Source organism: Mus musculus, chromosome 6 (genome assembly GCF_000001635.26).
Source record: "Mus musculus strain C57BL/6J chromosome 6, GRCm38.p6 C57BL/6J".
In the NCBI taxonomy this organism is placed as follows: Eukaryota; Metazoa; Chordata; class Mammalia; order Rodentia; family Muridae; genus Mus; species Mus musculus.
The window spans coordinates 7834689-7956584 of record NC_000072.6 but is presented as its reverse complement, the minus strand read 5'-3'; the positions used below and the strand labels follow the sequence as shown (position 1 = coordinate 7956584).

At 40.7% G+C, this 121896-nt stretch overlaps 1 protein-coding gene, 1 long non-coding RNA gene and 1 pseudogene across 4 annotated transcripts; 2 read left to right on the top strand and 1 right to left on the bottom strand.

The window, feature by feature from the left end:
- The first annotated feature begins 11238 nt into the window (after window positions 1-11238).
- Gm35246 lies at window positions 11239-55499 on the top strand. 3 transcript variants are annotated; one of them, XR_001785193.1, is made up of 6 exons: window positions 11239-11387; window positions 17298-17513; window positions 47675-47788; window positions 49525-49589; window positions 54284-54433; window positions 55460-55499. It is a non-coding gene; the product is annotated as a predicted gene, 35246 (long non-coding RNA). The 3 variants fall into 3 exon arrangements; XR_001785195.1 differs by lacking the exon at window positions 54284-54433 and having other exon boundaries at window positions 55460-55479; XR_001785194.1 differs by lacking the exons at window positions 11239-11387; window positions 17298-17513 and adding an exon at window positions 47419-47515.
- Window positions 55500-84542: 29043 nt separating this feature from the next.
- On the bottom strand, window positions 84543-111361 carry C1galt1 (core 1 synthase, glycoprotein-N-acetylgalactosamine 3-beta-galactosyltransferase, 1). Its single transcript, NM_052993.3, has 4 exons — window positions 111191-111361; window positions 92444-92680; window positions 89542-90209; window positions 84543-85531 (listed from the first exon to the last, which is right to left on the bottom strand). The coding sequence occupies exons 2-4, from the start codon at window positions 92661-92663 to the stop codon at window positions 85328-85330; spliced, it is 1092 nt and encodes a 363-aa protein (NP_443719.3). The 5' UTR covers window positions 92664-92680; window positions 111191-111361; the 3' UTR covers window positions 84543-85327.
- Gm8686 (predicted gene 8686) lies at window positions 120820-121486 on the top strand (annotated as a pseudogene).

Genomic DNA, 121896 nt, shown 5'->3' with positions numbered 1-121896 from the left:
TTTGCCTAAGAATTTCATAAATTCATTGTTTTAAATAGCTGAGTAGTACTCCATTATGTAAATGTACCACATTTTCTGTATCCATTCTTCTGTTGAGGGACATCTGAGTTCTCTCCAGCTTCTGGCTATTATAAATAAGGCTACTATGAACATAGTGGAGCATGTATCCTTATTACCTTATTACCATCTTCTGGGTATATGCCTAGGAGAGGTATTGGTGGATCCTCTGTTAATACTATGTCCAATTTTCTGAGGAACCACCAGACTAATTTCCAGAGTGGTTGTATGAAATCCTTCTTTGATCTTATTTGGCTGCTATAAAATAGGCTTTTTGAAAGTTGGCTAATGCCTTGTAAGATCACCACTGGCTTCTGTAACTATGTCTCTCTTCTTCACCCTGTTTGTACGTGTCTAGCCACACTGACTGTTTGCTGGCTTAAACACACTAAAAAAGTCTTCTCTCTTGGCCCTGGCTGTTCCCTATTTCAGGCCTCCACTGGATCTGTTCTCTGTTCTAATATTCTTTCCTTTGAAAGGTCTTCCCAACTAACGTTATCACACACTCTATTTTCTTCATACTCTCAGTCTGCATTATTTGATTTTCATAGTGATGACTATCTGACACCATAGCATACATTGATTAATATTTTTTCTCTCAGTCTTTCTCCATGAGCTTTTCTGCTCCATAAAAGCAAGAATTTAGACCCCCCCCCAATATTTTACCATTAGCACTCATGGTGGCTAATCTTCTTTACTAATTTGACAAGATTTAGAGTCGCCAAGGAAACAGAAATGTGATTGTGTTTATAAGGGTGTTTCTTGATAGGATTAGCTAAAGAGAAAGACTCCCCTCTTAATGTGGGTGGTACCATCCAATGGGGGCAGATCTGAAGATAGTCAAAGTGAGCAGGGCCCTAGCATTTATTTCCCTGACAAGCACTGTGGATACAATGTGACCAGCCACCACACACCCCTGCCATCGTGCCTTCCCCAGGATGTTAGACGATGTCCTCAAACTCAAAGCCAAAGAAAAAAATCTCTGCCATCCTTCATTCATCAGATCCTACTGCAAAAGTAGCTTGCCTGCCCCTTATAGTTGGCGGGACCTCCACATAGTTTCTGGGGACAGCACTGACCATGGACATCACATGGTCTCTGGCATCAGCATATGCCACGGGCCTCAGCATGGTCTCTGGCAGCAGTACAGAGCACTGATATCAACAAGGCCCTCTGATGCAGCATGGGCCAGGGATAACCTCATGGCCCTCAAGAGCAGCACAGACCATGAACATCAACATGGTATTGGGGGGTGGTGGTGGTGGTGGTTAATGAGTTATGGCCACCAACTTAGCTCACAGATATCAAAATGGCTTCAGACAGCAGCATAGACCACAAACATCTGCCTGGCTTTTGGTAGTACCATAAGCCACAGATATCAACACATTCCTCCTCAACTCCTGCCGCAGCAGGCCCACAAATCCCAACATGGCCTCATGTGGCAGCACAGGAGACTCACATCAGCAAGGACCCCAGAAGCTATATGGCCAATGAACATCACCATGGGTTTAAGAAGCAGCATAGACCATGGACATCCTCATGGAATTTGGTGGTATTACAGGCTTTTGAGGTTCTTAAAGGGGGTTTACCTCTAAGTGTTGTATTTTATGCCAGGAGATAGACAGATCAGGTTGGCAACACCCTTACTGAAATCCCCTGAGGAAACATACCATGTGCATATTTCTATGAGTAGTAATTCCTTCTACCTTGAGAGGCACTTTGTCTTCAAACTGAAAGTTGAAAAGATGATCCGTGTTTAAAGTGAAGAAATGTTAAGACTGCATCGTAGTGTTCTGAGGCTGCTGCTGAAGTTGAACATTAGAAACAGACTAGACCAGCAGCACCAGCCTGTCCCATGCAAAAGGGAGAAGCTTGGTGACATTCTGTGCAATCCACTGCTTGAGTATTTGAAAGAATGATAGAAAGATGGGTGCATCCAGAGATCAAGGATCAGGTCGTCAGTATGGCAAGGTGAGAAAGGAGCGCAAGTATCCAGGTGGCAATGGTCCACGAAAACCTCTGAAGGCCAGTGGCAGCCACAGGACAGGGTGTGCTTTTAAAGATGTCTTCAGATTTCTCAGATGCAAAAAGAACATATAGAAGGAATACTAGAACATATATTTTTATTATTACTTCATGATAAGAAAAGTTCTTAGCATGATTATAAACACCAGAGTCCACAAAGAAGAAAATAAGTTAATTCATATAAAATTACATGCTACAGTAAAAAAAAAAACATTAATGACTAATGAATGGCAAACAAATGACAAACTGAGATTATGTGTTCAACATATGCACTCTCAATTAACTGGCCGATATGGACAACAGGTTAACAGAAAATTGATCAAGAGCAAAAATTAAAAAAAAAAAAAAGAAGAAAAAGAAAAGGCAGAATTGCTCATAAATATAATCACTGCGAGGGAAATAAGCTCATTTCTTGGCACATGATTGAAACGTAAGTTCTGTGTCCTAAAAGTCGCATCTAACTGTGCGGTCTTAAGTAACAGCCCTCCCTCATTTTGGACCTAGCTTTCCAGGTTTTTAGTCATTAAAAACAATCTCCTTCCAGGTCCAGTACCCATATGACTTCAGTAGCATCTGCATCATCTCTGTCCACTGGTCTCGTTAGTACAAGCTGGAATGGCAGCAGGACTGCAGGCAGGGCATCTTCCCTCTGCCATACCATCCATCTGAGCTTCAGCACAGTGAAGACATCCCTTTCTCTCCTGGATTTCTTTCTTTTTCTCCCTCCCTCCCCTATCGCCCCCTCCTCCTTTCCTTCCCGCTTCCTCCCTTTCTCTCCTTCTCCTCTCTTTCCTCCCTCCTCCCCTCCCTCTCTGTTGGTCTCCTCTCACCTCCTCTCCTGCTTGCCCTTGGTTTCCTCAGATAGGTAAGGTGGCGAAGCCAACTCCTCAGTTTTTTCTCTGATGCTCCTGTCGGGGACTCCCCTCCAGAGATGCTGTTCTGGCTGAGGCCTGCCTTCTGCCCACACCTCAGGTCAGCCTGAGTGATAGCTGATGGGAGGTCACTCTTCTGTGCTCTTCCTAATGAGCTACCTGCCTCTGCATCCTCCTGCCTACATTTCAAGGGAACTGTTTTCAGGAAGCTTAAAAGTCCTATTTGCTTGGATTAAGACCTTGTTTGTGATTTCCATTTTGAAGCTTACTTCTCCTTAAAAGCAAGAATAAACACCGCAGCAGCTTGAGGGTTTAGGACAGAAAGTGATGGAGGTGGTGGAGGCGTGAAAGGGGAGACACCTCTCTCCCATGCATCCTTCTACACAGCAGCTGGACCATTACCTACTCTTGTTCTCTTAAGAGCTGTTCACTGCTTCTAACTTGGCTCCTTTCCTTGCCGTACACAGAGTCTTTTCAAGGATTGCCTCTGCATTGCTAGAGCCCCAGGCTTTCAGTGTGTGTTTAGGGACTCCTAATACAGACTTGAGCCTAAGTAACAGAGAGTTCGCATCCTTGTTTTCAGCATTAAGTGTATTAAGTGTATTCTGAGATCTCGTGGCGCTAACTGGGCAGCGAGTTCTGCCTCAGCTCAATTGAAGAACCACTGTGTCCCCTTGCCCAAATGACCTTACATTTCTAGTGCTGACTTAATAGTGAAGAGGACTGTTGACATCATCAGTTTTATGGTGTTTTGTTTTGTTTGAGGTTATATTTTCCTTGAGAACATGGTATCCAGGAAACTGGGTAAATCTTTCTGTCTTCACCTCTACATACAACTCAGGTTCTCATTTTTGCATGGCAAGCAACTTCACGGACTGAACCACTTGCCAAATCCTTATCAGTCTTTTTGGTGCAGTGGCTTTGGAATCCCAGGGGCTAGAATTTCTTTCATCTACACTTAGCTCTGAGCTGTATGTCCTGGGGCTTCATTACTTTCTTAGGCCTTTTCCATGAAGCAGAACCATTCTCTTGTTCCTCCAAAGCCATCTGTGACTCTCGCCCTCAAGCCATGGGGAGCCTCTCTTATCTCTGACCTTTCTCTGACTGTAATAATGACCCCACCACAGCTCCCATCCCACTCACATGCAATGGCCCTGCCCTTTTCCCTTCATCCCTAATCTTCCCAGTTGGTGTGCTCAGGAAAACAGATCCACAAAGGCTCTGTAGGTCCACACACCTCTGTCTTCCAACCTTCCACACCCCACAGTGAAGCACAGAGCATGTTATGGGTAGTATAGGGGAGTGGTGGGGGAGCTGGGACAGATGAAAAATCTGAAGCAAAGAAGAATTGCATAATTAACATACCAAACATTTCCAGCTATGGCTTGTTCTCGTGTCTGTTTTCTTAAGAATATCTGATGTGGAGGCTGCCTCAGAAGTCTGCTTTGCTAGTTTTATTCAGTTTCTTGTTATAGCTGTTTCAGTGTGAATGAGGCTCCATCTAGGATGGTGGACAATAAGAAATACCTATTTCAAATAATCTCTCCATTCTCTTTGAGTAGATACACAGGCATTTAATGGGGGAGTAATTGGACATGCATAGATTCCCTAAGCATACTGCTAATGAGGTTTAAATGCTCTTTCACAGACTCCTCTTGGCTTGCCTGACTGGCTATCTCTCTTGATTCAGAATGAAATTTATAGTGTGTATATTGGAGCAAGCATTTAATCCCAGCACTCAGGAGGCAGGGATGGGTGGATTTCTGGTTAGCCAGGGTTACATAAAAAAGGAGGGGAGGAGCCTTATATATGAAATTATTTATGATAAGCACATTGTAGTCTATTCTGTTTGCATGATCTAAATGCTCCAATTGTTTTGTACCAAATAACCCCTCAAATCTCTATTTCTGCTATTTTTCATTGAGATCAGGATCTCTATAGTTGACAGCTATTTTATATAGCAAGCAACATCTCTGGAATAGCAGAATCATCCACTTAACAAGCAAATATCATCCTCAAGAAGATATTTAATTTTTAATGGTGTGTGTGTTGTTTGTTTGATTGGTTGGATTTTTGTTGTTTTGTTTTGTGGTATGACTTTATCTGAATGATTTCTGTTAAGTTTCAAACCCAGGACAAAACAGCTGGAAGTGCCTGTTTAACATATTCAAGCCGACCTGGCCTCCAGGTTCTCCCAAGTCCCTCAGCCCTAACTGTTACAAGGTATGGGTGGTATACTCTACCCTCTGCCCTGAACTCTTCAGCTCAAGGGACTGGGCTGCCCTCCCTCTAGAGGCTCTCCCCTATATACTTCCAACATTTTGGTTACCAGCCTCATTTTGTACCTTTGCCCTCTTAGATGATGTATCTGGTTTCCCTCTGTCCCTGCTCCCTTCCTGTCTACCCTCTCCTCACATGGTTCAGAGTCATGACTCTCTAAGATGTCTCTGCCTCTGGCTGTGCTCTTCCTTTTTTCTATAATAAACTTCTCCCTCCACTGTACCTCGGAGCAGTCCTTTCCTTTCCTTTCCTTTCCTTTCCTTTCCTTTCCTTTCCTTTCCTTTCCTTTCCTTTCCTTTCCTTTCCTTTCCTTTCCTTTCCTTCCCTTCCCTTCCCTTCCCTTCCCTTCCCTTCCCTTCCCTTCCCTTCCCTTCCCTTCCCTTCCCTTTCCTTCCCTTCCCTTTCCTTTCCTTTCCTTTCCTTTCCTTTTCCGCCCCGCCTGCCCCGCCCCGCCCTTTCATTTCTTTCTGTTTTTAATGTTCAGTTTCATTTTGAAAGAAGCAGCTAGGACTCTGACACTACAACTTTCTTAAGAAATATGGACAGGGATTGCTAGAAGCACAGTGTATTTTGACTAGTGACACATAGTATGTCAGTGTGTCAAGGTGGCACGTGAGTGACACTGTCATTCCAATGGCTGTCAACCAAAAATACTTTTTATTTTTGTCCTGTTTCCTTCTTTAAATACTCCACAGTCTTTGTTCTTTAGATGAGAGTCAGTTTTTTCTCCCAGTTTTATGGCTCCCTCGAGAACTCTCTAAAATTATTGAGGAATATTTATGCTGCCAACAGTCTTCCCACAGCTGTCACCTCTGTCCTCTTCAGGAGTGAGAGTGTGCCACAGCCCAAAAGTCAATTCTAGAGAGATTGTAGTTGTTATCTCTAGGTTGTTGCCTTAACCAAGCAAATAATCAGACAATCCTGCTTTCTCCCATATACGGGCCCTTTACCAACTCTCTCATCCACAGGGAAGGCAGGCAGAGGGGTTGAAAAGGTTGACTGGAGACTTGAGAACAGTGGTAAAGAATCAAACAGAAACCTCAAGGCTAGACTTGCCTTCCTGGTGCTTCTACATGTAATACTACATATTCTTTTAGGAGGCCTGTTGCTAATGACTCTCTTCTCAGCCTTTCCCAGGTTAAAGTAGTAGCCTCTACCAGAAGGGCCATTCACTATTTTCTGTCTGTTGCCAAAACCATCAACACACAACCATCAACTCAGGCCTGCCATTTTCAAGACAGTCTCCCAAATTATCATACATAGCAGCTCAGCAGCTCATCTTTGAATCAAGAGGAAATAAGCTGGACTTGGTGGTATGCAACTGGGAGCTGAAGCAGGACGATTGTGAGTTTGCAGCCAATTCAGGCTACATGGAGAAACTGAGATACAAGGAAAAAAGACAGGAGTAGAAAGAGAAAAGTAAGAAAGAGAAGAGGAAGGAAAAGAGAAAGAGGAGGGGGATTCCTAAATCTATAACAAGAAAACAATTTAATTTGTAATTAAACCTAGAACTAGAAGCCTATATTTGTGAACTTTAAAGAAGAAGCAAGATCAACACTAAGCAAACTCTTTCAGAAAATTTCCCAATCCTTTCAAGGGGGCCGGCATCATGCCAGTCCCCTAATCAGATGGAGGCTTTGGGCGAATTATAAAACTAGGTTTATGAACATAGGTACAAAGATAATAACATAACATAAAAACAAATGGCAAAATATGGGAATTATAAACAAGCACAACATAATCAAAAATGTAATGTAGCTCATGCCAATTATCAGGAAACATTATAAAAACGGCATAAAGGAGATCTAAGATATCGTCATCATCCCAGTGGAAACAGGAAAAACACCTAGAAAATTCTAACAACCTTTACATCATGCTCCGAGTCTCTTCAGTTCTGGACTGTGACCTGGAGGTATAAGCAAAATAAACCCGTTCCTCCCAAGGTACATCTGGTCAAAGTGTTTCTGCACAGCAGCAGAACGAAACTGGAACTCTATTGATGAATTAACGTGAGCACACTGGGCACAGAAGGTGACTCCTTACTCTGAGAAGGAGTACTCACAGCCCAGTGGATGAAAGGCTGCATGAGTTTCCTGAAAGGGTGGGGCCAAGGCTGCAGCTGCTGGAGCTACCAGCTGGCACAAACACAAAGAGAACAGGAATGTGAAGATGGAGGTGGGGAGTGAAGTGGAAAGATAGTCATGATCTTTGGTATAGAAAAATCCTAAGGGATCTAAAAGTCTTTTACAATGAGGCTTAACAATATTATAGAACAGCTGATCAGGTTATAAAAAATCAGTTGCGTTTCTGTACACTAGGAGACAATAACGCTTCAAAGAGGAAGAAAAATACATTTTATCAAAGGAAGTATCTTCTTATGTAGTAAGTACATAAGAATATAGTTGATATCATCCGACAGAAGGTGCAATTCAGAAGCACAAGAAACCACTTCATATTCATGAGATGTGCTGCAGTGAAAATGACTTTCAATACCAGCTGTTGGTGAGGATGTGGGGAAACTTGATTGAATGCAACTGCATTGGGACAAATTTTTGAATTTAAAGGATTAAAGCCACTTTGGAAAAACATACTAATAATTTCTTTAAAGTGAAGTATAGACATTGCATAGGAATCTGCAAGTCATTTCTAGGTAACGAGCCATACAATATTAAAGCATGTTTTCACTAGACATGTACAGCAAAGTTCATGACATCATGGACAGTAGTCAGCCCTGAGAAGGACATAACTAAACAGCCCAGCCTTAGGCAAATGGAAGAACCAACTACAGTCTGCCCCTGTGGAGTACTGCTCTTCTATAATAAGGACAAAATACTAATACTTGCAATAATATGGATCAATCCCAAAACAGTATGCTAAGTGAAAGACGCTAGACTTGACGACTACATATTGTGAGTCGTCCTATTTGCCCAAACTTTCTAGGAAAGGCAAGATGATGGAGACAGAGAACAGATGGGAATGTGGCTGCAAATGAGCATGAAAGAACTCTCTAGAAAGTAGAAACATTCCAATACTCGGCTATAATGATAACACAAGTGAAAAAATGCTGTAACTGTTTGTGCTGTGTGTGCTGCTGGGACCTGCCTAGCAGCACTGAGTTCACTAGCTATGAAGGGAAGGCTCCACTCAGCTCATTTGCTACACACTAAAGATTCTGAGAAGTCACTCATTCACTGAACAAAGCCCATTAACTGATTACAACCCTTGTGGTTGTGGAGAGGTTGAAATTTTGCAGATGCAGAGCCACATAGCTCTGGCTATCTCAGCCCTTTAATGAGCCACTTGCTCCATACCTTTTTGTGAAACCTAACATCCTGTGATTATTTGGTAAGTCATTTTGGAAGCTTCTGTCAACAAGTTAAGAACATGGCCAAATAGCATTCCTACCTCCCTGTGTACACACCAATGTATTTGTAAAAGTGTTTTGATTTCTTGTTTTCTTTGTTCTAATACTCTATAAACTTTATGAAACTATTAGCATATTGGAATGTGGAGTTTGGGATAAGCTAAACCTGTGTTCCAGGCTACTGTCACATTTGAAATGATGTCATCACATTGATATATCTGAGTTACCCTCAACCAACAAGGTAACACCCACAGCCTCAAAGCGGCATCCATGGGCTCAGAATCCATTTCCAAATAAAGGTCTTGCAGAGGGTGCAGGAGTGAGCTCCCCCCAGATTCCAAAAGGTAACTGCAAACTGTGCTTGCTTTGACATATCTTTAAATTTGTCAAAATTAATCTGAATTTTGTCTTCATTTCAGATAGTAAGACTTCTAGATTAATAGTTATCTTAATGAGGCTAAATTGTGTGGTTAGGTCGGTTCACTTGGCATCTGCCATGTAGTTATTGGCTAGGTGTGATTCCCATGGAAAGTGTGTGAAGCCCAACTTCATTCTGGGCTTACTGCTAGCAATATTTCTACAGCCTGAGTCAGTATGACAGAACTCCTAGGAACTGCTGGCACCTCTTCATTTACATATTCCTTAAGAAAAAGAGAATATATGCTTCATTTTTTCCCCCAAAGGTAGATGAAGAGAGGATTATGTTTTTTCAAGGTATTCTCTATCTGAGCAATTTAAAGTATGTTGCCAAATTCATGGACCCATATGAAATGGGTATCTATCTGTCTGTCCAAGGAGATTTAGAATAAGAAAGATACGTTGTCATAATTGCTAATTGTCTAATCAAGTGAAAAAATGTGTATTGCTACCCTTTTGTTAAGGTCCAAAACCAGTCTCTTGAGCTTTTCACTGTCAACTGTTCCATTCTTGACTAGTTTCTTACAGTACTGTGGCTCCAAATTCAGACTGATTTGCTAAACTTAAAGATGTGGCAAAGCAAGTTTGCAGTTGTGAGTCTGTTGGAGTTAAAGCAGGCATAGGTTTATAGATAGTTTGTTGCTATCGTTTTCTGATACTACTGAGCTGAGGTTGTCACTCAGCATGGGGGATCATCCATCATCCTGCCTATACATATTGATCCCACAGATTCTCGTTGGTCTGCTTTCTCGGTAACAGGCATGTTTTCCCCAGGACATGCAGGAAGGTGTGACTAAGTCATCTTATGGCTATTTATACTAAGTTCATCATCTAACATTTTATAATTACCATGGTAGTGGAATGAAAATCTTTTTCACCATTGACTGCACCTTTTCTTTCTACATGCCACCACCAACAGGTAAGAGAGGAGAAGAATCTATTAGCCAAAGTACAATGGGAAGTTATATCCGTGTGAAGAATGCCCTTCAATTCATGTTATCAATCTAATTGGGGTGATATCATGAGACTATCTCAGACTTGCAAGCTTCCCAATATAGTGATACAGACACAATTATTATTTATTAAAGCTCAGGCCTTAACTTAGGATATTTCCCAATAGCTCAAATAATCTAATTACCCGTTTATTCTAATCTCAGTTCTGCCATGTGGTCCATTAGTTACCTCTCCTTCAGTCCCAGCACCAGTTTCTTCCTCCAGGTCTGGCTGGTGAATCTCTCACCTCTTACTCTTTCCCAGAGTTCCTAGCTCTACCCGGAAGTTCTCCCTATCCTCTCCTCCTTTGCTATAGGCTGTCCAGCTCTTATTAAAACAATCAGAAGGTGATGGAGAAGGTGTTTACAAAATACTGAGACAGACAATGCATCATAAAAATAACAATACCATAGTCCTGGCCTGTACTCAATCAGATGTCTGCCTGCATAGAAATCAGCATTTGAATAATACAAAACAACCTTTACATAATGCACAAGGGAGTATCCTCAGGGGGATAATGTTACTGCACCAATTGAAGACAAGAAAGGATATTGAACAAGAAATGGCCATTGGTAATTTGAGGCAATGGCCTCCAAAGCTTTGTCAAGTGATTATGAAAGCTATCCCTAGGGTACTGGTTATATGACTATGGATGCTATAGTGGGCATGAAATAGCTGCTTTGGGTGACAGTGTTAGAAAGCACATAGGACCAGTTTCTACCCTGACGATCTGGAGCCTACAGGCAGAATCTCAGAGCACTGCTGAGTGGGTGAGAGCCCAGCATAGGTCTTTTTTAAAAATGGCTTCTTGCTACTGGCTAAGCACTGAAAAGAGGAGGTTTCCAGGTAAAGCTGTGGTCGAAACTTTCTGTGCTCTTTGTCTCTGTCTCTCTCCCTTCCCCCAACCCCTGTGTGTGTGTGTGTGTGTGTGTGTGTGTGTGTGTGTGTGTGTGCGCGCGCGCGCGCGCGCGCTCCACTCTTGCTCTCTCAATCTCTCACCTCCTAAGTGTTACAGAAAGTACAGTGTAGATTTCCTGTGCCTCTTTTGCTTATGCCTCACCCTCTGCTTATGTCCTGCCTTTCACCAGGAGGATAGCACTCACCTCTCCCTGCTCCTCCAGTCAGGGCTAACCCTTTTGGAATGAATCTCACTTGTCTCCTCGTCTACTCTGCAAAGCTTACTTTCTGATTGAAACTAGTGTTTTTCTGTTCTCTCTCTTTTAGGGTGGCTGCACACCAACTATCCTTTTAGTGTTAGAGAATCTAGCAGTCTGTGCAAGGGCACCATCTGCCATTCTCCAAAAGACTAAGTAGAAGAATCAAGATAAGCAGCAGCCTTCTGCAAAGGTGGCCACAGTGGCTTAGAGCTGGGAGTGAAGGTAAGTAAAAGGTCCTGTATCTTTAAGAGAGATCTGGCTGAAGATCCAGTCGTCTGCCATTGTTGGCATAGACCCTAAAAGAACTTCAAAGATTCTTTGCTGCATTGTTACAGTGAGAGTGTATTATATCACATGAAGGGAAACAAGTGTTTTAAAATGAACAAGGGACATTACGTCCAGATAATTGGCAAGTTACACTCCAGTGAGTGTAACTATCATTAACTTACAGTGCCTGGTTCTGTTTCTATCTTAATAGTTCGGGTTTTGAATAAATATAGAATTCTAGCATGTCAAAAAATGGTTTCTTCACTAAGAAAGTTAATTTGGACTAGCAAAATGGCTCAGGAAGTTAGCACACCTGCCACCAAGTGGGACATTGTAACTTCAGTCCCCAAAACCCACAGTGTGGAAAGAAGTAAAGAATCACTTTTTCAAGTTGTCCTCTGAATTCCATGTGTGTATTGTTTGTGGCATTTGTGCGCCACATGTGTAGACACACATACACAAATACAAACATGATTGTATGGTTCCATGTTCAAAACAATCCCATCTAAGGGATAGAGTCACAAGCTATCTATCACATGTGAACAATCATATCAACCTCAAATCACAGGCCACTGGGACATGAGAGAGAGAGAGAGAGAGAGAGAGAGAGAGAGAGAGAGAGAGAGAGAGGCATGCACGGGGTGGGGGGGAGGGGAGGAAAGGGAGGAAGGGAGAGAGACTTGTATACATTCATCATTATGGTCTTGTTTTTCTTTTTTTTTTAATTAATTAATTAATTTTTTTACACTCCATATTTTATTCCCCCTACCCAATCCATCTTCTGACTGTTCTACACCCCATACCTCCTCCCCACTCCCTGTCTCCATGTGGATGTCCCCACCACCCCCCCCCTGCCCCACCTGACCTCTAAACTCCCTGGGGCCCCCAGTCTCTGAAAGAGTCAGATGCAGATATTTGCACCCAACCAATGGACAGAAGCAGCTGATCCCTATTGTTGAATTAAGTAAAGAATGAAAGAAGCTGAGGAGAAGGGAGACCCTGTAGGAGGACCAGCTGTCTCAATTAATCTGGACCCCTGAGATCTCTCAAACACTGGACCACCAAACAGGCAGCAAACACCAGCTGATATGAGGCCCAACACACATACAGTAGAGGACTTCCCGGTCTGTGTTCATTCAGAGATGACGCACCTAACCCTCATTGTTATGGTCTTGATTTACACGGCTTTCTTCCTTATTCTGTCACTTCTGTCTATACAGTCTACTGGGCCTCAGGCTATGTATCTTTCTTTCTTACCTCACTTGGCATGAATGTTAGCTCAGTTTAACTTTCTGCATGAGAATACTTGTTCTCTCTTTAAGGTCTTTTGCCTCCGGCTGTGTGAGGTGCTCACACAGCTTCAAGGTCAGTCCAGATGCTTCATCTGGTCGCTCAGCCTTGTGCACAAGGGTAGACCTGTGAAGTAACCAACATACCTTTTATTTAAAGGAACTGTCTCTGTTATACTGTGGATGAAAAAAAAATCACTCATAATTAAAACAGTACTCAGGCAAGCAAAACAACAACAAAAGTATAGCTTGGAGAGGAATACGGTCAGATTTGGCAGGCAATCCTAGCCCATGTTTACTCCCTTTGCAAAAGGAGTAAACTTAAAACCACTTCATTGGTGCTGAGGAGACCATAACAGCAGACACTAAGCAGGTCCCTGCTTAACGGTAAGGACATTGCTCACTGTCTAAGTGGCTGCAACCGGATCACGTTGGCCTGAATCTCCGGGCTGTGTCTGACTGCATAAAGGGTGAGGATAGAGCCTGAGCGGCCTACATTCCCAGATGGGCTGGCTTGGCACCACAACATGAGCTGCATAGATTAATTTTCTTGGGGCAGTTATAACAGAGTACCATAAACTGAGTGATTTAGAACAACCAGAATTGATTCTGATCAGGGTGCTGGCAGGGCCTGATACCTCCAAAGACACCAAGAATGATCCCTGTTTCTTTTAGCCCCTGGCAGTGCCCCCAGAATCCCTCATTCCCTTGAGCTTGCAGATGCTGTATTCCAGTCACTGTCTCTCATGCCGCGTAGCATTCCCTCATGTGTCTTTTTTCTGTGACAGAATATGTTCTCTTCTTGTGAGGACACGGGTCATATTAGATTTAGGGCCCCCGCTAATGTAGTATGACCTCATCTTAAAATGATTACATCTACAGAGATCCTATTTCCAGTATGTCTGGCTCATTATCCCCAGGGGTTCAAAATTGAATGTGTGTTCTTGAGGGACACAGTTCAACCTCCAACAATGTTTTTCCTCTGTGGAATTCAAGCAAGAAGCATATGCAGACTGCAATTGTCAGGAGGAATTCACTGAAGAGGGATGTGAGGCACAGAAAAGATGCAAGATCAAAGTCAAGGAGAGGAGAGGCCAGAGCAGCCAGGGAAGAAAATGAAACCCACAAGAAGGGAGGACGGTTCTGAAAATGGCCCTGCCATTTCTTGCCCCATCTTTCTGACTTAAACCTGCTCCTTTCTTAAGAGTAAGGGCTTTCAGCAAACACAGAAGTGGATGCTCACAGTCAGCTAATGGATGGATCATAGGGCTCCCAATGGAGGAGCTAGAGAAAGTAGCCAAGGAGCTAAAGGGATCTGCAACCCTATAGGTGGAACAACATTATGAGCTAACCAGTACCCCGGAGCTCTTGACTCTAGCTGCATATATATCAAAAGATGGCCTAGTCGGCCATCACTGGAAAGAGAGGCCCATTGGACTTGCAAACTTTATATGCCCCAGTACAGGGGAATACCAGGGCCAAAAAGGGGGAGTGGGTGGGCAGGGGAGTGGGGGTGGGTGGATATGGGGGACTTTTGGTATAGCATTGGAAATGTAAATGAGTTAAATACCTAATAAAAAATGGAAAAAAAAAAAAAAGAAACATAAAAAAAAAAAAAAAAAAAAAAAGAGTAAGGGCTTTAATAAGAGTCCAGGAAGAGGCTTGCTTTAAAGTTGATGAAATAGAGGCCCTGAGAGATGCAGTGGTTCTGGCCCAAGGCTCTGCCTCTTAGTTTGGCCCTTGTGTGTGTTATAATCTCTTAACTTCTGGAATCAGGAAGGGAGCCACTTGCAAGCAGCACCTCCCTGGAAGAGCTATTGTGACTCACAAGTCAGGAGCATGCTCAGGCCTGTCCAGGAGGTACAGAGGGTGAAAGAGCCGCTATGTTCGTTCTCCAATTTAGGGAATATGAGCCAAATCTTAGGTAGACATGCAAGGCACACTAGGCTGGCTGTCCTTTGTCCTGTCAGCTTTGCATCCCAGTGAAAGAGAAGCTGACAATGGGCCTGGAAAAGGCCAGAGTGACTTAGGCAAAAACTGCACTTGGCTCTTCTAACCTGCTCTCTTCCTGGCAGGGATAGAATAGACTATAATAGTTTCTAGCTACTAGCAGCAACCCAGTTATGCAGCTCCCAACAGAAGTGGGGTCTGGAGACTGAATGAGCACAGATATTCTTAAAGCTCTTCCTGCCTCACTCCCACCTGATCCTTGCTTTCTGTCTCTGAAGAGAAGCTTTGTGTAAACAGAAAACAATTTGCCATCCCAGGACCAACACAATAAGTGCTTATTTAAAGTGAAAGCTTGAATGATTAAAAAAAAAATCCATTTTGGCTTAAATGTAAATAGCAGGCTAGAGAAGAAATGCAACTTAAAAACCAGGGAAAGGGCCACTACCTCTGTTGCTTTGCAAAGCCAGGCAGCTGAGCATGCATTGATCCATGGATCTGATTCTCCGGGGTTGGCTGGGCAGTTGCTTGGCTGTATAGAAGTCCCAGTGAAGGGAAGGATGCTTACATCACTGGGGAGCTGACCGTTTGTGAGACTATGAAGGAATATGCTGCCAAGTGTCTTATTTAATACCAAGAACTCCATTGAGAAGTAGTTATAACAAATGAGGGATTGGAGAGTCCAAAAGACAGGGAGAATCTGTATGAAGAACCTGTGATGCTTGAGTTCTGGTTGAGCAGGAAATGATGGGAGACCACCACAGCCCTGCGGTTTTTATTTTCAGCCTTCTTTATGTGAGACCAGGAAGTTTAGAAAACAAACATAGGCGGTACAGCCTTCAAAAGCAAAAAGCCCAGTATCAGTTGCTAAAAGCTTACGACAATTTTATATCTGTGTAGGAGAACGCTTATGCTAAAATATTCTTCAAGAAAAGCCAGAGGCATAAATACAAATACATTATCAGCTCACTGTCTTTATGTTCCCTAAAACAACAAACATAAGCAAACAATAATTGATTTCCCAAATCTGGAGATATGTATGGCAAAATATCAAAAAGCTGATGTAGTTAAAAAGAGTAGTCATTCATATTTCTATGTTTTCTATACCAAACAATATCCCTATTGCAGAAAACAGAGCATTATAATCACTTTAAAGAAAGCAGTTGTCCCAGAATTTAGCCTTCAGTGGGGAGTGGCTTGTGCATTTATAGAAACTGTTAGACTTCTCTGTAGTTACAGCTTGCAAAGGTTCTTTTCTGAAGGTTCAATGAAGTAACTGGGGCGTTCAAAGTAAAATGACCTTGAGGTCACATCTTCACTGTAGTAAATCCACCGTGGACATTGTACAGAGTGAATTGGAATCTAAGAAACAGGAGAGAGCCCTGTGGCATGTATAATGGTATACAGGATGTAGACTTTATTTCACACCGGAAGTATGATTTGAATCTGAAGCATCTCTGATGGGCTCATGTTTTGAGCACTTGTTCTTCAGTGGGTAGTGCTGTTTGGGGAGTGTTGCTAGGGGGCCGATCTTTATACGTGAGGAGAACTTGGGGCCCCTTATAAGCAGTTTGAGAACCTGTATGTAGTAAAATTGCTTTTCTCCCCATGCAGACAGTAACTTCCTCTAAATGATGCACAGGTAGGTGTTCTCCACACCTGTATGTGTACAAAGTTGCTTTGACCTGGCATACTACCGTCTCTATATGGTGATACAACTAAAATCGATCTTCAAAAGTTCCATGAAAACTATAATGAGCTCATGTGGGCCCAGTGGAACATCTTAGCCACTCTGGCAACTGTGGAGGAAGGATTGAGTGTTCAAGACCTGCCTGCACTGAAGAGTGAATTCAAGGCTATTCTTTGTAACATACAAACTTGCCTTAAACAGTTCAAAAACCAAAGGCTGAGGGTTTACAGCTCAATAATGAACCTAGCACAGGGCTCTGGGGTCCATTCCAAGTACCAGAAAGAAAAGAGGTGGGGGGGAGAGGGAAGGAGAGGGGGTGGGAGTGGGAGAAGGGGAGGGAGAGGGTGAGGGGAAGAAAGGGAGGGAGAGGGGAAGGGGGAGAAGGGGAGGGAGAGGGAGAGAGGTTAATCCTATGCAAACAACATGAAACAGATCTTTGAACTGGTGACTTTTAGCATTGAATTTGCATCAGTCTGTTACAACTGACATTCACTTAGAGTGGGGAATTTTATTCTAACACTAATCATGATAACGGAAGTACTCTTAAACATATAAGACAACTTTAATAACATTCTTTAATTATAAACTTAACATACACCATGTTTGCCTGTTCCTTGCTTCTGTGGGTCTTTGACTGTCCTAAGGAATGGGGCTGGTTTGCTTGCTTCAGAGTCTTCTAAAGCCGGCACCAACTTGAGTTGTCAGGTTAGAGAAAACTGAAAACAAAAGAATGCCGTTTATTTTTCTCTCTTGTATATTTTTAGGAGCTAGGCTAAAATTATAAATTATTCAGGGTTCCTATTTGGCAGTACGTTTTTTTCTGTGCCCAGGAATAAACCCCAAACAAGGACCTGCTAAGTCTGCAAAGGGTTGACTTTTGATCTATAAGAAATCGCAGTGGTAGAAAGACGGTGACTTTTCCTGTGCTTCCTGTTACAGACCCAGACCTTGCCTTCCCTGAGACCTGAGCTCAACTGACTCCATGCTGGAAGTGCCGTTCCGGCTGTAAAACTCAGCACACAGACAACCCCACTGACAAAACTACAACAGAGGCCTAATCCAGCAAAGCCATGGTCTGGGAAAGTCTCTACATGCACTCACCTTGCTTTTTGCCTTCTGTAGTTCTGCTTCTGGTAACTGCTCTTGTTAATGGAGGTAGGTCAACCTAGGACATAATTTTTGCGCTTAAAATTCACCCCGAGAAAGGTTCAGCGCTCCGCTGGGATCCTGAACACCCAGTGTAGTCATCGGCTGATAGTGACGCCTTTCTGTGGGTTTAAACTCCTATCTGAGCAGTCCTCTCTAGTGAATCCCCCACAACTTCCTGTAAGGAGACACAGTCAGACTTAATCCCTAGTCACCCTACATCCCTTGCTTTGTATCAACAACATGGAAGATGTGATTTGTTTTCGTTTTTCTTGTGTGGCACAGGGGTTGTGATTTAAAAACCATTCTTTTTTTTTTTTAGTTTTAAAAATTATTTTATTTACATTCCAGCTGTTCCCCCCTCTCCTGGTCCCCTTCCCACAGTTCCTCATCCCATTCTTCCTCCCCATTGCCTCTGAGAGGGCGCTTCCGCCACCCCCAGGCCACTCCCCTCCTTGGGGCCTCAAGTCTTCTCTCACTAAGGCCAGCCCAAGCAGTCCTCTGCTGTATATGTGTCAGGGCCTCAGATCAGCCAGTGTATGCTCTGCTCCCTGGTTGGTGGTGCAGCATCCAAGAGATCTCAGGGGTTTGGGTTAGTTGAGACTGCTGGTCTTCCTATAGGGTTGCCCTCCTCCTCAATGTCTTCCAGCCCTTTCCTAATTCAACCATAGGGGTTCCCGACTTCAGTCCAATAGTTGGGTATAGGTGTCTGTGTCTATCTCAATCAGCTGCTTGTTGGGCTTCTCAGAGGGCAGTCATCTGTCTTGTCTGTAAGCACATCATAGCATCAGTAAGTGTGTCAGGCCTTGGTGCCCCCCTACCATTAGATGGATACCAATTTATGCCAGTCATTGGACCACCTTCCCTTCAGTCACTTCTCCTTTTTTTTGTTCCTGCAGTTCTTTTAGACAGGAATAATTCTGGGTCAGAAATTTAGACTATGAGTTGGTAACCCAGTCTCTCCACCTGGGGCCCTGACAATCTACTGGAGGTAGACTCTTCGATTTCCCTCTCCCCACTCTTGGGCATTTTGGCTAAGGACTCTTTGAGTCCTGAGAGTCTCTCACCTCCCAGGTCTCTGAGACTTTCTAGATTGTACCAGACAAGAAAATCTGCCTGTCACACAATAATCAAAACAAATCATTCTTAAAGATCCTCTGTAAGAGATTTCTCTAGTTGACTAAAAGCCATCAACAAAGTATTGGCAGGTTCTATGGGCCCAAAATAAAAGCATAATATCTCTCCAAATGACTAAGGTTCCTAGTTCATTGAAAATTCACATTTAGAAAACATTTTATTGGCAGCTTACGATGCATTTTTTTTCAGACTTCTAAGGCCCAATTAATATATCATTTTCGACCATTGACTGTGCTGACCTGATCTCTGTTTAAAAATGCAGTGAGCTCTAAGTGAAAACCTATACCTGGTATGCCAGTTGGTAATATCCTTTTTTTTCTCTCTCCCTTGGTAAACATTTAAAGAATATGGAACAAATGCCTCACACCAGCCTTCGTGTTTGCAAATGTCTTATGACACGTGCAAAAATCGAGCTTCATCCGTCTTGATTTTACACACCACAGAAACTGGTGTGGAAATGCTTGTTCTACTGAAAAGGTCTCATCTGGCACAGCTGAAAACTCCTTCTGATTGCTTTGATTAGTTCCTCAGATTGCCCTGGCCTGCACAGGGGCTTGACTTTATCCAGTACAGAACAGTGCTTCTTGTCTCAAATCCTGTTTCCACTGGGACTGTGTGTAGGGTATTGCTACTGTAGGGTAATGAGGTCATCTGTCTTTTCCTTGTCTGAAAATGTAGCTCTGCGTGTTGGTCTCTGTATGGCAAGACAGGCGGATGTATGGCTGTGTCTCTTTGTCTCCCTTGCTCCCGTAGCTTCAGCTAGACTAGACATTTTCTCATGTGACGATGATCTCAAAGGCTACAGACCTTGCCTTAGATGTCTTCCAGAGCTGGTCTGAGATGGATCTCTAGTGCAGGTGTGAGAAATCAGACAGGTCATACTGCTTTCCCATGAAGTCCATCCTTCAGTACCGAATGGTTACTGATGATGGTGGATTAGGAGATTGACATCTGTCATGCAAGCTGGGTGCCTTTAGGGGTACCAATTATTAGAGTCAGGGCAAATTTCTTAGCATTCTACAGTAGAGGTTAGAAAAGGTTTATTAGAGGAAAGGAAAAAAAATTATTGACTAGAGTCATCAAGGGAGAGGTATCAGGAGCATCACGGAGGGATAAAGGCAGGGTGCCCTGTTGGATGTGTAGAGTGGGTTTGTGTTCAGGTAGAGGAAACTGCACCCTTGGGACCCTTTCTTTTTGTGAGACAGAAGGGAGGAGGCAGCCTGTTGCAGGCAGAGACACGCAGGAAGGATATTTACAGAACTTGTCAAGGAGTGCCAGCAGGCAAGTAAACAGAACCCCTCCTCCCATGGGAAACTGAGCGAGCTAGGGCACAGGTAGGAGGAAGGGAGGTGGTCCCTTGTGCAGCTGGGGTGAATGTTGTGTAGCATCTCTTAGTTTGAGAAAGAGAGTCTGCTCTCACTATCCTGGCAACTGAGATGAGTATCTGAGACCACTTCTGGCTCTTCTGACCATTATCCACTATGCAGAAAGGGGAGGGGATCAGAGTGAATCCCATCCGTCATTCAAGACTGGATAACTACTTAGCTAACAACAAAAAGGAAGAAGTGGCTAGAAGGACCAGAGCGGATAGAACAAGTTTGAGGAAGAGTTTGTATATCAAAAAGAGGCTGTCACTTTTTTGATTTCACATATGGGAATTTGGTAAATACCAAAAGGAGTAAGTCTGCTAGCTACAAATCAGGTCATTGGCTATTTTATGGTAAAGTGGATTAGGATGAAAATCTACCTTTTTTTTTTTTTTTTTTTTTTTTTTTTGAGACAGAGTCTCTCTGTCAATCTGGGACAGTCCTGGTACTGTCTCTGTAGAATATGCTAGCCTTGAACTCAGAGACCTGCTTGCCTCTGCCTTCTGAGTGCTGGGATTACAAACATATCCCACCACCACCTGGCTAAAAATTCTCTTAATTTATTTAAGAAAATAATAATGGTTGTGCTCTTTTGCCCTCGCTCCACACCAGAATCATAAAAAGGAGGGCCAGTAGTTTCAATAGCAATGTGAGTTTGTCTGATATCCTTGCTGCCTTGGCATCCATTTGGGGATCTGACATCATTATTTGGAACCCAGGGTCTACAACTTCCCCTCTGTGTGGTTTACAATATACCTCATCTGTTAACTCATTTTGTAAACTCAAATCTAGTGCTTACCACAGCTTCCAGCCATGATAAAACCTAATGACCAGCCCCCCCCCCCCCGCCCCAAGCTGGAAGCTCCTCCTTTTCACAGGACTTTTTTTTTAAACAGGTTTTTTTTCTTTTTTTTTCTTATTTTCTTTATTTACACTCATCTGACTTTTAAAAACCAGCCCATGCACAAGCCCCTCCAGAGCCTGAGGGTAACTTGATGGATCTGGTAAAGGTTGCATCCAACAGCATGGTTCTCTCTTGTTCCCTTCTGCGTCCTGTTGAGCTCCGTGTTGCCTCCCAACTTCCCTCTGACCTCTTGTTAGCACTCGGAACCTCTCTGAATTATGTAAGTGGTATATTGGTTCTGTTTCATGCATTTTGTATTTTATTGTGTCCCCCTTGAACACACTGTGACCTCATGTCTCTCTAGTTGGGCCTGTTCTGGAGTGTAACTATCTTGGCTTATGTTTACACTCAACAGAAATCTCATGACCAAGTTAAAACAACAAGCAAAATCAATTAAAATCATAGCTGGGATCGGCTCCTAGATTCTCCCTTACAACACACTCTACTAAAAAGACCAATTATTAAAAATTCTTGAGGATGAGGTCATCATATTTCCAAATAAAAAAATGTCTTGAGAGTGTGGTACAAACACTGTGCAACAGATGTGGAGATAAGATTTTTCTTTTTTCTTTTTTCTTTTTCCTTTTTTCTTTTTTTCTTTTTTTCCATTTTTTATTAGGTATTTAACTCATTTACATTTCCAATGCTATACCAAAAGTCCCCCATACCCACCCACCCCCACTCCCCTGCCCATCCACTCCCCCTTTTTGGCCCTGGCGTTCCCCTGTACTGGGGCATACAAAGTTTACCTGTCCAATGGGCCTCTCTTTCAATAGATGGCCGATTAGGCCATCTTTTGTTACATATGCAGCTAGAGACAAGAGCTCCGGGGTACTGGTTAGTTCATAATGTTGTTCCACCTATAGGGTTGCAGATCCCTTTAGCTCCTTGGGTTCTTTCTCTAGCTCCTCCATTGGGAGCCCTGTGATCCATCCATTAGCTGACTGTGAGCATCCACTTCTGTGTTTGCTAGGCCCCGGCATAGTCTCACAAGAGATAGCTACATCTGGGTCCTTTCAATAAAATCTTGCTAGGGTATGCAATGGTGTCAGCGTTTGGATGCTGATTATGGGGTGGATCCCTGGATATGGCAGTCTCTACATGGTCCATCCTTTCATCTCAGCTCCAAACTTTGTCTCTGTAACTCCTTCCATGGGTGTTTTGTTCCCAATTCTAAGGAGGGGCATAGTGTCCACACTTCAGTCTTCATTCTTCTTGAGTTTCATGTGTTTAGCAAATTGTACCTTATATCTTGGGAATCCTAGGTTTGGGGCTAATATCCACTTATCAGTGAGTACATATTGTGTGAGTTCCTTTGTGAATGTGTTACCTCACTCAGGATGATGCCCTCCAGGTCCATTCATTTGCCTAGGAATTTCATAAATTCATTCTTTTTAATAGCTGAGTAGTACTCCATTGTGTAGATGTACCACATTTTCTGTATCCATTCCTCTGTTGAGGGGCATCTGGGTTCTTTCCAGCTTCTGGCTATTATAAATAAGGCTGCTATGAACATAGTGGAGCATGTGTCCTTCTTACCAGTTGGGGCATCTTCTGGATAAATGCCCAGGAGAGGTATTGCTGGATCCTCCGGTAGTACTATGTCCAATTTTCTGAGGAACCGCCATACTGATTTCCAGAGTGGTTGTACAAGCCTGCAATCCCACCAACAATGGAGGAGTGTTCCTCTTTCTCCACATCCACGCCAGCATCTGCTGTCACCTGAATTTTTGATCTTAGCCATTCTGACTGGTGTGAGGTGGAATCTCAGGGTTGTTTTGATTTGCATTTCCCTGATGATTAAGGATGTTGAACATTTTTTCAGGTGCTTCTCTGCCATTCGGTATTCCTCAGGTGAGAATTCTTTGTTCAGTTCTGAGCCCCATTTTTTAATGGGGTTGTTCGATTTTCTGAAGTCCACCTTCTTGAGTTCTTTATATATGTTGGATATTAGCCCCCTATCTGATTTAGGATAGGTAAAGATCCTTTCCCAATCTGTTGGTGGTCTTTTTGTCTTGTTGACGGTGTCTTTTGCCTTGCAGAAACTTTGGAGTTTCATTAGGTCCCATTTGTCAATTCTCGATCTTACAGCACAAGCCATTGCTGTTCTGTTCAGGAATTTTTCCCCTGTGCCCATATCTTCAAGGCTTTTCCCCACTTTCTCCTCTATAAGTTTCAGTGTCTCTGGTTTTATGTGAAGTTCTTTGATCCACTTAGATTTGACCTTAGTACAAGGAGATAAGTATGGATCGATTCGCATTCTTCTACATGATAACAACCAGTTGTGCCAGCACCAATTGTTGAAAATGCTGTCTTTCTTCCACTGGATGGTTTTAGCTCCCTTGTCGAAGATCAAGTGACCATAGGTGTGTGGGTTCATTTCTGGGTCTTCAATTCTATTCCATTGGTCTACTTGTCTGTTTCTATACCAGTACCATGCAGTTTTTATCACAATTGCTCTGTAGTAAAGCTTTAGGTCAGGCATGGTGATTCCACCAGAGGTTCTTTTATCCTTGAGAAGAGTTTTTGCTATCCTAGGTTTTTTGTTATTCCAGATGAATTTGCAAATTGCTCCTTCTAATTCGCTGAAGAATTGAGTTGGAATTTTGATGGGGATTGCATTGAATCTGTAGATTGCTTTTGGCAAGATAGCCATTTTTACAATATTGATCCTGCCAATCCATGAGCATGGGAGATCTTTCCATCTTCTGAGATCTTCTTTAATTTCTTTCTTCAGAGATTTGAAGTTTTTATCATACAGATCTTTCACCTCCTTAGTTAGAGTTACGCCGAGATATTTTATACTATTTGTGAAAATTGAGAAGGGTGTTGTTTCCCTAATTTCTTTCTCAGCCTGTTTATTCTTTGTATAGAGAAAGGCCATTGACTTGTTTGAGTTTATTTTATATCCAGCTACATCACCGAAGCTGCTTATCAGGTTTAGGAGTTCTCTGGTAGAATTTTTAGGGTCACTTATATATACTATCATATCATCTGCAAAAAGTGATATTTTGAGTTCCTCTTTTCCAATTTGTATCCCCTTGATCTCCTTTTGTTGTCGAATTGCTCTGGCTAATACTTCAAGTACTATGTTGAAAAGGTAGGGAGAAAGTGGGCAGCCTTGTCTAGTCCCTGATTTTAGTGGGATTGCTTCCAGCTTCTCTCCATTTACTTTGATGTTGGCTACTGGTTTGCTGTAGATTGCTTTTATCATGTTTAGGTATGGGCCTTGAATTCCTGAACTTTCCAAAACTTTTATCATGAATGGGTGTTGAATCTTGTCAAATGCTTTTTCTGCATCTAACGAGATGATCATGTGGTTTTTGTCTTTGAGTTTGTTTATATAATGGATTACATTGATGGATTTTCGTATATTAAACCATCCCTGCATCCCTGGAATAAAACCTACTTGGTCAGGATGGATGATTGCTTTAATATGTTCTTGGATTCGGTTAGCAAGAATTTTATTGAGGATTTTTGCATCGATATTCATAAGAGAAATTGGTCTGAAGTTCTCTATCTTTGTTGAATCTTTCTGTGGTTTAGGTATCAGAGTAATAGTGGCTTCATAAAATGAGTTGGGTAGGGTACCTTCTACTTCTATTTTGTGAAATAGTTTGTGCAGAACTGGAATTAGATCTTCTTTGAAGGTCTGATAGAACTCTGCACTAAACCCGTCTGGTCCTGGGCTTTTTTTGGCTGGGAGACTATTAATAACTGCTTCTATTTCTTTAGGTGATATGGGACTGTTTAGATGGTCAACTTGATCCTGACTCAACTTTGGTACCTGGTATCTGTCCAGAAATTTGTCCATTTCATCCAGGTTTTCCAGTTTTGTTGAGTATAACCTTTTGTAGAAGGATCTGACGGTGTTTTGGATTTCTTCAGGATCTGTTGTTATGTCTCCCTTTTCATTTCTGATTTTGTTAATTAGGATTTTGTCCCTGTGCCCTTTAGTAAGTCTAGCTAAGGGTTTATCTATCTTGTTGATTTTCTCAAAGAACCAACTCCTCGTTTGGTTAATTCTTTGAATAGTTCTTCTTGTTTCCACTTGGTTGATTTCACCCCTGAATTTGATTATTTCCTGATGTCTACTCCTCTTGGGTGAATTTGCTTCCTTTTTTTCTAGAGCTTTTAGATGTGTTGTCAAGCTGCTAGTATGTGCTCTCTCCCATTTCTTCTTGGAGGCACTCAGAGCTATGAGTTTCCCTCTTAGAAATGCTTTCATTGTGTCCCAAAGGTTTGGGTACGTTGTGGCTTCATTTTCATTAAACTCTAAAAAGTCTTTAATTTCTTTCTTTATTCCTTCCTTGACCAAGGTATCATTGAGAAGAGTGTTGTTCAGTTTCCACGTGAATGTTGGCTTTCCATTATTTATGTTGTTATTGAAGATCAGTCTTAGGCCATGGTGGTCTGATAGGATACATGGGACAATTTCAATATTTTTGTATCTGTTGAGGCCTGTTGTGTGACCAATTATATGGTCAATTTTGGAGAAGGTCCCGTGAGGTGCTGAGAAGAAGGTATATCCTTTTGTTTTAGGATAAAATGTTCTGTAGATATCTGTTAGGTCCATTTGTTTCATAACTTCTGTTAGTTTCACTGTGTCCCTGTTTAGTTTCTGTTTCCAAGATCTGTCCCTTGATGAAAGTGGTGTGTTGAAGTCTCCCACTATTATTGTGTGAGGTGCAATGTGTGCTTTGAGCTTTACTAAAATGTCTTTAATGAATGTGGCTGCCCTTGCATTTGGAGCGTAGATATTCAGAATTCAGAATTGGAGGATTTTACCTTTGATGAGTATGAAGTGTCCCTCCTTGTCTTTTTTGATAACTTTGGGTTGGAAGTCGATTTTATCCGATATTAGAATGGCTACTCCAGCTTGTTTCTTCAGACCATTTGCTTGGAAAATTGTTTTCCAGCCTTTCACTCTGAGGTAGTGTCTGTCTTTTTCCCTGAGATGGGTTTCCTGTAAGCAGCAGAATGTTGGGTCCTGTTTGTGTAGCCAGTCTGTTAGTCTATGTCTTTTTATTGGGGAATTGAGTCCATTAATATTAAGAGATATTAAGGAAAAGTAATTGTTGCTTCCTTTTATTTTTGTTGTTAGAGTTGGCATTCTGTTCTTGTGGCTGTCTTCTTTTTGGTTTGTTGAGGGATTACTTTCCTGTTTGTTCTAGGGCGTGATTTCCGTCCTTGTATTGCTTCTTTTCTGTTATTATCCTTTGAAGGGCTGGATTCGTGGAAAGATATTGTGTGAATTTGGTTTTGTTGTGGAATACTTTGGTTTCTCCATCTATGGTAATTGAGAGTTTGGCCGGGTATAGTAGCCTGGGCTGGCATTTGTGTTCTCTTAGTGTCTGTATAACATCTGTCCATGCTCTTCTGGCTTTCATAGTCTCTGGTGAAAAGTCTGGTGTAATTCTGATAGGCCTTCCTTTATATGTTACTTGACCTTTCTCCCTGACTGCTTTTAATATTCTATCTTTATTTAGTGCATTTGTTGTTCTGATTATTATGTGTCGGGAGGAAATTCTTTTCTGGTCCAGTCTATTTGGAGTTCTGTAGGCTTCTTGTATGATCATGGGCATCTCTTTCTTTATGTTTGGGAAGTTTTCTTCAATTTTTGTTGAAGATGTTTGCTGGTCCTTTGAGTTGAAAATCTTCATTCTCATCCACTCCTATTATGCGTAGGTTTGGTCTTCTCATTGTGTCCTGGATTTCCTGGATGTTTTGAGTTAGGATCCTTTTGCATTTTGTATTTTCTTTGACTGTTGTGTCGATGTTCTCTATGGAATCTTCTGCACCTGAGATTCTCTCTTCCATTTCTTGTATTCTGTTGCTGATGCTCGCATCTATGGTTCCAGATCTCTTTCCTAGGGTTTCTATCTCCAGCGTTGCCTCGCTTTGGGTTTTCTTTACTGTGTCTACTTCCCTTTTTAGTTCTAGTATGGTTTTGTTCATTTCCATTACCTGTTTGGATGTGTTTTCCTGTTTTTCTTTAAGGACTTCTACCTGTTTGGCTGTGTTTTCCTGCTTTTCTTTAAGGGCCTGTAACTCTTTAGCAGTGCTCTCCTGTAATTCTTTAAGTGACTTATGAAAGTCCTTCTTGATGTCCTCTATCATCATCATGAAAAATGCTTTTAAATCTGGGTCTAGATTTTCGGTTGTGTTGGGGTGCCCAGGACTATGTGGGGTGGGAGTGCTGCGTTCTGATGATGGTGAGTGGTCTTGATTTCTGTTAGTAGGATTCTTACGTTTGCCTTTCGCCATCTGGTAATCTCTGAAGCTAGCTGTTATAGTTGTCTCTGTTAAGAGCTTGTACTTCAGGTGACTCTGTTAGCCTCTATAAGCAGACCTGGGAGGGTAGCACTCTCCTTGGTTTCAGTGGGTAGAGTATTCTCTGCAGGAAAGCTCTCTTCTTGCAGGGAAGGTACCCAGATATCTGGTGTTCGAACCGGACTCCTGGCAGAAGTTGTGTTCCACTCACTAGAAGTCTTAGGATCCCGTGGGGAATCCTGTGTGGGCCCTTGCGGGTGTCAGGCAACTCCGCTGGCCAGGAAGCCTGGGGCTCGAGTGGAGCGGAAGGGGCTTTTGCCCCGGGTCAGGCCCGGGCAGTCTGCTTCCCTATGTACGGCAGTCTCAGGTTCCGCGTGATTGGATTGGGGCCGGCGCTGTGTTCCACTCACCAGAGGTCTTAGGATCCCGTGGGGAATCCTGTGTGGGCCCTTGCGGGTGTCAGGCAACTCCGCTGGCCAGGAAGCCCTGGGCTGGAGTGGAGCGGAAGGGGCTTTTGTCCCGGTTCAGGCCCGGGCAGTCTCTTTTTTCTTTTTTCTTTTTCTTTTCTTTTTTTTTAAAGGATCAGGGACCGAGTAGCAGCTCTGATGCTGCCTTCAGCCAGTTCTTTCTCTCTTTTTAAGATTTATTTATTTATTATATATAAATACACTGTAGCTGTCTTCAGACACACCAGAAGAGGGTGTCAGATCTCATTACAGATGGTTGTGAGCCACCATGTGGTTGCTAGGATTTGAACTCAGGACCTCTGGAAGAGACATCATTGCTCTTAACCTCTGAGCCATCTCTCCAACCCCTAGATAAGGTTTTTCATTGCAACATTTTCTGGAAGTACAAAAGGATTACAAAATAAGTAACAGGGTTCTTGTTACATAAGTCACCACGGTTCACTAGCAGGTGGTACAGGTGTAAACAAAGTATCATCATGTGATGATACTGATGACACTTTAAAATTTATGATGAATCTTAAAATTCATACTTAGGTAAGAGAGTAGCTGCAAGCAGTACTCTATGCTGCCAGTCATGTAAGAAAATAGAGGAGGTAGAGGGTACATATATGTTTGGTCTCGTACATGAATAAGATATTTTCAGAAAGATATGGAAATATTAGGAAAAAGCACTAGGTGGTTAGGAAGAACAATCAGAGATTTCACAGCAATGCATTTTGTGTCTCTTGAGCCAGGAGAATGTTATCAACTACTCTGAAAAAAAATTACTTAAAACCAGCTTATAAAGCTGTGTACTTACATTCTCTTCCAGATTAAGTCTGTCTGTGTTTGCTTAAGGCCTTTTTGCTAAGATTTCTGCTGTATGGTTTCCTGGATCCCATTCTGCAGAGTGGCAGGGGTGCGTATAAATTTTGTGGAGAACAGGTTTTGGAAGCAGGGTAGGTGAGAGCTGCCTCCGGGTGGTCTGTCTATAAGGATGGGCTGGCCAGCTCCTTGGCTTTACAAAGTGGGCTAGTGAGAGCATGCCCTATTTTCTGTTTGGTTGGTTTCAGATCAATAACATCCTCTGGTTAAATCTGTCTATTGTGAATGGGGTGCTGCCTGCCTTCTAGGGTAGAATAATATTCCTTCCTGTGAATGTCTATTGCAGTTTTTTTGACTCATTCAGCCATCAATGGGTTTAGATCACTTCACATTTACCTGCTCTGAATACTGCAACAAGAGAACCCAGGAGCACAGGTATCTCTGATTAACAGATTACATCCATTTGCATATCTGTGTGGAAGAGTTTTGGATTGTGAAGTAGTTTGACTTTTAGTTATTTTAGGGGGAGAAGGGACTTCATACTAGTGTGTGTGTGTGTGTGTGTGTGTGTGTGTGTGTGTGTGTGTGTGTGATCTGTACTAATTTTCAATCCCACCAATGGTGTGCATGTTTTTTGTACATCTTTGTCAGGATTTGTTTCTTGATCTTAGTCATTCATGATACGCCACATTATTTTTGATTTCTCTTTCTCTGGGGATTTAATGAAATTAAGGTTTTTCATATTCATATGGTATTTTTTTTTTAAAAAATGTCAATGTAAGTCCTTTCTCAATTACTTAACTTGGCTTTTTGTTGGCTTTGTGATTGAATTTCATGTCCTTGTGATTTTGGATTTTACCCTCCTATCAGACACTGCTTTGCAAATGTTTCCACTCCCTGGGGTGCCTTTGCACCCCATTTGTTGTTCAGGGTGCTCTGCTTTGCTCATGCATTCTCCCCTCCATCCTCTCACCTTTGCCTCTAATGCTGCACTTCTAGGATGCTGGCCAGAATCTCACCGCTAATCCATGTCAGGGGGTCCCCTCTCGTTTTCTAATTTGAATTTTACATTAGAGATTTCAGCTCATTTCAAGTTCATTTGTGCATGTAGTATAAGATAAACATCCAGTTCTTTCTCCCAAATGTGGATATCCATTTTCCAGCCTGGGTTACACAAGAGACTGCTCTGACTCCACTGTGAATTCTTGCTGCCATTGTCTAACATTATTAACTGACCATGTGTGTGGATTTTCTTCTGCCTCTCTGTTCCACTGATGTATATGTCAGTTTCTGCTAATTTTACACAGCTTTAACTGCGGTAGCTTTGCAGTTTAGTTTGAAAACAGGAAGTTTGTCCTGGCTTTATTCTTTCTTATGGTTGCTTTGATATTTGGGAACAAGTTCTAATTCCATTTTTTTTCTCTATTTTGTCTATTCCTAGGCATGGAAATACATGTCAACTATTTTATCAATGATAACTCTTAAAGAAAAACATTTTAAAACAATTCTTTAATATCATTTGATTTTAGCACTTACCAAAGACATAATCAAATTTGCACACTGACAAGATGGACTGCTTGCTTGTTCCTTCATTAAAGAATTAAAATGTTGCTGAATATTTGATGCTTCAGAGTATTGAACCTCTTCAGCATTTTGAGAACTGATTGATATTTTGATTTTATAATAATTAATGTTGATAAACCGGCTTTGCATCAATACATATCACAAAATGACAGAACTATGTTTGGGGCTACTTCAGACATCATTGGAAATTCTGTCTTAATCCCAAGCCAAAATTCTTTTAATGATTTTTGAGAATAAAAAGAAAGCTTGCTGGCAACCCAAACACCACTTCTCATGATGAAACAATTCTACAACAACACAGCCTGTGCTGGAAAATGCTTTCTTTTCAGATGTTCTAATGTAGGCCATGGGTATGAAATGAGGGGACGACATCTATACAGCTATGACAAAGTCCTCATACATGCTGGAACTAGACTTTCCAGTGGTGTGGCTGCTCTGAGATCACCTTTGAAAGTAACTTTTTAAGGCATGTTCTATAAGCAAGACCAACACATTTATTGGTCCTCTCAGTTAGGTGTGGTGGAATTACACTGTGTTTCACCATAATGGCCATAGAAGGAAGGGGTAGACAATTATTTACATTGTCCTGTGGGACGGAGTGTCATAATATTCTCTGAGATTGTCTTGGTGGGAAAGGGACATAATGCTATCTTAACTTTAAAATTTTTGACATCTTTCACACATATGCACAATATTCTGGTTCTATTTATCACCTTTCCTTGCTGATTTCTGCCTGCTCTCCCTTCTAAGCCCTTTCTTTTTCCTACTAGACTCCCAGTGGCTCCCTTATTAGAGAACATGACTTCCCTCTTCTGGTACCCATTAGAAGTCACTGTATCTTCAGGTCTTCATGGGTGCATAGTAATGCCATATTTGAACATCACCATTTTGTGGCATTCTTCCCCACCTTTTGGCTCTTAAATTCTTCCCACCCTTTCTTCTGTGATCTTGATACAGATGTGCACCCTGCTTAAAGCTGAGCGCTCATCAGTCACTTTTTCTTGGCACTTTGGTCCGTTGTGAGTCTCTGCATTACCAATCACTCTCTGTAGAGTAGAGCAGAAATGTAGGAAGGAAGGCTGTAAAATAACATCTATGGACGTGACATGGATGTAGTACTTATGAAGCTGCACTAGCTGTAGTTGCCTGCACAAGACTAGAGTTCAGTGGTGTTTGGTGAGGCGCTCAGGGCACACTGCTCCACTCAGAGGAACTAAAGCAGCTGGGAACTGTTGGAAGGGAGGAAGCCATTGTATTCAGAAATGCAGCTATTGGCAGATTAGTCATGCTCCAGTAGGTAGCTTTATACCCACATCCACCTGAGTGGCCCTGGATAAACCAAATGGACCACAAAAGGAAAATTAAAACAGCCCAAAGACATAGCACAGATGGGGACTGCAGAGGAAGGTAAAGAATGGGAGGAAGAGAAGAAACAGTGGAGGGATGGGTGTGACAGAATGAACTACATACAAGTATGAAAATCTTGGCACAAGTCCCTTCTGCTCGACTCGAGACTCGAGCCCCGGGCTACCTTGCCAGCAGAGTCTTGCCCAACACCCGCAAGGGTCCACACGGGACTCCCCACGGGACCCTAAGACCTCTGGTGAGTGGATCACAGTGCCTGCCCCAATCCAATCGCGCGGAACTTGAGACTGCGGTACATAGGGAAGCAGGCTACCCGGGCCTGATCTGGGGCACAAGTCCCTTCCGCTCGACTCGAGACTCGAGCCCCGGGCTACCTTGACAGCAGAGTCTTGCCCAACACCCGCAAGGGCCCACACGGGACTCCCCACGGGACCCTAAGACCTCTGGTGAGTGGAACACAGCGCCTACCACAATCCAATCGCGTGGAACTTGAGACTGCGGTACATAGGGAAGCAGGCTACCCGGGCCTGATCTGGGGCACAAGTCCCTTCCGCTCGACTCGAGACTCGAGCCCCTGGCTACCTTGCCAGCAGAGTCTTGCCCAACACCCGCAAGGGTCCACACGGGACTCCCCACGGGACCCTAAGACCTCTGGTGAGTGGATCACAGTGCCTGCCCCAATCCAATCGCGCGGAACTTGAGACTGCGGTACATAGGGAAGCAGGCTACCCGGGCCTGATCTGGGGCACAAGTCCCTTCCGCTCGACTCGAGACTTGAGCCCCGGGCTACCTTGACAGCAGAGTCTTGCCCAACACCCGCAAGGGCCCACACGGGACTCCCCACGGGACCCTAAGACCTCTGGTGAGTGGAACACAGCGCCTACCCCAATCCAATCGCGTGGAACTTGAGACTGCGGTACATAGGGAAGCAGGCTACCCGGGCTTGATCTGGGGCACAAACCCCTTCCACTCCACTCGAGCCCCGGCTACCTTGCCAGCTGAGTCGCCTGACACCCGCAAGGGCCCACACAGGATTCCACACGTGATCCTAAGACCTCTAGTGAGTGGAACACAACTTCTGCCAGGAGTCTGGTTCGTACACCAGATATCTGGGTACCTGCCTTGCAAGAAGAGAGCTTGCCTACAGAGAATACTCTGCCCACTGAAACTAAGGAGAGTGCTACCCTCCAGGTCTGCTCATAGAGGCTAACAGAGTCACCTGAAGTACAAGCTCTTAACAGTGACAACTAAAACAGCTAGCTTCAGAGATTACCAGATGGCGAAAGGCAAACGTAAGAATCCTACTAACAGAAATCAAGACCACTCACCATCATCAGAACGCAGCACTCCCACCCCACCTAGTCCTGGGCACCCCAACACAACCGAAAATCTAGACCCAGATTTAAAAACATTTCTCATGATGATGATAGAGGACATCAAGAAGGACTTTCATAAGTCACTTAAAGATTTACAGGAGAGCACTGCTAAAGAGTTACAGGCTCTTAAAGAAAAGCAGGAAAACACAGCCAAACAGGTGATGGAAATGAACAAAACAATACTAGAACTAAAAGGGGAAGTAGACACAATAAAGAAAACCCAAAGCGAGGCAACGCTGGAGATAGAAACCCTAGGAAAGAGATCTGGAACCATAGATGCGAGCATCAGCAACAGAATACAAGAAATGGAAGAGAGAATCTCAGGTGCAGAAGATTCCATAGAGAACATCGACACAACAGTCAAAGAAAATACAAAATGCAAAAGGATCCTAACTCAAAACATCCAGGTAATCCAGGACACAATGAGAAGACCAAACCTACGGATAATAGGAATTGATGAGAATGAAGATTTTCAACTTAAAGGGCCAGCTAATATCTTCAACAAAATAATAGAAGAAAACTTCCCAAACATAAAAAAAGAGATGCCCATGATCATACAAGAAGCATACAGAACTCCAAATAGACTGGACCAGAAAAGAAATTCCTCCCGACACATAATAATCAGAACAACAAATGCACTAAATAAAGATAGAATATTAAAAGCAGTCAGGGAGAAAGGTCAAGTAACATATAAAGGAAGGCCTATCAGAATTACACCAGACTTTTCACCAGAGACTATGAAAGCCAGAAGAGCCTGGACAGATGTTATACAGACACTAAGAGAACACAAATGCCAGCCCAGGCTACTATACCCGGCCAAACTCTCAATTACCATAGATGGAGAAACCAAAGTATTCCACGACAAAACCAAGTTCACACAATACCTTTCCACGAATCCAGCCCTTCAAAGGATAATAACAGAAAAGAAGCAATACAAGGACGGAAATCACGCCCTAGAACAACCAAGAAAGTAATCATTCAACAAACCAAAAAGAAGACAGCCACAAGAACAGAATGCCAACTCTAACAACAAAAATAAAAGGGAGCAACAATTACTTTTCCTTAATATCTCTTAATATCAATGGACTCAATTCCCCAATAAAAAGACATAGACTAACAGACTGGCTACACAAACAGGACCCAACATTCTGCTGCTTACAGGAAACCCATCTCAGGGAAAAAGACAGACACTACCTCAGAGTGAAAGGCTGGAAAACAATTTTCCAAGCAAATGGACTGAAGAAACAAGCTGGAGTAGCCATTTTAATATCGGATAAAATCGACTTCCAACCCAAAGTTATCAAAAAAGACAAGGAGGGACACTTCATACTCATCAAAGGTAAAATCCTCCAAGAGGAACTCTCAATTCTGAATATCTACGCACCAAATGCAAGGGCAGCCACATTCATTAGAGACACTTTAATAAAGCTCAAAGCATACATTGCACCTCACACAATAATAGTGGGAGACTTCAACACACCACTTTCTTCAAAGGACAGATCGTGGAAACAGAAACTAAACAGGGACACAGTGAAACTAACAGAAGTTATGAAACAAATGGACCTGACAGATATCTACAGAACATTTTATCCTAAAACAAAAGGATATACCTTCTTCTCAGCACCTCACGGGACCTTCTCCAAAATTGACCATATAATTGGTCACACAACAGGCCTCAATAGATACAAAAATATTGAAATTGTCCCATGTATCCTATCAGACCACCATGGCCTAAGACTGATCTTCAATAACAACATAAATAATGGAAAGCCAACATTCACGTGGAAACTGAATAACACTCTTCTCAATGATACCTTGGTCAAGGAAGGAATAAAGAAAGAAATTAAAGACTTTTTAGAGTTTAATGAAAATGAAGCCACAACGTACCCAAACCTATGGGACACAATGAAAGCATTTCTAAGAGGGAAACTCATAGCGCTGAGTGCCTCCAAGAAGAAACGGGAGACAGCACATACTAGCAGCTTGACAACACATCTAAAAGCCCTAGAAAAAAAGGAAGCAAATTCACCCAAGAGGAGTAGACGGCAGGAAATAATCAAACTCAGGGGTGAAATCAACCAAGTGGAAACAAGAAGAACTATTCAAAGAATTAACCAAACGAGGAGTTGGTTCTTTGAGAAAATCAACAAGATAGATAAACCCTTAGCTAGACTCACTAAAGGGCACAGGGACAAAATCCTAATTAACAAAATCAGAAATGAAAAGGGAGACATAACAACAGATCCTGAAGAAATCCAAAACACCATCAGATCCTTCTACAAAAGGCTATACTCAACAAAACTGGAAAACCTGGACGAAATGGACAAATTTCTGGACAGATACCAGGTACCAAAGTTGAATCAGGATCAAGTTGACCATCTAAACAGTCCCATATCACCTAAAGAAATAGAAGCAGTTATTAATAGTCTCCCAACCAAAAAAAGCCCAGGACCAGATGGGTTTAGTGCAGAGTTCTATCAGACCTTCAAAGAAGATCTAATTCCAATTCTGCACAAACTATTTCACAAAATAGAAGTAGAAGGTACTCTACCCAACTCATTTTATGAAGCCACTATTACTCTGATACCTAAACCACAGAAAGATCCAACAAAGATAGAGAACTTCAGACCAATTTCTCTTATGAATATCGATGCAAAAATCCTCAATAAAATTCTCGCTAACCGAATCCAAGAACACATTAAAGCAATCATCCATCCTGACCAAGTAGGTTTTATTCCAGGGATGCAGGGATGGTTTAATATACGAAAATCCATCAATGTAATCCATTATATAAACAAACTCAAAGACAAAAACCACATGATCATCTCGTTAGATGCAGAAAAAGCATTTGACAAGATCCAACACCCATTCATGATAAAAGTTTTGGAAAGATCAGGAATTCAAGGCCCATACCTAAACATGATAAAAGCAATCTACAGCAAACCAGTAGCCAACATCAAAGTAAATGGAGAGAAGCTGGAAGCAATCCCACTAAAATCAGGGACTAGACAAGGCTGCCCACTTTCTCCCTACCTTTTCAACATAGTACTTGAAGTATTAGCCAGAGCAATTCGACAACAAAAGGAGATCAAGGTGATACAAATTGGAAAAGAGGAAGTCAAAATATCACTTTTTGCAGATGATATGATAGTATATATAAGTGACCCTAAAAATTCTACCAGAGAACTCCTAAACCTGATAAACAGCTTCGGTGAAGTAGCTGGATATAAAATAAACTCAAACAAGTCAATGGCCTTTCTCTATACAAAGAATAAACAGGCTGAGAAAGAAATTAGGGAAACAACACCCTTCTCAATAGTCACAAATAATATAAAATATCTTGGCGTGACTCTAACTAAGGAGGTGAAAGATCTGTATGATAAAAACTTCAAATCTCTGAAGAAAGAAATTAAAGAAGATCTCAGAAGATGGAAAGATCTCCCATGCTCATGGATTGGCAGGATCAACATTGTAAAAATGGCTATCTTGCCAAAAGCAATCTACAGATTCAATGCAATCCCCATCAAAATTCCAACTCAATTCTTCAACGAATTGGAAGGAGCAATTTGCAAATTTGTCTGGAATAACAAAAAACCTAGGATAGCAAAAAGTCATCTCAAGGATAAAAGAACTTCTGGCGGAATCACCATGCCAGACCTAAAGCTTTACTACAGAGCAATTGTGATAAAAACTGCATGGTACTGGTATAGAGACAGACAAGTAGACCAATGGAATAGAATTGAAGATCCAGAAATGAACCCACACACCTATGGTCACTTGATCTTCGACAAGGGAGCTAAAACCATCCAGTGGAAGAAAGACAGCATTTTCAACAATTGGTGCTGGCACAACTGGTTGTTATCGTGTAGAAGAATGCGAATCGATCCATACTTATCTCCTTGTACTAAGGTCAAATCTAAGTGGATCAAGGAACTTCACATAAAACCAGAGACACTGAAACTTATAGAGGAGAAAGTGGGGAAAAGCCTTGAAGATATGGGCACAGGGGAAAAATTCCTGAACAGAACAGCAATGGCTTGTGCTGTAAGATCGAGAATCGACAAATGGGACCTAATGAAACTCCAAAGTTTCTGCAAGGCAAAAGACACCGTCAATAAGACAAAAAGACCACCAACAGATTGGGAAAGGATCTTTACCTATCCTAAATCAGATAGGGGACTAATATCCAACATATATAAAGAACTCAAGAAGGTGGACTTCAGAAAATCAAATAACCCCATTAAAAAATGGGGCTCAGAACTGAACAAAGAATTCTCACCTGAGGAATACCGAATGGCAGAGAAGCACTTGAAAAAATGTTCAACATCCTTAATCATCAGGGAAATGCAAATCAAAACAACCCTGAGATTCCACCTCACACCAGTCAGAATGGCTAAGATCAAAAATTCAGGTGACAGCAGATGCTGGCGAGGATGTGGAGAAAGAGGAACACTCCTCCATTGTTGGTGGGAGTGCAGGCTTGTACAACCACTCTGGAAATCAGTCTGGCGGTTCCTCAGAAAACTGGACATAGTACTACCGGAGGATCCAGCAATACCTCTCCTGGGCATATATCCAGAAGATGCCCCAACAGGTAAGAAGGACACATGCTCCACTATGTTCATAGCAGCCTTATTTATAATAGCCAGAAGCTGGAAAGAACCTAGATGCCCCTCAACAGAGGAATGGATACAGAAAATGTGGTACATCTACACAATGGAGTACTACTCAGCTATTAAAAAGAATGAATTTATGAAATTCCTAGCCAAATGGATGGACCTGGAGGGCATCATCCTGAGTGAGGTAACACATTCACAAAGAAACTCACACAATATGTATTCACTGATAAGTGGATATTAGCCCCAAACCTAGGATACCCAAGATATAAGATATAATTTGCTAAACACATGAAACTCAAGGAGAATGAAGACTGAAGTGTGGACACTATGCCCCTCCTTAGATTTGGGAACAAAACACCCATGGAAGGAGTTACAGAGACGGAGTTTGGAGCTGAGATGAAAGGATGGACCATGTAGAGACTGCCATAGCCAGGGATCCACCCCATAATCAGCATCCAAACGCTGACACCATTGCATACACTAGCAAGATTTTATTGAAAGGACGCAGATGTAGCTGTCTCTTGTGAGACTATGCCGGGGCCCAGCAAACACAGAAGTGGATGCTCACAGTCAGCTAATGGATGGATCATAGGGCTCCCAATGGAGGAGCTAGAGAAAGTAGCCAAGGAGCTAAAGGGATCTGCAACCCTATAGGTGGAACAACATTATGAGCTAACCAGTACCCCGGAGCTCTTGACTCTAGCTGCATATATATAAAAAGATGGCCTAGTCGGCCATCACTGGAAAGAGAGGCCCATTGGACTTGCAAACTTTATATGCCCCAGTACAGGGGAATACCAGGGCCAAAAAGGGGGAGTGGGTGGGCAGGGGAGTGGGGGTGGGTGGATATGGGGGACTTTTGGTATAGCATTGGAAATGTAAATGAGTTAAATACCTAATAAAAAATGGAAAAAAAAAAACAAACAAACAAAAAAAAAAAAACCAAAACTACTAGTCTAAGAAAGAAAAAAAAAAAAAAAAAACAAGTATGAAAATCTTAAAGACAATTACCATAAAAGAAGAATATCAATGGTGCCTTTACACTGATATTATATAAGGACTTTAGGACTGTAGGCAGGGCCTCATTCCCTGTGACACATGGGGACATTGTAAACATCCTTCTAAAGCAAGCAACAACAGTCTTGGAAAGCAGAAATGAAGAGCCTATAATACACTAAACTTACCGATGTCTCAATCTTGAATTTCCAACTCCAAAGCTGTGAAAAATTAATCTGTGCTGATAAAGTTCTCTGTGTCAAATAGGTTTTATTTATTTTTTCTCCTCAAACAGTATAGGATGCACACAGAATAGGCTTTATTTATTTATTTATTTATTTATTTATTTATTTATTTGAGGAAAGCATTTATTTCATCTTATATCTTACAGTATATTATGAATGGTAGTCAGGAGAGGCTATCAAACATGAACTTGGAGGCAGGCACTGAAGAAAAGATCATGAAGGGATAGAATTACTGTCTTGTGCGGACTGATGTCCTATTCCAGCTGTTCAGGGATGGCACTTGCAATAGTAAATCACCAGTCAAGAAAACACTCAATGATCTTTTGCGTACTAGACAATCTGATGGAGACAGTTTCTCAACTGAAGTTTCCTCTTTCAGCTTGAATTCTGTTAGATTATATTTGATGAAAAACAAAGAAAGAACAAAAGTAAGAAAGAAAGGAGGGGGGAAGGAAGGAAAGCAAGAAAGCAAGAGAGCAAGAAAGCAAGAAAGGAAGAAAGCAAGCAAGAGTCACTTCATATTCCGACCAGCAGAAAAGAGCGACAACACTACGTTCTTCTCAAAGCAGTTTATTCAGGAACCTTTCAACATCATGCATGAATCTCTCTCCAGAAATCAATCTCTCCAGGAAAAAAACACCAACCAACCCACCCCCAATCACAATCCCTTATATATCCTCTCAACTATGCCACATCAGCTCAGTTCACGTAACAGCAGTCCATTGGCCAGAATCATCATTCATCATATGGTCGGATCCTGCATCATGGTGCGCCTGCGCAGTTCACCCAGTGGACATGGCTTATTTTCAGGTGTAGGAGGAAGTCAGGTGCAAGTCATAAGACTTGGCTGCAGTCCCCGGCGCCATCTTGGGACTGCTGCCACACCCACTACTCACAAGAAAGAAAGAAAGAAAGAAAGAAAGAAAGAAAGAAAGAAAGAAAGAAAGAAAGAAAGAAAGAAAGAAAGGAAGAAAGGAAGAAAGGAAGAAAGGAAGAAAGGAAGAAAGAAAGAAAGAAAGAGAGAAAGAAAGAGAGAGAGAGAGAGAGAGAGAAAGAAAGAAAGAAAGAAAGAAAGAAAGAAAGAAAGAAAGAAAGAAAAAAAGAAAGATAGATAGATAAAGGAAAAGAAAGGAAGAAAAGATTTTCTCAAAGAACCAGCTTCTGGTTTTGTTGATTTTTTTTTTTTTTTTTTTTTTTTTGTTCTAGAGCTTTCAGGTGTGCTGTTAAGCTGCTAGTGTATACTCTCCAGTTTCTTTTTGGAGGTTCTCAGAGCTATGAATTATCCTCTTAGTACTGCTTTCACTGTGTTCCATAAATTTGGATATGTTGTGCCTTCATTTTCATTAAATTCTAAAATGTCTTTAATTTCTGTCTCTTCTTTCTTCTCTCTCTTTCCTTCCCTCCCGCCCTCCCGCCTTTCTTTCTTTCTTTCTTCCTTCCTTCCTTCCTTCCTTCCTTCCTTCCTTTCTTTCTTTCTTTCTTTCTTTCTTTCTTTCTTTCTTTCTTTCTTTCTTTCTTTCTTTCTTCTTTCTTTCTTGACCAAGTTATCATTGTGTAGGGTATTGTTCAGCTTCCATGTATATGTAGGCTTTCTTGTTTTTTTGTTGTTATTGAAGACCAGCCTTAGTCCATGGTGATCTGATAGGATGCATATGATTATTTCAATTTTCTTGTATCAGTTGTGGTCTGATTTGTGACAGATTATATGTTCAGTTTTGGAGAAGGTACCATGAGGTGCTGAGAAGAAGGTATATTCTTTTGTTTTAGGATAAAATGTTCTATAGATATTTGTTAAATCAATTTAGTCCATAACTTCTGTTAGTTTCATTGTGTTTCTATTTAGTTTCTGTTCCATGATCTGTCCATTGATGAGAATGGAGAGTTGAAGTCTCCCACAATTATTGTGTGAGGTACAATGTGTGCATAGCTTTAGTAAAGTTTCTTTTATGAATGTAGGTGCCCTTGCATTTGGAGCATAGATGTTCAGAATAGAGAATTCTTATTGGTAGATTTTTTTCCCATGATGATTTTGAAGTGTCCTTCCTTATCTTTTTTTGATAACTTTTGGTTGAAAGTCAATTTTATTCAGTATTAGAATGACTATTCCAGCTTGTTTCTTGGAACCATTTGCTTGGAAAAATTTTTCCTAGCCCTTTACTATGAAGTAGTGTCTGTCTTTGACACTTAGGAATATTTCCTATATGCAGAAAAATGTTGGGTCCTGTTAATATATCCAGTCTGTTAGCCTATGTCTTTTTATTGGGGAATTGAGTCCATTGATATTAAGAGATATTAAGGAAAAATGATTGTTGCTTCCTGTTATTTTTGTTGTTAGAGGTGGAATTATGTTTGTGTGGCTATCTTATTTTGGGTTTGTTGAAATAAGACTACTTTCTTGCTTTTCCTAGGGTGTAGTTTTCCTACTTGGGTTGGAGTTTTCCATCTATTATCCTTTGTATGACTGGATTTTTGAAAGATATTATGTAAATTTATTTTTGTAATGGAATATGTTGGTTTCTCCATCTATGGTAATTGAGAGTTTGGCTGGGTATAGTAACCTGAGCTGGCATTTGTGTTCTCTTAGGGTCTGTATAACATCTGTCCAGGATCTTCTGGCTTTCACAGTCCTTGGCGAGAAATCTGATATAATTCTGATAGGTCTGCCTCTATATGTTATTTGACCTTTTTCACTTACTACTTTTAATATTCTTTCTTTGTTCAGTGCATTTGGTTTTTTGACTATTATATGATGGGAGGAATTTCTTCTCTGGTCCAGTCTATTTGGAGTTCTGTAGGCTTCTTGTATGTTCATGGGCATCTCATTTATTAGGTTAGGAAAGTTTTCTTCTATAATTTTGTTGAAGATATTTACTGGTCCTTTAAGTTGGGAATCTTCACTCTCTTCTATACCTATTATCCTTAGGTTTGGTCTTTTCATTGTGTCCTGGATTTCCTGAATGTTTTAGGTTAGGAGCTTTTTGCATTTTGCATTTTCTTTGACTGTTGTGTCAATGTTTTCTATGGTATCTTCTGCACCTGAGATTCTCTCTTCTATCTCTTATATTCTATTGGTGGTGCTTGCATCTATGACTCCTGATCTCTTTCCTAGGTTTTCTATCTCCAGGGTTGTCTCCCTTTGTGACTTCTTTATTGAGTCTATTTACATTTTTAGATCCTGATGGTTTTCTTCAATTCCTTCACCTGATTGGTTTTGTTTTCCTGTAATATTTTAAGAGAGTTTTGTGTTTCCTCTTTCAGGGCTTCTACCTGTTTGCCTGTGTTCTCCTGTACTTCTTTAAGGGAGTTATCTATGTCCTTCTTAAAGTCCTCTACCATCATCATGAGATGTAACTTTAAATCAGAATCTTGCTTTTCTGATGTGTTGGGATATCCAGGGCTTTCTATGTTGGGAGAACTGGGTTCTAATGATGCCATGTAGCCTTGGTTTCTGTTGCTTATGTTCTTGCCCTTGCCTCTTGCCAACTGGATATCTCCGCTGTTAGGTGGTCTTCCTGTCTCTGACTGTGGCTTGTCCCTCCTGCAAGCCTATGTGTCAGTACTGCTGGGAGTCCAGTTCTCTCTGGGATGAATTTGGGTATCATTTGAGCTGTGGTTCAGGGTCAGCTCCGGAGTACAGCCAGAAACCTGAAAGGTCCTGTCCCTGGCTGTTCCTTAATTCTTGTGTCTTGATGCCTCTGGGCTGGTCCCTCTTGGAACAGAAATTTGAGCAGTAGTGGTATTACCTGTGCTTGCAGGTGTGCCAGCAGTCCCAGGAGACCAGCTATCTCCCAGCGGTATTTGCATATGGATCAGCTCTGGGTGCTGTGTCACAAGATCAGCTCCAGGCACAGTCAGAAACCAGAAGGATCCTGTTCCAGGATTCTCCTTGATTCCTGTGACCTGAGGTCTCCGGGCAGGTCTCTCAAAGCAGAAGTGGTGGTCTTGTCTGTTCTCACATGTGTGCCAGCACTCCTGGGGACCAGCTATCTTCCAGCAGTATTTGGGTATGGATCAGTATGGATCACTGTGGCACAGGGTCAGCTCTGGGTGCAGAGGGTAACAAGAAGGCTCAAATATGTTGTTTTATCAAAGAGGCCAGAGTATGACATGGCAGTTTAGTCAACAAATAAATATGGACATATTTGGTTAAAACAGCATTTGTTTAGTATAATAATTTTTTCAGGTATATTATTTTCATTAAATACTTCATCTTGAGATAACTATAGACTGATTATGGTCCTAAGAACTATTATAGCAGGAGAGAGATTGCATGTACTGTTCTCCTCAGCAGCACCCACCATAGTCTTGTCTTACTGAGAATCATCACACAGTGTGATAACCAAACAACTGAAGTCAATGCAGGTAAGGTTCAAGCCACATTCTTAGCCATGGGGACCTGGCTGTCTCTCTCTCTCTCTCTCTCTCTCTCTCTCTCTCTCTCTCTCTGTATGTGTGTGTGTGTGTGTGTGTGTATGTGTGTATGTGTTTCCTTCTGCCTCCATCCCTCCTTCACTATGGAAGAATTATAGAGAAAGCTAACATGTTGTCCATTTTTAAAATTTTGTCTTTTAAAGATTTATTTATTCTTTATTTATATGTGTACACTGCAGCTGTCTTCAGACACACACTAGAAGAGGACACTGAACCCCATTACAGAAGATTGGAGCCATGGTCGCTGGGAATTGAACTCAGGGCCTCTGGCAGAGCAGTTGGTGCTCTTAACCACTAAGCCATCTCTCCAGTCCTTGTCTTTTTTCAGAATGTCAAATAAAGAGGTTTATATGGCTTTTATCTTGACTTGGACAAATGTGAGATAGCAATCAAAGCATATATGTACCTTCAGTGAACTATAAAAAAAGAGTAGAAAGTATAGGAAAATGAGTGTTCCAAAGATGAGCACCAGACCATATGATGCTATCTGAAAAAAATGTATGGGAAGCTGTTTAAAACTTTTAATTAGCATAGTAATGATTTTAGAGTATGGTTGCAAAAGCTGCCATTGGCAGAACGCAATGGATAAGCCTGTGCTAGCAGCAGGGAAAATCAGGACATTAATTCAGCAGTGACTGGAAGCAGTTATGAGGGGATGTTCTATGTAGTAAGAAAAAAAAAATGATCCACATAGAAAAAGTATTAAAGAGAAGAATGGGGATAGAAAGCAGAAGGCCAGGACTCTGGTCTTGGTGACTGTAGCAGGGCACCTACCAGACAAAGTGGTGATGAACAAATTCAGAGTGACAATGATGAGTGAAGTGCTTACCTCATCATTTCAATGAGGATGGATGATGGACAGTACCAAAGAGGAGAGGTAGGGCCAAAGCTCTACAGAAGTACAAGGCTAAGCTCTTCACAGATAAGAGGCCAGGGCATGGTGAGGGGAGTATTCCCACAGATCAGAGCATAGAAGAAGACACAAGGAGGACAAATAATTTCTCACCATCAGAAAATTGGGTATAATGGCAACCACCAATCTTACATTTTCCCCGGGGGACGGAAGAAGTATACATGAAAAGGATTAAGAACTTTACAAATTCAAAGTATTGCTATTAAAACAAACACCATTCTAAAATATAGAATTATAAAGAAACAGCAGCAGATTTTAGCCCATTTCCCTTTTAACAGTAAGCACTTTTGTAACATTCTCCAATTATGGCATGTTCCTATCTTTGCAGAACCCAGAGTGGCAGATGTATAATTACAATGATATTCTGAGTGGGTGTTCGGGCATAAACAGCAGCTTCAACAGCCAGGATCATATAATTAGGAGCAAGTCTTCAGCCACAATTAAAAAAAATAGTGGGATGTTACCAAGTGCAAGTACCAAAGAGAAAGATCCTCATTACTAACTGAAAAGGCAGCATCTATACATAGCTCTTCTTCCACAGGGTATGGCCATTTCTGCATTTTCCATTCGTTCACTGTTCTAAGTTCTTTTTGCTACACAAGGTTGATAGTGGAGACATCCATGTGGGAGCCAGCAGTGTTACAAATCAAAAGCAGTCATTGGAAGAAAAGCCCTCCTTGTCCCCCTAATCCCAACGTCCCTACAAGGTAACCTAATTCCTGTGCTTTCATTACATCCCTTTATATTAAAAGGATCCATGAATACTATGGGAAAAGCACAAAAAGACATCAAAGTGGTTGAACATATGATAAATGAAAGCGTTTATCTGCATACAATTTGACATTAAGTCCTGATATTCTCTACGCATGCAAGGAACGAGGCTACAGATTTCCAAAGGAGTCAAGAGAACACACCTATTTTCATGAATCTTATACATCTGCTCATTGGCCTGTTTCTTTTGTTGAAAATTTGTATCCAAATTTCTCATGCCACATTGGCTGATGAATGCTTTTATTTATCTAAGGAGCATCCACTTGGGGCTGTAAGCAAGTCACATATTAGACTCAGGATGGGGTCTGGGGCTTGGAAAGAGAAGCCCTGCTCAGATACTTTATGCTCTGGTGGATGCTAGTGAATGAATAAGATCTTGATTGTGATGCCGTAAAAAATATTTCTACATCTTTAAAGAATCCCATGTGACCTAAGAGACTTCAAGAAACCAAGTTTACGTGTGCTTCAGGTCCTCTACATTTCCTTTTTTTTTTTTTTAATTTTTATTTTGGATAAAGCTCTCTAAAGGGAAATCTTACTTATCATTACTTCAAAAAGATTTTTGAGGGGAGTGGCTAAGGGTCCCAGATCAAAGTTGAAAAAAGGAAACCTGACCAAGTGCAGTAGAGAATCCTAAATATCTAGGGAATATTGCAAGGCTATGTTTGTCTTCCTTGGGCCATCCGGAAGCTTTGTGGAATAGAATCATGCAGCTCACCAAGGCATCAGAGCAGCAAGGCTACTTCATGCTATAACAACAAATGAGACTCGTGAAGTCTCCTTCTACCTCTCATTTCCCTTACTAAACTTTCTCTGTATTGAGAAAAAGCTTCTCCCAAGTTATTACCTCTTGGAGTGGCTGAGAAAAGTCCCTGTGTGGACAGCAGCGCAGTGACCGACTATATTATTCAGTAGAGGCAGACAGAGGAGACTTTGAAAGCTGTTCTTGGGACTCAAGATGAGCAAGACATAATTCTCTGCCCATCAGGAAAAGAGAATATTGGGTATGGAGAAGGGAAGAACACAAGAATTCTCTTTTGCCTGCATATATGGTTTCTAATTACTTCTACATCCAGAAGATATTTTTCAAGGGCTGACTGGTTCTTCATCTGTCTAATGATTAAAGTGAGTTGGAATCTGTCTTAGTCAGGGTTTCTATTCCTGCACAAACATCATGACCAAGAAACAAGTTGGGGAGGAAAGGGTTTATTCGGCTTACACTTCCATACTGCTGTTCATCACCAAGGAAGCCAGGACTGGAACTCAAGCAGGTCAGGAAGCAGGAGCTGATGCAGAGGCCATGGAGGGATGTTCTTTACTGGCTTGCCTCCCCTGGCTTGCTCAGCCTGCTCTCTTATAGAACCCAAGACTACCAGCCCAGAGATGGTCCCACCCACAACAGGCCTTTCCCCCTTGATCACTAATTGAGAAAATGCCTTACAGTTGGATCTCATGGAGGCATTTCCTCAACTGAAGCTCCTTTCTCTGTGATAACCCCAGCTGTGTCAAGTTGACACAAAACTAGCCAGTACAGAATCCTAGCCAGTTTAATTAACCACATTTTCAACCAAGAATTATCATGTGCCTGCTGTAGGAGGGATCTGGAGGAGTGGTGCAGGGTTGGGATGAGACAATGGATGATAGTTCAGTACCAGAATCCCAATTGTCCCTGTGTGTCCAGATTCACATATCCAACACGGGACTTGACCTCTGGTCTGCATGCTCTCCCTTCACTACATGTAACAAAGGACACTGATTCTCAACTTCCTAGCCACTCAGCTGTGGTATTGTTACTTGATATTCCCATTGGCTAAATTCTTTCCTATAATAGAAACCTAACAACGAGCAGGTTTTAGGACTTGGGTACTTGCTACCTGAGGCTTGAGGGTCCATTCCGAAACTTTACTTTTTATTTTCGGATTAACCCTGCTTTGCTCACATTGGCTAACAGTCTCCTGCTTTGGTATGTTGCTTCCCAGCACTGACTTATGGACTCTTTTCTCTGCATCATATCCAACCTAGAGAGGAGTTTTCATACATCACTACTCTAATATCTACCACTGGTCCCTGTGCTGTGAAGCAATAATGCTGATTTTTCTTCCTGTGCACAGTAGGCCATCCTTTGCCTGTCAACTCTCTTAAGGAAGATTTGCATCCAGAATTCTCCACAAACACAAAACTTAGTCCTACTGGGACTATTCTTGTGTGGATAGCTTGTCACTCAGAACTCAGAATAAGCACAGCTTCTTGCTCAGGTGTGGCCTAGTCACATATGGAGGTTGGGCAAGGAGAAGCTAATGCCTTGACTCCTACACTTGTGCACAAGCTGGTTTGAGCCAACTTGAGGTTGAACTCTAAACTGGGCCAATTGTGAAACACTCTTTTATCATGTCCAATTGGCTACTTCTAGTTGTGGTCATTATTTTGGTATCATACAGTGCTCAGTGACCTTGAGAGGATTCTACTTCCAAATAAGCTTTCATCTTTCTATTAAATCTCCATTCCATGTCTCTCAAAAATTTACAGTCACAGAAGTATAGTTTTAATCTGCATGCATTTGTTATGTCACTGTACAAAGTATTTGGTGTCAGAAGTATAGAAGTTGTTGTTGGTTGTAACCCCCCCCCCCCCCCTGAAACCTGGCTGATCTGGTTTCACTGTTAGCTCAAAGAGAGCTTAGGGGTGGAGCCTGCCACCCTATCATTCTGCCACTTCCACTGCTACTGCCTGCAGCCTAGCTGTTCCTGAGCTATCACGAGGTAACCTGAAACTGGACTCCAAGGATGGGCTTGGTGGGAATGGGCCCCTTTCCCTTCTTTATAACCCAGTGTCTGGGAATAGTAGAATTGAACCTTGAGCAGACTAGTTGTCTTGGTTTCATTCTCTCTCGTGTCACCTAGCTCCCTCTTCTCTTCCAGATTCCAGGCTGCCTCCCAGGTGGTGGTGAACATCTTTGTGTAGTGTCATGTAAGAGACAAGACCAATGAGGCAAAGCTTTCCCAGTTTGTGCCCTTTTCTCTTGGTGACAGGTGGTGAGTGTGATTGTCCTGAGCTGCATGGGTCACTTCTTTCCTTCTCTTCCTCATTTAATGACGTAGGACACGGGGTGGGTGGGGGGGTGGAGTGGGTATCTACAAGGAAGTGTGGGTGGAGACCGTACCTTGAAGGGTTGTGAACTAAATCAAAGGCATGGGCAGTCTCTGCGGAACTTCTCTATGTAGGAGAGATCCAGATCCTTCACGCACTCTGATGTCGTGGGGAGATCAGACACAGCTCATAGATAGGAAAGGGCATTGTGTACAGCTAACAAACATGCAGATTAGAACTGTGCTAGTGTGACTGCAAATTTTAGAGAGAAATGGAATGGAGATGTAACATAGAGATGAAAGCTTGCTGGAAGCAGACTCCTCTCAAGGTCATGAGAACAGTGCCTCTTGGCAGTTTGTACTGTCATAGTTGCCAAAAACAAGAAGGAAAACTCTTGGGGGAACTTCAACGTCTGTGACAAGCCGTCAGGCAGTCATTAGTATTCCCTTGACCACAGAGGAGCTCAGATTTGAAGGTCTTGCCTGATCAAACACGAGTTCCCAGTAATGAAGTATTGAGCCAATCCTTGGAATAAAATCTTGTGAGTCTCCTTGGAACCACACTGCCATGTGGGTCATGGCCATCTCTGCTTGTAGGCATAGCCCCACTGGGTCCATTTTCTTTCTGAGACTTCAGCCATTAAAATGGATGGGAATGATTTTCTTAAGATCGATCAGACAGATCACCTCTATTCCTTATCTAAGCTGGCTAAAGAGTCTGATCTTCTAATGTTATAAATAATAGCTGATTAGGTGCTAAAACAAGTCCTAAAAATGGGACCAATTGTTTTTCTTCCTGATAAGTCTCTGTTAGTTATTACACGTGGACTGTAAATATACATTAACTGAATTTGCTAAAAAGCAAAAAAATAAAAATAAATAAATAAACAAAAATAAAGTAAAAATTTAAGATATAGAAACCCTACCCTTTCTACTTGTTTGAGCTTTAGAAAGGATATTCTCTTCATTACACATTGATGTCAACAAGTAGAAACCAAATTTCCTGAAGAAGTCATCTATCACCTGCCGCCCTGTCTCAGGTTCCCACTTAGCACATTGACAGTGATAAGTGCAGAACTTAAGTAAAGAAGTTTAGGTCTACAAAACATCTTTGGCCTAGGAATTAGAACCGCTCAGCTGTCATTCCCCTTCTCTGGACTCTGTAATTAAGTCTCTATAATTTACCCTGAGTGTGCAGCATTAGAATTAAAGTGTTTGTGAAAAAGCCAGCATGGTGACCAGCATTGCTGGGGATATTATTTGCTCCCTCATCTGGCTGCTAAGTTGGCTTTCAGAAGGTCAAACCCAAATCCTAAGAGTTCAAGGAGAATGAAATCAGTGCCCATACAACCGTGTTTGCTGGGATGAATATAACACTAGGCTCTTGGTCCTAGAAGATTATAGCAGGGTATTTCTTCCCCCAAACCATTTAGCTTCCTGAAATCGCCCAATGAAATACAATTAGAGGGACGCATACTTAGCTTTTCTTGGCCAAAATGCTGAGAAGCAGTGGGGAAGACAAGTTAGGATGTATTTTCAGTGTGTTTCTCCCTCAGGGTGGACTGTATTGCATCTGTTGGAAGTGTGTTCTACTTCAAATAGCAAGAGACACCTGGCCCAAGCTTCCATCGGGATTCTGATTCCTGCATTCTTCACTTCCTTTCATTCTTGGTCTTTTTCAGGCATTCAGTTGTCTTCTTCATGGCTTCATGACAGTCACATCACAAGCACCAGGACCACCCAAAAAGTAAGCGGGAGCGTACTCGGGGGAATAGCCTTCTCTTTTCAGACTTTGTTGCTCAGGGGAAAGGATGCTCCACCTCTGGGATGCTTGCCCACGTCCCAGTGGCATCACACCACACATTTAGATGATAGGAGTCTGGGAAGGTCAACTTCTGAACTATTGATATTTGTGTCCTAGAGGAAAAAATGTGAATTTTGTTAGTTAAGAACAAAAGAAAAGCAAATGCAGCAGGGAACCATCAGTACAAACTGATCCACGTGTAGCCCATGCTACTTTGTGTTTCAATAGCAATCTAGGATGAGATTGCTTACATTCTATGGCCTGCGAGTTCCTTTCACAGTTAACTGAAACAGCTCACAAGTGAGCGAATCTACACTGTCTCCCTCAGACACTGCAAAATGCCCACAGTTCACTCCAGAGATTCATGTGGTATGGCTCGTCAGGGTGAATGCTCCTGTAAGGAGACCACGGGGTTATGTTCTCTACTGTGCTTCCTAGAGATTCTGGCTTTTCATATGACTCTTTAAATGGATCTCATCATCTTTGGTGCATTTATTTCCAACACAACTTTTACAAAGCATTTCCAGTACTTTTCCATCGTCTTTCAAATGAGGCTTCTTTTCCTTGGCATATGATTTTTTTTCACTATATATATTTTTTTAATCCAGAGACTCTCAAGGCACACATACTCACACACCCTTAGGGTTTTGTTATGATCAAGTCCCTCTATATCGCATGTATAAATAGTATGTCTGTTTATGGTGCTGGTGGATTGAACCCAAGGCTTTCCAGGTGCAAGGAAAGCTCTTTACCGTGTAGTCAAGTCCTCAGCCTGAAGTCTGCTTTCATACCCAAGTCAGGCATGGCTCCCTCTCAGAGAAGGCTTCAGCTCAAGTAAATAACCCAGAAGATTATAAATAACATACAAGGCCTAGATGCAATTGAATCCCAGGTGCAACATTTGAGAGAATATTCTGAAATACTTTATAAACTTATACCTCTGAGTACCTATATATTCATTAAATTTTACCCACCAATTTTTGTATTACTTTTATAAGAATAGCAGAACCCTTCTCAGGTCTCCATCATCTCCAAAGCACGATGGCAAGTGTTCAAAGAACTAAACCAACTCTTGACAGTTCAGTGGACTTTATACTATTACTGTGATGCTTCTAGAGGGCATAGCTCTCACTCCCAAACTCTGTCATAATATACCCCATGCCCATCCCTGACACACACACACATAATAGATCACTCTGGGAGATTTGGTGAGCATTTGTCTTAATTGTATGCTTTCAGAAAGGCTTTGGCATCCCTGTGGACTGGTGCCTTTGCTACAGGCCTCACTGTCCGACCCTTTAACCAGTGTTTGAAACTATCTAGAAGTAGCTCTTTCTCCTCTATCTACATTGTCACAATAATGGCATTTATTGAATGGAAAATGTTGTGTACCACATCACATTAGGGCACAGACTCTTATCAGTAACATTTTATGGTGCAATGTAGTGACTGAGCCAGACAGAGCCATGGCATCGGGTGGAAAATTGAAAGATGGACTATTTTCTCTCTTTTAGAAATGAATATAATAGAAGTATTTGAGGCTGCAATACATTTCACTGAGATCAAGCAAAATGGTAATGGCTTATATTGAGAAATAATATTCTCAGGGTTCATTTTTCTTTCTTTTTTATTAGATATTTTCTTTATTTATATTTCAAATGTTATCCCCTTTCCTAGTTTCCCCTCCAAATATCTCCTATCCCCTTCCCCTCCCCCTGCTCCCCAACCCACCCACTCCCACTGCTGGCCCTGGCATTCTCCTACACTGGGGCATAGAGCCTTCACAGGACCAAGGCCAAGGGCCTCTTCTCCCATTGATGACTGATTTTCTTTTGAGAACTTAAGTCTCTATCATAGAATGAGAGCTGAGATAGCTTCAATAGAGTCAGACCTTTGTATATTCCCAAGATGATACTTACGAAACTGTTGTGTGCTGTCTTTCTAACGTGTTATTCCCAGTGTTGGTCTGACTGGTTAAAACAAACAAACAAACAAACAAACAAACAAAAGTTTAGAAAGTTTAGAATTAAGTGTCTACATGTTCTGCAGCATCACCTGTGTTTGTTTTGTGGATTTGGAGAGTAAAGGTCATTAGTTTAATAAGTGCACTGAAGATTACCCAGCTAGTAAGAGACAGTGTGAGGGTGCACACTGAAGAAAAGTATCCTGTGTTGATTTTATGAGTAAAGTGGAATCGTTCAGTCTTCCCTCCAGAGTTATTATAAGCATTCACTATAAATTTAGGACATACATGGCATTTATTACTGAACACTGAAATCTATATAAGATCTATTAGAATCTTTTGCTTTCTCTGAAGATTAAGTTGTGGGTTTTGTCTGTTTTCTTTATTTCCCAACTATGTATAAAATACACATAATAGTTCCTTACTCCTGTCCCATTTTTTTTCCTGCTCAGTTTCAGCAGGGTGTACTGTGCTCTGCCCTGCACTTGTCAGTACTGTATCATGTTTTAAAGTATGTAAGGGAGGCATGTGACTTTCTCTACTGTATTCTCTCCTCCTCTCATATTTTGTACCATACATCCATGTTAACTCACCACAAAGATAATACATTTAGCAAACTCATTTAAGAAAAACAAGTTGAGATATAATGCCCACTGTATCTTATCAACAAAACCCTTCTGTCACATTTTATTACCCAAATTCCACCTTTGAATTGAAGTATCAGGTACATCTGAGACACTGGGTGTTCCATTCCTGACCTCTGAGGTTTCGTCAACTGCTTCTCTTGGAGGTGAATAAAGAGTGCCTAGTAGAACCAAGTTCAGAAAGGGATGATTCGTTTTGGCTTTCAGGGGATGTCAGTTCATCATGGTGGGAAGGCACAGTCAACAGCTCAGTCAGGAGCAGTGGGCACAACATCAAAGTTGATATCACCTTTAAGATCTGCCCCTAGCCACCCACTTTTGCAAACTAGGCCATGGTCCCAAAGGATCCATACCCTCTTATGACATCATTACCAGCTAAGGAAAGATTTCTCTTTCAAACCTGCAATGAAGCAAATAAATGAATTGAGTCACAGGTTTCTTTTGGGTGTCTCTGTGCATATACAATTTATGTTTATACTTTACTGTTGTTTGTTAAGTATGCAGTATGTAGAATATGCATGTCTAAAACCCAATATGTATTTATCTTAATTTAAAAACCTGTTCACAACCATTTGAAACCTCAGATGAGTTATTCTCATAACTGATAGACTTAGCATACATGTTAATGGCTACTCAGTGATGGGTGTAGTGATTATTGCAGGCTGGGGCGTGTTGTTCTAAAATAAGACAACAATAAGGACTGTCACATCGAATGACTTTACTTACAGACTGCTGGAAGCATTTTGATTGTAGTGGAACTTCATTCAAAACAGGAGCCAAATCCTTCAACCCACGTTGCTGCCTTATCAACTATCTGAACCATCCTGGGTTTTGTTGTAATTTCAACAGTGTTGGCAACGCTCTCACAACGCTTGGATTATACCTCAGGAACCTGTAGTAATAAATTGTTTTATAAATCCCGGACTGGGATTCCTTTCCACCTTAAACCATTTATGATCCTGGATGAAAGACACACACAGACAGCTTTATATTTTAATATGCCTCAGGTACCACAATAGCTGGTTAACTGCCTACCCTCCATGCTTTTAGAATCTACTTTCTCATCACAACACAAGTTATTACTTACCATGCTTCATTTGGGCTGCTCTTAGCTCCAACCAGGCAATCCTCTGGGCCATGTTCTCTTGGCCCAGAGGCTATGGCAACTTTTCTAGCTTCTCTATCCCATGGCTGCACTGTCTCTCTCTCCTTCCTGGTAGTCTCTGGCCAGGGACACCTACATCCTGCCTATGACTTCTCATCAGCTATTGCCTGCTAGCATCTTTATGCACCAATCAGAATAAATTGAAGGCAGGCTCTCAGAAGCTACCTGAAGACTCCAGATCTTAGAGGCCAGCGTTTAGGATGACATTAAACAGCAAAAGACAAGAGTTCAACAGAGCCGACTCTCTTTACTTATCTCTAAGAAGCAATTACTTCTTTATTAAAGTTCATTACAGGATTGCAGAATTCAGCCATGGCTAGGCTCCATTTGTAATTCTAGTTTTCATGCTATTTCTACCATCTCCTCCGCTGAAATCTAGCCTCTCAGAGGAATCCATGAGAACTGAAATTTACTTCTTCCACATTCCTATTAATGTTGACATTTGGACCTATTTGTGAGTCACAGAGTTCTTCATGGCCTCTTGAGTGGAAAACCCTTTCTGGAAGACTTAGCTTGCCTCACTGGTAACGATGCCTTATAAACAGTGTTCTTAAGTATGAAATTATTCCTTAATCTACAGAATAGATTTCATGTTAACATGTATAACAATTACACGTGTCTTCCTGGATCCTTCCTTTAAAACTCTTGGCTAATGAGTGAACATATTTTGAAAGCAGTCTTTCTTTGAGCAGAAGCTCTCTACAGGATTCTTGACATAGTTAGTAAGCCATGTTATGAATATGTGAGCTTTATAGCTTATAGGAGGTACAGATTTAATAGAATCTTTACTGTCTATAAGTGTAGGAGGAATGGCAGGCTTCACTGACAAGACAGTGGCCAACTCTGCATAAATATCACTAAACAGCTGTGCTGTGGCGGTAACTTCCACATGAGGGCCAAACTGAAGCCTGCCTGACAGTCAAGAGATTGGTGACGCAGACAATGACAGCCAATCAGAAACGGCAAGTTGGAGGACATGCTTGCTTGGGACCAATGGGACAAGCGAGGGAAGAAGGTAAAAAGTACACCTGCCAAGAATTAATAAATGAGCTTGCTGCCACATTCTCACCTGCTCCCAGAGTCTGAGCTGTTGATTCCACGCCACCTCACCCCGAGTCCCACATGGGGAGTACGGCAAGGCATCAGGCTGCCAGGGTATAAAACGACCCATAAGAGCCTTGAAATACCAAGCGAGTGTTGGCTTCAGCCCGAGTAACCAGCTGCATTGTCCTCTAGGAAGAGGCAGGTTTTTTTGAAGCTTTGATGCCAGGCATTGGTTGGGATCTATCTAGCTATGAAAACCCGGCATGTTTTCTTCTAATGTAAAGCTATTCGCGTACTCTGGAGGTCTGTTGTTTGTGTAGTCACTTTTGTCTGCAACCTTAGCTGCATCTCCTGAATTGCTCACCAGCAAAAAAACGTTTTCCACTTCAAATGGGATTATTACATAACATAAATGGCTTTTTCCCCTCCTGCCTCATGAACAATATCTGCTAAGCTCAGGCTGTACTTCTGTAGCTTCCTCACTGGCCAGTCTTCATAGAATTAAGAGTTAAGGCTTCACTCTGGGGTAAGCTGTAGCTGGTTGGATTTTCTATTCAGATTTTTTTTTTCTTATATCGGCCATAAAGCTATTTTGCTTTCTTTTCATTTGGTGTTCCCTGGAGAAGCACTTTTAATTTCCGTCAACACTCTTTCCTTATATTTACAACTCAGCTATTTGGCTCAAGAGGTATCTATCTCATCTTTTGACGTGCCTTCTTCCCTAAGCATAGGTTTTTATTTAAAGGGAGAGATGCACAACTCCCTCTCATTTGAACATGTAGAGGCTATTAGTAGGCCTGATCTTAAATACTTTCCCATGTCTAGGAATAAAGAGGCCCAAGGAAATGGAGAGAGCTAGAGGGTGAGTTAGTCTGAAGTATTTAGATAACACATGATATTTATGAATAAAGTTTATTATTAAAATATTAGCATCTATTAATTATGCATAATGAGTTTCATTATGACATTTTAATGCCTGTAAATTATTTTGTGTCAGGATGTGGAGAAAGAGGAACACTCCTCCATTGTTGGTAGGATTGCAAGCCTGTACAACCACTCTGGAAATCAGTCTGGCGGTTCCTCAGAAAATTGGACATAGTACTACCGGATGATCCCGCAATACCTTTCCTGGGCATATATCCAGAAGATGTCCCAACCGGCAAGAAGGACACATGCTCCACTATGTTCATAGCAGCCTTATTTATAATAGCCAGAAGCTGGAAAGAACCCAGATGCCCCTCAACAGAGGAATGGATACAGAAAATGTGGTACATTTACACAATGGAGTACTACTCAGCTATTAAAAAGAATGAATTTATGAAATTCTTAGGCAAATGGATGGACCTGGAGGGCATCATCCTGAGTGAGGTAACCCAATCACAAAGGAACTCACACAATATGTCCTCACTGATAAGTGTATATTAGCCCAGAAACTTAGGATACCCAAGATATAAGATACAATTTGCTAAACACATGAAACTCAAGAAGAACGAAGACCAAAGTGTGGACACTTTACCCCTTCTTAGAATTGGGAACAAAACACCCATGGAAGGAGTTACAGAGACAAAGTTTGAAGCTGTGACGAAAGGATGGACCATCTAGAGACTGCCATATCCGGGGATCCATCCCATAATCAGCTTCCAAATGCTGACACCATTGCATACACTAGCAAGAATTTGCTGAAAGGACCCAGATATGGCTGTCTCTTATGAGACTATGCCGGGGCCTAACAAACACAGAAGTGGATGCTCACAGTCAGCTATTGGATGGATCACAAGGACCCCAATGGAGGAGCTAGAGAAAGTACCCAAGGAGCTAAAGGGATCTGCAACCCTACAGGTGGAACAACATTCTGAACTAACCAGTACCCCGGAGCTCTTGACTCTAGCTGCATATGTATCAAAAGATGGCCTAGTCGGCCATCACTGGAAAGAGAGGCCCATTGGACTTGCAAACTTTATATGCCCCAGTACAGGGGAATGCCAGGGACAAAAAGTGAGAGTGGGTGGGTAGGGGATTGGGTGGGAGGGTATGGGGGACTTTTGGGATAGCATTGGAAATGTAAATGAGGAAAATACCTAATAAAAATATTTTAAAAATTATTTTGTGTCACTTTCTCCTATGGTTCATCTTTTGTTTTCAGTCTCTTTCTTCCTTTGACTCCTCTTTCCCTCTCTCTGTTTACCAGCAAACTTAATTAAGGTAGCTTACAGGAACATGGGTAAGGGGCTATTTACAGAAGCATGGGCAAGCTACCTATCAGCAATACCACCAAGGAAGACATCCCTCTCTGGCATCCATTAACTCTTTGTAAGATGTCTGGGAGAAGTGGCTTCATAAGATCTTCCCTACTTCAGGCTGGAATCTTAAATTCCCAATATCATGCAGGTCTTATATAGGTACCCTGGACTGCTAAGAGATCAAGAGTGCAATGGCCTTGTCATGACTGCCTGAATGCATGAGAGTGTTCTGTAACACACCACCCCATTCTTCCTCACTCGTGCCATTCTACCCCTTATTCTACGATAGTTCTCAAGACGGTCATATTGATATCGGTTTTTTAGGGAATGAGCAACTCAACACTCTCTTCTACTTGGCACTGCAGTCTGTAATAACTGTTGCCTATAAACATGAAGAAGTAGCTTAGAGCAAAGCTGACAGTGCCATGAATCTATAGAGATAAACGGAACTATTTAGAAGACAATTTGATACACACATCATGTCTGTTTGGCAATAAATAAATAAATAAATAAATTGGTTGCTACACTGCTAGGGTCTATGGTCTTTAGCTACTGACTTTGGCCAGGTTTACAGCCCTGTACATATATTTTTCCTGTAGAACGTTTCCCAAATTCAATCAAGAAATAAATGGATGGTTAACCCCACAACAATCTTGCTATGATTGCAGCATCATACACATCTTGCCTGGAAAGTCAGTATATAGCCTGAAGAATCCATAACTGGGTAAGATTGTTGATGACATTTCTCTCCTACAGTCTGCATGGGTGGCACCTTCCAAATACTGTGAAAGCTAGCTATCAGGGAGCACACTTCCAGTCCCATTTCAGCTTAATTTCTCTATATCCTGCAACTAAATATACAATATCTTCATCAATACACTCTGCCTTTCTATGAGCATGTTTGGCAGTTAATCTTTATTGTCAATGTAACTGGGTTAAGAGTCACCTTGAAGAAAATTTTCGACTTGTCTGTGGAGGCATCTCCAGAGAGAATTACCTGAGGAAGGAATATGCACCCTGAATGTGGATAGCCTTGTCCTATGTACTGGTGTTCTCTACTGAATAAAAATGGAAAATTAAGTCAATGATGGCATCCACCTTACTCTAATTTCTGGTCTACTAGGATGTAGCCAAAATCCTGACTCTCCTGCCACCACAGCTATAAGCTATTCTGGCTGCCATATCTTTCCAGCCATGTGGAGTATATCCCTACAGATTATAACATATAATATACCCCTGTGGTTTCTTATCAGATACTTGGTCACTTGGCCCAGGGAGTGGCAGAATTAGGAGATGTGGCCTTGTTGGAGGAAACATGTCACTCTGAGTGTGGGCTTTAAGGCTGCCTGGAATTCAGTATTCTTCTGTTTGGATAAGATGTAGAACTCCCAGCTACTACAGCACCATGCCTGACTAGATGCTCCTCCCTTGATGATAATGAACTGTCCCTCAGAACTTGTAAGCCAAGTCCCAATTAAATGCTGTTCTTATATGAGTTGCCTTGGTCATGGTGTCAATTCACAGCAAAATCACAATCAAGACAGTCACAAACATGATGAAAGTATCTAATATATAAAATTGCTTCTGATTAGTGGGGTTGTTGCTGAGATAAACTTTTACCAGGTGGTGTGTGTGTGTGTGTGTGTGTGTGTGTGTGTAATTTTACAACTAGTTTGGAGAAATGTAGGAGAGTTTAGAGCCAAGGCCTAGATAAGCCATAAATACAGCTTAATTCTAATGGTCATCCTAATGGGTGTTTTGGAGACCAGAATGTGGATAGCTGTGAGATCCTAAAGCCTGTTTTCATAAAGTTTCAGAGAGAAACAAAGATCCTGTTAGAAACGAGTCTACAGGCCATTCATGTTATAGTCTGCAAAGTTTCTGGTTATTGTCTACTAGTGTATTAAGACTCAGAGTATAATGGAATTCAGAAGTAATGGGCTAAGTTGTTTGGCCAAAGAAATCTCAAGTCACCATGATGTTCAGCCTGTGACAAGGTTATTGTTCACTACTTTTAGTCAGATTTGCAATGAGATGGGCCAAAAATGTAAAAATTGTACAGTCTAATAAAGAAAGAAGCCTGACTTAATGCATAGTTAAGTTGTAGATAAGGAAATATGGATAAAGGTTCTGTAGTTAAATAGATTAACATCATCAGTTAGAAATATCATATACTAATTGGGACAATAGGAAAGAGGCCTTAAGGACAAGACTGCACTCATAAAAAGCTCTGGGTCATAATAATGCAAACTAACGTCTCAAACTTTGATTTGGAAAGAGTGTGCTTGAACAAAGAAAACTTCAAGGTATCCTGCATCCACTAAGCTCCGTAGTAATTGCTTTCTCACGTTTAGCCTCAAAAACACATAGAGAACAAACTAGCTAGCAATAAAGTTTGACATCATCCACACGGAGCTGGTTTTATAAGCATGCAAGATGCAAAAGTAAGGGTCATGGTGACTTTTATCAGTGTTCCAGAAAGTCACTGACTGGATTCCCTGAGTAGAGAGCCTAAGAAGGTTTTGCATGAAGCTGTGAAATGGAAGCCTACATTTCAATGGAAATTCTGGCATATAGAAGAGACCAATAATATTCGTTTGCTAGAGAAAACTTCAGGCACCTACTGGCACTGGCTTAAGGGAGAGACTACCTATGCTACAGGCAGAACTGGACTGGCAGGACTACCCAAGATCATTGGATCACAAACCCAAGACGACAGACATGTAGCTGGAGATTTTGGTCTTTTTCCTTCTGTGTTTCTGCACTACTTTGTTCTGATATTTCTTTGTTATCCTCTAGTTTCTTCCTCTTGAAATAATGATGGTTATTCTGTCTAATTGTAATAGTTGAGGTATGTAACTTGTTTTTAGGAATTTCCAGGGGCTCACAGATAAGAGTTTCTCTTTAGTTTTATAAGAGACTTTGGACTTTTAACCGTGTTAGTTAATTAGTCAAAATATTGAGATAATGTGATCTTTTGAGGTCTAACTGAATGCCTTTTGAATTAAGAGGAGACTCTGAAAGTAACATCATGTCTTACAAGAGACATGTTTCTGTTCTCATTTGATAAATAATGGACTTGTGATGGTTAATCTTTTCAACTCGACTGGATTTAGGATGAGCTATGAGACATACCTTTGGATATATCTGTGAAGATATTTCAAGAAAAAAATATCAAGGGGAAGAATGAAGACTCACCCTGATTGTGGGTAGCACAGTGCCATTGTATGGTCCTAGACTGAGAAAGGAGAAAGTCAGATGAGTGCTAGCATAACCCTTTTCGTGTTTTCTTCTCAGGGGAGACATATCAAGCAACCGCAGCCTCCTTCTGTCACAGCTGTAAGCCACACCAGATCCTTTGTCTCTCTTATCATGATAGACTCAGGTTCTTCACACGGAAGACACTTTTCTCTTTTACGTTGATTTCTGTCAGCTATTTATGTTTTAAAATATAATGCTTGGCACTCAATGAGAAGTTTTTTCATATAGGAAGTATTTGTGTAGTAGAATATTGTCGCCTTTCAAATCTCTCTATAAACCCTCAAGGTCATCTGAAAAGTGCCAAACAATTGACAGAACTAAGAGGAGGATTTGCTGTTTGTTACAATGTCAAGCTTAATAGATAGTTCCTTTCTTATACAAATTTTACTTAATATTTAAACAAATGTTTAGCTATATCCATCAAAATCAGACACTATTGTGACAGGAACTCTTACTGGAAATTCTACTAGTTTTCCATTCATGGTGTTTCACAAGCCATGGCTTATAACGTCTCCAGGTCCCCTGTAACCCTATCCTGTGTGTGCCTCAGGGCCTTCTTCCTAGCTTGTCATCAATGTTGATCTAGTTAGAGTATGTCTTAAAGAACACACACAGAAGCAGGAAGATAATTTTAATCTGCTACCAAATCGCATTACACATTACCTTCTGTTTATTTGATCTTTACACTTGACTTCTTCCAGGAAGACTTAAGGATGACTACTCAGAGAGTGCTGGCCCAACTGCCAGGCTGGTGTGAGACACAGGGCTGGTTCCCTGCATGAGGGAGCAAAGAAATCATCAGAGACCTGACAGCCAGTTGCTTTCTATAGACGTAAAATACCCTCCAAGTGGAGTAATGGAGTACTGGCTTGTAAATTTCCTACAATTTCCTCCAAATATAGCTTCAATTCTGAGTTTTATAAGAGAAATGTTCCAATTTTAGTGTTGGGTAGAAGACAACTAGGTTTAAGAAAATCCATGATCATTGCAAGAAAATGCTTTACCACCCCCGCTCCCCAGGTGAAAAAGGAGCCCTTGAGAGGTTGGAGCAGCTACAGGAAACTGGAATCAGCTGGTTTGTTTATTAGCTGGTTCCCAGTTGATAAAACTTGTCCTAAGGTAAGACTCATTACTGCAGTGACTTTTATGTCTTCATACATTTAATGAGCTGCTGATTCTTGCCATAGAATATCAAACTGGGATCTGAAGAAGGTGAAGGGGGGGGGCAAAATGGTCAGAAACTCTGTGCCATGATGAAGCATCATAGGAAATGCATATTTATTGTAATGTGGCTGGGCTGTGATTGTATGTTACTCTGACCTTTTGAAGTATACAGATTCTGGTCTCATAAAGGAACCTGTCTGTCCATCCTTTCCTAAAAAATCACAGCACACTGTTATTTGTTGGGGGTAAAATATTTGTGTATCTTGTTTAATCTTCATAGAGTACACATGTTTAGGGAGAATTGAAAGAATATATCAGGCACCTCTGAGGTGAGCCTATGAGAATAGTCATGGATTTAGGCTTAAGGAATACTGTGGGATCCTGTGACCTTTAGAAATGCACTTGACTGGGTTCAGTCTGAGAGAATAAGATAGAAAAATATTTCAGGTTCCCCAAGATGGGTTCCCAGTGTGTCAATTACCACATGGATGATCAAGGACCCTACAGTTGATGTTAGCCATCCACTACCGCAGTGTCCAAAGCTAATATTGCAGGCTCTGAGTAGGGCAATAAGTGGAGGAGACCTGGGAGTCCTCCTCAGGAGGCTCACATGACTTTCTATGCATGGGACCACTTCCAAATGAAGTATCACAGGTAATGCTAGGGTTAGGATGACGATAAAGATACTTGAAATAGGAAATCTTGGGATTTTAGACAAAGAGATTGTGTTATTACAATGTCTCCAGTCATCATAAACCACTTTCTTACTATAATTCTACAGGGGACAGTGATACATGGCCCAGTCCCTACTCAAGTTTGAGATTGTCAGCTGCTAGATGGATTAGCAACTGCTAGCTATTGTTGAGTACTAACAAGGGGATTAGCCTTAGCCAAAGAGAGGTATTTTGCCCAAGGTCTTGGTGCCTTTCTGGTCATTACTTTCCAGGGACTGAAAAATGTTTAGGGCAAACCTTGGCTCAAAAAGAACAAAAGTAAATAGTTGTCCATTGCTATATTCTATCTGTATTGAGTGGTCAGCTCAGACCTTGGCTTCTTTACAATCCAGCCCATCCCTTTGCCAAATCCCGCTCCCTTGACATCATTAGAGGTACCAACCACAACCTGCCTGTGTATTCCTCTCTAGCTGGCAACAGATCGCAACAGTCTTACCAGCCTCAAGGGTAATTTGATAGATACCTTATGCCTCTATCTCAAGATATATGCACACTTTCTAGTCACTCTGAAAAGGAAGAGCGATGGAGTAGAGGTTGTTTAATCTGCTCTAACGCCCCTAGCAGGTGTGTGCACACTCCTTGACACCTGCCCAAATATTCTGGATCCACAAATGAAAGACACACACACACATACACACACACACACACACACACACACACACACACACACACACAGAGCCTTCTATTTTAATTTGCCTTCAACAGCAAATTCCAAACATCCCTGCTACAAACACACCCTCTGATACTCCTGAATTATTTCTTACTAAAACCTGTTTTCCATCCTGGCTGCCACAGACCCAGGCCTGCAGCCCTTGTGGGCCAAGACCCCTGACTCATATCTTGGCAGTGTCACTGTCTCTCCTATCCTATATTTCTCAGGCTGGGAACTTCTCCTCCCTAGCAATGGTGATTCTCTTCTTGTCTCTCATCCCTTGCCTGGGAACCTCAAAGTCCCACCTCTGTCTCTTTGCCCTGCCATTGACTCCTGGCAACTTTATTTACAGGTTAGAACCAGCTGGGGACAGGGACCATCATCATCTCACGCAGATATGCAAATTTCTCAAATAATTTGGGAACCCAATTAACATAAGCAATAAACCAAATCCATAACATCTCACCATTTTATCAATTAAAAAGGCCTTTCTCTAAGATATACATTAAACATAGTTATAACAGTTGTGAAAACTATAAGGTATGATATACATTATTAGTCAATTTTGTCAATTTAAGTATACTACTCTCACATCCTAACTTAGAGTTTACAATTCTATACCTGAATTATATTCTGATTTTAACTTGCATTACCATCTGAAAACATCCTTTCAAATATAAATCATCTTCCTTAGTGCTAGACAACTTAAATTTAATTATGAGACCATAACTAGCCTTCAACTTCATCAAAGATCTGAGAATGAATTAAATATTACCTGAATATATAGGAAGCACAAAAACATAGCTTCCAAAAATTAACCAATTTTCAGAGATAGCTGACAACCCGGACAGTCCACTATTCCTCAAAATATTATAGCATCTATCTTCAGTCTTCTGGCCCAGAACCATCTTATAGACTTAAGTAAAGCAGGAACTATAAAGGACTTACTTACCCTGTATTGGCAAAGCTAAACTGTTGACTATCCTGCATCATGTGTCCTTTCCTGGACAGTATTTTTTGACTGTAGATGAATTAGGGCAATTCTTGCCTAGTGGCTACCTTGTCATAACTGGAGCAGCTTCATATGGAGGTTACAATGTTCAATATCTTCTTTGAACTGTGAAGGGGGCACTGTCAGGAGCTGACATGTCTCTTAGTCAAAACTCTAACAATAATGAAATGATTATAAGTGCTATATTCTGTGGATTTCTGATGTTTTTGAAGACTATATAAAGTATATGTGAACTGTTGAACTTTGACTATGCTTAGCTATGTCTGTTTGAATAATATTGAAAACACTTTATTATAATTAAGTCAGAATCTAATATAACCATGAGCTTACTATCTGGCCATAAACTTTCATTACTTAATCATCCTAAACGGATTGTAATAGCAGCTACAGACGGACTGGGTCAAAGCCTTGTGTCCTTAAATGAGTTGTATAGGCACAAGGCCTATCTAAGAGTAACCATAATTTCAAATTTTGTATCAATATACAAAGACTTATATCAATGAAGCCCTTAATTCTGTATTAATATATAAATTCTGTACCAATGTAAGAAATTTATAACTTCAATTTTACATCAATTATGAAGATTTCCAACAATGTAAGATATGGCTGTACAATGCTTTTGTTCATGAATGAATTTAGTAATACATCCCATATATTTCCTCCTTGTTCAAAATTATGATCATTCCCAAATTATCCCTGAAAATGGCAACTTATAAAATAACCATAACCAGACACCCAAACCCGAGGGATTGGGATGATGACTCTCCACAATATCTTTCTGCTGAATAAGGGAGATGAAAAAATTTTAAAGGGGTGGGAGGGATTGGAAAATTGGAAAACACAAATGGTTAGACTTAAGAAAGCTAGCGTTAGTATCTGTTATCCAATCTTTGTATGTCTAGACTGCTCAGGACTTGACTGAATTTCTGATGGATCTATCTGAAAGGCTAGATGAACCGAGTCCATTGGAAATCAGCAGTTACTCCTGAAGCTGTACTGGAAGCAAGTTTTCAGAAACAGCATCAAAAGGCAGGTGGCTGGAACATTTCATCTTAACTCAAATGAGCAGGCCACTTCAGTGTCCCCACGGATGAATTTTGTCAGAGTTGCACATTCTGTAATATATGAATCTTAGAACCAAAATTTTAGTACTATTAAGATATTCCTACGGATTGTGCAAGGTACACAGATCGGTTCAGGATGAAATTTTGCTCCTTGTTTGAGCAGGTGAAAGACAACTATCCTTTTATGAGTTAATTTGATCAATAACCAATTAGGATGGCACAATGAATCTTAAGGATTCCATAGCCAACAAGATTTATTATCTAATTTTAGCTGAAGTTTTGGCTAGAGACAATTTTATTTCTAAACCAGTTACAAGTCTCTTCTCATGTGGAGTAATCAACAAATCAAGTTACCTGTCCTATTTGATTTTATTTGAATTTTTTTTTTTTTGTAGCCAAGATCTTCAGGGGGTGGGGTCTTCCCCTGTCAGTTCTGATTCATATCACAGAGGGGTCCAAAGCCTTTCCTTCTTTCCTGTTAACACAAATGCAGAGCCTCCCCCTACAATAGTCTGTCTGTGGCCCAGCAGCCCCAAGTCATCAAAGGGATAAATTGGTTCAAATAGCCCTATCTTGACCTCTCTCGAAGAGGGTTTTTAATATCATAACCACCAAACTAAAAACCACACACATTTTGATAATTAAAACAATTCAAAGTAATTAAAGCAATCTAAACCAATATTATTTGTTGAGACAGTGCTCTCCCATTATCTTCTGCCTTGTTTTATACAACTAGTTTATAATAGTGAGAACAAGGCCTAAATTTATGCATCTATGTTTATTTAAATTCTCCCTTCTGTGGAGATTAATATCTCTGTGGGTATATATGTCCCCTTACTCTTTATGTAACTTGAATTTACATCCTTTCCTATGTATTTAACTTTAATTAAATTCCCTTCTATATTTCTATATGAGCCTGTTTAGGCTATTAATTTGTCACATCAGGCTGAGCAATCCCAGAAATCTCATGTAGATCATGTTCATAAGATCCTGAGTGCTGCCCTGGCATTGATTTTTTTTTTTTCAAATTTCTTTTAGTGCATTTTTCTCATTCATTCTATTCTATCTCCGTTTGCTCCTACATTTGAGATCAAAAACCTAGATTTCTTTATTCCATGTATACTTAAAATCACTTAAACAATTACCATTATTCTCCCTTCTATCCTTAAAATCAATTAAATCAAATTTTGCTAATCTCTATCCTCTGTTTATCTGATAGTTGGAGTTGGAGGCAATCAGCCTCTACTGTCTGCCTCTCTCTGACTTCTGAGTCACCTGTTTGCATAGCAGGGGCTCCCAATCCCTCTCTAAGGCAATCAGAAACTTTGAGAAGAGCCCAGGTAAATCTCTATCACCCAGCTTTGTCTGAGTCGGCTTGGGGGACTTAACAGTGTCCTAGCTCATACAAAGAACCATGAAGAACCTTGAGACTCAGCTTGGTTTGGCTGAGAAACCGATTTTCCCCACCTCCTAATCTCATGTCATGGCACATGTCTTCCAATTGATAATCTCTAATAAACTTTTAAAAGTGAGTACAAGTCTAATATGTTGGACACCATCTGACGCAGATGTTAATCTACACTAAACTCTCCAGCAGGTGTATCTGTGCTCCTCACTAACCACCCAATACTTTGGATCCACAAATGAAAGACAAACACAAGCAGCTTTCTATTTTAATATGCCCAAACTCCCCGCAGCTAACACTCTCTGTCCTCTGATAGTCCTGAATTATTACTTACTAAAACCTATTTTCTATCCTGGGTGCCGTGGGCCTAGGCCTGCATTCCTTGTAGGCCACAAACCCTGAATTTTATATCTTGGTAGTGTCACTGTCTCTCTGTCTTACTCTTTTCAGGCTGGGACCTTCTCCTCCCGGGCAATGGCGATTCTCTTCTTGCCTCAAGTCCTTTGCCAGCCCAGGAATCACAAAGTCCCACTTCTGTCTCCCTGCTCCACCATTAGCCCCTGGCAACTTTATTTGCCAGTTAGAACCAGTTGGGGGCAGGGACTATCAGCATCTCACACAGAGATGTGGGAATTCTTCTGTAATTTGGGAACCCAATTAACATAAGTACGAAACCAAATCCACAAGAGAGAGGAAATGATCTGGCATTTTAAAACGTAGAAGATACATTTTAGGAGGGAGGATTTGAAAATCCCATGATGCACTACAATGTCATTCCCAGGAGATATCAAAAATGATGGAAAGTTAAAAACTTCCCAGAGGCCATTAATACATCAGGCTCGTTTCCTTCAGTGATGCACTAAGCATACTGTGCTTGGATTACAGGTAAAAGGAGGGGTAGGTTGTCATACATAGTTATGCGGTATATGGCATTTATCAAATAATGGAGCCATTTCAAAATTCAAATTAGTAACAAACAACAATTTTCTACTACCTTTAAAACAGTACTTCAAGGGAATTATTCTTCCATAATGCATCTACAAGCTTTAATGACCAGTGGGGTGGGTAGGACTGTGGCCTGAGAAGGCAATCTGGACGAGTACTACTCTTGGGACATGCTGGGTCTCCCTGTAGAGCAGCAGGGATCCTCGTCCTTGACCGCCATTCAAGATAGTTCAAAATATTAATTTGATAGTAACTGGCATGTTGACTTTAAGGCAGTATCAGAAACATCCTAGGAGATAAACAGTGCACAAAGAATATGACACCAGGAATCCCCTGAGGAAGAGACGCATGCCCATGCCTGGCTCATGATCAGAAGTGCAAGACCATAGATTTTTTTTTTTTAGGTCTTCTAAAATCCTTGATTTTCATGGAAATTGTTATAGCTTGAGAAAAGCCCAGTCTTAAATAGTTAAGTCACAAAGTGCTCCTAAACATCATGGGATATCTTGGAGCCAGCTATACAAGAAAGATGAGTGCAATCTTTCTGGTCTTCAGTGATACACATTTTGGATAAAATTTAGACTCTATGACTCTTTAAATACAAAGTACTAAGTAAAGGCATGTCCTCATGAGTTAAAACATTATTCTTTAGAATGACAAATATTATATAAACCGTTATAATTGTAAGAAAATATGGGAAACAACAGACTGTATAGCACACATCAATGCTTCTAAGCTGAAGCTTCATATTATCGCCAATAGAATCATCTAGAATGACTTATAAAACCAGCATTCCTATACCTTACTCTAGACCTATTTGGCCTGGTCTTACTTACACTATACTTTAGCTCATATACAGAGTGATTCTGAGGCAGGAAAACATAAGGAACACTTCCGTTATGAGATGAGCCTAAGGACTAGTGGAGCCTTTATAGAGAGATCTAATCAACCCCCCTTGTTGTAGTTCAAGCATACAGACATAAAGTTCAAGAAATGGCCGAGCCCTCTTTATTTGAACAGCTACGTATGGACGGCCTGGCCTCCTGAATGTGTGGGCGGAATATAAAGGTGAATGAAGCAAGTTTTCCTCCTCTGTGAACCCAAAATATCGTTTCCTTTTCAACACTATGTCACTTAACTTCTAATTCTCTGTTTTTATTCTTCATGAACATTGTCTCCTGGAAGTCATTTAATGAGATGCTCATAAAATTCCAACTAGTCATTTTATTTATTTATTTATTTGTTGTTTTAAAATCATTTCCAAGCTCTGTGCTTAAGACCAGGGAGTTGGACGGTAAACCGGAAGGTTACAGGCCACTTAGACAGCAAAGCTAAACTCCCATCAGGCTTGTGGCTCTAATACAAATGGGAGTGAGTCCATCCACAGTGGCCATGCTTGTGCTCCACACGCAGCATGGCCTGCTCTGCTGGTTTACTTACATGGCGTTGTCCTGCAACATTTGCTATTTCAGACGGTTCTCTGAAACTCAAGATTCAAGCTGAGCCTCGCTCTCTGATCCGCGTTTTAGACTTAATTTGCTGACTGGGACCAGTCTGGAAGTATACGGGATTCAACTCTGTCTTTACCAAGTTGCGGAGGAGTTGCGGTTTTTCTCCTCTGTGGCTTTCTGTGGATTTAGGTCAATTAAGTATGCAATTGAAGCTCTCGGTAGGACAGAGCTACGCTGAAGAATGAACAATATTATCCTTTCTCAGCCCTTGTGCTCTCAATTTAATTCTGAAGTCCACTGAAGTATGACTGCTTAGAAATTAAATGTATGTTTAGCCTCCCTCTTAAGACAGTAGAGTCTAGCTCATCCCCAATTGTCTAAAGTGTGAAGGATTTTTCCTGGGCTGAATACTAACCAAGGTAAGTGACTGTCCTCCATACTGCAAGAATAAGAACAGAGCCTCGCTTTTACTTCATTTGTTACTGCAAGGACAAGTCTTTGCTGAGTTCTCTCTGATTTCACCATGAAATTGGTTAGCAAAAAGTCAGTAGAGATCTCGGGCTGTCAGTCATATCACACCATTGCCACAGGACTTTGAAGTGTTATGTATTATGGAAAGTACATATTAAGGCCTCTGTAAGGTAGGCCATGGGTTCTTTTTTTTTTTTTTTCCTAGTCAAAAGGCTTCTGAGAAGTATCGTATTCCTGCCAAAGATAGCACTTAACCCCAAATAAAATAAGGAAATACAGATCAGTACCCAAAGAAATAAAAGACAAGAGACTCGGAGCAATAAAAGAACCAGATAACATCATTGACACGCATTCTATGCTTATGATTAACATTTTTTAACAAAATAAAAATTAAGACAAATACCAGCAGAGACCTGAAGATAGTTTTTTAAGTACCCAAATGGTATTTCTGTGCTTAAAATTTTGAAAAAAGAAACCAAGAACTCAAAAAGGACTTTATAGTAGGCAAGCTTTGCCAGGAAAAGGCCATGACAAGCCACTGCCTGCCTCCCTCAGGGAGAGGGAGGAGTTTGCAATTTTAAATCTTACTTCTAAGCCCTGGCCCCAATCACTCAGGCTGGCTTGATATGTTTAATTCTCTCTGTGAGTTGGAGGACTCATCTCTGGGCATGGAGCTCTTGGGACCTGAACCCTTTCCGTCTTTCCCTGTTTTCAACCCCAGGAGGGGAGATTTCCCAGGGGAAGGAACAAATCATTTATCCATATAAATATAATCCTAAGAATTATAGCTGAAAAGCAGGGGGAACCTGAGCGAAAGATTGGTGGGAAGGACATCAAAGAAGCAACTCTTGCAGTATGCATTCCACACCCCTGTCTCCTGGGTGCGGCTTTGACCTACACTGAAGCTGACAAAATAAAGCAAATGTTTGCTAACCTGTGGTATTTGGATATTTGGGGTGAATCTTGGGTTGAATTACTGTTGAGAGTCTAAAGAGACAGTAACACTAATACCCTGTGATGTCAACATGCCAGACCATGCGTGAAGTTAATCTTTAGTTCTTTAAAGAGAAAATGATTTAGCATCCTGTCACATAATACAGAGTCCGGGGAAGGAAGCTCCTACTTCAAAAAAAAAAAAAAAAAAAAAGTATTAAAAATTGATGATCTCACTGGCGCTCTCCAGAGTGCTGCTGGGTAAAAGTCACTCCTAACATTTTCTGCAGACTCCTCTTTTCTTGGCTTCACTTCTTTGGTTTCAGTAGAAACAGTGAGTTTGAGTAATTCGGCATCAAAATCTTAAATTCAAGAAGAAAAAAAAGGATAAGCTGATGAGTGATTTTAAAAAAACAAAGCAAACACAACCTTCCAAACAGCGACCTGGAAGAATGAGCACAAATTTAGAAAACCCTCTGAAAGCCTGGTGCTTGTAGACTATGGAGTTGGTAAGAATCCAAGTAAACCAATTTCCACTGCTTACTGTAGAGTAAAATTTATATGTTAAGTTACTAATTTGCATCACCACAAGGGAATTGGCTATGGGTGAAGTCCTTTGTGGTTGCACATTGAAATATAAGATCATGAAGCAGTTTGTGATGATGTCTCCCTCCCCGACTTTATTTAGGCTACCCCATCCCCCACCCTGGGAAGACTGGAATTTGCTTTGTTTTGAAACCTCAGACTCAGGTTAAATTTCTTCTCTTCATTCTGCACCATGGCTCTCACAGGTTCTCCCAGCATCTGAGGGCCATCTTCCCATGGGGCAGGTTTGTGGGAGGATTTGTCCAAGCTGACTGATTGGGTCTAAGCATAAAAACACACATGGACTCAAGGGCTAACCTGATAAACATGGTGACCACCGTTTATCTCAGAAATTGATGGTCCCGTGTCTAACTTATGCTCACTTTAAAAGGGTGGCTTCATTCATGTTTGAAACTGACTTTTCCCCTTTTACCTTTTAATTAGTGTGTGTGTGTGTGTGTGTGTGTGTGTGTGTATGTGTAGCAGAGGTGGGAGGGGCAGTGAGCTGGGCTTGGCTTTGTCTGCTTCAGTGAGACACAGGCTTTATGACATTTAAATGGTCAGGTAACTGGAAGATTTTTCTTTTTTTCCCATAGGGAACATAGATCCAGACTGCAGAGCACGTTACTCTGAAATAGCAAATGTTTTCCCTGTTAGCCTCCCAGGGTGCAGTCAGATTGTCAGCAGGAATGAGGGGCGGGATGAGAGAACATCGTCTGTGCACTTAGTGGCCAATTAGCTCAGCGTCTGACCATGTGGTACCTGGACTGTTTCTGTATCGAGACAGATGAGCAGCTACTCAACCATCTGGTACTCTTGAAACAGATGGCAAAGAAAGCTGGGAGTCAACCTGGTGCAGGATGCTTGGTGACTCTCATAAAGTGGTCTCTGGACTCTTCTCTCCACTTTCTGGAATTGTCTGGAAAAATGGTTTTCCACCAGGGGCCAGCAAGATAGAGGATGAAGTTGCCAGTTGAAGATGGCATGACATTCATGTGGCTGCTACTGGAAGGGCAACCTCTGTCTGGGTACAGATGACACTGGAACTTTCTCAGGTCAACACTTTTCGTGGTGTCTTTTGGTAGGAATACTGGAAAGAGTTCAGGGAATGTCACACGGTATATGACATGGTCGTGTATATTGCCTGTACAAAATTATCTGACAACTGCTGTCATGAGTATGAAAACAGTGTGGTATTACAGAAGGAATAGGCAGCGAACAGTAGAATACACTTCATATAAACTCTTAAAAAATAAAGTCATATATGATTCTAGTGCTTTAAAATGAATTTTGAAAAACTGACTAATAAAGTCTCTTGAGAGAAATAAGTTGCCCTTTTCTAAAATCTTTCCCTAAATTTCATAAGTTTAGAAGAGAGGAAGGAAAAAGTAAACATACAAAATCAAATACCTATGAGTAATGGAAGGAAACATGAGAATTGCTTTTCTGAGAATTCCATTCATAAGAACACTGAATTTCTACAAGTCCCACCCATTCCCCTCCCCCTCCACTGCCCTGGAGGTCTCGTCTTCTCTAATTACTGTTACACTTGTATACAACCTACTGAGTCCATTCTATGTTGGCTGTTTTAAGAGCACTTGGAATTGGCCAACCTATCAGGGGACTCGTCCCTAGAAGAGGCTGGTTCTCCGTCTCTTAGCATCCACTGACTGCCCATAGTAGGAGTTGGGCCTTGTGACGTTTCTCCATTCCTGCTAGTACACTGACTGATATGATCAGTGATCAGGTTTTATTTAGGCGGCCATATTGTTGAGAGCCATGGGTACAACATCTCTGTCATGTCTAGAGGATACTATCTTGTAGCTGGCTTTCTGGTCTTTTCGTTTTTATGATCTCTCTGTCCCCTGCCCCAACCATGCTCCCTGAGGGGTTAGGTGTAGGGGTTGTATTGTAGATGTACAAACTGGAGTTAGATAACTTACACTCAGTTAGTCTCCACAGTCTGACTAGTTGTGCGTCTCTGTAGTACCTTCCTTCTCCTATAAAAAGAAGCTTTTTTGATGAAGGAGGAGGGCTACACTTACCCAGGGGTATGTGTATAATACAGTCAGGCATTTTACTGACTTAAAAAACGGTAGTAGTTTCTCCTCTAGGGTCCCTGAGTTCTCCAGCCGTGGGTAGCATTTCCATTCATTTCCTGTCCCCTCCACTGCCCTAGGATTCGTAACCTCTTCTTTAGTTACTGTTACATATGTATACAACCTACTGAGCCAGCCCATTTTGTGTTGCCCTGTACACATAGTTTTAGGGCTGAACACCTGGAATTGGCAAACCTATCTAGGTTTACAGTACCAGGTCTGAACTATACTGGGTGGTTCTAAGTTCTATTAGACAGATGTTGGTTCCCCTCAAAAAAATAAGCACCATTATTACACCATTGGGGATATCTTACCTAGGTGGTCATTGTTGTGGTTCACAGGCTTAAAAGCTGGGTAGAACTACTGATTGCTTTTCTGTTTGTTTGTTTGTTTGTTTGTTTTTGATCTTTGGCAGCTTGGATAGCACCTTCTGGCGCTATGGGAGATAGACCTCAGGGAGGAGGCTCCCTGGGAGTCAGCACCAGCTAGATCCCTCCATATCTTGTGTCTAAAGTGTATGGTGGCATCAGCTATAGCATCTCACCTCCCCTTTTTCTTGTCTATATTCTCTTAATATAAATACAAGGCTTTTTGTATTTGTATTTGTGTGGAAGCTCAAATCTAAATTTTTTGAAGTAGAAAAACTGTTTGAGGGGGTCACTTCGGCCATAAAGAAGCTTTTGGGGCTAGACAACTCCATACATTTGGAAGAGAATAAAGTAGGAATTATATATTAGCCTCAAAACTTTCCTTAGAGTGACAGGATCTCGACATTCATTTCTATGAATTTATATATATATATATGTATATATATATATACACGTATATATATATATGTATATATATATGTATATATATATATATATACGTATATATATATATGTATATATATATGTATATATATATGTATATATATATATATATACACACATATACATATACACACACATATATATACATATATATACCATATTATATATACATATTTCATATTATTTATCATACAAAATGGAAAATAAGACATCCATATCTCACCCACACAGGGCACAACAACCCCCCTATATAATTTAAAAGCCAATCACTTAATTTTTTTCCCTGAGTACGGACAAAGGAGTCTGTAGAAGAGAGTAGAGCAGTGTGCTGAACAGAACTTTTGGAAAAGAACGGATTCAGAAAGGACACATGTCCACGAGTCAGCAGCATGGGGTTTCTCGGCTGAAGAGAGTCGGCCCGGAGGGGCAGCCACTGCCCAGACTGTTCTTTATCATTCCCAAGGGCTCCGGAGACACGTGCCTCAAATTGAACCCTTTAATGGCCGCTTGCCAGACCTTTTGCAATAAGCACTATTTATTTTCAGCCGCTGTAGAAACTTCCCACAAACTCGGAGACCTAAAACAACAGAAATGTATTTGCTCATAGTTCTGGAATTCGAAAACATGACATTAATGTGTTGGCACGGTCACACTGTCTCCAAATGTCTCTTTTGGCATCTAGTGGCTCTTAGCATTCCTTGGCTTGTGGGAGCTTTTCTTCACTTTGGACTCTGTGCACATACGGCCTTCACTGTTCCTATCGGTGTGACAACTGTCCTTCTCTCCTCTCTTGAGGGACATCAGAATTAACTCATTTTGAGAGCCTTAGTTAAATAGCCCAACAAATGGATGGAACTAGAAAATATCATCCTGAGTGAGGAAATCCAGACCCAAAAGGACGCATGCATGCATGGTATATACTCATTTATAAGTGGATATTAGCCATAAAGTACAGGATAACCATGCCATAATCAACAGACCCAATGAAGCCAAATGACAAGAAAGGCCCAAGGGAGGGTGGTTGAATCTTCCTTAGAAGGGAAAGTAAAATAGATGTAAGAAGTAAATGGGGGGGGGAGGGAACTGGCTGGGAGAGGAGATGTGGGGAGGATCTGGGTATAAGAGGGTTGTGGGGAGGGAGAGGGGGTCCTGATACTCCAATGTAAAGTGAATGAATAAATTTTTAAAAAGGTTTGTGGCAGCTACAGCATCCATGACTGAGGATCAGGAGTTCTTTTCTCATCTTAAACAGTCTTTACTATCAAAATATAATTAAAAACAAAACAAAATAAAAACTTTAAAACATGACAATTAATCCCCTACTAATTCTAATACCACCCATGTGTGTGGGAGGGGCACACACGTGTGTATGTGTATATTTTCACAAGTCTGGGTTCTGTAGTCAAGTTACAGTTTCCCTTTTAAATTTGTTATCTTTTGTTCCATGGCCTGTTTTATCTTTATGATTGCATTTTAGTAGTTAACAGGTTTATTCTTTTAGTTGGTTTCATAGTTTTATGACCATTTATTTAGCATATTCACTTCCTCTTTCTTGAGAGATGTACTTCAAAAAATTTCTAACTTCTGATAGCTCAAATCAATTAGGTCCTTCTTCTCCATCTTTAATTTTCTCATTTTTTTAAGTCAAGATTCATAATCATGTTCTGCTCTCTTTTTTGTACTGAAATAATCAATCAGCACACACTCTTTTGGCATTTGTCCACTCCTCTTGTTTTACATGGGCATCATCAATTGTCTTTCATAGTCGTTTCCCAACTCTTCTTGCTCGCCTTTAGGTTTGAGATCTAGTTTGGCTTTCCTAGGAGGTTGTTCTGGAAATCTCGAAAGGCAGTCTGTTATTCCTCCACGCACCCCTTCCTTCCTTCCTTCCTTCCTTCCTTCCTTCCTTCCTTCCTTCCTTCCTTCCTTCCTTCCAGAGATGAGACTTGGATCTGTTACTGTTACATCCCAGGCCATCTGCTCTCTAGGTCAATCTGCAGGTTCTCAAGAACTCTCTTTTAAATATAAGCATAAAAGTAAAATAGCGCTACCTACTCATTTAGACTACTGGGCTACTGTTGGGTATGCATAAGAGATCAGAAACTAGTTTTAGATAGTAAGATTTAGAGTTCTGTTGCTTGAATTTTATTTCTTGAACTTCAGTGTCTAACTTTTTTAAAAATAGTTGACCTCAACACTTACTGAATAGATTTACGGGTCCATTGGGGAGGAAAAAGCTACCAGGAAATATGTAAAGGGTAACACAATTTACTTTTGGGATGGTGGCTAATTTCTTGATTTACACTTTTCCATGTTTTGAGAAAACTAATACAAAGGAGACAGAATCATTTAAAACATTTTAAAAGAAAACATTTCTTAGACTTCACCTCTCAGTCTTGATAGCTTGCATGGGCTGATGGGTTTATGTTGGAGAAGCAGAATTCGCCACTCTGGGTCTCCAGATTCAGGGTAGTTCGTAAGCTAATGCTTTCTTGGCAGTATGAGGTTATGGTATAAAAGACACTGAGTGCGGCATAGGGAAGGTTTTCACGGAGGGAGAGTTGTCACACTTATAGCTGGGTATGGGCAAGAGGGACTCTGGGGATGCTGCTCAAGGGTCTTATACTCTGTTTTTGTCTTTCCTGTACAGAGTCTGGTTCTTTCAGTTTCCCCTTCTTAAGTGCTTTCCAGTTAGCAAAAAAAAAAAAAAAAAAAAAAATACTCAGTCCTGGTCCCCGAGATGCTTTACTAAGTCTCATTTCCAACTGAGGAAATGCAATAGAGAAAACTAAGCTAGAGAAAGTACCCAAAGAGCTGAAGGGGTCTGCAACCCTATAGGAGGAACAACAATATGAACTAACCAGTACCCCCGGAGCTCGTGTCTCTAGCTGCATATGTAACAGAAGATGGCCTAGTCGGCCAGCATTGGGAAGAGAGGTCTTTTGGTATTGCAAACTTTATATGCCTCAGTACAGGGGAACGCAAAGGCCAAGAAGTGGGAGTGAGTGGGTAGGGGAGCAGGGCAGGGGAGGGGGGAGGGTATAGGGAACTTTCAGGATAGCATTTGAAATGTAAATGAAGAAAATATCTAATAAAAAAATTGAAAAATAAAAGAAAAGAGAAAAGAAAAGAAAAGAAAGAAAGAAAGAAAGAAAGAAAGAAAGAAAGAAAGAAAGAAAGAAAGAAAGAAATCTACTGCAGCTGAAAAGCTCTTGTCTCTCGACAAATTTCTAAGATGTTTTCCTATCATTGGATGAAGAACCCAAATGACTTGATGTCCAACCACTAACCTCACTGTGTTCTTAGACCACTGAAACTTGTGGGCTTCTGATCAGTTGTTTGCAATATTTGTACAAACTCTCTTCTGCATTCTGTGGTCATCTAGAAAACACCTTATTTCAGGCATGGCAGGGAGTAAAATCTGGGTTCAAGAGATCACCGCAGGAGTTAGCAGGAGTCCCAAACTATTCTGTGAGGTCATTTGTGAGAGACAAAACTGAAGCTAGAACGAAATTTCACACAACTGAGAGTGAATTTATTTTTATTTTTAAAGGACTTAGAATATAATTAAGTATGTATCAATTCTCTGTTGGGTGAAGTAGGGGACTTTTCTGCCCTGGACACTAACGGGACGCTGGGTGCCCCTACCAGTGTACCAGGAACAGCAGATTCTCTCAGAGAATCTGGTTCACCAGGACATTTTCTGTACCAGACTGAGATTCTAGTTTTGGCAAGAGTGAAGTTTTGATGCAGCATTTTATTAGCAAAGTGGTTTACATCCTGAACGTTGACTTTCCAAGTACTGATGTACCAAGGTCATATCACACATATATAAGCATAAATGCGCACATACATAAAGTACAATGAAACAAAAAAATGGACAAAAATATTTTCACCAACCACTAGACTATAGCAATGCGATAGGACATCGCTGAGAAGGGAGAAGCCTTTTCTGACTGTCTAGATCCTGGACGGCTATATGGAAGAGATCAGGCTCAATAAGTAAAATCCAGACGATAAACGTAGACACAGTCATTGCATAGAACTTACCAGGAAAAAAAGAAAACAAAACATGCTCAACTGGCTGATCTTTAAACCTTACAGAATACAGTAGTGATAACTGACCTATTTTACTGATATGTTGAAATATTGATCCTGCAATGTGTCATTCATATAGACTTGGATAAATGACTTCACCTATAAACAGGTTATGGGCACTGCCAAGATTATGATTAAAAAAATCACTCAACAGAATAATATAGTGTAAAGTAGCCAGCACATTCACTACCTTGATGTATATAATCATAGTATATTTAACTACCTTTAAGTTATTTCCATTTTATACCTCATAAAAAGTGAGAACTCTGAGACCAACCAAAAAGCCTCATTTTCCTATTATACAGCTCAGTGCTTTACTTGAAGTAGGCACTCAAATACTTGTTAAAATGTTTGACTGGAAGTTGAATTTGTGTGCTGTTAAATATTTGGTTAGTAATTATCAGTAAATAATAAGGGGCTATTGATAGATCAGGCTGTGGAGTCACAAAATCTGAAAATGCACTGAGATTCAAGAGGTGGTAATGGAGCTGGGCCTGGTCCCACAAGCTTTTAATTCTAGTTACTTGGGAGACTGGGACAGAACACAAATTGAAACCCTGTCTAGAGTACAGAGTGATGTGTGTATATAAATATATATATATATGCATATACATATTATACACACACACACACACACACACATATATGTATTTCACACAGTGAAACATTTCTTGGTATAAAGGACAAAAATAATGCATGCATTGTAATCCACCTCAGTTGGGAGAAAAACACCTTTGTAGACAAAAGCCATTTCAGTATTCAGTATTGAAATATTCCAATACACACACACACACACACACACACACACACACACACACACACACACACACACACACACACCCCTACCTCCTCCTGGTCAACATAGGGAGAGCCCATCTCAAAATTTTAAGGAGAGGTGGTTTGGGGATGTAGTTCAACTTCAGAACTTATAGGTGGCAGGATCTAGGCTCAATCTACAGTGAAAATAAGATGAAGGACTACAGCAATGAACTTTTGTGTGGTAGACTGCTTTAATACTGAGTACTGAAGTGTCTTCTAACCTTCTACAAAGGTGTTTTTCTCCCAACTGAGGTGGATTACAATGCATGCCTTATTTCTGTCCTTTAGACCAAGGGATGTTTCACTCTGTGAAATACATTTCCTTTTCTGATTATTTGGCAATTCTCCAAATACTTTAAGATTAAACCTCAGTTGCTCCATGATGTTAGAGGTCCAAGCATCTCAAAGAGATGACAGTGTGCTAATTAAAAGAAATATATCTGAGCCAATTTAACCAATGCATTTTAACTCCTTGAGACTACTGACTTTGGGCTAATACTAGATTTTGAATCTGCTTCTTTTGAGTAACTTCACATAGCCCTTCCCACCTCTATATTCCTCAATCCATTTGGGATTAAATCGGTTACAATGCCCTTTATAGTACCCAGGAGACAACTCCAGGCTTTGTCACCTTCCTAGCCTGTATCTGAAGGAGCAAGTTATTCGTCATTACAGCTGGGAAGCAACTGCTTCTCAAAATAACAGATTGAAGTTTTGGATGGCAAAGGCTGCTGGCAGTGTGGCAAGGAATGTCACTTTCCCGAGACACCTGTTATAAAACGCTAAGCACTATTTTCCACTATGGGGTGAACTTCACCTACAGCAGACCAGAAGATAGTCACCCTCATTGTTTCAAATAAGTGGGAAAGCATGTCTGATTTTGTTATTAAGAGCTCCCTTTGGATATTATCAGCCCAAATCTCAAGTGCCTGTTTTGCCAACGAAGATGGTATCAATTGTAGTTGTAAATTAAGTTTATCTCACGGGGTAGTATGAATTTACGTATAGAAATTTTACTAGGGGAGTTTTAGAAACATTTGTGTAGAGAAGAAAAAAAAAACTCTAGGTCATGTTAACATGTATTTTTAAAATTTTTTATTTTGTTTTTATTTTTTTTTACCTTAACGTGTATTTTTAGTCGTCGTCTTTCAGTGACATATAGGAAAGTGGCTCAGGTTAGCTGAGAACTGAATTATGCCCAGTAAGTTATAATTTTAAAACAGTTTTCCAAATGTAGAAACAAGTATATAAAGAACTATTAGCAATGAGAAGACAACAGTGGAAGTGGTTGGAAGTGGAAATAGACCGTGAGGTTCAAAGGGGCAGAAACCAAAAGGCAAAGGGCAGAGGAATTCAACTGGGCACGCAGGTTTCTAAAAGTTACTTTATAAACCACAAGTCATCTCTGTGACCAATTATTCTAAGCACATACTTTCACCTCATTGAGAAAGCGGTTTATACTTAGCCTAAAAAAGGCCAAAAGATTTGGTCTCCCACTTCATGATTGTAGATTAAGATGCGAGTTTTCTGCTGTTCCTGTTACCATCCTTTTGCTCTCTGCCTTTATGGACTCTTAACCAGCTGTATGTAGAAGTTTGAATGAAAATAGCCCCCATTGGCTTATGTTTCAAATACTGGTTCCCAGTTGGTGGAAGTGTTTGGAAGAAACTAGGTATGGTTTTGTTGGCAGTTGATGTGTCACTAGGGGTGGGCTCTGAGGTTTTAAAAGATGTGTGCCATTCCCTATGTTCTCTGTCTCCTACATTGGGATTAAGATGTGAGGGCTTGGCTGTTCCTGCCACCACGTCTTTGTTCCACCATCATGGACTCTAACCCTCTGAAACCAGAAGCCAATTTCCATGCTTTATGAGTTCAGTTGTTCATTTGTATCAACTACCTAGGAAGAATATTGAGTTAACGTTGATTTTTATCCTAAATATACCAGATCAATCTAATATTACCAGACCTGAGCACCAGGTGAATTAAGACTACAAATGGCAAGTGTATCATCACCAGCCTATCATCACATTTCAGTGAGCTCTTCCACATGCCCAAAGGCCGCTGAAGCAAATATGCCAGCCTGTTTTTATATACCAAGAACAAAGAACTTCAAAGGCATGAATGACTTCAGAAATTCACAAAATGGCCATCATTCAAGTCAAGGTTACCTTTTCACAGTTCTTTGAGGCACCATTCAGAAAATTTCTGTTTTATAGGACTTTATTTTCCTCATATCACTTCCCCTGTTAAATGTTCACTCTACTGATGAATTCCCTGGCTCTAGAATGATAAACTGGGCGACAGTGAGCCTATATGTCCTGTTTGCTACTATATTTCTAGCTGATGCTTGGCATGATAATTTATTGAATAAACAGATTCCTCAGTTTATGGGAAAGATAAAAATAACAAGACAGCAATCTTTCTTCTCTTTCTCCTTGCTGTCTCTCATTATGCCTCCTCTCCCTCCATTAGCCTTCTCTGTAGGACTGTAGTGAGTAGATAATCTGATGGTAAACACGCATCACTCTAAGTCACATGCGGGATACTTTGTTGCTTTATATAACATATATTCTAGAACAATTATGAAAGCTTACGCAAACAGAAAAGGCTTTGATAAAAAACAAACAAACAAACAAAAAACCCCAAACCATCCCCTTATAACAGTTAAAAAAAATACACAGATGAAGCAATTTTTGAACATGGTAATTTATTTTATGTAGTTGTTTGAATCAATTGTTTAAAAATTCTCAAAAGGCACTTTAAAAAACATTTAAAAATACATTTTTTCTGACTTAATGGTGATCACTTAAAATAAGCAAGTCACCAGACATTTTAAACCCTTCATTGACACTATTACTTTAAATTATTTTTAAATTCCAAAACACAAACATTCACTGTATAATACAACACACTGCTTAGCAGTAAGATTAGTTTCCCTCTAATAATACACTTCATGTAGATCATTAATTTATAGCGCCCTGCAAAGTTACTCAAACTTAATTAATGTAACTGAAGACTCAAAAGAGGTAAGGGAGATGAACTAAGTACATTTAGCCCGGACGCCGCTTTTCCAGTTGCTTCTCTAAAGAGAATCTGTACAAAGTTCTCATTTCCACCGGTGGGAAGATTTTTGATATAGCTCTGATATGTAACTGTAAGCCATCTTTAACCAATAGAGGTTACATTAGTGTAACATATACCACAGCTTGTCTCCCATATTTCTCATGTTTTTGTAAGTCCTAATACAAAACAATAGAAATGAAGGCAATGTGTTTGCCTTTTGCTTTTAAGAGGAGGGAAAATAACTTTGCTTTCTTAATTAGAGATGTAGAATTGTTTTAGGTTGTACATTCAATTAGGGCAAGTAGCCTGAAAGCAAGCCGACTATTGTTGGATATTTAGTCTCATGGGAAACCTGTGGTAGATTTAAAACGATCATAAATGATAAACATTCTGATCACCCAAATCAACTGCAAGAAGACAGCACTCCGAGTAGCTTGAAGCTAAGCATAAAGCAACTATCAAAACCAGAATGAAACCGAGAGTGCAAGAGCGCAGCCAGGTAGGATCTGACAAACCAAGTGGGGATGTCTTTCAAGTGTAACAGGGCCTCAGTCTAGCAATACAGTTTGCCAGGCTAAGGGTGTAGAAACAAAACAAAGCAAAAATCAAACCTCAAGAAACAACTCAGAAAACAACCAGTCAGCAAACACTGCCGTGCTCAATCCCAAGCACCTCCCTCACGACAAAGAATGAAGTAGTCAATGATTTATTTTTGAATCATTTTATAGTAACAAACTGATCTCTGAAATTTAGATATGTTCAAACAGTCAAAACTCTGGGGCAAAAACCTGCTTTGTATCTATGAACTCCCCAGTAGAAAAACACAAACATATTAATAGATAACATAAGACTTTATTAAAATAAAGTCTTGACTTGAAACCACACTACAATTACTCATGACAGAGATCTTTAAGATAGTGAAGTAATCATTTCACCATAAAATCTTGTTTAATGTGCTCTACCAAATATTTGGGAGAATTTTTTTGCTTCATTAGGTCATAGGATAGGTGACAAAACTGATAGTATAAACTAGCAGAAAATACTTGGCATATTGTAAAGCAGTATTTTTCCATTTCTATTGCAAATTTCAGTAACTAGTGGAAATTTTCATGATATTCATTTACATATGCTTTATTGAATTCATATGTACATATTAGTACTCACTGAACACTTGCTACTCAGTGTGAAATGAATAAACGTGTAGAATTACACACTTTAAGGTCTTGGTAATAGCCATTATAGAGAAGTAAAGAATTTTGCCAAAACCAATGATGCACAGACCCTTTAAACTTTACAAGATTTTATTTTTAATATAGTATGATCCTGGACCACACTAATTTAAAACATGTTTCAGAGTCTTTGAAAAATGCCTCTCTCCTGGGCAGAAATCCTGAGTGTGTTCCAAAGACGATTTGCACCAAAATCATGTAGGTAAACCGGCAATGGTTCTCAGCAGAGGATTGGTAAAATTATTTTTTCAAACCAAAGTGCTAGGCCCTGTCTTGGAGTTTCTGACACAGGTCCAGGCTGGGGTGAAGACAAGCACAAGCTCCAACAAGCTCTCAGCAATGCTACTTTAATCACTAGAAGGTATCTGGGAAGAATGCATACTCTAGGGCCCCATGCTAAAAATCCAACCTTGAGCCCTCCACCTCAACAAACTTATAGCTGGAGTACAAGAGTCACAACTTAACAATAAACAGACCCATTTAGCTGTTTGACCAATTTTGACTATTACTGGCCAGTAGTTCCAGAAGTTACGTACTATTCATACATGTGTGTAATTATTCCACATATTCATATATTCATACGACTAACCCTAAGGCTAACAATAATACAAACAAAACACAGGTTTTGATTATAGATCCCAGCCTTCTTACTTACTAGCTTTGTGACAGTGGAAACATTACTTGAATAGCCTCAGTCTCCTCACCTATAGTATGGGACTAACACCCAATTTATGAGGATTAACACAAGTGTACAGGTAAAGAGCAATATCTGGCATACAGCAGGCACTAGATGAATACCACATATTCCGTATTATAGGAAATGTGCAAGACATTTCCTTCAGATCTGATTTGATAATTTCATTTATCTACATTAAATTATTTATACTCCAAGGTAACAGAATAAAACCTTATACTTAAAATCATGCCCTTTTCTGAGCCAGACAGTGCTCTAATAACCTTATGTATATTCATTTCTATAATCCTCATTAAAATCTTGTGAGGTAGGTAGTATCATTATTCCTAATTTATAGTTGAGGAAATGGAGGCACAGAGAAATTAAGTTCAAGGTTACATGAACAGTAATGGAGGAGGAACTTAAAAGCCAGGCTGCTTGGCTTTAGCGCCCGGCTTCACTGCAGCGCTCATTTCCTATGAGTAAATGTTAAGGGTTTTGGATGACTAGGATAAATCATTTACTCTGCTAGTAGAGAAGAGAAGCACATATGGAATAGAGACAAATTCATATCCAAACCACGGTAAAGAGCTGTGTACAACACAGACTAGGAAGCCTAGGATGTTGGTAGATGGCGCCACCGTAAGAACCTAAACCAAATTAAATTTGTAAATTTGGCTTTGTATTTTCATTACAGGGACAGAGTGATCCATACTAGCCAATGAAACAAACATCCTGTCAAGTATATCATCTATAAAGGTTGTGGTTTTGGCACAGTAAGTATAAATTATTTATATTTATTATTTAGCCAAGCTATAGACTCAACGGTGTACTAATCAGGCAAAATTAGCATAATGAAATATAAATCATTAACAATTAAAAATAATTTTATGGGAAATCTGTAAAATATTCTGTTCTACATTCAGTATTGATGATGACCAAAACAAGGTAAGGTTCTATCCTTTCAGAAACTCTATTTAAACAGCCAGTTTCATTAGAGTGATACAGGTTGCTTCTGCAGTCTGAATGGGGTTCTGTTCTGTTGGAATTACTGCTGGCAAGGTTATCCTCAAATAAGAAGTCAGCAGGAAATATGCTGTTAATTATATGACATTTTAGATTGTTTAAGTACCCTTTACTGGATCGTGCTTTATATTAATTCTGGCCAAAAGCTGCATTCAAAAATACTTGCCAGTGTTACCTGCCACATCAGACATAAAAATTAATTTTAAAAGTGCTTTAAACAAGCTATGAAAGGCACAAACAAGTCTCATCTCCACAGGATGGAAAATAAAAGGAACAATTATATAGTTGATAAAGACGTCTAAATAATAATTCCTGAGAGAGGTACCAAATACAAGAAAAGCTTGTCCAAACAGCATTAAATTTAATTGTTACCTACAATTAACAATGGGTGAATCGGGGAACAACATATTTGAAAATGCATGATTTACAGAATGCTGCCAATGCTTTGAGTAAATTAGCATTAATAGTGAAAAATGGTATTCAGGGTCAAACATTTGGAAAGGGGACAATGGGGACTTGGTATCGGGTTGATTATCTTTAGAACTAAGTATCTAATGGAGTCAAGGCTCGGAATAATTGGAAATGTGGTTAATTACTGCACTTTGGGGTAAGTGCCCTTCTTATTCTTCTTGAGGAAACACTGCCAATTATAAATAATATAATCACAGGAAAGTTTTCATTCGGCAACTGGAAGGCTGGTTTGTAGCATACACATATCAGCTGAGAAACAACACTGAGCAACAGTTCTTTCTTTCTTTCTTTAAGGCAGATCTGTTCAGCATTGTGTTCTAACTGGTGTGGTGCAGAAGGTGATTATAAACTAACCACTCCAACTGTAGTGATAACAACATACACTGTTGGGAACAGTCAGAAACAGAGTCTTTCTAGCTCTTCTGTCACCATTTAAAAACACAAATTCTTCATATATATTTATTTATATTTATATATTACTGTATCAAAACACGTTTTAGCAAACTTCACAGCTCTTTAAATGCTTCAGTTTATAGTCATCCATTTGAAAGATTTCTATATGGAATGTTCACTTCAGGTGAGTTCCTCACTGGGATTTCAGGGTTCCGTAGAAAGGCAAGAGTCCTTCAGTGCAATGTAGACCACTTATGTTCTGCTTTCAGGGGTTGCCTAATTTTATTTTTGTATCTTCCTTTCTGTTTACTTGATTAATTTCTTTCAGTATATTCTCAGGTAAGGCAGGTTGATATCTATATAAATAACCATATGGACGAAGATGATAAACGAGGTATTCTAATTCATACATAGTTGTCCCATCAACATAGTGAAAAGAAACTGCAATATCAGAACAGCATCCAGGACCCTAGAAAACACAGAAGGGGACACTGTTAATAAGTGGCACACAGCCCACATGTCACATAGTCACACTAGCTTTAAAATACTGAAGTGTCAAAGCTTGAGGAGAAGGCGGAGGTATCTAACCCATCAGATGGTGTAAGAAGCCAACAGTTCTTCCAGTCCCTAAGAAGCTAAAACCAAACCTGGAACTGCCACAGCAACTGCAACTGGAGCTTAACCATGTTAACATTTTGATTTCTTCAAAGTAAAGGGGAAGCTATTAAAAGAATAAGGCTTTATCTGTCTGCCATTTTTGGTAGATGCCTAAAATATTGTTCTTAAATGTCTTGTATAAATAAAATACATTCACTAAACAAGACCTATAGTTGTTGGAAAGAAAACAAAGCAGCTCTTTGTGGGTGACTATAAATTAACAGAGGATTTCAAGTCAAAAGAAAATCCTCAGATATAAACAAGTCTGACTGTTACAACTGTTGTAACTATCAGATGCAAAGTTACATTTAACAGTTCTCAAAGGGCTGGGATACAGCACTTTTGCATGTATGAGACCTTAGATTCAGTACTGAAAACAAACTATCTATATTCTCATATATGCCAGTTAAGTAAGAAGATTAAAAGCCCAAGCAAGATAGTACCAAATATACTGACTATGGAGGGGAACATTTAAGATGAGACGTAACCATCTGGATACGGAAAGATGGCCCAGCATTAAGAGCACTTGTTTTCTGGCAGAGGACCCGGGATTTAGGTCCAAGCACCTATATACATGGTGGTTCACAACCATCTGTAACTTCAGTATGGGGATCCAATACCCTCTTCTGATCTTCTCGAGGTACCAGGCATACACACAGGCAAAACACTCACACAAACAAAGTAAAATAATTAAGTCATAAACAATGAACAATAACATACAATGATCTGAGGGAAACTGTAAAATTTCACCAAGGACCCTAAAAACTTCTTGGGTAAAGATATCATTTTCACTAAACTAATGAGCTATATACAAAAGAAGGAGACACGGCAATTGCCAAAACACTTGAAGGAGATCAATACATCCTTATCAGCTTAAAAACATTTTAAAGGTGAAAGGTTCAAAACAATGTGGGCCAAATCCAAAGAGAATTAAAATCCACACAGAATTACAATCCCAGACCCTGACCTTCCTATAGGTGATGCTCTAGGTACACAATCAAGAGTCTGAGAATTGAAACTACCACGATTTGGAAAAATTTCCATCTAAACTATGCATTGTTTCAGACTAAAATTAATGCAAAAAATTATCTGAAATGAAGAATAAATTAGACTTTGTCATCCTGAGCTACACAATTTTGATCATTCTGACTATCTTATACCCTAACTTGCTAGCTAAACAGTTTTGTAACCAGGTGTAGTGCCATAGCCTGGAATCATGGCACTCAGAAATTAGATGATCATTGGAGGTTCAAGGGCAGCCTCTTGTCTCACAAAGAACAACAACAATCAAAACAAAACAATTACACAAAAGACTCCAAAACAAGACCAAGATCTATATTCTCAGTGATGATTACAGAGAAAATATGTATATTTAGAAACTCTTTAAAGACAGTAATTCATACTGCAAAGAAAAGAATTATTGAATGATAATAATGGAATTTTGGTTTCATTTTTCTGATAAAGAGTGGGTAATTTTAAAAGATTTATGCAACTTCAGTACTTTTATTTTTAGAATCTTCAACCTATTGGAATATGTTTTTATAAGGGCAACAAAATTTTGCCATCCATTTAAAAGCCACTATGATTCAAGTCGAAGACATTATATCTATTTTATTCATATAAGGCATATTGCTAAATACACCCTTTTTATAAAGCACTCTTAAAAAGAAGGAAGGATACTGCTAATAAAATGGCAAGCATATTTTTGCTACTGTTGTACATGTCTGGGATATCATACACTCTTTATAAAATATTATATGTATCTGGGTATATGCATTACATGATTTACAATGATGAACTTGAATATATTTTATATGGTAAGGGGTTCAGAACTTATGAAAAAACATCAAAATCTTCTTATAATAGACAGAAAATGATGCACTAGCTTGGAGTAGTGCCCTAAAGTGTATTAGTAGTATGTTAGGGCCAGAAAAAGGTGGCATAAAGAACTAGTAACTTGCCTAAAAGCATCACTAATCAGTAACAGAGTCTGAGAAGCTATGTTTTATAATCCTGTGAGTAGTTTACTATAGCAGGCATATAGATTTTCTCGAATCAGCAGCAAAATGAATTAATTACAGAATATTCATATATTAAATTATCACTTAGAACAAAGCAGAGAAATATATCAATGCTAATAAAATTCAATGTATAAACATAGAAATTTGTAAGATGTCTAATGTATAATTTGATCTTAAAATCTAAGAAACAATGCTGACTTATTTATGCACATATCAACTTGCAGGAAAATATAAAAGCTTGCAATGTTAATGAATAACATTTAATTCCTGGTAGTAGTGGTTAGAGGAAAAAGATAAGAGGGCACATGGGCCTTAACTGTCTATCACACTTTTATTCTGAAAATATCTGAGGCAAATGTGACAATAGTTTTATACTTGGGAAAGTTATATACTTTTGAGATAGTTTATAGATAATGCAACTCTCTCAGTTCTGATTTAATGTACATTAAGATATGAACTAGAGACAAGCTTGTCATTAAATACTGTCCTGGGCTATACTACAGTGTTATTACAAATGAGAGAGACAGATGGCACCCATTTTACATATGGAGAAACTGAGGCTCAAAGATAAGCCAGATCTCGTATTTTAAGATCATCCAACTACAAAATGGAAGAACAGTATTTGAATCTTGTCTTTCTGAACCTTATTTTTTCCCTGATAACTAGAAAACTCAGTCTAGATCTTCACATAGATCTCTAGCCTCACCCAAAATTGTTCAATGTCACTTCCTTAATCAGCAAATCCATGGCAGACTACCCCACCTAAAGTCACACTGTCTTCTTGGTTTTCTTTAGAACAGTGGTTCTCCTTCCTAATGCCCAATTCTTTAGTACAGTTCCTAATGTTGTAGTGTGTGTGGTTCTCCCTGCCCTCGAAGATCATTGGCTGATACAGTCCACATGGGCAAAGCCTAACCAGGGGAGGGGAGTTTGGAAGTCCTGTGAGTATGTATGGTGAATAACACACACCTGGACCAGCCATATCACTTTGGGTGATTCAAGGCTTATAAAGTTTTAGGGGACGGTGGGTAGAAACATCCAGGACAGGCTGAAGGCTTAGGCTACTGAAGGCCTGATTACCATGGAGAAGCATTTCAGGAATCTCAGGTGCTACCTCAGCGGGTTTGTATTGGGAGACAGGATGTTGATTCTATAATCTAACTGAGGCTTCGTGCTATTTCTCAGTAGAGGCATGTGTTGGGGCTTAGAATTCCCCAGACAAGGCCAAAGAAGGAGAAGTCTAACTACTGATGGGTTTCTTCCACTACGCACCGAGCCTCAGAGGCTACCGGTCAATGGTAGACTTCACCCTTAATTAGACTTTTACCACACTGTGGTGATTCCTAAGCCTAAAATTATTTTGGTTGCTAGTTGGTAAATGTAGTTTTGCTAGTTATGAATTATAATGTAAATATTTTTGCAGTTAAGAGGTTTGCCAAAGGAGTCATGACCCACAGGTTTAGAGCACCTGTCATTCTCTCAAGTCATTTCTTTATAAGTATGCCTATTTTCCTTGTGCCTCCTTATAGAGAGCATAAGAAAACTAAGATGCCTGTATTAACTTTTATCTGCCAGTGACAGTATGCTAATGGCTGGCCTACAGAGGTCTCAATAGCTAGCTACTGAATGACTGGCTGGGGCCTCTGTTCTCATCTGCTGTGTTACACTGTCAGTACATACATAAAAAAGCTTGGGTTATGGTACTAACGAAACGTACATATTAACTAGCCTTTTAAGAAAATTCAGGTAAACATAAGTCAGTCCCAAGTATTTATATAATACTAATAACTTCTAGACTTACCTCTATGGGAGGATAATAGTTGTAATTCCAGTACCAAAATGTTTTTGGTAGATAACCTTTGATTAAGTGGTGTTCTGGTACAAATGGATGGAAGGTTTCTTTCCCAATGGTATCTCTGGAATCTCCAGCTTCTACATTTATAATTTCCATGCACCTTCCCAGAGCTAAGTCTTCGATGGAGGAACTATGTGTACACTTTTCTGTTTTAAATGCATTAACAAATCTTCTCAAGGCTTCCTTGCTTAGGACATAGCCCGCTCCTCCGCTCATGTATCCCTGCTTCACATAGGGCTTAAATCTTCGCCCAAAGTAAATGGGTTGTTCAGGGTTATACTTTGATAGAAGCCATCTCAGGTTGTCCACAATGACGTATGTGTCGTCATCTGCTTTCATAAACCAGTCAGCATCTTCTAAATAATGGTCATGTACATACTGGAAAGCTTTAATTGTTTTCCAATATAGTTGCTCTCTGCCTTCTTTGGTTTTCAATCCCACAGTAGGGAAGTCTTGATTTTCTTCCGAACTCATAAATAACACTTTATTACAACGCTGGGCCCACGTAGCTTTGACATGTTTGGCCTTTTTCTCTAGATTTTGAGGACTTGTCATAACCCAACAAAGAATTTTAACTTTCTGATAGAGGTTCTCAGCAACGTCTATGTTCTCATCTATCAAACAAACATTTTTAAAAGTTACCTTTACATAGATGTAAAACCCAAATATATCACATCAAAAAAAACTTTTCATAAATAATTTAAGACTCTATTTACCCATCATTATTAATGACTTTGATAAATGGGCACAAGCTAATGTGACCTGACACTCTAATTTCCTGTCAATTTTACCCACAGATCTCTGAAACATCACTAGCTCCTCCTAAGTGCTTACTACCTGAATGGATTGAGAGTATCAACAGCATCTGGGAAGTCCGTTAGCAGTGAGGTGGATAGCAGGCCCCACCTCAGGCCTAGCAGTTCAGACTCACATACCACCTCCCATTGTCTCTCCTTGCAACTTAAGACTACAAAGAAAGTAGTATTTCCCAGTATCCCTGTGAATTTCTCACTGCTGTGAATATGTTTCTAAGACAGAAGAATAAAAGGGAAAACACAACAAGAAAACCATGCTGCTCAAGTCAGTTCATTATTTTTGAAGTCTATGAGCCAACTGTTATGAATTTGTACAAATACCCTAAGGTGTTCTTGAAGACTTTCACAATAACATCAGTTTCAGTTCAAAGCAAAGGAGTTAATGTAGAATTGAGCATGCTGGGACAGTACTATACACCTCACTCCAAACTCAAGCCCAGGAGTTAGAAACAGTACCGAGCTAGTGGGTAGAGGTTGGATTCTGAGATTATCTACAACAGTGTTTCTTCTGTAAGCTACCAGTTTCTAAAGAAATAGGAGCACCTCTTGTGTCAGAATATAAAGTACAATACCAACCGGGTTTGATGAAAATGGCTCCTAAACACAATAGTAAGCTTAGGACCTGAAACCTGGTCAAAAGCAGCTCACCTGGGTAAAAACAATTCTCAAGCTATCAGGCCCACAATGTGAACAGCACAATGTGAACAGCACAATGTGAACAGCACAATGTGAACAGCACAATGTGAACAGCACAATGTGAACAGCACAATGTGAACAGCACAATGTGAACAGCACTGGTTTAGAGGAAGGTACAACTAAAAGATCTAGACCAGTGCTTTTTAAAAACATACTTTTCTTCTCTGAAAGTTGTATACATTTATATAATGTACACTGGTCATCCCTATTCATCACTATGTTCTTCCAATCCCCCCTAGTGATAAACCTCTCTTGTCCCAACTTCATAACTACATGCCCTCTTTTCCACAAAAGCAGGACTACATTGTGTATTCCTAGCTGTCCTGGAACTTGCTCTGTAGACCAGGTTGGCCTCAAACTCACAGAGATCCGCCTGCCTCAGCCTTCTGCGTGCTGGGATTAACTGTATGTCCCACCACTGACTGGCTCCTCTTTTGTGTTTTTATTGTCATTAATAACTCAAATCCAATTAGTACTATTCATATGTCATAAATGTGTGGTCATATACCAAGGCTTTTAAAAATATATATAGCGAAGGAACATTCTTTATTTTCAATTGCTAGAGGCCTACCTATACTTCTATAAATCATTAGAAAGCACTCAGCTTTGGACTATATATAAGCCCTGCATCTCTATTTTTCTATCTATACAAAATTACTTTGCAAATTAGTATTTTATTCCTGATTCCAGCTTACTAAATCAGATGATATAATCTATAAGCAACAATTGGTAAGAGAGCTCTCACTAATCCTAGGGTACAACACTTTTAAATGTAATGGTCAACTAGCTGTTGTAACCTTGGTCCTGTGAAAGATGACCAATGAGGTACAGTTAAGTAGTTAACTGACTGGAAGAGAACAGAAGAAAAGGGGGGAAAGGCATGAAAGACTTTCCAAGCCATGGAGCACCAGGAACTGAGTCCAGAAGAGCTGCACTCTGCAGTCAGGGAGGAAGCAGCCTCTGCTTCTGGAACTATGGGATCAATCTTAGCCACACAGACACATCACACCCTGGACCAACAGCAAAAACTGGTATAGTACATGGAGGGAGACAAGACAGCTTTATCCCCACAGCTGGGCTATGACTGATCCTCTCACTGTATGCACATATATTTGATAGATATTTGTTACCTTTATGGATCACAAGATGTGGGTAATGCTAAAAATTACTCATCCCACTCTCTAATGTCTAAGCTTTTTCCTTTTTCTTCTCCCCACTCCCAGAACACGATTTTCTCATTTTCTCTCACTTTCACTTATTAGTTACCTCGTACTGGCCGTGAAATATGAACAAGACACATTTCTTACAAGTAAATCCTTCTGTAACACAGAGCCTACCTTTATGTTGGCTGGAATCTGCATTGAAGTTCATCTGTCCTTTGAGGTGACTGTGTCCATTGTCATCTGAATGCCTTGCATGAGGGTCATTGTGAAGCATGTTAGGCTGAATGGCAGCCTCTTCTCGCAACAAAATACTCAAGAGTTGAGAACATAAAAAAAACCCTATTGCTGATCCACAGAGGAAGACTAAAAAATTCAGCCAAGATTTAGAGGCCATTTCCTGGGAATGTATTTCTGTAAAAAAAGAAAAATTGTAATAATTATAAAATAATTAATAATAAAACAAATAATTTTATAATTAGTACCTGGTTATAAAATTACTAAGTGATCACATTATCACGAAGAAGTATTCTGAGGTTTAATTCCCTGTGGAAGTTAATCCCTTCTGTAAGACAATTTATCTAATAGTAGTCACTTCTCCTCATTTGTAAGTTTAACTCTTTGTGTTGTTCTAATGGCCCTCTGTGGACAATTACAAGCAAATGGAAGATGGACTCCCTATTATTGGCCCAGAGCCTGGGACCTACCTCTCATCAGGATTCCTCCATGAGCCAAGCTTGTTTGCCAGGACAAGTTCCATTCCTGGCTGTCAACTCTAGTGTTTTCACTTCTGTGCCAATCACTACTTACTCTATTCTTCAATGTGGAGTGAGCAAGCTCTGACAAGAACTAGAACTAAAAGGCTTCAGGCTTTGTCAGCTACAGACTGTCTCTGGTCTTTAAAAGCGTCAAAGTCGCATCTCCCTCTGCGTTGGGGGGCCTGACACGGGCTCCAGCTCCACCTGAGAAGCAGGTGGGGCCTATGGGTAGGGAGAGAAGTCTGAAGAGGATCTGTACTTCTGAGAGAAGACTCCAGAACAGCTGGCTGTCCTGAAGAAACACCGTGACATGACCTGGAGCAGCATGACAAGGAGACGGAGTTTGCACAGACAAACTGAGCAGCATAAGGTGAAAACCCCACACCATGGAGGTAAACTAAGCCATGCAGCCCCCTATGTCAATAGAAATATAATTACACTTGGTCTGTGTGCCATGAACGGATAATAACATCAACAGTTTTATAAATATCTGTGTATGTATGTGTATGTGTGTATGTATGTGTGTATGTGTGTGTATACACATGCCACCTAGCCAGGGGTGGGAAGAGAGTGGGCAGAGTCAGTGAACTTCTGGGATGTAGGTTCTTGGTTTTGCAAATGTAGTTTTATTTACGAACACCCATGTCCATTCCTGTGTATGATGACTGTACCTGGTTCTAAATCAGAGCTGAATAACTACAACAGAAGTAACTTGTCCAACAAAGCTTCACCTAGCCCTTTAATAGAAGTTTGCCAGCTCCTAGTCCAAATCCCTGTTTTGTGCAATTCTGGACGTAGACTCTGGATGTTCAAGGCTCTCACTGCTAACACACTGGCTCACTAAGCCCCAGTGCGTCTGTCTGTCATCAGATTCAGTATGGTGCCTGGAACAGTGGGGGCTCAAAGAATACTTGCTGACTACTTCACAACCAAGTTATTCTCTTTTTAACAGTTTGTTAACAATCAACCACATGGCAGTTATAAACCCGTATGATGTGGCCTTAAGTATATACATACTTCTCTAGGAGAAGTTCCAAAAATGCTAAGCACCTGCCATATGCTAGTGCACTTTCCATTCTCATAATGTGCATTTTACAAACAAGAAAACAGAAAGTATAAAAAGTCAAGCTGGGGAAATAGTTCATTATGAAGATCAAAGTGTAGACACTTAGCACCCATGAAACTTGTTATATGCAAGTACCTTTCCATTTCCTATAAAGGATTTGGCCATCTGTGGATTCTGGAGGAGCCCTAGAACCAATTTCCCACCAACAAGCTGGCAATTTTGACCATAAGCGCCTATAATTCTGACTGAGGGGTCTGATGGCCTTTCCTGGTCTGCATTCATACATCATCTACACGTGCGCGCACACACACACACACACTAAATTAAAAGTCAACAGGTAATATAGACTTTTCCATGACACTATTTCCAATACAATATAGTATAGCTATATTAGGCAGTATAAGGAATGTAAAGACAAGATAGAAAGGTATCTGCCTCTAACATCTCACATCTTCCCATGTCACATAAATGGTTAGCACAATTACAAAGCAGAGATGTGCACTCCTGTCTACCTGCTTAAGAAGTGGCAATGTTTCATCTGTTACATTCTTCGTTTGCAAGCAATCACCATTCATTCAACAGAAAGGACAACATGCATGTAGGGAGTCAGGAAGAAGAACTTAGAAGATGATTGGCAAAAGCCAATAATCACCAGTATCACAACCACAAACCTGAGAAAGCTCTAGCACTGTATTTATGGACTGCTTCACTGGGTTCACCAATACTTGTCATCAATGCAAATGAGAAAAGATGGACAAAGTATAACAGACTGTGAAGGTAGTAATAAAATAGTGAGATAGTGATAACTCCCGAGGGGAAGAAGAGCGTAGTCAGGAGCCAGGAGCCAGGTACTTGGCACAGCTCTACTCTGGACAGTTAGGTTGTTCTTCACTCTCGGTGGCAAATTGGTCCTAGGGCTCCTCGTGAATAAGCAAGTCCACAGATGGCCAAATCGTCTATAGAAAATGGAACGGTATATAACAAGTCTCCTACATATGCTCAGGATATTTAAAGAACCCATAATATTGTATACAATATAAATGATGCTTTTATAGATTTTATACTGTATTGCTTAGAAAAAAAAAGACAAAGAAAATGACTATATATGTTTATTACACATACACTTCTCCAATAGCTTTATGGATATGAATGAATGGATATAGAAGGCTGACTATACTGATTTAGAAAAACAGCTGAGGCGGCAGTAACACTAAGCAAAACTCAAAGTTGGCATCTTTCCAGGAGAGATGCAAAGAAACACTCGGTGTTTTATAATGTGTTTCTAATTTTAAAACACTTTGGGACGCTGTCTGATGCATCCACACTTACTGTTCTCACACCCCAGTCAGAGTGTATGAAGGCCCCTCCATGTTGTAAGTCCTTCCTATTTCAAGAACTCCTAATTTCTTTCCTGTTCCTGCAATAAAGCAGTCATTGTGTGAAGGTGGAATGTATCCCCAAAGCCCAGTTGGATTTCTGATAAGAGCATGTCCACCTCCCAGATTCTTCATACTGCATGCAGTAGACTAGACTGGAAGACTCATTCAGCCACGTTATACATTAATTATGAACAACATGCTTGCTTAGATGGGAGAGAGTTATCTATTTCAAGAGCTTTTGAAGCCCCGTATATCATGAGAATTATGTGAGGACCATTTAAAAAATACAGATCTTTAGGGTTGGAAACTGTGACCTCAGATGCAAAAAAGGACTAAGAAAATTAAAATCATTTAGATTTTAAAGAAAGGGCTTTGTATTATTGTTGTGAAGAAAAAAATTCAACCAATAAAGATCTGTATAAAGGAGGCAACAACCCAAAGCTCACTACTGCAAAATAATCACGATTAACATTTGGTAAGAACAAACATTTGGTAAGCTCTTGTAGTGGCTATTCCTGGTTATCAACTTGACTATATTTGGAATGAACTACAATCCAGAATTGGAAGGCTCACCAGTGACCCTTATCTAGAGGCCTGGAGATAGAAGATTCTGATATGGATCTTGGTATAGTGGTATAGAGATCTTGAGGCATAGTGGCTATGGATTCCAGAAGATTAAATCTCCGAGTTCAAGGTCATCCGGGATTAAAGGTGTGGTAGAACACACCTTTAATCTGGGCTACACCTTCTGCTGGAGACAATATAAGGACATTAGAAGAAGGGAGTCTTGCTCTTGCTCCTTCGCCTGCTTGCTGTCTGAGACTAACTGCTAGATCCTTGGACTTCCATTCACAGCTGCGACTGAACCATTGTTGGGAATTGGGCTGCAGACTGTAAGTCATCAATAAATTCCTTTACTATCTAGAGACTATCCATAAGTTCTGTGACTCTAGAGAACCCTGACTAATACAGCTCTATAACTATGAACAACAGGAGATAAAAGATAACTATGGCAAACGTCAAAAATATTATATAACAACAACTACATATAGAGGAAAAGCAAAATGGCTCAGTAAGTAAAGTACTTGCTGCCAAGACCAGAGACCTGCATAATGGAAGAGGAGAAATGACTCTTGCAAATCGTCCTCTGACCCCCACATCCAATGCATGGTACACATGTGTGTGTGAACGCACACACGAGAGTGTGCAAACCGTGGCAAGAGCTTTACATGGAAAGTGACGAACTTCTTTGCATTTTGCAGATGAATGCAGACAGGTCAGTAGCATGTGTGCCTCTAGCAAACTGAATTAAGAATTCTGACTCTTAACCACTTTGTTACAGTTTTAAAGAATTGACATTACACTGGTCATACAATTTCAAAGATTTAACACTGTGAATTCTAATTCTTTGAACTTATAAGAAAAAAGAAAATGAAATTAATCTAAAGAAGTTAAATATTTAGAATGATCTTTCTCTAAATAAATGATCCTTTTTGAAGATAGAGAAAATTATCAAAAACATTGTTTTGTTTTCTGTACTTGAATTATAGGCAGCATGTTTTTGCTGGGAGAAATATGGAAATCCATATGTGCACGATGCTCACACTCGACTTTCTTACTTTTATTTGGTGTTTGTAATTGTTCCCTTGTCACATCTTGGGTCTATATGAAAGTGGACTCCAAGTTCATCACCAGTCCTTTTATCAGAGGTGTTCTCACTGCTGTCACATGTCACCGTCCAGAACTCAGCAACTAGTTGTGCCAGTGCCAACTGTTACTACACTGGAATTGCTGCAGGCTCAAGAATGCCTGCTATTGGTTTCATAGAGAATGTACAACTTGATACAGTATACTTTTTTCCTCCAAATTTTGTAGATATTATAATTATACCACAGTCTTCTCATATGGGTACTACACAAGTATTCACCCCTTGTAGAAGTTTATTATTTTTGCTTTCTGTAGACACAGGTGTATTATTATTGCCTTTTCAGACATTTTGTATTCCTGATAAATTGAAGACTGTGATGGTCTGTACTGAACAAGTCTATCTTTTCAAAAGCACCTGCTCACTTTCTATCACTGTCACAATTCAGTAATGTGCCCAATTATGGGGCACTAGAATTGCAGGAGCAATGCTAGGAACTTAGCTGAAGGTCGTATGTATGCCAGGCAAAGACTTTCACTTATTTTGAGACCGTTTTACTAAGTAGTTCAGGCTGGTCTGGAACTCCCTGTATATCCTGAACATGTAATCCAGTTGTCTTGCATTCCAAACAGATAGGGTTACAGGCCTGACTCATTGTTCTTACATATCACGGTGATCTGTAATCAGTGGCCTTAGCCTTCAGTATTAGTAGTGTCTGGGGACACCATGAAGCACTCCTGTATGAGGTCGTGAACCCAATAAGAGGTTCTTCATGTTCTGACTGATTCACTAACTTCTTGTTCTCCATTTCCACCCTTCCCTGGGATCCAACAATACGGAAACTAGGATCCTCAGTGTTCAAATGAAACAAACTCTTGCACACACTTACCAGTTTAAATTAAAACTTAGAAATATACTTAGTAAAAAAGGGATGTTAAACCAGGATTCTCACACAACTAGCTAAGTAGTAAAACCAAAGGAGAAGTTCTCGAAGCAAACTGACATTCCTACCACTGTGTAACTGACAAGAGAATTTAAGTCTTATTGCTGGTATGAAATGGTGGACTGGTTAGAAGATTCACTGTGGTTGTCACTAAGCTAAAGTCTAATTCAGAGCAAGACCCTAACTTAATTCTAAAAAGGCCAGAAGTAAGGTATACAAGAAAAATAGAAAGGTAGCAGAGGTTGGTTCACTGGGCCTAGAGCCAGAGTGTAAAATGAAGCAAGAAACGCTGGTGTACAAACTGTAGGAGCTTATCCAGATGACCTAGCTATGGACAATGCTGCAAGGGGCTAAGGGACAGACAGCATTTTCAGTGTATAAGAAACAGCCTTATACTAGAAAAAGATATCACCTAAGACTCTCATAGACGGAGAGGAGATGACAATTCTGGCTTCAAAGCGTCACAGAATAGGCCTGATTATCTTGTTATCAGGTGAATGCAGCTCATGACCCTAAACTGAAGCTGATGGCATTTAACATTCTCAAAAGTATTTCCCCCAGATTATCTTTATAATTATACCAAATGTACTCTCCCTGTGCTGTGTAACTGAAATAACAAAACCTGGTTGGCAGTACAAAACCTGCTTCTTAGGGAAAAAAAAAAAGCCTTCTTTTAAAGATATTACCATTCATTGCCACTGCGCCTAGCTCCCCAGGACTTGCTGGAGATATACAGCAAGCTTAGTGCTGTTGGCACAGCTAACACAGCATCCATTCTGAAGCCTGTGGATCAATGAGGAGCTCCAAATCTTATTCAAGAAATACAGCTTTTACAATGTATCGGCTTTAGTCAGTGCTCTTCCTGATGAGTCTTGCCAAGGAAACTGAAGCCACTTGGAAAAGGCCAAGGATTCAACACTCTCCATGTAAACATGCAGCCGTGTGATTTTTGGAAGGCATCCCATAAACGCTGATGTGAACACTCTGGTAACTCCAAGGAATTCAGAACCAGTGGAGGTAGCATCTGAAGGTAGGGGAGGAATCGAAAGGGAACTAGAAGTGTAGACTGTAGCTGCTTAAATTTCATGTTAGAACTGGAAATGCAGTTTGAGTATGTGACTAAGTGACTACAATTTCATCATAAAACTTTAATGACTGAGGAGTGCTTCTTACAGAAGGGCAAAGAGTTTCTAGTGACGGAAACCAATCCAGATGAAGACACAGTGAACACTACTCACATAACAACATAGGATTCAGAATATTCATCAATACAGCTGATAATGTATGGGGTTAGGGAGCCATGGGACTGGGGAGGTGGGAGTGGAGTAGGCTCAGAGCGAGATTGGAGTTAAGGTGTGTCCAATTCCCAGAAATCTATCCTAAGATCGGCAAAACTAGGATGGTTCCCCACCCTGCTTTGGGCCTGCATGTCCCAGGACACATAGCCCTGTGACCCCACCTTTGCCCACAAGAGGTCGTGTAGCTCGGTAACCCAGTAGTCTGGTAGCCTGGTTAAACTTCCTCTCCCTCTTCATCTGAGTGAAGATGCCAAGAAGTACTTTTTCTTGAGAGTTCCTTTCTATTTGCTTGTTTGAACAAGGTCTTGCATAGGGCTTGCTGGCCTCACACTGGCTTCCTCAGTAGCTGAGGATCACTCCCAATGTTCCCAAGTCCTGAGGGTACATGCAGCACCCCTACCCCGAGGGTTTCTTTTTGTTTCTCACCCATCCCCCTTTCTTTCTTTTTTTCTTTTTAATTTTCTTTAAATTATCCAATCTCTTTCTTACAAGACAGTGCTTCTATGTCAGCTTAAATCTTCTGGCAAACAACTGACATAATTCCCCAGCTCCGTGGGATTTTGTCTTTCAAACTTGTCTGAAATGTCTATGACCTATGATCACATTCAGTCTGTGTCAGCCTAGATGACATTGAAGCAACCCAAATAAACTCTCTTTCTTAGCCATTCATTTTGTACTCTAATTTATCCTAAGAGTCAACCAAAAATATTCTCTGGGAAAAACTTTTAAGGAAGGAAGCTAAGGGTCGCACGGAGGGCCATTTATTTAACTCATTTCCTCAAGGCAGCATTTGATCACTCCTCGAATCAGCCTTAGGAAGAGAGTGATAGTAACTCCTACAGCACTTTAGTGGCAATTCAGCTGCAGACACAATGAGGGCAGCTACATCCCACACTAAACAGGAGGAACTGGATGTCAGAACTGAGCACCGGGAGCTGAAGATCAGGGCAAAGCAAGACCTCAGAAGGCCTCTGAATGAAGCTACCACCAATCATCTGCTACCATGATTCTGAGGTAGTGAAAAGTTAAAAACTATTGTGGACATGTACTGTGGAATTCCCACAGGGATTGACACATTAGATCATCTTACAATTGAGGCTCATTGGTGATTAGGCCCAAAATATGTCCAGAGATTATAATTAATTTTTAGCACCACTGTAAGTTATGAAGACAGCTAAGAGTTACATGACATTTTAAGGAAAACTCTACGTAACTAATGAATCTAAGACTCACAAGTCCACAGTTCACCTTAGGAACAGGACAGTAAGCGCATCCCTCCAGGATTACAGCATCAGCTCCTGCCCCCAGGTGCCTGCCCTGACTGCCTTCAACCATGAACTGTGATATAAAAGAGTAAATGAAATAGACTCTTTCCTTCCCAAATTGCTTTTGCTCATGTTTTATCACAGCAATAGAAACCCTAAGACAGGTGTTCAACCTATGATGGAGTTATAGTCCAACAAACCCACTGTAAGTTGAAACTATTTGAGTAAGGAGAAAATTTATTTAATACTCTGATAAACACATCATAAAATATGAAAACCACATTGACTATTTAAAATCCAGATGCAGGGATGGCTCAGTGGGTAAAGTGCATGTTGCACAAGTCAGACCATGGAAGAACTCCTAAAGGAAGGGAGAACTGAGTCCCGAAAATTGTCCTCTGGACTGCCACACATGCACTGCAATTACTACAGACCCATATTCACACACCACATACCATAACAATTTTCTTAAATTTCTATATTATCATTAAACAAAATCCTGGAGCTCATGAACTCTCCACGAGGTTATGTTCTGATAGACTCATCATAAAGACAAAAAGTTAGAGACCACTTGTTCTACCACAGAAACATAATCACTCATGAACGTTCTCCTGTCGAGTAAAGTCTTCCAGAAGCACACACAAGTGCAACTGTACAAGAAAATAACAGGTATATGTATTTAAGAAGGTGTCAAACCCATCGTGGTAATTGATAATTTGACCAACTGTAAAAAGTTGGAAACACTTAAAAGAAATCATTTAAAAGTGGCTATTTGAGAAGTGAATCATATCTTTATATCCAGGAAGTAAGTAGTTATATAGAAAATAATTGTAATAGAAACCAAAAAAGCTATAGGTAACAAAGAATAACTATCACTTTGTAAATGTACAAACTCTACATAAAGGGAAATATAACCCCACTAAAGGATCAAAAATAAAAATTCAGTAAGTGGGAAAGCACAACAGTTTGCCATACGAGCAGTCAACACCAGCTTCTGGGAAAAGGCCATCCTAGTGTTAGGAATACGTTTTTCCACTCAGACATTACCCAGGTAGAATCTGGTGTTAACTCTTTAGAACTCTGAAGACCTATCAAAGGCTCCAAATGTCCTGTGCAGGACTTGGAAAGTAAGGTAAATACAGGTGATTTCAGTTAATTTCACGGCTTAGAAGTAACTACCCGCCTTCCTGTCTACTAGGTCTGCTTGGTAGGCAGCTGTTTGCAGAGCACGTATTTATAAAATAGTTATTAAAAGGTTCTGGGAACAAAGGTGGGCAGTAAGAAACCTGTCTTCTGAATGCCAACTGCTGTGCCTGATCATAGAACTAGACTCAGAGATGGGCAATCACTGGTGATATACCCTCACCTACCCAGATAAACCCCTCCCTCTCTGGCGGAAATGACTTCTAGTTGGTTTTGAAAGGCTGATATCATCTCCACCCCTTTTTATGTTTTTCTCTTCCACCTCTGTTTGGAAATTATCGACATTAAGAACTACAACACTGCATGCACAAGGACAATTACATAGCCGGTGTATGACCAAATAAAGTGCAACCTCAGAAACACCTGGGCTAGACTTGTCCTTGACACTGAGACAAACCAAAACAACAATAACAACCAACCAACCAAAAAACCTCCAACTACCCCACCCCCAAATCCAACAACAACAAACAAAAAACAAAACACCAAACACCAGGGAATGGGACAATCTGATTTCATGATCACATTATTAAATGGAAACATCTGTTTGTTTTTTGTTTAAAAAAAAACAAAACACACGACACATAAATGAGAAAATGATTCATTCAAAGCAACAAGTAAGAAAAACTTAACTATCTTTTAAGGCGGACCAGGCAGTCATTTATTAAATAAAGACTTTGAAGAAACAGAAAACCTAAAAAAGAAACAAAACAGAAAATCTAAAGCATAATAGCATTACTAAATTTAAAATTCTACTAGAAAGAATAAACCCAAATTTGAGCAGGCAGGAGAAAGAAACGCCAAGCCTGAAGACAGAACAAATGTCTGAGGGCAGAGCTGAGTCTGAGGAGTGCAACAGAGAGAGATGGATGTGAGGGCGAACTAGGTCTGGGTCACAGTGAAGGAGCCCAGCAAAGAGACTGGAGTGTCGAGGCAGGAGGGGAGGAATAGCCAAAAAGCCACCAGCACTCCCCAGATTCAATACAAGATCGCAGTCTTAGCACCCAAGAGGCAGATGAGACTCCAGGGAGGATGTATTCAAGGCTATACCAAATATGTCTCATCAAATAGTAGGCCCAGAGACAATTCTGAAACCACGAAAATGTGATTCATGGCATACAAGTGACTGTCAGAAAGATTATCATATTTCTCATCAGAAACTTTGGAGGACAGAAGGTAGTAGGCTGGTATATTCAAAGTGCTAAAAAAAAAAAGTGTCAACCATGAATCCTACATCTGACAATTTTTTTTTCCTTTAAAAGTAAAAGGGAACTTAAGATATTTTGTGTAAACACCCCCAAAGCAGTTCATTACTACAGACTCGCTCTGCAAGAAATGCAGAATATTAGAAAAGTACAGTGGACAATCAAAGTAAATAAAAATTAAATACACGGATAAACAGAACACCTTATACTAGTATAACAGTGGTTTTAGCTCTACACTTGGTTCCATACATTTAAGAGACAGGCATTAGTATAGTTTTGACACACAATGTCTAAAGATGTAATTGTGTTATCAACCAGTGAACTTGGCAAGTTCTAGAAGAAAGGCATTTTGTATGCTATTAGTTTAACCAGTATGAACTCAAGCTAGAGTGCTGTAGCTTAGTGATACCAAGTGTAACCCTCCTGATAACCAGAGAAGCCAGCTAAACAACATACTCTAAGGGAAACGAGACAGTTACCCAGGAAAAGGGGGCTGGAAAACTCCTGGTAACTACTGTAAATGAAATAGATTAAACTCTAATCAAGAAGCACAAATGGGCAGAATGAATAAACAAGATCAACTATGTTGTAACTGTGAGACTAACTTTAGACCCAAAGACAAATAGTTTGAAAGTAGAAATATAGAAAAGAGACACTGCATGCTGACAGTAACCAAGAGAAGAGCGATATAAAACAATTATGTCTCTAATAACTGATCACTAAAACATAAAGCCAAAAGTATAAATGTTTCATGTTCAAAAACTGTAAAACTTCACACTGTTAAGATAGTGTTGAACTACAGTTCTTAACAAGCTAATACACAGATTCAATAAAATTTTTAGTAAAATCCCAAAGTTTTATAAATTGATATGAAATTTTGAGAGGTCTTAAGTAGTGAAAATAGTATTAAGTTTAGCAGCCCAAATACCCAAAAAACCATAAAGCTTTTTTCATTGAAATACTTTATCAACAGTTAAGAAAAAAACAAACAGGTGACAGAATGAACAAACACAAAGCATATCTATAATTTGGATTAGTGGAGCAAACGTTATGCGAAGAAGTCCTAAAAAAAAATCAACTAAAACAAAATCAATCCATAAAATGGACATATGATTTGAATAGATACACAACAGTCAATAAGCAAGTAAAACAATATGTCTATCATTAGTTAAATGCCAGTTCATAACTCATAATGATCGCTACTACCAACAATCAAAGGTAACAGGTGTTGGCAAGAACATAAAGAAATTGGAATCTGTGCACATGCCAGTCGAAGTATAAAACAGTACTGCTGCTGTGGCCAGCAGTTCAGTACAGCAGGCCCTCAGAATTTCACACTAATACTCACTGGGCGTGGGGGGGCTCAACTGCAATCCCAGCACTTGGGAGAAGCAGGCATACATCTGCCTGCTCAGGGTCAGTCTGGTCCACACTGAGTTTCAGGTCAGCAGTTATACAGTGAGACTAGATCTTCAAAAGGGGGCCATGACCCACTATTGCCACTTTGAGGTACATACCCTAAGGACTTGAAAACAGAGTCCCAAAGAGGTTATTTCCCCCACACTGGTATTCACAGCAGTATTCAAATGGAGTAAGGGTGAGGGATACATCTTTTGACAGGTAAATGAATTAGTAAATACATAAAGGATTTATTGACAATCTTTAAAAAAATGAAGAGAATTCCAATTTGCTCCAAACAGATAAAAGTAGGACATTTTGTTAAGTGAAACAAACCAATAGGAGGAGGACAATGTACAGTTTCCCTTACGTTAATTAAAACTCAGCAACAGAAGATTCTGGCTGACAGGGGCTATGGGGAGGTAGAATGGGACTTGTTTATAGGGTAGTGCGTTTCAGCTTCACAGGATGCAGGGCTCTAGAGTCGGACAATGATGATGGGTACATCATAACAGAAATGCAACCACCACTGGACTGACTGTACAGGTAAAACTGGGTAGGATGAGCATATTAGGGGTGTTTTATCTCACACACACACACACACACACACACACACACACAAACACACATCACGTGACAGTTTTCTACACATCAATCTGTGTGTATAATGTGATCCCACCCCAAACACAGAGTTTTAAAAGCTAAATAACCGTGTAAAATGTATTCTAAAAGCTTGGAAAAATTAATGAGTACACAATTTTATTTATTTATTTATTTATTTATTTATTTATTTATTTGGATCACATCACTATGCACCCTTCCCTGATGAGTACACAATTTTATTTATTTATTTATTTATTTACTTACTTACTTATTTATTTGGATCACATCACTATGCACCCCTCCCTGACTGTCCTGGGACCTGTAATGTAGACCAACCTGGCCTGGAAAAATGAGTAAGTATCAAGTTTTTATTGGATCACGTCACTATGTATACCTGGCTGTCCTGGCCCTGAACTGTCTCATGAGTGCTGCAATTAAAGGTCTAGGCCACCATGCCTGACCAGGGAATGGGTAATTCTTGAATGGTGAGTGGCTGGCGGTTAAAACACAAGGCATATTAAAATGTTTACATGGACGCGTGGTGGCACACACATAATCTCAGCACTTGGGGCCTGAACACAAAGGGGTAGGACTTGAAGGCCTGCCTAGGGTCAGCCTGGGCTACCTGATCTCAAATACACATACGTTCTCTTTTTCATAACCAAACCAAAAAACAAAACAAACAAATCAGAGGTGAACTGAAATGATTTAACAATTTAACGTTGAGACTGACAGGCCATCGTGTGTTTTAAATCACAGTGTGTTTAAAAGCATGTCTATTAATAACAGATTAGCTGAGCAACTCTCCAGACTGCTAGAAACTACATCATTTCCAATGCCATCAGTGAGCCTGGTCTTCCACTTCTTGCATGGATGACTGATCAGCCTCAGTTTCCAATGGAGTGTCAGATAAGGGTATACAGGCATAACATTCCACAACTATCTTATCTCCGAGGTCTCCAAACACCAGGCCAGATGTTTAGCCTTCTGACACCCAGACTCTGTAGTTTTAAAACGATTAAATACTGCAACAGTAGGTTTTTGCCTCAACTCCAGCCTTTTCCAAAACCTTACAGTCCTGATGTCTTCTTCAGTGAAATCTGCTATTTCCCCAGCTGTACAGCCTTCTTCACTGCAGCAGCAAAGAAAACACCCTACTCTTGTCAACCAGCAGACAGGCAACGGGGCAGTGTGTCATCAGACCGAAATGGTTGGTGGGAAAAAAATGTATGGGACTGTGTAATACATAATCCACACAGCATTTGACATCAAGGAAGGGGTGGCTTATTCAAGGCAGTGTATGAGAATAATTAATCCTTTGGAAACCACAAAAGCAACCAGCTGGGTCCTTTGCTAATAATTAACAATTACAACTTCTAAGATTTCAATATTTTAAAAACAGGCTAGGAGAAAACATCTTTTTGCATATTTTTATGGTGAACTGAGAACTTCCTAAAACTCAGAAGCTGGGCCTACTGAAAAACAGTTTCTTCAGTGGGCGAGTCCCGGAGGCACAGCAGCTGCAAAGCAATGTTTCTTCATAACATGCTTTAAAACATATATGGCATAAAGACACAAAATGATTAACAACGTACAAAAGCAGACACAAAAGACTCAGAGGAATACACACACTGGATGCAGTCAAGGCTATTATTCAATTTCACCAACAATTAAGGAAAGGCAAATCAAATGAAGAGAGTCTGTTTCTAAGCTGGCATACTGGCAGAATTCCTGGTTTGTTAACATGCAGTATTTATTAAATGACACCATACAATCTTCCTTACAACATACTTTTACTGTCTTTTCAAAGAATATTTGGCAATTATCTCAGAAGCTTAACTGAATATACTCTGAACAATCATTTCATGATCAGAAATTTAACTGATGGGTAAATTCATTGACGCCTTCTAAGTTGTTCATGAGAGCCATATGTTCAGATGTTAGTTCACAGAGTACTATACACTGCAGCTGGTAAGAACCATAACTACACGTGTTGGCGAGGAAAATATCTGCACCTGTGGCTAACATTTTTAATTGCTAATAGATTGTTTTGTAGAAGTAGCATGAAAACAAAACAAAGAGAATGAAAGGGAACAAACCCTCAAAGGAAGGGCACACACATTTCTGTATATGTAAAATAAAAAAGGTTTCTACTTTTCCTACAAAAGTTAAAGATAATTATTTATCTAGAGAGTAAAAATAAAAACATGCATCCCTCCCCATCACTTCTCTGGACCTTCTCAGAACTCTCTAAGATTCAAAGTCACATAGACTCAAATACAGGCAACTCAAACTCAACAAGCCCCAAAGCAAGTCAATACCTTCCTTAAATACCATTCCTTAAATACAGGTGATTATCTAAGTTACCAGCAGTGTGTGCCTCTTTCACTAAGATTCATCTGATTATTGAAACTAGTAATTGAGGGTGGGGGGGACAGTGTGTATGTGGGGGTTGTTGCGGATCAAACCCAGGGCCTTATACGCTAAGCAGATGCACTCCCAGAAACGGCCCTCAGACATTCCTAATGTTCCACCACGTCTCACCCAGCCAAGCCCAAGTTCCAACTTCTAATCCACCCTCTTCCTGTCTACTCTATGCTGCTTCCGTGTCAACGGTAAACTCCTGAGACACACAGCCTGTTCCCTCCATGTGTACCACTCTTGTCCAACTCATTTCTACTGTACCCTAGCATGATCCCTAGCATGAAAAAGTGGCCATGCCACTCCACGAATCCTCACACAACTCTACAGCCTGCACGTGAGAAATGAAGTGTCCTTAATTAACAAGACATACAAAGCCTCTCCTGGATAACTGTGTCTACGTTCCAATCTCACCTTTCACTAAGCCAATCAATACTCCTGACCATCAATAGATTCTTAAACATCCTAGTTTAGTCAGCTCCATAGTTCTCCTGTGTCATCTGACTAAAATGCCCTCCTCCCTCCATGCCTCACATTCTCACCTCAGCAAGTGCTTTTAGGTCACATTTTCTTAATCTTGGTACCAGTGGCAGTGTGAGCTAGCTTGTGGCACTGTTGTGGGGGCTGTCCTATTAACTCTACAGACATTTAGAAGCTTCGAGGCCTGTATTTACTAGACGACAGTAGCATTTCTTCTAGTCATGGCAACCACAGTTCTATCTGGATGAGGATCAAAGTCCTCTTGGAGGAGTGAGTCAGCTTTAGGCAGGAACCACTGCACCAGGAAGGGGCAAGGGCTCAGTGAGGACCTGAGTGCAATCCCTCCGAACCCAGTTAAAACAAAACAAAACAAAACAAAAACAATAGCAAGGGGCAGTGGGCTGACAGGGCCACAAGGGCCATCCTCCCAGGGGCCTGCCGACCAGCTAACTTCCCGGTTTAGTGAGAGACCAGCTCAAAACATGGAGAGCAATTGAGGAAGACACCTGATGTTGACCCACAATGGCAAAGGCACACCCCTGTTCTAACCTGTTGTGACATAGTTTCTCTTATCTATCACCTCAGAAAGAATCTATAAGGCGAGTTACAACATTGATTCTCTTTAAGGCAGACAAGGAGGTGACTAACAGGAAAGCTGCCTTTGTGCACTGTATTGTGTACTGTGTGTAGTTAGCTTGTCTCCACTGCCTCCACCCTGGTGTGAGCTGTCTCACAATCACAGCAACAGCCTTCCAGCCAACACTTCTCTTCCTCGCACCCTTCTTTCTTCTGGCTATTTCTGCTAGTATGCCAGAGTCATCCTATCAACTGGAATCAGACCTTGTCACCCATTTTCTCAAACGCCTCTACAACCTGCCTAGCCTCATTTTAAAAAGCCCAAACCTTAAAATGACCTGTCTTCAATACTGCCTATACCGCTTTCCCCACTGGGTTTTAACTTTAGACTCTGCTGTCTCCTTTCACACACCAGGGTCTTGCTGGTCTCTGCTGCAACACCCTGCTCAGGCATCCCTGGCTCGGCTCCTTGCACACTGTTTCTGCTATGTCCTTCACAGGGGTCTTCCCTGGACATCCTACACTGACCTCCAGCTGGCACTCGCAGCCTCATATTTTTTTTTTCACTTCACTTGTTTCCCACCTTAAAGCAAAGCATTCCATCCCCAGTCAAGAGAACTTTGAAAATGTGCATTTCTCACAAGTTCCCTGCTTGCAGAGCTACACAGAGACGATGCCTTGTGATCACAGGGGCAGAGGCTGGGGTGGTGTAAAAGAAAGCAAAGGACACCCTTAGACACAGAGCTTGCAGTAACGGTAGATTCTAGAACCTCTGGAGCAGTGCAGCTTTGCCAGCGTCTCAAATGGGCCGTTGTTGGTAGCCTCAGAAAACTAACATAGCAAACAAGAATGCAAGTGGCCACACGGAGTTCTATATATTTCAATTCATCCATAGTCAAGATGTGCTTCAGCAGACAGCTTTCATTGTAAAAACAGTCAGATTTCCAAATCCAGAGTCTCTTTAATACTGCCTCCCCAGGCCCTTACTACACTTCATACTGCAGGTGCAAGATAATTTGTTTTAAGTTTCTGTTTGGTGTCTCCACCTTCAAATGGGACTCCCTGATTCATAAAGAACAGCTTCCTGTTTCACACCTAACAGGAAAAAAAAAAAAAAAAACAGTTGCAGCTGAGTGACTTACACCGCCCCACCCCCAACACCAGGTGGGGAGTGACATTTCAATTATATGCAAAAAATTAAGTACACTTTATCATTTGTTTCTTATTGGATTGAAAGATAAAAGGCCAACTTCACATTTTATGCAGCAAGTCTTGTTTTCTTTAAGCGAATAAAACCAAAGTATAATGACCAACGTATATATGAATCTCACCACTTGGCATGTTAATTTAAATTTTTAATTTTTAAAAAGACCTTAGTCCCACCAGATTTGGTAATTAAAAACATGTATCTTTCTTTTATTTCAAGCTAGTTGTTAAAATCTCAAAGTCCTTTTAAAATATCTGTACCGAAAAGCCAACTTTTGAATGTAATAGGTAAACAGGAGCATTAAGGTAACAATTTCAATTCACATTTGATTCATAAATAAATTGCAACAAAATTCCAACCACTACTTTCACCAAAGATTTGACTTTATATTATCATGAGTTTATAGTTAAGCTGAATAACACAATTTTCATTTCAGCAAAATCAACACACAAGCAATATACAGCACATACTTTTGAATACAATTAGCCAAACATTAACTCATTATATGTACTTTTAAACTGCTTGATATTAAAGTTATCCACAACTGTAGGCTGATTTTTTTTTTAAGAGCACAATGTAGGGAGAGGGAGTTTAAGTGGGAAATGACCACAAAGCATTTGTAAACTGCTGAGTCCTGAGTAAAAAGATAGAGGAAAACATAAATTTCAAGAAAATCTGAAACACTAAAGTTAGTTGTCCACTAATGCTGACTTTTCAGTGAGTCATACTTGCCTTCCTAAGTCAGTTTTACTGAACATATGGTGAAAAGAGTTAACTGTTTGGTAACTTCAAACCTTATATTCATTTAAACTGGACAAAAATATATACTACAGCTGGCAGAAATGCTATACAATGCTTAGAGCACACAATATCGTGTGCACAAGGCTCGTCTGACATTTATCTGATAAGGAACTGGAAAATTGTACCGTTTATAAATACCTTCTAAAAACTCAAGTTTCCACTTCCAAATCCAAACTTCCACCAGAATCAAACAACTTGTAGTGTGCACAGCATTTTTTTCTTGGCACCAGGCTGAGCTATCTGTGGTCTATCCTCAACTTCCTGCAAATTACCAAACTTCTGTCCCTTCCGCGTTGCCTACTCAGTCTGAAGCACTGAAGTTCTAACTTTGTAACTTTTTAACTCAGAATACATCTTTTGACAGTATGTACTAAAAGGAAATACCGTGAATACAAAGATCTAGATTGGAAAAAAAAAATTTTTTTTCCAGGAAGTAAGGGATCTTAGAATATTCTAAGTCCCACGCCACTAGTAAGAAGTGTGGACAGAGCTCAAAAGCATTAATCCCCGATCCTCACTCTTAAATTAGTTAATTTAGAAGAGTATCTATCTAAAGTCAAAGCACTTTGTTTAACTAGCCAACATCTAGGAAAGCCATCACACTTTGTTACCAAAGGAAAAAGAAAAAACAAAAAACATTTTTTTTTTAAATCCTGCGCGTAGCAAGCCCCCAACACACCTGGCTGGTTCACTCAGTCAACGAAGGGCAGGGAAAGTTCCAACCATAACCGACCAGCTCCAGACAAAGCTGACGGTCCAACGGCGGCGGGCACTCGGGACTGTTGCGGCCGGAAGGTGCCCGCACCTGAGTGCACACAGCTGGCGGGCGCCGGGCGCGCGGAGGCCCGGGGCGGGGCGGCGGGCAGGACCGCTCGGCGCTGGCCCGCCCCGGGCGCCTCGGGCCGGACACGCCGGGCCGCGGAGAGCGCGAGGGTGGCCGCTCGCCCGCCGCCCGAGACACCTGTTTGGCCGCGCCGGCGCGGACGGGGACGCGGACCCGGGCGGCGTTCCCGAACCCTCAGTCGCCCTGCCGCCGGCAGCCGAGCCCCTGGACCCGCAGCCCTCGGGCGCCTCCGCCCGCCGTCCCTGACATCAGCCCCGGCTCCCTCTCGCCCCTCCCGGAGGCGGGGAGGAGGACGACCCCCCACCCGCGACCTTCGCTGCCCTGGCCCGCCGCAGCACGGGCAGGGGCCGCTAGCCTGGGCCGCCCGCGGCCGCCCAGATCATCTCCCGGCGGCGGCGGCGGCGGCGGCGGCCGAGGCGGGCCCGGCGCGCGCTCCTGCCGCTCGCTCCCGCCGCTCGCTCCGCCCCTCCCGACCGCGCGGCCTGGACCACGGCCCGCCTACTGCGCAGCCGCCACCCAGGGGTCTCGGAGATGCTGACGTCCCGGCTGCAGCAGCTGCAGCAGCAGCAGCAGCCCCGGGGAAGGGCGGGGCCTGGGCAGAGTGGGCGGGGACACCGCGACCTGCGGATGCGGGGATTGGCCGCCGGGTGTTTGCCCCGCCCTCCTGCGGAGTGGGCTGGGAAGTCCCGGCTTCCCCGAGCTCAGGGTTTTTTTAGCCCCCTTCTGGTGAGGTTGAGTGTTCTAATTCTCTCAGGAAAGCAGAAAGCGAAATTAGCAGGGAGTACAAGTAAAGAACTGCCTTTTAAACTGTTGTCTGTGGAACAAACCTCAACGTCACGCTGACCTCTAACCCAATCTTAGCCCCCCCCCCCTTTTTTTTTGCCTCTTTTCCTTTCACAGCATTCCTCTATCCTTAATAACAAGAGATTTGGCATAATGAAGAGTGCTCTGTAACCAGATGTGTGCCTCAGAAGAACAGAGAACTCATATAGTGACAACGGACAGAAAGCCTCTTGGAGGAATGTGTGTAATGGCATTTTACTTCTGTTCTGCTATGGCAAATACTTAAGAGTTTTACAAACTCAGCGGGGAGTGGTGGTGCACGCCTAGCACTCGGGAGTTGGAGGCCAGCCTGGTCTAATAAGTGAGTTCCGGGACAGCCAGGGCTATACAGAGAAACCCTGTCTTGAAAAACCAAAAAAAAAAAAAAAAAAAAAAGAGAGAGAGAGAGAGTTTTACAAACTCGTCTGCTCTGCTTTGGCAAAGGTCCTGTGTACCAAGAAGCTATCTTTGTGGCAGCAACGGAAGTGGGTTGCCACCTGGTGAGGCAGCAGGGAGTGGAAGTAAGATCTAGAGACCTTAACCATCATCTGCAAGGCCAGGCCCCCGGATGGAAACACTGTGCCCTGCTTGATAAATGTTCAAACTATGCAGTTCTGAGCACACCACAGCATAGCTATTAAAAGTGAGGGTTTTGGAATAAGACATTTAAGCTTTATCTGAATCCACTTTCTGCCTCTACTATTATAGATGCTAAGTTGTAAAGAACAGGTATATTCTGGTTATGATTGTAGACAAGGAGCTGTGTGTGGTGATTTTTGTTTATTAAGTCGTGAACCAGCCAGATATCACGGCAGGAAACAGAAAGCATATTGGAGACCTAGCCGAACTCGATTTTATATCAGTCACTGAATAGCCCATTCATTCATTAATCCATTAGTCACAAGAAAGAATTGAGCCGTTCATCGTCGTTCATTCGGTAAGTAAGGGGAGAGTCCTAACAAAATCAACACTTTTACTTAGCCTCACCCTCTAACACATGATAATCGAGATCAGAGTCTGGGGAAGAAAAGCCACATTCCAACCATAGTAGGCTGGGATCTAGGTGATGAACCAATTCATTGTGTGTAGTTTTAGGAAGCTACTGAACGGCACCAATAAATCCCCCCCCCTCAAAAAAAATTCTTCCAAAGGAAGTTTAAAACTTGAAACAAAGCTAGGGATTTGAATTCAAAGGTCTCCTTTTCAGATGAGAAAATTGAGGAAAGAATGAGAAACTGATAGGACAGGCCAGAAAAGAAGAACAGGTGAGTGCCCTTTCTCTGGTCCATGGCCCTCCAACTTCTCTCCCAGACATCCTTAGCTCCATCCTTCTCTTTTTCTCAGCTCCTGCTCAGGCTTAACTCCACCACACACAGACAAAAAAAAAAAAATTGCCATGCATAAATGTAAAAGAAAACTGCCTGGAAGTCCAAGTGTTCTAAATATAAAACCAACCTCAGAATTCTATGAGTCCCGAACTCTATTAAGAGTTATAATGACTAAAGAATAACATCATTTTAACAAAGATAAGAAACACCCCCAAGGATAAGTTCTAAGTTTAGGCATAGTCATATTTAGCAAAATCACAGGCAAAAAGGAATGGAAATAGAAACAATATTGGTCAAATGACCACTCCCTTCCTTAGGTTTTTGGTGTTCTTTTTTTTAAAAGAGTCACTGTTTTATGAAAACAATACATGCATATGCAGATTCAAAGCATGTAAGCCAAACAAAAATGCAGATAAGTTGTACAGATATAGGATGAAATAATGTAATAATCAAAAAGTTCTGTCTTGTTTTCTTTTAAACATTTCTCTAAAACTAAAATAAAAAATATCTCACAAGAGTGCATACTAGTTCACAAATTATGTATTTGACACATATTCTTTTCTCATGAAAGGATATACCCCAAGTCCTTACTGATATAAACAATTCCTTGATGAACTTAGCTTTGATAACCATGTAGTTATCTCCTTGAAGGTAGAAATGACACTCATGTCAGCTAATTTTTCAGTACTATCAACTAGAAAAGATGATTGCTTTTGAAAATATACTTCATATTCGGGGCTCAAAGCTGACAAGGTTGTGCTATTTAAAACATAGATGAATCCCAGCTAGTATTGTTGTCTGTCTGGTATTTAATGTCTCAAAAAAGTATTTCAATTCATGTCAAAGCTCCTTGGAATAAGAAGACAGATGCTATTAGTTGTCTGAATAATACCCTTTTGGACCTTTCTAGCACAGCCCTGATTATTTGCAGCGGGCCTATGTATCCTATTTGTTTACTTCCTCAGACTCTTGTAACGGATGGCCTTCCATGTGTTCTTCAGTGAGTGTAAGAAAAGTTCTATGGAAGAAATTTCCTCCCCTTCTGGTCGGCCCCAGCACCGGGTCACCTTGGGCACGGAGTTGGTGGACACCCTCAAGGTCCCCAGAGCACTCTCCACGGGACCTCTGCTGAGTGGAACACAACTTCTGTTCCAATCCAATCACACGGGACCTGAGACAGCATTAATTAGGGAAGCAGAAAACCGGGACTGACCAGGGTCACAATTCCCTTGCTGTCGGCCCAAGCACCAGGTCACCTTGGGCACAGAGTTGGCAGACACCCCCAAGGTCCCCAGAGCACTCTCCACAGGATCTTAGGACCTCTGGTGAGTGGAACACAACTTCCACTAGGAGGCAAGTTCAAATGCCAGATATCTGAGCATATTCCCTGCAAGATGAGCTTGCCTGCAGAGAGTGCTCTGACCACTGAAATGCAGGAGAGAGCTAGTCTCCCAGGTCTGCTGATAGAGACTAACAGGATCACAAGAGGAACAAGCTATAACCAGAGACAACTATAACAACTGACTCCAGAGATTACCAGATGGCAAGAGGCAAACATAAGAATCTTACTAACAAAAGCCAAGACCACTCACCATCACAGAACACAACACTCCCACCTCACCCAGTCCTGGGCACCCCAACACACCTGAAAAGCTAGACCCGGATTTAAAAGCATATCTCATGATGATGGTAGAGGACATCAAGAAGGACTTTAATAACTCACTTAAAGAAATACAGGAGAACACTGCTAAAGAGTTACAAGTCCTCAAAGAAAAACATGAAAACACAACCAAAGAGGTAGAAGTCCTTAAAGAAAAACAGGAAAAGACATCCAAACAGGTGATAGAAATGATCAAAACCATACTAGACCTTAAAAGCAAAGTAGACACAATAAAGAAAACCCAAAATGAGGCAACGCTAGAGATAGAAAACCTAGGAAAGAAATCTGGAACCATTGATGCAATCATCAGCAACAGAATACAACAGATGGAAGAGAGAATCTCAGGTGCAGAAGATTCCATAGAGAACATTGGCACAACAATCAAAGAAAATGCAAAAAGATCCTAACTCAAAACATCCAGGAAATCCAGGACACAATGAGAAGACCAAACGTATGGATAATAGGAGTAGATGAGAATGAAGATTTTCAACTTAAAGGGCCAGCAAATATCTTCAACAAAATAATAGAAGAAGACTTCCCAAACTTAAAGAAAAAGATGCCCATGAACATACAAGAAGCCTACAGAACTCCAAATAGACTGAACCAGAAAAGAAATTCCTCCTGACACATAATAATCAGAACAACAAATGCACTAAATAAAGATAAATATTAAAAGCAGTAAGGGAAAAGGTCAAGTAACATATAAAGGCAGGCCTATTAGAATTATACCAGACTTTTCACCAGAGACTATGAAAGCCAGAAGATCCTGGACAGATATTATACAGACACTAAGAGAACACAAATGCCAGTCCAGGCTACTATACCCAGCCAAACTCTCAATTACCATAGATGGAGAAACCAAAGTATTCCATGACAAAACCAAATTCACACATTATCTTTCCACCAATCCAGCCCTTCAAAGGATAATAACAGAAAAAAAAAAAATAAGGATGGAAACCATGCCCTAGAAAAAAGAAGAAAGTAATCCTTCATCAAACCAAAAAGAAGACAGCCACAAAAACTGAATGCCAACTCTAACAACAAAAATAATAGGAAGAAACAATTACTTTTCATTAATATCTCTTAATATCAATGGACTCAATTCCCCAATAAAAAGACATAGACTAACAGACTGGCTACACAAACAGGACCCAACATTTTGCCGCTTACAGGTAACCCATCTCAGGGAAAAAGACAGACACTACCTCAGAGTGAAAGGCTGGAAAGCAATTTTCCAAGCAAATGGTCTGAAGAAACAAGCTGGAGTAGCCATTCTAATATCGGATAAAATCGACTTCCAACCCAAAGTTATCAAGAAAGACAAGGAGGAGCACTTCATACTCATCAAAGGTAAAATCCTCCAAGAGGAACTATCAATTCTGAATATCTATGCTCAAAATGCAAGGGCCTCCACATTCATTAAAGAAACTTTAGTAAAGCTCAAAGCACACATTGTACCTCACATAATAACAGTGGGAGACTTCAACACTCCACTTTCATCAATGGACAGATCGTGGAAAGAAACTACACAGGGACACAGTGAAACTAACAGGAGTTATGAAACAAATGGATTTAACAGATATCTACATTTTATCCTAAAACAAAAGGATATACCTTCTTCTCAGCAACTCATGGTACCTTCTCCAAAATTGACCACATAATTGGTCACAAAACAGGCCTCAACAGATACAAAAATATTGAAATTGTCCCTTGCATCCTATCAGATCACCATGGACTGAGGCTGATCTTCAACAACAACATAAATAATAGAAAGCCAACATTCACGTGGAAACTGAACAACACTCTTCTCAATGATACCTTAGTCAAGGAAGGAATAAAGAAAGAAATTAAAGACTTTTTAGAGTTTAATGAAAATGAATCCACAACATAGCCAAACTTATGGGACACAATGAAAGCATTTCTAAGAGGGAAACTCATAGCTCTGAGTGCCTCCAAAAAGAAACGGGAGAGAGCACACACTAGCAGCTTGACAACACACCTAGAAGCTCTAGAACAAAAGGAAGCAAATTCACCCAAGAGGAGTAGATGGCAGAAAATAATCAAACTCAGGGGGAAAATCAACTAAGTGGAAACAAGAAGAACTATTCAAAGAATCAACCAAACCAGGAGCTGGTTCTTTGAGAAAATCAACAAGATAGATAAACCCTTAGCCAAACTTACTAGAGGGCACAGGGAAAGCATCCTAATTAACAAAATCAGAAATAAAAAGGGAGACATAACAACAGATCCTGATAAAATCCAAAACACCATCAGATCCTTCTACAAAAGGCTATACTCAGCAAAACTGGAAAATGTAGATAAAATGGACAATTTTCTAAACAGATACCTGATACCAAAGTTAAACCAGGATCAAGTTAATGATCTAAACAGTCCCATATCCCCTAAAGAAATAGAAGCAGTCATTAATAGTCTCCCAACCAAAAAAAGCCCAGGACCAGATGGCTTTAGTGCAGAGTTCTATCAGACCTTCAAAGAAGATCTAATCCCAGTTCTTCACAAACTATTCCACAAAATAGAAACAGAAGGTACTCTACCCAACTCATTCTATGAAGCCACAATTACTCTGATACCTAAACCACAAAAAGACCCAACAAAGATAGAAAACTTCGACCAATTTGTCTTATGAATATTGATGCAAAAATCCTCAATAAAATTCTTACTAACCGAATCCAAGAACACATCAAAACAATCATCCATCCTGACCAAGTAGGTTTCATCCCAGGGATGCAGGGATGGTTCAATATATGGAAATCCATCAACATAATCCATTATATAAACATACTCAAAGACAAAAACCAAGTGATCATCTCGTTAGATACAGAGAAAGCATTTGACAAAATCCAACACCCATTCATGATAAAAGTCTTGGAAAGATCAGGAATTCAAGGCCCATACCTAAACATGATAAAAGCAATCTACAGCAAACCAGTAGCCAACATCAAAGTAAATGGTGAGAAGCTTGAAGCAATCCCACTGAAATCAGGGACTAGACAAGGCTGTCCACTCTCCCCCTACCTATTCAACATTGTATTTGAAGTCCTAGCCAGAGCAATTGGACAACAAAAGGAGATCAAGGGGATACAAATTGGAAAGGAAAAAGTCAAAATATTAGTTTTTGCAGATGATATGATAGTATATATAAGTGACCCTAAAAATTCCACCAGAGAGCTCCTAAACCTGATAAACAGCTTCGGTGAAGCGGCTGGATATAAAATTAACCCAAACAAGTCAATGGCCTTTCTCTACACAAAGAATAAACAGGCTGAGAAAGAAATTAGGGATACAACACCTTTCTCAATAGTCACAAATAATATAAAATACCTTGGCTTGACTCTAACTAAGGAAGTTAAAGATCTGTATGTAAAGTACTTCAAGTCTCTGAAGAAAGAAAGTAAAGAAGATCTCAGAAGATGGAAAGATCTCCCATGCTCATGGATTGGCAGGATCAATATAGTAAAAATGGCTATCTTGCCAAAAGCAATCTACAGATTCAATGCAATCCCCATCAAAATTCAAACTCAATTCTTCAACGAATTAGAAAGAGCAATCTGCAAATTCATCTGGAATAACAAAAAACCTAGAATAGCAAAAACTCTTATCAAGGATAAAAGAACCTCTGGTGGAATCACCATGCCTGACCTAAAGCTTTACTACAGAGTAATTGTGATAAAACCTGCATGGTACTGGTATAGCGACAGACAAGTAGACCAATGGAACAGAATTGAAGACCCAGAAATGAACCCACACACCTATGGTCACTTGATCTTTGGCAAGGGAGCTAAAACCATCCAGTGGAAAAAAGACGGCATTTTCAACAAATGGTGCTGGCACAACTGGTTGTTATCATGTAGAAGAATGCGAATTGATCAATTCCTATCTCCTTGTACTAAGGTCAAATCTAAGTGGATCAAGGAACTTCACATAAAACCAGAGACAGTAAAACTTATACAGGAGAAAGTGGGGAAAAGACTCGAAGATATGGGCACAGGGGGAAAAATTCCTGAATAGAACAGCAATGGCTTGTGCTGTAAGATCGAGAATTGACAAATGGGACCTCATAAAATTGCAAAGCTTCGGCAAGGCAAAAGACACCATCAATAAGACAAAAAGGCCACCAACAGACTGGGAAAGGATCTTTACCTATCCTAAATCAGATAGGGGACAAATATCTAATATATATAAAGAACTGAAGAAGGTAGACTCCAGAAAATCAGATAACCCCATTAAAAATGGGGCTCAGAGCTAACAAAGAATTCTCACCTGAGGAATACTGAATGGCTGAGAAGCACATGAAAAAAATGTTCAGCATCCTTAATCATCAGGGAAATGCAAATCAAAACAGCCCTGAGATTCCATCTCACACCAGTCAGAATGGCTAAGATCAAAAATTCAGGGGACAGCAGATGCCGGCGAGGATGTGGAGAAAGAGGAACACTCCTCCATTGCTGGTGGGATTGCAAGCTTGTACAACCACTCTGGAAATCAGTCTGGTGCTTCCTCAGAAAATTGGACATAGTACTATCGGAGGATCCTACAATACCTCTCCTGGGCATATATCCAGAAGATGTTCCAACTGGTAAGAAAGACACATGCTCCACTATGTTCATAGCAGCCTTATTTATAATAGCCAGAATCTGGAAAGAACCCAGATGCCCCTCAACAGAGGAATGGATACAGAAAATGTGGTACATTTACACAATGGAGTACTACTCAGCTATTAAAAACAATGAATTTATGAAATTCCTAGCCAAAATGATTGTCCTGGAGAGCATCATTCTGAGTGAGGTAACCCAATCACAAAAGTACTCACATGATATGTACTCACTCATAAGTGGATATTAGCCCAGAAACTTAGGATACCCAAGATACAAGATACAAAGTACATGAAACTCAAGAAGAACGAATACCAAAGTGTGGACACTTTGCCCCTTCTTAGAATTGGGAACAAAGCACCCATGGAAGGAGTTACAGAGACAAAGTTTGGAGCTGAGACGAAAGGATGGACCATCTAGAGCCTGCCATACCTGGGGATCCATCCCATAATCAGCCTCCAAACGATGACACCATTGCATACACTAGCAAGATTTTGCTGAAAGGACCCTGATATAGCTGTCTCTTGTGAGACTATGCCGGGGGCCTAGCAAACACAGAAGTGGATGTTCACAGTCAGCTATCGGATGGGTTACAGGGCCCCCAATGGGAGCTAGAGAAAGTACCCAAGGAGCTAAAGGGATCTGCAACCCTATAGGTGGAACAACAATTTGAACTAACCAGTACCCCCCGGAGCTCGTGTCTCTAGCTGCATAAAATCAGAAGATGGCCTAGCCAGCCATCAGTGGAAAGAGAGGCCCATTGGACTTGCAAACTTTATATGCCTCAGTACAAGGGAATGACAGGGCCAAGAAGTGGGAGTGGGTGGGTAGGGGAGTGGTGGGGGAGAGTATGGGGGACTTTTGGGATAGCATTTGAAAGGTAAATGAGGAAAATACCTAAGAAAAAATTAAAACAAACGAACAAAAAAGAAATGTCCTTTAAGCAGTCTGACCTACTTACTGTACCCTTTTTCTCAAACAGAGATGCTGTGATGGTCACTTTGATGATTAGCTTGATTGGATTAAGGAACACTTAAGATTTTTCTTCCGGCCTTATCCCCTCCCCCTCTCCCCCTTTCATGACTTGAGGAAGAGTTTTCTTTTCCCCAGGTGCTACCTGAGGGTTTCCTGTAGTTGCTCCTTGCTGTGGAAGAGGACCTGGAGCTGTAGAGTAAAGTATCAGGATTGAAGGCCTCTGTGGCCTATGGCGAGAGGACGGCAGCCCTGGAAATGGTCCGGGCAGCTGGAACAGATAGACGGTGTGTGACATTTGTACTGCACAAGGAGTACCATACCCTAGGAAACTATCTGCAGTACTTAATCATGAAGAACCCGGAAGTGGAATTTTGCAGTTACACTGTGACCCATTCTTCAGAGAGCAAAATTAATTTGCGAATTCAGACATGGGTGCTCTTCCAGCTGTTGAGCCATTTCAGAAAGGCCTGATGAGCTCTTGAATGTCTGTCAGCATGGGCTTGTCAAGTTTGAGGCTGGCAGAAAGGACTATAAAGATCAAAAGGCAAGTTTAAAAAAAATGAACCCACATTCCTAGTCTCACGTGTAGGGTACAAGCAGGTCCACCCTCATGATGGTGCAGAACTCACAACTAGAATTTGCGATTGCAGCATTTTCTAGAAAAATGTGGTTCTAGCCGATAGTCCATTGCAGCTGTTGGAATCTCTGCAAGTATATTCACCTAATAAATTCTGTTTTTATATTTTGTTCTGTTTTGTTTCTGTTTTCACAGGAACATCATGAGTTTCCTGGAGCATACTCTAGGGTGCATCTTTGAAGTCATTTCCTTAGGGGATGCGATCTTGAAGGTTCTTCAACTTCCATGGAGTCCTAATATTATGTACGGAATTATGGTAAGGTGGTGGGAAGCAGGCAGGAGCACCTTTTACGGAAATGGGATGCTGAAGGGTGTCTTTGAGGGACGTAAATCTCCCTGACCCCGTCCTCTGCGCTGTACTTTCCATAATCCAAAAAGAATGAAGAATATTCCCTAATGTACAGTCCTGTTGTAAAGCACATGAGGCCAGGCAACCATAGACCAAACTCACTAAAGTCATAAGCCAAAGTAATATTTCCTCCTTTAGATTATTTCTGTCATGTATT

Excerpts from the sequence above, each read along its gene's own strand:
- C1galt1 (NM_052993.3), bottom strand. The coding sequence starts at position 92,663 with ATGGCCTCTAAATCTTGGCTGAATTTTTTAGTCTTCCTCTGTGGATCA. Across the intron at positions 90,210-92,443 it reads AGATTCCAGCCAACATAAAG|ATGAGAACATAGACGTTGCT; the intron begins GTAGGCTCTGTG and ends TTTGTTTGATAG. Across the intron at positions 85,532-89,541 it reads ACTATTATCCTCCCATAGAG|GGTCCTGGATGCTGTTCTGA; the intron begins GTAAGTCTAGAA and ends TGTGTTTTCTAG.